This window comes from Pomacea canaliculata, linkage group LG2 (assembly GCF_003073045.1).
Source record: "Pomacea canaliculata isolate SZHN2017 linkage group LG2, ASM307304v1, whole genome shotgun sequence".
NCBI classification, from domain to species: domain Eukaryota; kingdom Metazoa; phylum Mollusca; class Gastropoda; order Architaenioglossa; family Ampullariidae; genus Pomacea; species Pomacea canaliculata.
The window spans coordinates 38595057-38710635 of NC_037591.1; the positions used below are offsets into that span (position 1 = coordinate 38595057).

The following is a 115579-nucleotide window of genomic DNA, read 5'->3' on the forward strand; positions in this document are numbered from 1 at the left end:
CATCTAATCTGATTTTAGACCCATCTTTAAATGATTCTATTAGATTCATCTGTCAGAATAAGTACCTATTTCAGTAGTTATCTAACAGCTGCAGTGTCAGTGGCAGGCCTACTACAAGGTAAACACACCATATTAATCCACATTCCAAAAGAATCAATGCATGAAGCACGAAAATGGTTAAGAATTCCATTCCAGCTGGCATATTGCTTTACAATGAAGGAGTGTGTGCTATAGTACTGAACAAGATTGCAGCTATTTGTCAACATCTCTATTGGAACTGTGTAAACTGCATTAATCTGCAATGGTTACAATTTACCAAATAAATATAACTTAAGATCTATTAACAAGAGTAAAGAAACTGTCATGGAATTATATAGACCTGCTCTGTGTATGTGTTGAAGAGAGACTATGGAGATGCATATATCTATTCCCTTTATATAATCTAAAAGCATTAAAAATATAGACAATTAGTTTGTATTTACTGCTTGATGCCATTGAAATTAAATACCATAACCAATAATGATAACCCTTTCTACTTTTCATCTTGACAGAACCCATTATTGTATTTTTGTTGTAAGTTAACAAATTGTTCTGTGTTCACGATTAATGTAGATTTTAAGATAATTAGTTATGAGGTATATACATAATTATAAATAAACACTTTAAGTCACTGCAACATTTTACTTGACTATGACTTACTCATATTATGACATTGCTAATCATGACACAAATCATTTCACATTCAAAGGATTCCAGAGCACAATAAATGTTACCTCAATACCTTCATTCCCGCCTCTTTAATCTTTCTTATGCATCTTTCAGGATGAGGTGTAGCTTCATAATGAAATGTGTACATGTCTGCACCTGCGTCGGCCATATGTTCAACCCACTGTAAGTGAAAGAGATGTAAATGAACTGGTGCAGTTGTTTCTCAAAAACAAATAAGAAAATCTATGCAATCTGACTCATCATTTGTCAAAAACTGACACTCAAAATCAATGTCAACTGTCTTCATAACTCCTGAGTAATAATTCCCATTTCGATGCCTGTCTGTAGTCAAAACCTTCTACAAGCCTGAGTTTATGCTAGATAAATCCCAAGTTTTTAATGTTATTTATTAAAACTGTATGGTCTCATTGAAAGAAAATGGTCTAGTTCATAATCCTTTTAAACTTGTACAGAAACTGGTCGTAAATCAACAGTCAAACAAATCATGATATGCAATTTACACATGCAGACAATTTGAATGTTGCTAGCACATGCACATCCCATTAGTTTCTATTGTACACCGTAGCAGACGACATTTTCTGGCGCGACATACCGTCTCGGGTTTCTCCACCATCATGTGCATTTCCATAAAGACCCCAGGAAGCTTCGGTCGCAAACATTTGACCACAGGATGTCCAAATGTAAGATTAGGCACAAAATGCCCGTCCATCACATCAAGATGCAAGTAATCAGACCCACAGTCCATCAGCCTTTTGCATTCGGAAGCTAAGTCGGATAGGTCTGCGTTGAGAATCGAAGGCCCGATCCTGCACGAGCAGCCGTTCGACAGCGCCATTGCGGCTTGCAGTGTCATGCAAAAACTGAATCGGCTTTGAAACGGTTCTGCGGAAATCCTTACGTCTGCTATGTTGATTAAAAAAAAAAAAATGATATAAAAATGGCGACCGTCTGTAATACTTACCATACACCTATGCTATCACTTAATGCATTGTTCAAATATTTTGCAGGTCGTCATAATTTATTTTTATACATTTACTGACCACGAGCACGTCCGTCTATTGACTAAAGGGCAAAGGTCAATATCTTAGTGTCATTAGAAGTTATAACGTGTTTACGGATGTGTGATGTGATGTACGTGTTCTTGGCATTCTTAGCTCGCCTGACAGGCAGGAAATCCGTTATCTGTTACATTTTCGAAGATGCAGGGGACTTTTAGCTATAGGTTAGTCTTTGTTCGAAATTATTTTAAAGCCACAATTCGTCAGTGACTTTATGTAGTATATACATAGAGAGGTAATCGCTAGAGCTATACCGAATTTTGGAAAATTGTTTTAGTTAAATTACTGTGGGTTTTGTCATTCATAAGTCTTTTCCCCCCTTTGTCTTTACGACTCCAATGACATCTTTAACATGAACTTTTAATTATTTTGTCGATGACTGTAAATACGTACGTGTATAATGCTACATTTATAAATATTTTAAGCTCCCTTTTGTCATGCCTTTTATTTATTGTTTTAGTCTAGCAATTTAACACATTCTTCCCTGTGTAGTGAAAGGGATAGAGTGCAAAAACAACCTGTTTTGCTTATCCTATCATCACTGTACATAAAGAATTTTCATTGTATTTGTCTTTTTCTTCCCCTTCATATAGTTCTTAAACCAAAGATCTTCACTCGGCGCCATTTAGTGTTAACTGTGGAAACAAGGTGATTGCCTGCCTAATCGTGTCGCACTTGCAACGTGTGTTGTAGCATGTTGTTGGGAAACCCTTTAATTAATCTACTGTCTCCGGTTGACGACTCGTCTTACTAATTATACCGTAGCTTGACGGTCCCGTGCAGTGTATCAGATACAACAGCAGGGCGAAGGGTCATATAAGAAGCCTGGGGAGTAAAGGAGTGTCGGTTGTTTATTTGGTCCGAATGTCGAAGGGAAATGTAAGATTATTGTTTATAACTCCTCTGTGAATTTATATCATATGTAATTGAAAGAAAATATAGGTTTTAAAGAAAACATATTTCTTTTAGTATCTCTAGAAGCAGTTTGATTTTACCCGCAATTTAACGACCCATATTTTGTTTTTAGGTAACCCGCTTCAAAAGGTCAGAATTACAGTGTTTCGATAACGTGATATAACATAATTACTGCAATAACTATTAACATAACACAAAGGTGTCATTTATTAAAGAACTTAGTAAAATAAAAATTTGAGGAATTAAAGAACTTAATAAAAATGAAGATCAATAAAAAGGAATTAAATAACATATTTAAGTGAACTTAAATAATTTGTAGCTATCGCAAGCAGTAGGATTATTCGTGAAGAACTATTTCTAATTTAATTAAGTCATACAGAAGAGCGAGTACTTTTTAACCTAGACTGACATTGTGACTCTGTTTTGTTGACCCAGAAATCCAGTCACTCAGGTGAAAGAGGTAGGAAGAGTTTGAAACTTGGTAACTTGAAAAAAAAAAAAAAATACTGAGCTCAACCTGAACGGGGAATGTAAGAAACATAACAGGAACTACTCATTGCTCTTGTTGCAAGGTGTGGTAACTCTTCTTTCTCCTTATTTTATCCTTTCTTCTACTTTTACGTCATTTTGTGTCTCTGTAAGCTCTTCTCCATTATCTCATTACTTCCTATAATTGTCTTGTTGCACCTTTTCGCTCTGTGACGAGAGAAAGAGTCGCTGCATCACAGTAAAGAGTGACATGTCCTCCTTGATAATGACGACTGTATTATGTCCTACCATGGATGCGTGTAGGTGGATTTCTGTCTGTCTGCCAAGACCAACGCTTATACCCTCTTGCAAAGTTCTCCGCTGTAAGTCTCGGCGAGCCTAAACAAAGAATGTGACTAAACCGGAAGCTTTGTAGTAGCATGCCTCGTTTTAGTAGTCAACTGGAAAAAAAATCATCTGCCAGCAGTCCAGTAATACAAGTTCGTGCTTATACGCTAGCCATGTCCGCGGAGAACTGTACACATCATTGACTCTTTTAAAGCAGAACTTGCTAATAGAAATCTGTCAAAGGCAGAGCATTGCCGAATGCCTTACTTCAAATTACAGTGTTGTAGTTTGCAAGGACAAAAGCACTGATTTTTGTGTCACTTCCTCTAACGCGTATGGTACTCAAAGGTAGAAACGACCAAATAAGCTAATAAACCAACCAAACAGAAAGTTGTCGGCCTTATCTAGGATGACTTAATGTTGCCTTCTAAAGATGACGTGGAGATAAGAAATATAAGAATGCTTCTCATTAACATAGAAGCGAGCACGTGCTGCAAGGGTTAAGGACTTGTTGCTAATACAGTAATGATCAGCCGTCCTGCATTCGGAACTCATTTCGGGAACACGTGTCTTGCTCTGCCCAGACTGTCAGCTTGGGCTATGATGTAGTTTCTAGCTCTCATCAACGTCCATCTTTAACAAAACTGCTGAGACGTCGTCTTGAAGATAAATCGCCAATTCCCAGACTAATTAAAATTAGAATAAAATCAAATTAGGAGACAAAACGACGGGGCAAAGTAACAAGCTCTAATGTAAGATCCTTCAGGTTTATTGTCATACAGCAATGACTGTTTATCCTCCGCCAGTCTGCCCTTCACTCTTCTTCCACGCGCACAAGCCGGTAAGTGTTCTTGTCTACCTTTTAAGGCGGTGTCCTTTTACTCTGACTCGTTCCATTGGCTGTACTGTAACGAGTATCTCATTTCTGTTAGACGATTTTCACTTTACTCTCCTGGTGTCTTTGACCTTTGCCAATCCGGTTGGAGTGCGACAGACGGAACAAAAGCTCTTGTTCAACCTTCTCCGAAACACGAAAGATACAGCGGTAGCTTTATTTTCTGTCAACAACTTGTGTGCCCAGGTTTTCTTTGACGTACCCAAAAAATCTACTTACAAAAATTGTAAGACTATTGCCTTCGTCGACAACAAGCCATATGGTAAGAGACATTTTTTTTTCTCTGTTATTAATGGTGCTTTTGGATGGTTTTGTAATATATGTATGCTAGTCTATATCTCTCTTTCTTCCTGGCTTTACTTTTTAAAGGAATCATATTTTTACTTTTCCCCGTCGTCAATATTACAAACTTTAAAACACTGAGTTTGATGAATTTTTTGATACATTTTCTGCATAAAAATTCATAATGAACACTGGCAAGTAGCCTTAAAACAAGACCACTCACTTTTTTATTTAAAAAGTACTATCTTCCTCAACAGATTCGCGTTTTCTTTTCCCCTCTATCTTTATTAAGTCTCCTTCCGTTATGAAGATATACTACAGTCCCAGTTGACGACCTCCTATGTTAGAAGCCATCTCATTTCTTTCTTTTTCATTTTTTTTTTTTTTCATTTTCGAGAAATATAACCGCTTTTCATCACCTATTTTCCATCACCAGGTGACAAAGTTGAAGAATGTCATTAGTTCGTTCACCTCAACTTGTGGAAAACAAGTGTTGTGTTGTCCCCGATAAATCTCTCCATCCCACCCCATTTCATTACGGATGGAGGATAATTGTCTGTGTGACAGCAATGCGAGTCTGTGAGTGTGCCGAGGATTTAGCGCGTTACCGAGCTTTTCATTAACCTCCGAACCCAGACTTAGGGATGTCGCTAGTAAAGATGCCTGGAGGAAAAAGACTGCAACATGGTACAGTTAGAAAACTGACTATAACAAGCCAGGAGTATAAATGGCAGCCTTGTTTCATATTATCAGGGATTAAGCGGACATTGACAGAAAGGGAGGGACCGAGTGATTATGTTGTCAGATAATTTGTCTGAACTCTGCTCATCTCAGGCGTGTGGCAGATTGCGAGCAAACACTTTTTTTTTTTAGCATAATGTAGAAGAGGAGTTAAGAGTTAACACGTATCCACACTTCTGAAAAAATACCAACGATATACAGAAACTTTTACGTGTTTTACTTTCTTCTACTCTGAAGACGATATGAACGTAGAATTAGGGAAAGGAAAGAAAGAAAGAGAAAGTCGGCCAGCTAATTAGTCAGACAGGCAAAAAATTAGGCAAACAGAATTTTAAATGCCTTTATATCGACAGGCTTTGATCATTTATTCACAAATGTATAATTTTTGTATATGTGTGCATGTCGTTTATTTGAATATACTCAAACATGTCTTACTAATAATTGTTATGGTCTAACTTTCCATGTTGTCTTATGACTCGTTCCCTCTCTTATTTATTACAAGAAGAATTTGCCCACTGTTTCTCCTTCTTTTCTTGGGTTTTACTGTCCGGATGATTCATGTCTGTCTCTGTATCCTATTTGTCAATGTTTTTAGAAACCCTTTCTTCGAGAGAAGTGGGCATTTAAGTACTTATTTCTTTGATGAAAGTGCTCAGCGTTAAGAGCGACTCTTCACAAGTGGACACAAAACTAGTAATGACAACAACATAATAAAATGCCATGTTTACCGGATGTAAGTATTATGCTGCGCATAAAGTTTCCTATCATTGCTGAGAGGATGAAAACTAAACAAATGGAAGGATAATGTTAAACCAAGGTGAGTTGGACTTGGACGCGAGAAGGTGAAGGACACAAAGTTCAGGTGTACCTCAGTGATGTACTTCGTCCTTGCTCTAGTGACTCGTGAAAACAGTCTGTCGGACTGACATGTAAACCAGGAGTGTGCATGCTAGTGTGTTTGTCAATCAGTTATCTTGTTTGTGAAAAGTACCTTGTGGCACTCTTGAAACATTAAAGCAGTTAAACAATTCCTCTCCAAAGAACCAAACAGACAGACGGACAAACATCTCGTAACACTTATCTGTCTGGCGTCTGTTTTTAAGCTTCTGATGGTGAGATGAACCTCCAGTTGAAGACGACTGTTTTCTAGTGGGTTGGAGGGTTCATGTGTGATTACGCATGCGCGGTTGTATTTAGGTGTGTCCGTGCGTGCACTCAAAAGACCCTTGCATGTTTGTTATAGACACATAATCAGGCTACGGGCATCAAGGACTTGTCCAACCAGACCTTTGCACCAGTTTTTACATTCATGTCTGAGTGTGAAGAATGTTCAGTGACGCACGAATACCGTAACGACTCTTGCTTGTCTCACCTTTTCAACATCTAGTCGCATCACGTGGATATTTTGAGATGTTTTCTGTCTGAAGCGTTCACCTGGCTTTGATCAGGTGTATTCACATCACGTATGTCACACAGGTCTTCACAAGAGAATGTTTGTAAAACCTACAACAAAACAATCCGTGGTATGCCGCAAATGGCTGAAGTAGTGAGTTTCTGTTTTTGTTGTGATAACGATCTACTCTTTAAAAATTAAAATAATTAAAATACTGCACCAATCCTTGCTTGAGATTAACAGTTTCTTTGACTACATAGCAGACGTGCAGGACTTGAAGCGAATAAATGTATTCATCACATCTTTCACCGGTGATCATAGACAACATTGTATGTGTTGACACCACGAGGACTAACTGCTGTATAGAGGAACATACTGAAGAATACACAAAACCTAATTTTCATATTAGACATATTGATTGCTAATATATCAGTGCTGTGGCTGTTTTTTCTCGTTTCTCTCGTGGTTTTTACCAGCTCATTTGAGTATCTGAAAATTGAATGTACAGGTGAAAAACTAAAATACTAAGTCAATAAAGCTGTGTTCGGAAGTATACCCACCATCCCTTACACACACACACACACACATACACGAGTGCATATACCCCCGCAAGCGCACGTAGATACGTTCCTCCTGTAATTAGTTGCTTCTTTTATCCTCCCTCGTATTGATTAACGTACATTCGATTTTCTGAGGGAGCCATTATTTTTGAAGGCAAGTCAAATGTCGGCATTGATCAGCTTGGAGTCGTGGTGAGATTTCAAATTCATGGTAAACACACAATCCATCGGTGAGTCGTCTTAGAAGCAAAGTTGAACAGTAGTGAAGTCATTCTCCTGTGGGAGCGTACGTGTATCAAGTGCGTGCTGTAATGGATGTGCGTTTGCTTGTTTTCTAGTCTGCTCGTCTGTGCTTGTGCATGGGAAGATGCACATAAACACAGACACACGCAAGAGTATCGCGCCTACTATTAACGGTTAACCACTTGCAAACCGATTTCTATCGTAAAAAAAGGACAAAGTTTATCGAAGACATTTCTTTTTGCACGGCATCAAAGGTCTTCAACTTATTTCCCTACAAGGCTTTTAAAAACCATTGCCCCACCCGTTCAGCACATTCAAAATGGCAGTAGCTCAGCAGGGTGTCTTTCTCCTTGATTTCTCAAAGAACCTTTCAGTTACATAAAAAAAAGCTTAACGTCTTTTTCACGGAAAATGTTTCTCGTTTTTCTCGTTTTAAGCCTCCGATGCTTTAAATTGATTTAATTTGAACTTCTTTCTAAGACATTTACCCTTGTTAAAACAGGACAATGCGAAGGCAATGTCCCCGCCTAATTACTGTAAGACAATTATTTTGCTACTTAAAAAAATTCCCACCTGGTATATATAAATAGCAGGATAGTCTACTCACTTCCGACTCCCTCGTTCAATGGCACCTACCTACGTTTCTGATAAAAATATATCAGTGATGTGGGGCTCCGATGAAGACTTACAATGACAGCAGTCAATGAAATGGTCTCTGACAGCCTCTTTGACAATTTCTCTGCTGTAGATTCGCCGAACGACGCCAACTATGTCGTAGATTTTCTCACCGACACCAACTCCGGCGCAGACTTTTGGTCGCAGGCTATGATAATGTTACTGAAAGTGTCACCGCCAATAATTTTAATTTTAGGGATGTTCGGAAACATCATGGCCATCATCATTCATCGCCGGTTGAGCCGCCAGTCCGCCATGTCCTTGTACTTCGTGGCGTTGGCCGTGGCAGACATCGGTCTCCTCGTGTTCGGCCTGGTGCAGGTGTGGACGCGGTACGAGTTTGCGTTTGACGTCGAGGACCTGACGGAAGTGACGTGTCGGGTTTACGCGTACGGGCTCTACGTCAGCGGCGCCATGTCGGCCTGGCTGCTGGTCGCCGTGACGCTGCAGCGCGCAGCCTCCGTGGTGGTGCCGCACCGTGTCAACGCCTTGTGCACTCGCGGGGTGTCGCAGACAATCATCGCCGCCATCAGCATCACGCTCATCTCGCTGCACGCTCACATCATCTACGGCAAGTTGTTGCGACCCGAGGCCTTCGTCAACGTGACACTACCGAGGGACTGCTACTTCATAGATCAGCACTACGAGGCCTTCTTCTTCAACGTGTGGTCGTGGTTCGACCTGCTCGTCTTCTCCGTCACTCCCTTCGCTATCCTCCTCTTGTCCAATATCGTCCTCCTCAAAACGGTTGTGATGTCCGTGAGAACTGCCCGCCATCGCCTGGCGGTGGGTGACCCTGGGCAGGTCAACTCTCGTGAAAAGCGAGCCTCGTCTCTGACTGTGACCCTGATAGCCTTGTCCTTCACCTTCTTTCTTTTGACCATGCCCTACTGCGCTTATCTCCTTTCGTATGCTTATGTCATGGAGCTGATCGGTGGGGACAGTGAGAAGGAAAGCTTCCACCAATTTTTACATGTAATCGCTAATCAGCTGTGGTACCTCAACAGCGCCATCAATTTTTACCTGTATTGTTTGACAGGTCACAGGTTTAGAGAAGAGTTCATGAAAATCGTGGTGACTTGCAGGGTGAGACTAACGGATAGTAATGATAAGAGACAGATTCTAACTTCCAAGCAACGTACCTGAGAGTTCTCAGCATCTCACTTTTTGTTAGTCGCAGGGTTATCTATCCAACAATTCTAATGGTGTCTATCTGTCTTTCTTTCTGTCTGCCTGCCTGTCTGTCTGTCTGTCTGTCTGTCTGTCTGTCTGTCTGTCTATGAAAGCTTAAACCCTGTCTGTTTCTTATTTTAACTATCTCCCGGTCAAGGATATATTTATTGCGACAAGTAGTCGAGATGGTAGAGAGCCAGGTGATACAACGTGCAGGCATACGAACAGACTGACCGACCGAACGACTCTATACAAACACTATTGACTAACAAACAGATCGATAGACTAATTAATATATTACTAAAGTGTCGTATTAATGAAAGGAGGTCGCAAATCCCAATAAACGCATCAGTTTGGCAAATGGTCTGCATCAATCTCAGGTTGACAATAGTCCGTATTTAATGGCTTAAAGGTTAAACAGTCTTGTGACAATCTGTTGACATTAGACAGTCTTCTGCTATCTTTGATGAATAATCCAGGCTCTTTTTTTATGTCAATTATTTTTAAATAAACAAACAATCCATTTTTTCCTGCTCTACAAAACTCGCATTTTCGTGATCCCAACTATTACTCATTCAGTAAAAAGAGATTTTATCCAGTTCCACAGCGTCTGAACATCAACAGTTCTCTACTCCCTTCGCTGTCACCTTGTCCAATGTCTTAGAGGTCTGTATCCAGTACCAACAGGTCTGTATCCAGCCGCATCGTGTCATATTAATGTCCGTTACTTTTGAAGTTGATTTTTAATAGATTTCTCATCTCATTATATAGTTTTGTATAACAACATATTATGCACCTGATATCTACTTTGTAAAAGGACTAACCCAGCTGTGCCAAAAAAGCTTTATTTGCTTTTGAACTTGAAAAGCCTGATTTGAGGAAATGTTGTCGTTAACGCGGCAGACATGTTAAACTACAAGATTATTTCCCAAGCAGAATGTATTGACTATTTATTTAGAAAACGGTTATAAGCAACTAGACCTACAACAGGGGTACACGGACTTTTCGCCGACGGACGTTTCGCCGCCTGACGTTTCGGAGCCGGACGTTTTGTCGACTGGACGTTTCGCCGCCGGACGTTTCGGCGCGGGGCACTTCATTTCGGCATTTCACGCGGGACCTTTAGCCGAAGTCAAGTGTGTGACGCCCCTTAGCTCACACATTTCTCTCGCCATTGTATCAATGTATCAGTGAACTCTCTCTCACTATCCCTCCTCATGTGAACCGTTAGCTCACACATTTCTCTCGCCATTGTATCAATGTTTTTTCTCAAAGCTGTTGCGCATAATCTGTGACAATCAAAGTGAACTGTCTGTGAAGTCTGTGTGTAAAATTTGTTTGAAATAAAGAATTATTGTGTAATCTAGTAGTTACTTTCATTCTTTGAGAAGTAAGTAAGCTCTCTCTCTGACATAATGCGGCGAAACGTCCGGCGGCGAAAAGCCAGTCGGCAAAACGTCCGACTCCGAAACGTCCAGCGGCGAAACGTCCAGTCGACAAAACGTCCGGCTCCGAAACGTCCGGCGGAGAAACGTCCGTCGGCAAAACGTCCGCACACGACAACAGGGGGTTTGTGGAAAGAATTATGGCAACATAATGCCCGAAAAAGAATAAGACCTTTAAATTTCAGTCGCTTCAGTCCAATAATTTTGCTTAGTTCTTTCACAACGTGTCACTATTCTGTGTTACACGTGTGTTAACCATATAAGTTGTTTATGGGAGATTTTCAAACTTTTAATCTTTCGTAGAAATTGTTGCAATTTGAACTCCTCAGTATTATTGCTCACTTTCGGTAATTAAGATAACGGTTCTGGTGATAAAAGCGCTAGTCTTCTGCAGCTCTTATCTGTAACAAAGAATCTGATGGTTAATTTCAAATGTCATACCAGAGTTACTTGTGATAATTTCTTCGAAACACGATCTCCATCCTGCTCTTAGACAACGACACGTTGTGTGGAGGTTTCTGTATGCCACGTGATTAGACTCCACAGTCGTTGTCACGGAGATGCTTTGTGGTGCTAGTGTCCTTTACTGGCCACGGAAGGACGAGCCACAATGATTACTTCATTAACAGGTATGAGAAGCTTTGTATTCACAAAGGTAGATGAGATAGTGATTAACTGGAACACGCGAATAAATGGTTTGGAGTTCCAAATTAGAAAAGGATTACTTTGGAATATGAGACAAGTACCTGTGGTTAAAATATTGAAAATAAAATGGCTTTTCACTTGTTACACGAGCACGTACAAGGTTTGGTATTCTAAATGAGCTATTTCTTGTGGATAACCATACACATCAAGTCAACATATAGTTATTGCTATAATAAAGAGACGACACTACAAACCGCAAAAATGAAAGGATTGGGGATCCTAGACAAGAAAGACGAACAGAACTCTGCTGACGTGGACCCGACTGTCGGTCAGTAGACGGACTGACTGGCTGAGAGACAATAGACAGAAAGCTAGAAACATACAGACCGTCACTTTAATTAAAACATGGATCATTTTACGAGAGGAGCAAGCTCTTTGAAATCAGATGAGAGACAAAGAGCAGTACTCGGCAATACGATGAAGCTTGCTTAAAATAGACGGTCGGTTTGGAAGGACGTATGGACGTACAGAGTAGAATAACAACCAAACACAATGAAGAAAAAAAATATTAGCACTAAAGCCGAAAAGGCATTGCTAACGAAATAAAAGTTACGACTCGCACAATTATTAAGATTAACGCGAATGTAAGTCAAAATTGTAATTAATTTCTCCTTCTCAATATCTGAGACATGGAAGGATCGTTCTTCACTTTCTAACTGATCAAGAGCAGTAAGGTCAAACGGACGGTCAGCAGTGGGCATGTGATTTATCAGGGAAGAATAATTTCGCGCAAAATGCGAACAGAGATTTGCTTTGCACTTGCCATGTTATGGACAGGTAAGCCACTTACAGAAAGACAGCATTAATATGTCACCTAATGTGTAAAATGCACTTGACAACGAATAGAATGTCATGACTGTTTTTTTTGGGAGGATGAGTAGTGGTTCAGTACAGTCTATATTTAATTTCACTCAGGTACAGTTTTTTGTAGTCCCGTAGAAATGAAAGTTAACAATCAAGTGTTGGTCTTGTCTATATGTAACTGTCAAAAAATAACCATTTGATCAGTTTAAAGAGCTGTGATTAGCGGCAATTACAGTCAGATGACTTTTTAAAACTTGATATAATGCTGTGAATACACTTAGACTTTAAAAGCTCAGGCGAATTTTCGGAGGAAAAAACTATGTCGTCGTGGTTTTTTGTTTGTTTTCTTTTTTTAATGTTTTTATTTTATTTATTTTATTTATTTATTTTGGTGGGTAGAGCTTCGCTTTGCTCCTACAGGTCTGCTGAAAGAAACATTCACAGTGACCAATAAAAGTTACTGCGGCTCATTTAATGTCTTACTGAGCCTCACAGGTCTTAGACTGAAGTGTGGCGATACTTATAGCAGGGCTCCTTAGGTCACAGCCAGCAGCATGAAGTATGATAGGGGTCAGCAGGTTTGTTTTAACGGTACCGAGTGAAATTTCTTCACTCTTGATTGCCTGTGCTCCTCTCTGTAGGAGACACGTAAAGCATCTCGTCGGGTTTTAAGAGTTTTGTCCATATTTTAAACTTTTTAAAAGAAAGGATCTTGTGGTTTCAAGGCCGATTGAAAGAAAAAACGCAAACTGTACACTATCGTCTGTGAATATGCTGCCATATATATATCCTTAGAAGCTCGAGGTTTGAGTTTAAAATTAAACCTATTACCAACTGTTTACGACTGTTCATAACACACGGAAGCCGCCTACGCACAAAATAGGCAAACTGTTAATTCTTCTTCTAGACCAAAGACGCAGTTATTTATTTTTTATTTATTTATTTTTCTGTCCTGGTAACAAGGTGGAAAAGATCGTATGTCTCTTGCCTGCTTTTTCAGGTTGGTGTCTTGCGCCAGCAGAAATTTCCAGATTGTGTCTGAAATAATTACATTGAATATGTAGACATGAAACTGATTAAAATTTTATATACTAAATAATACATCATAGAGTGTTGAAAAGACACAGGTGGCCAGCAGACTATATTAGGATTATGTTAGTGTACGGTGTCAATGGTAAACCTTCAATGTCATCTCCAGGAAGCGGAAAAATAAGCAATGCACGTTTTGTGTATGTACCCAAAAGCAAACAAAAAGTAAATAATTATTAGTTAAATACGAGCAGATGAAAATGGCACAAAGTACAGGCACCTCATGTGATATTTTTTCGAAACGTTTATGTTGCACAATAATAAATAATCTTGCATGAGTGTTATGTACTATAATTAAGCGTGGATTTACCTGTTTACCTTGCCTACGTCAGAAAAGTACATATGCTTCTGATCGTCTACATAGCTACGCATGCCGGTTTTTAATTTATAAACATAAAGTATGCTAAACAGAGCCCTACACAACCACTAATAATAACGTGGAAACTATCTGTTCATATTGATTATAAACGTAGGACACAAGCTTCTGTGTGTGATGTGGTCACGAAGTCACCTCAAAGTAGTTTGCGTCTCGAAAGTAACAGAAGGGGACATTTAAAGCATCCGTTGGTCACTTTTGCTTTGTACTGCAGACAAAGCCTGACACCACACAGACATGATGATGAACAGTAAATAAAGCAATAAACGTGACAGAAGTTTTTTTTTTTTTTTTACGCCGTGCCAGCAACTTAGGCTATATCACGGGTCATGTGACCGAGCTTTTCAGGAATTATTTCCCACATATTTGATGGACACTCACACGTGATACTATACAAAAAGTCATCAGTATTATTTGCAATAAAAATGTCAATAGCGGTGTTTTATGAGACTACTACAGACTGATAAGCGTAGAACTTACAGCCAGGAGTACCTGTAGAAATGTTGGTTCTTTTGAGAACTGTCAGCTCGCTGTGGTTGAAAACAATTTTTTCATCCAAATTCATAAACGCACATTTAAAGCTTCTTTAATAAATAACTGAACTTCTAGTTGTCTATCTTTAATGCTGTATGTCTGAAAGACGTGTGTGTGTTTGATAGACCTACTGGGGACATCCCGCGTTTGTGCACGGTTCAGACCTCCGAGGTCAAAGGGTCACGAACTCGACAAGTGCTGGTCCGCCTTTCTGCATTAACTTGGCCAAATTTACTAAGTGCAGGAGTTTCTCATTTTTGTGGAATAGCGTGCTCTCGGCATAATGTCCTTACAAGTTTAACTACAGCAAAAGGTCTATCATTGGATTTAAATACTAATCTGGGTAATCTTTTACAGAGCTGAATAATTATGCTGTTGAGACTTGATTAAAGTTCCTTTGATAAACTACTTGAGAATTGCTTTTTCTTGGCCTGGAATGTACCTATGACTGTTAGTGCTTATTGTAGTTGTTTTCTGACACAACACTTGTCTAGCAGCCTCGAGAATCTGTTGTTTGCGACCAGACAGTTGCTTAGGCTTATCGATAGAAGCAGATATGCTCAAAGTAACCGTTACTAATCATACAAGCTCTTTACTGAGCGTTTATGTTACAGGTTCTCTGAGGGGTTTATTTCTCTTACGATAAAAGGCAATTATGCACTTTGGTTTAATATATCTCTTGAGGTGCCTTTTCAAAGTCACCCTATGAAGTATAACAGTAAAAACAATCTTCCCCACTCAACCGATGTAAACCAGCTGAAAGCAAAAAAAAAAAAAAAAAAAAAAAGAATTAAGATCTTTCATTCATCATTTTCTAAAGGAGTTTATTCGAGTACCCAAACAATTAATCGTTTTATCTCCCAGCAGCAGTGAATTTTTTCTTATACATTTCCGTGAAGAGGAAGTAAATTTATAAAAACTTTGTCTAAAAAGAGATTTCCACAGAGAAATAAAATTCGTGACCAATTAAACTCCCTTTCCAGGAATTGTTTATATGTTGTGAAGAAAAGCGGGGTTCCGCGTGTTATTTTTAAACAGTTATTTATAACTGTCAGCTGTCATGAACACAGACTTAAAGAAAGATGTCTGTAGTCGTGAGAGCTACCATGAGGTCACGGTCGTTTATTTTAGGCTAGGGGTGTTCTTAATTACAGAGGATTTGAAAAGACGAAAGAATTTCTCTTTGACTGTAACAAAGAGAGAAAAAACGGAGATAAGAAAGACAGATAGAGGGAGGAAGATAGGTGACAATTGAAAGAAAATAAAAAGAATGAGAAGGAGAAATGGAGATAAAGTGATATATTAATAAATTTATCAAAACAAGTGTGGTATGACCATCTGAAACAATATATAGATATATCACAGCACAACACGCCTGAGAAAACCATGATCACGAAAATTCTTTTTCGTGACATCCTAGACAGTAAGAGCAAATATCGTGACGACAGTTACGTGACCAGAAGAAGTCATTTCCTAAACGCAAATAAACTCAATCCCACACAAGCTGCTATGCACTAGGAAAGAAAATGCTCAACGGTAACTATTGAGGCTTTTAAAGCATGAAAATATTTTCGATCTTTACTTTTTTTTTTTTTGGAACGCTCACCTGCACAAAATTTTCAAAATTGTTTTCAGTTCAGAAAGTTTTTATTATATTTGTTTTGCTGTTATTCTTAACATTCACAAATTGTATTTCAATGTAATATTTCTTCACAGAAAATAGTTCCTAATTTCTAAAGCTTATTCAAACACCATTGTACTCGTGTATTCAGAGTTGAAGAAAAAAGACGCTAATGGACTTTCCTCCAATTTAAGATAAATATTGTAAGTTTTTTAAAATTTCGTTCTTGGTACTTATAAATGACATGTCGACTTAGTTCAGACTTTTTTTAATGCAGATGTTGCTGTGTCTGTAAGACTCTTATTTGTACATTTGTTTGATATTCAAATATAACATTATAAACATTCTTTCAGAACGCTTAAAACAGTATGCGAGTTAGCAAGTTTGTGTAATTAGGTGAAATGCGTGTTGATCTGTATGTTCATGTTCAAAGCTCTATGTGTGTTACACAATTTTCATTAAAAATAGTACAACATCCAACTCTTATTACTAAAAGACAAATATTTCTTAAGCAGACTTGATTTTCTACGAATTCATTTGATTTCCAAAGACAGTGATTTGAATGCAGGCTTATGTTGCAACTTCCCTTACAATAAAAAACAATATATACCACATATAAACACTAGAAACTAAAGCACATCCTTCAAATCACAGAGAAATTTAAAATTAAGACAAATTAAGACAAATCTATAGCTGACTGATACTGTCTCTCGTGTTGCTTTTTCATGAGTCACCCTTTGAACTATAACAGGGAAGACAATCCGCTGAAAGCAAAAAAAGAAGGTCCAGGTTTCTCGTTTCATTCATCATTTTCTAACGGAATTTATTTCTCAATACCCAAACAATCAATTGTTTTAATACTTAAACTTGAAGCCGAAGTGAATTCATGGAAAACTGTTCTAAAAAGGGATTTCCGTAAGGGATAAAAGTCTTCATCAGTTATCCCCCTTTTAGAAATTGTCTCGATGTTGAAGAGACGAGGAGTGCGCGTGTTATTTTTAACCAGTTATTTATGACTGTCAGCTGTCCTGAGCACAGACATAACAATCATAGAAGTTTGTGATCGTGAGAGTGAAAATGAGGTCACGATGGTTTATTTTTGCCGAGGGTTGGTTTTAATGACAGATGATTTGAAAAGACGAAAATAATTTCTCTTTAAGACTAATTAAGTGTCACGTGTCAGACTTTTTTCGGTTCCTGTGTGTCTCATTGCGAAACGGAAGCACACACACACACACACAAAAATAAATAAATAAAAAAAATGAAAGGCATAGCAGTTGACCTCATTTTCAAAGGGTTTTTTTTTCCGGTTTGAGGGAAGGTCGCGACTTTTTTTTTTTTTTTTGTGCTCACTCTCGTGGCGCTTGACGTCACTCCAGATTTACGTCATGCGTCGTCTGCTGCGATACGAATCAGGCGAGGTGATTGCAGCCAGCTCGTTTTAGTCTACTTACCTCTGGCTCTAAAGAAGATGTAAGAAGAAAAGCCTCATGTGAGTTGGATGATGTAGCTTGTATGCAGAAAAAATATGCAGAAGGGGAATAACAGACGTCTGCCCCGGACAGGTTCAAGGCCAGTCGTTGCTCTCATGGCCCAGTGAGTAGTTGTGGGCGTTTCTCTGTCACGACAGACGCAAACACGACAGCCTGACATGCCGTTAAGTTCATACATCATTCTTGATTAAAACAAAACTACCATTACCGTGAAAAACAAATTTTTCACTCATTTTTTCGTACCTGTGACAGGAATCGCAGTTAATTTTCCCCTACATTAGGTGTTGTCTCAAGAGTTCCGGGAAGTAGCTTCAGCAGACGACAGTTTATTTTTAGGGTGCTTCGCGGAGCACTAGGATAGCCTCGTTGGTTGTCAGAGGATAATGTGCGCGACGTGACAGATGAATTGGAAATATATCACGCACTTGAATGAGATGACTAAAACTACAAAATATTGAAAAAAATTAATAATGTTATCAGCTGAGCAATATGCATTTGTCACTGAGTATAAAGTCTACATGCACTCCTGCGCATAAAAGGAAAAGTTTGTTGACCGAAGTAAATGTTTATTCCTGACAAAAAGTGAGTATAAAACAAACAATAATAACCACTTGATCATTTTGGAATGTAATTACAGCCAGCAGATATTATTTTTACTGGAAGTAATGCTTCTGATATTCCCATAACTCTCCTTACCATTTTAGGTCCTTTCCGGTTAATCATTGACTAGAATAGGTGAGTTGAAGGTAAGTCAGAATATTCTAGATATGATGAAATAATCAGGATGCGGATTGAAAGGGAAGTAAACAAAAATTGCTGTGGATAATAACCTGTTCTTTTTTTCGTGCAAGGACACTAACTGGATTGCATTTATTCTTGCGGTGTCGACTTAGGAAATTTGTGTACTATGTATATATTCCTGTCCACGAACTTGAGGACAGAAGGCACAAACCTGATGAGCAAAAACCTTTTAATATTAAATGTTAAATATAACAAGTCGGATTAATTAATTGTACAACTATATCCATGGCAGGTCACGCTATTTCGGTATTAGCTCGACATTTAGTGATAAGCAAGAAACGCAACCCCGCGGGATTCACCTGTAAGCTGCTTTCATGGTTACTTCCCTTTTCACCCCACCGACTTGGTTTCAAATCAACCCATCAATTTTTTAAATACATAAACACCTTCCAGGCACAGAATAAGCAGTTTAATTTAACAATAACGTTCGTGTTAGGAACGATCCTTTTGAATGGGGCATTTTAATATGATTTTTACATTTACATCATTTTGTGTGGCTCTTATGAAAGTACACCCATGAACATTTTGAGTAGATTTAAGCATCACAATATCATTAATAGTGTTGATGAAGATAAGTGCTTAGAGCAATGCATTATTTCTATACTAATAGGACACAAAACACTAATAGGGACTCTTTTCCCATTCACCAGATAAACACTGCAACTATCACCTGGGTTCGTGGAAAACGGCCTATTTATCCTTGAGGTCATGCGTGTCGCCTGACTAATTAGAAAACGCCTTATTAGCATAATAATGCATTAAGCTCTCGCAATGACGTCAAAAGTACGAACTGAGGTCAAATCGCGCGTGCTTTGCTAAAAATAAACATAATTAACTATTCACGACACTTTTTTGGTAACAAACAAATAACAGTGCTGTCAACTTTGAGTTAATTTCATCTTTGATCTGGTTAGTCTGGTTGAAAAAATAGCAAAGAATACAGAATGTGTGTGAAGGAGTCAGAGAACAAAGTGCGTTTATCCTCTGCTTGCGTATTTTTTACGTGTTTTGATTTACTTGACTACATATGCATGTGAAAAAGCTGGAAAAAAGGAAAGGATAAGTGATAAAAATATAAGCTTATTTCTGTGTGTGTGTGTGTGTGTTTCCATATATTAGCTGTGACACCTCCAATGAGTGTGTGCGTGTGAGTGAGAGATGCTGTATATAAAGATAGGAATGTATGTTAACATGTATAGATCTGTTTTTAATGTCTCAATAGTCTTTAGATGGTGACATAAAAAATAAAAAATAAAGATAAAGACTATTTTAAAAATAAGACTATTTGTCATAGTTTTCTTTTAACATAAATACAAAAAAAACTTAGATTGCAACAAGAGGTTGCTGCTCCTGGAAGGGCAAGAAGATGACGAGGGTGGGGGAATGCGAGTGATGTTACTACACATTCGTTAAAGGCTGAGTTGATAATGTAAATTTAATTTTGAAATAACGACGAAAGCAAAGTTTTAAAGAAAAATTTCCTTAAAAGGTGATATCAAACTCATTCCTCTGTATCACTGACGTCAGCGTCCTTCCTTGTACAAGACCACGTGACCAGTGACGTTTCTGTGGCCAGGAGCAGAGCGAGGCCTCTACCAGAAACATAAGCCGGCGAACCGTTCATGCGCAACGACAGTTTTGAGAGCGACTTGCTTCAAGGACAGCTTCGCACTTTCCGCGGCTACAGTGCGTGAAGGATTTCTTCTTTCTATATCCAGTGGACTTTTTTTGCGAAAAGACCGGGACAAGGATTTAACTTCTTTAATCCAAAAAGAGAGTTTAGACAAAGTTTGTGTTGTGGTCGCTGTTGTTACTTCGACGACGCATTTCTATGGACAGAAAGTTTCGTTGGTTGAAGCCTTCAACAGGACAATACTCTGCTATGAACAGCAGTGCGTAAGTCTTTTTCATGACACTTTGTGCATGTTCCAATTTTATTTTTCAAACGTATTACATGTCTTAAGAACTAAATATTCATGTTCACGTAACTTGTTAACAGCTGGTGATAAGGCAAATGTACTGTCGTTGACTAAGTCTGAATGCTGAAGTTGTTGAAAAGTATGCATGAAAAAAAAAGATTAAAATATAAATATTTGGGGCCTGGTAGAATTCAAACTGACAGTGATGCAAATACAAATAAAAAATGTCCCGCATGAGCACTTGTGGAAAAAATCAGCATTGAAGGTAAAAAAAAAGAAATGTCAGTGAGTATTGCAATATTATTGTCTGGAAGTGACATTTCCTTTTACTGCTCCAGCATTTATTTCCAGGTATATAGACTCACACCTTATAATCTGTTTTTACTTTCCTTTATTTTCAAGCGCCCTTTAACCTGTTTTTGCCGTCTTAAGAGTATATCCTACCTCTTCTGTCATCGTTCTGCACGTATTTATAGGGCAGTAAACACAGGTATCTATTTATACAGGTCTCTTAATATGAACTACTACCCTAGATTAGCTGTTTTGCTGAACAGATGAAAGACTGAGTTACTCTGAAAACACCAGATATTCGCATGCGATTGAAAACTATTGCTATTGAGCAACAATCGCAGTCACACCGAGTGAACTGCTTACAAACGCTGTACCAGTATTTCTCGACAGTAACAGACAATGCCAGTCACCTGTTTACTTGATTTAAAAAAAAAAGAAAAATGTTCAGTACGGATGGGAGGGAGAAAGGGATGGCTGTGCTGCAGTGGTAAACACTTTTTTTTCTGCCAAAGATTTCCTCCCCTCTACCATGCACACATGACAAACCCAGTCACGATGGAACAGTTTAAATGGAAAATACATGGGTGCTTTGACAGTTTCTTTATCAGCCGTGAAAAGCTCTTTATGAGGTGCGGCTGTGCTGCAGTGGTAAACAAATCTCTCATTTTAATCTGCTGCTTGTTGTTTCTTTCTTATACTCTAGCTTACACAACCTCTGCTGAGGTTGTTTATTATCTTTGCTGTGCTTTTTTTTTGAAAATCATTCGATGACAGATGACGATTTTTTTTTCTGTAGGTATAATAGTTGTTGATAAGCGAGCTTAAATAGTGTTGCACTTGCACTTGAGACCCAACGGTTGTGGATAACTCTACACTCTACCTGTGTCTGCTCACCCTCCTTTTCCCTTATCCACTTGTAGGTTTAGATGCTTAGCCCCTTAAACATGTTTCGCGGTGAAGGGGAAGTTCAGAGACAAATTTGAAATTTGAATGTAAGGCTATATCGTCCTCATTACTTTGGTAATAAGCGAGTATTTCACAGTGCGGCCTCTCCACCTTGCTCGCTCCTCGTATCCTAGACCCTGGCTGTCTCAGTACCTGTACATCTGATTTTTTTGCAATTACATAACTCTCATTACATTTTGCAGTCACATCTCTCATTACATTAAATTATGTAATTTTCCTTAAGATCGATCAAATAGGCCCATTAGGGAAGGAACCTATCGTTACTAATCAGTCATCCATTAAGTCCCCTAGGGCCTGTCGATCTGCAAGAAGGCAGGTGAATAGATGCAACGGCTGACAAGGTATGCCTCAAGGGTCTTTTTTAAGCAGCGGTTAGCAGGTCTTGCATGCCACTGTCACCAATCACACTGTCCTTTATTTTTTTTTTAAAAAAAGCTTGTCAGTGCCAATCTGCGCGCTGCGGTGCATGTCGCATACAAACAAGCATAACACCTTGATATTTCCTATGCATAACAACAATGTTTACACTGTGGCAGGCCACAAGCACTTTTCTTAAGCAGCGGTAAGCAGGTCACCAGATATACTTTCTTATACAAGAAAAACACAGTGTGGTAGTTCTTATGTGTGAAGTCTGTAACAAAAATGTTTACCGAGTATCTTGCGTACAGAAATAATAAGCCTGTCATACCTATTAAAAAGAGAGTGCGCGTGAAAGAGAGAGGTAGACAGAAAACAAAAATCGGGGTTTTGGTTTACTTCGGGCAGGTTGTCCTATGGTCAGGGACAGCAACTGATAGGGCTTGACACGGAAATACATACCTGCGAGCATATGTAGGTGTGAAGGTCAGGTGGAGAGATCAACACATGGCAGTGTTCTGAAAGTAAAAAACATCTATTGTACCGAGCAAACATTCGAAACCCAGTCACGGACTGTTTACAAAACCTAAAATGACTGCATTCACAGCCCCTTTATCAGCCAATATAAAATTGCATTTTGCGTGTACAATCGGGCGCGCACGCACGCGCACATACACACAGTGAGGTGTTTCAATGTTGGTGACCTCTCAGACTACCCATCCCAAGGTCAGATGCTGATACCTGAAGCTTTACCTGAAGCACACCTTGACAGGGCCGGCGCGCCTTACCTGAAGTTTGCTTGGCTTGACAGTGTTCTCTCGCCTTGTTACTCCTTTTCCCTCCGTCTCTGATTACACGGTCATGTTCTGGGTGTCCAGCTGTACAAACACATGGAACAGTTGAGACAGAACAAAGACGCATTAGTGTCTATATTATGTGTTTATTTTATTCTTTTACTCTGCCTGTGTAGCTTTCGTCTTGTTCACTCTTTCTTGTAAGAGTACTCCCCTCTCCCTGTTCCCCTGGTATTCCCCAGCCCCTCCACCTTTCTGTTAATTGTCCTCTATTTTAAACAATCATCGCGTCGTTTTAGTGTCATTACTGTAATGTTTTAGTTTTTAATTAAGTTCATTAGCTGATGTAGCCAATAATTTGAAACTGATTTGTGATTTCTAACCACTGTAGCCTGGTTTAGTTTAGCCTATTCATTTGTTTTTGTTTTTTTTTTGTTTTTGTTTTTGTTTTTTGTTTTTTTGAATTGTTGTCTTAACTGGGAGAAGAGGATAACCAAGAAGAGCACCGTTGTCTTAGACTAGGGCCTCCCCGGTTAGATACTCATGTTGCGCTACTCATCGAACTTCTCGTCGTCGACATAGCTATGTGCAATGGGTACCTGACGCTACGGGCAATGGGTACCTGACGCTATGGGTAATAGGTACCTAACTCTATTGGGCAATGGGTACCTGACACCACAAGGGGTTGAAGAAGAATAGTCAGTAAGGGAGAGGAGATGGGCATGGCCTCCGGGGAGTAGTAGAACACCTTACTCCTCAACAACCGAAAAAAAACAAAGTTAAGCGACGATCTTAATTTTTTTTTTATCTAGCTATCTTTGTTAGTCGCACAATAGTGAATGACCCCAGTTTGACACAGTAATGAAAGGTCTTCGCACTGTTAGGTCGAGTTTAGCCCCATCCCCCTTATAAAGGTCCCCTATGTTGTGTGTGATGATCATGGTCCTGTATATATCCTTTATATCTCATGTCAGCTGTTAGCAGCGCTGTGTAATATGTGGTTGTTGTGCTTACTGTTAACATGCTGTGCGATGTGATTGTTAGCTGCTAGTAGCTCTGTGTAGTATGTGCTTGTTGTGCTGTACTGTTAACATGTTGCACGGTGTGATGTATAGCATTTCATGGTGTTACCATTTGATATATTCACTGACGCAATGTCGTGTAACAAGAAACTTAATAAGAACGAGCAATGAGGATTACAGACCACCCTCGATGTAAAGAGTCTTATAACCTTTTAGCTTTTTGGTGAAGTGGCTCAATGAGTCTAGGGAAAGGTATATCGAGGGAGGAGTGTTTTTCTTCCCTTCCGCCACTATTACCTCCCTTGCTAAACCAGGTTTTCGTTTGACCTGAGCAGTTGTAGTATTGGTGCTGCCATGGAAGTGTATGTGTACAGACCCAACAGTCGCGTGCACTAACCAACAGGGTACAATGCATACCTTCTACATTGCGCGAAAAAAAAAAATGGAGACCAGAAGTGACCTCATTAACCGCTCTTCCCAGAAACCACTGCTCTTGCGTTCTTTGTGTCACAAAAAGTGAAGCGTGTTCTTGTTCAAAGGTGTTGTTTATCACTGATGTTCTGGATGAAGACTTCTGCCACGTATAGACCTGGACAGACCTGGCATACAAAAGATTAAATAAGGAATTTGACCATCAGAAAGGTTCGGACTGCACCAGTCTGTGTTGCAGCTATTTACAAACAAATATTTCACGCAGCAAATACATTTCGGAATAATGTTACTAACTGGAGTCCTGCGAACACTCTGTCTTCTGTCTTTTTTTCGTGACACAGTTCTGACACATTTTTATCTAGGTCTAGAATAACTCCCGCAAAGTCGTCGAAGCAGCTTGAAGTAGAGTAGAATATAATTTTCTTTTGATATAACATTGATTTGCACGCCCGTGCCATGCGACTGATTGCATGCAAGTTTGTAAGCGACTGTTCCATGGACTGGCGAGTATGGCGAGCTGATGGCTACAATAACTTCGCAACTTAGCGAGCTACAGAATCCCAATAATGTCATTTCACGAAGCGGTAAATTAATATCAAAATTACTTAATTATGTAGATATTCATGTTTTCTTATAAAGTTTGTAGAGTGTAAATGAACTTTCTCTTAATATGGTTCAGCAAGAGAAACCTATTTCCTATTGTTTTGGGTCTTTTTTCCCACAGATGGAGAAGTCGCTCATGTAATATCTTTTAAAGGTTGTTGGATAGTGAAGACTTGATTATTTCAGTGTGTAGCAAAGTTGTCTCAAGTATTCATAGTGAACAGGAGGTACACAACTAGCAAAACAGAACAGAAACTTGTTGTTACGTGAGCTCTGTGTACCACGAAGCCCAGATACTCGTGACATGAGCTTTGTATATCACTAAACTGACACATTGTCATGCAGTCGAGTTTCTCTGTGCTGTCTTATTTCAAAGCAAACAATCCAGATCCAACCCCGGCATTTCCTTTGTTATCACTATGGCCTTTGTACTCCCTTTCCTTTTGCATACGGGAATTTTTTTTTAAACCTCTGCAGTATTGTTAGAAAGAAAAGATTTAATTTTTAATGTTATTTAGGAATCAGGTTTTATACTTTTGTGGAATTGCAAGATGTAATCAGGTTTCTTTTTTTTTTAACAACTTTTTTTTTATCCTACAATAAATACTTGACATCGAGGCCTGCTTTGAATAACACATACCCGAAGGCTTCACAGATAATAATAGGTGATGTATGCTACTGGTTGCGAAATGTATAATTTATATTCAAGATGCAATCTGATGTGCACCACACAGATGGACTTGCTAACCTTACCGATACTCATGAGAGACTTTAAGATGCTACTACATGGGCCTGTTGAACATAATAGTTAAGGCAACATATTTAATACAGCTGCAATTAGCGCAACAAGTTTCTTACATATATCTTCTCTTTTATATTGCCTACGTTGATGAGTCTTTAAAAACAAACCAACTAATTAGCCTTACAAAATTCGTTAGCAGGATTACATTACAGTGTACAAGGTTCTCAGTTTAATTTTTGCTCTGATCACCTTGTCGAATTTACTCTTCTACGTGTAGACTAACATTAGGTACATGCGAATTTCTATCATTCGAAAACTTTCTTCTCTTCTTCTGTCGCGCATGGTCAAATTTCTCTCTCGTGCGTACATGCGTGTGTGTAAGAGAGAGAGAGAGAGAATGTTGTGGAAGAGTGAGTTCGTGTCCCCCATCCCCTCCTACAAACTTGAAATAGCTGCACAGATACAGATCGTTATTATTATTTCTACCTTTCTTTTGACCAGTACAAAGGGAAAATTAAAAAATGCATCATGGCCCTTCGTTGAGGACAGACGAAGAGTAAACTGAATGTCTGTCCACTCCTTCACACTAGTCCCTTAGCTTTTCTTTTGCTTGCCGCGGCGTCGACCGCCTTCGGGGAAAGCTTGGAGGACCTTGGAGGATATTCCTGGAGAATGTTCGGGTCCGTCATCAACAGAAGATTGTAAAGTTCTCTGCAGTACTCCGTCCATCGGTTTAGGACAGCTTTTTTTTATCAGAGAACAGGCAACCGTCGCTGTCCTCGAACACGGACGTGTGCTGCTGACCCTTATTGGTGATGGTCTTCAGCAGGCGGAAGGTCTTGCGGTTGTCTCCCCACGCCATCCTCTCATCGACCTCACCGCATCTGTTCTCGATCTAGGTTTTTCTGGTGGTCCTCATGCCCTTCCATATCTCGTGGTTGACTTTCCTATGACCAGTGTTTGCCTCATGGTTTTTCACTGTGTTACTCTTTAGGGCCCGTCGTCGGTCGCAAAGGTCGACAGCTTTCTGTGTGACACAAGGCTGTTACCTTGCCCCGGGGATCCGAGAACTTTTATTTTTGATGGGGTCATAATATTTGACTCGAGAAAACATTCCCATCGCAGTTGATAAGGTTCATGGTAGCGAATTTCCACCAGCCTTGCGTCTGATAGAGTTCAGCCACGTTGGTTTAAACACACAAGCTTCTAATTGTTATTCTGTTTACGCACAGTTTTTAAAACTGGCCCCTTCAATAAGCCTAAAAATATTCTGTCAAAAATGGGGGTGGGTTTTTTTTTTTTTTTTTTTTTGAAAGAGCTTGCTGTATAAAACCAGTCAAGAAGTTCTGCCTAACGACAGTGCACACGGATGTATCGTGTGTCGGTGATCAGCAGTCTGATTTCTTTGCACCGAGTGATTTTTGGTAGGAGGGGCGAGAAAAAAAAAACACGTGTGATACGTGCATAATGACAGAGAGTGCATGCACTGCTTCAAAAAAAAAAAAAAAGAAATCTTAGACTAACACAACCTGTCTTTTTTTGTAAACACGTTTCTTTTTGAAATCTGCTTGCGCCAGGCAGACTATAAAAATTATGTTCCGGATGTTTTCAGTAAAGTAACCGGTGTATGGGGAACGACGATGGGATAGCCGGATCTTTTTTAAATTTTTTTACCCTCTTATCCAAAAAAAAATTCTGCGTTTGTTAAGCGTTTCATTGACTTCAACCATGTCTTTTTCGATGATGAAATTTCACATCACATGCCATAACCCCTCTTGCCAGATTCTGATGCGGCTCTGTGTTGCTTTCAACATGACTTTGCTCGAGTGGCTGGTAAGTCTTGTTGTTTTGAAGTTCTGGCACTGTTTAGTGATCCCTTTTTTGAAAGAGTTTAACTAGTGACTGCGATCATTCTTTGGGCCATTCTTTGCGTTCTCAGACTCTTTGGCACAGGACAGTCAGGGTCTTTATAATTCCTTCCCCACCCTGCTTGAGCAGCTCAGATGGTACATTATTAACGCCTGGAGACTTTCCTTCCTTCAGACAGTGTAGAGTTCTTTTGACCTTTTTCTATAGGACAGGTAGGTCTTCATGTTCACTGTTTCTACCCTGGTTATCTTCGCGTCTGTCTTCAGCTGGAAGTTGTGCAGGTCCTTGGAATATTCAGTCCTTCGGTTAAGTACAGCCCAACACTCCCATCTTCATTAGTTATATTGTCTTTAGCTCTTTCTAGAATATTCTAGATATCTGAATTTTTAAAAATCTGTCAACAGGTGCAGCGCGGCCACCCTCGCAGTTCTGACTCGTTAACTTCTCGTAGCCCTTCTGTGACAATGTCACTCCGTGTCATTCCATCCTTATGGCAATACAAAATACTTATTTTTAAAACTTGAGTGAAGACCATCCCTCCTACCTTTGTGATAAAGCCTAGAAACATTATCAAAACTCAAAGAAAAGCTCAAAACACTGACATCAGGAAAGTACATTCGAATTGTCGAGGCTGCAGCCAACTGGAACCTTGAGCTAATTCTACACACCTGTGGATACTACACTCAAGCGAGTCCCAGTCACGGACGACAGAAACTTTTTAATCGCAAAACATTACAGCTTTGACACTTCCTTTATCAGTGAGGCTCGAAAGGTTTGATGTGAGCGAGAGTGACTTCTTTGGAGTAAACAAACACGATTAAGACAGCCTGTGCTGACAGTCAGACGACATCATATTTTTGAGTATTTAAAAGTTTTTTTTGCAAGACTTTTTCGGTGAAAAATACACTGTTTATATTCTGCGGAATATAAATTGACTGTTTTGATGACTAATAAATTTATCAATTTATTTTCATATTTAGCACAAGACTCATTCCAATTTTTTAACACTAGCTCAAAAAGTGTCTTTCCCTTAGTTTCCGATTTTCACGGAACAGGCGGGTTTGCTTACCCCAACTAAGGGAAGTCACTCGCAGGTGATGACGTCAACGTTTCGAGTCTTGTGTTAACGTGTTTGTGGCAGGTACAATCGTGCAAACACACACACACACATAGAATGCTGCTGTGTCAATGTGGTGGCCTCTCTGGATGACTTAGAGCTCCGAAGGGGTCGTGGGAAAGACGGTTTTAGCGACCCACGGAACTTTAAGAAACTGCTCAGATCCAAATCGCTGTTATTACACAAAAAGAAAAATATTTCTGCACCATGCCTTTCGCGACCAGTAAAAAAAAGGGAGGCACTAGGGCGTCAGGTTCATTGCCCTGCACTTATGGTATACGAAGCGTGAACTGCATGCAGACTTGAAGTAACTGCGCGAATATAGATGGGGGGGAAGGGATGGTGTTTTACGCCGTGCCAGCAACTGAGGCTATATTACGGCAAGCAGCCAGCCCTGTAAACAGATGCCACGTGCAGAGAAAGAACAGCGTGCCCGAGACGAGAAATGAACTCTGGGCAGCCAACCTTCACTGTATTGGTGACAGGCGCTAACCGTTGCGCCACCGGACCGCTACGCGAATGTAGATGGGTATTATTAAAATATTTCTGCCTTTTTGTGAGCAATATAAAGAGAAAAGTAGAGACACTCATCATTACAGCTCGTTGCCGACAGACGAAGGGTGAACTGAATCCAGAACGGTTCCCCCATCCTACAACCCCATCCCATGAAGAGCACTTATTGAATGAATACTCGGGATATTGGTCGATGCGCAATGATTGCCGACGGCATTTTCTTTGAGACCAGTCGGTACCCGCAGGACATTGCACCCGGGGACAAAGCAGTCATGAGGGGATGTCAAGTTACTTAGTTCTCGGAGTGCAGTAGAGTTAGGAGAAGAGTAGTCAAGTGAGTCAAGTCAGTAGGTCAAATAATGTATCGTTTATGTATGGTTTAAACACATATGTCTATAATTTTAATTCTGTTTGATGGTGTTTTAAAAAATTGCTTCTTTAACTAGCCTAGAATAATCTTGAACAAAGTGTCTTTTGAGAGAGCGAGCTTTGTAATAACAGAGAGGGAGCCAGTCAAAAAGTTTGGCAGTGTGATGTATCCCTGATCAGAATATTATTTTCTTCGTACCAGATGATTCAAGGAGTTGGGGCTGGAGAGGGTGGGCACAAGTTATACGTGCATAATGACAGGGTGCATGCAAGTTTGTATCTTTTGAACAGAAGTGGACTATTCACTCAAATCTTTGCAAACACTACTTTGTACTGAGCTCTTGACCCTCTCCAACAAAGCAAACGTTCTTTCTTGAGTGCTTAGATATTTTACTTCCTGCTAATATAAACATTTTAAATGTTAGCTTGTCATAAGGTGTTTCCATCTTTGTTTAAAATGCCCTGGTGAAGGCACTTCTTAAATCCCCGCTTGATGTCAATGTGTTGAACAATTATCGCCCAGTTTTTTTAGAGGCAACAAACCTGTAGACTATGTGCCACAGACATTATTTAGCATTACTATTTTATTGTTTGGTTTTTAACAGTGTGATCAGTGTAAGCAGCAAAAATCCTAGATACAGGTTGAGTGACTTACACGGAAAGAAAGTACAAACCTGTTGAAACATCTTTGCTGAAGGAGGTTTGTCTCCCTGTTGCCATATGGCCATCTGGATAGTGGTTGTATTTATGTATCTAACATCAATAATTTTATTAATATTTTTTTGGCCAGACCACTTTCGAAGCTTATTTCTTGCACCTGTTCCCCCATATTCACTAAAACAAATATTTGTTTTAATTTCTTTATCTTTTTTCGTCCTCTGCCTTCTCATCCTCTTTTCAATGTGGCCATAACATTCAAGTAGTTGCATGTTTGCACTAAATAAACATTACAACCTCTCAGTGTTCAGTTCTACAAAGACTTCTTTACAGTGCATTGAGCAGTCATTCATGCACTTCCACTGTGCTTGTGTTGTCGATGTCTGGTATTTTCTGTGCAACTTGTTTCAACACAGACCCTGTTTTGTATGAGGTCCAACACGGATTTGTGCTCAGAGGGATATTTGAATAGGTGAGGCGAATCGTTTTAACATCTCAGATTCCTGTTTCTCATTGAAATTCCGTGCTCGATGCATTAATATGAATTTTTTGTGAGTAATATGTGCCACTATTCAGTAAGAGATAAAGAGGAAGAGAGAGAGAGAAGACGCCTTCGTATAATTTGCTTGAAGGAAACTGGGTTATAGATGTTAAAATTCAGTTTGGCTTCTTTACTTATTGCTTGGGACAGACTTTCGTTTGACGTATGCGATGGTTTATAAATAATAAATAATTCTAATAATTATAGAGGTATAGACATTATTATAGTCTTTTAAACACCCGAATCTGTATAAAAACGTCAAATTCAAGATGTGTATTTTACACTTTTTGCCTTATATTTTACCCCGTCCGTGGATGATTTTCTGTTCACCAACTGACGTTACGGATCATTGATCATTCATAACCCTTTATAACAGCCTTCACTTCATTTCAAGATTTTGTTTGCTTTGGATTTTTCTGTAATCACTCCATCGCTAAATTTAATAATTGTTAAGCCATTAATAGTTCTTTGTCGACTGAAATGACATTTTTACTTGATTGTAAATGTAACAACTTTAATGTGTATTTCAGGCATCGGATATTATCCACTTCATCAAAAGTTTTCTCCAGCTTTCATTTGTTGATAATAATAACTGACTGCCTCTATGCAGAATTAAACAAGTAACTAAATTCGTCTGTGATATACGAAAATAGGATTCTAGTTGGAAGAAATCTGGCGTAACTGTTAACATTTTTGTGTTTGTAGGAGCTGAAGTGGAGAACCTCGAGCTGGCGCAGCAAAATTTTCAAACGCCGTGTGTACTAAAATCTCATTCCTAGCCCTCGGCCATCGTCGTGACAGCATTACGAGCGCACTGTACGAACATTCGAGCGGAACTTCGTCCCAAAGTACAAGCCCTGTGTACAGGTAAGCATCGTGTACCTGGGAGGGAAAGAGGAGAAGAGTTGCGTCCTCTGCACGCGGGGGGCCGCGGAACGTCAGGTGTATGCCTGCACGTGTGCACGGACGCCTTAACACTTAGATAAAAGAGTATTTACTCTTTCCTCTCGAGATGATCATTTAATTCACTTGCCAGTAGATGTCCGCACTCAAACGCGGTAATACTTGAGTTTTATGGGACAATTAACAGGAAACGATTAGATTCCAACCATCAACAAGGCATATCCAACGACGAACCACTTACAGCCTACCACCTAAGCCATGTAATCTTTGCCTCACATTGTACATCGGTAATGAACTCAGGTTGTCGTTGCTGTCGGAGTAAATTTCGTTGGCTAATCAATAGGAGACAGCAACGACAACACCAGGATGACAACGACGACGAGACCTTTTGTTAAAAGGGAGATAGATTGCATGTCTCAGGTGAGTACAGACACGCCCCTAGCCGACTTGATTGGTTAACCCTACCTCATCAGGACACAGCCATACACTACAGTCGGGGTCCGTGACGTCACAATGCTACCTGTAGGCTCAGACCGTTACACCGCTGTGCACAGATGTGCATCGCTACCTTCTATGGCGACACCAGGTAGACGGCACAGGCTCCAGGAGTATATCAAATTTCGTGGAGACATCAACCACTAGGTATGTCTAACCTTAAGATATGAACTTTTTGACCTGTGGTCAAAGTCTGGTATATGGACCTCACCATGACATTCGTCCATCTGTTATCGAATTCTTGATGGAAAGGTATGTCAGATTGTCACCTATCATCAAAATCTAGGACACACACGTTTCAGTAAAATTTGTTGCCTTTGGTGTGATATTTTTCGCTGCTGAGTATAGCAGGCTCGAGAAAATTTCTCTGTCGTTCTTAATGAAAATAATTATGTGATTTAAATAGATTTACGTGCCTGTCTCTTTTTTTTTCTACTATTTACTTAGCTAATTTGGCAGAATTTGCCTAATTAAAATGCCCTTCTCCTACACGAAAATACGGACAAGTGATATAGTCTGTGAGTCTATAGCAGTAAATCAGGGTTATCAAAACCTAGCAGTTGTTTTCTTATTATTGTTTTCATATGTTTTATTATTATGGTGGTGTCCTTCAAAGTGACTAATTACATAGATGTACAAATCTTCTTTAACAGCCACACTAGTGCGAAGCAAACGCATTCACACACACACACACATTCATATGTTTGTGTTTAATTTAGCGAACGGTCTCGCCTCGCCACTGTCAGAGAACAAGTTCACTGTTCACATGTCCTGTTCAGGTCCTCGTTTCCCGACAGAGTGCACCGCACCCTCCGACTGCCGCTGGTTTATGCCCCTTAAGTTTGAGCTCATAAACTGTATCCTTCACACTATTCATCACATTATTATTCACATACAAGTGCATATGAGCCCTAAAACTTCGCCCCTTACTTCTTTTCTCACCTTACTCGTCGGTCACTTTGATGCACTTACAAGCCTGTATTTTATGAGTTTTTCATTTGCTGGTGTGTTTTTACCTCCTGAATATCTGTCAGTGGAAGATTCATACTGGTTGATCGAGTATTTATTGTTAACAATCAAGTCACGTAGTGTCCAAAATTTTAATTACTCAACTTTCTGAAATCATGGTTTCTACAAACTAAATATAGCCGTCTGGGCTGTTGTAACGAGGGATCCCAACGTCACTTTTTAACCGTTTATAAACATTCAATAGGCAGCCACACCCGCTTTTACTGAAGGATGGAACAGGCCGAACGTTTGCAAACACTTCAAAGTCGTTTGCTGATGCAAATAGTTTTCAGTTAGCTGGGGCAGACACTCGAGAGCCTTTATTTATTTAATTTTCTAAGATTGAACTCGAGTTACTCATTTGTACGTATCGTGTTGTCAGAGTTCAGCCAACCAGACTCAGTAACCTCCAGATATTGCAAAGCAAACGCGGCAGACAAAACTGCACATTATTATTCCTGTAACAGGTATTCTTTATACTTTCGATTTATATATATATAGTGCTTGAACTTTACGGCAAGGTGAAGTCCTATACAGGAGTTTCAATTTGTATAGTCTGTGATTACCAACACCAAGAAGTGTGTTGTAACCAAAGCAGCTTGAGACGGACGCCGACAAGCATCTAACTTTTCTTTGACGAATCTTCCTTGTGGTAAACCATTAGTTGGTTTCTTCCAAAGTTAGGTAGAAAAAGACCGGGATAATTATAATTCTAAGCATAAACACAATCGGAAATGGTACTGAACACTTATTTTCGACAGCTGGTCTATTAAAGTGGTGTTTAATGACCTGACGACTGACTCAACATACCTTTATTTTTCATAAATGGAAAGATCTGGTCTTATGATCATGATTTTATCTCCATTTTGTTCAGTCAAATCTGTCTGAATATGTTGATTATCTACATATGGATTATTTATTCATTTGTATTGACTTCCTTGATGTACACCTTTACTTGCATTCACTTGACTCTTGAACATGATTTTCTCATATATTTCCTTCTCGGTGGGTATCATTGCTGCTTAGTTTTTCACTTCTTGCTGGCAGAATTTACCTATTTTGTAACACACCTGACTTAGTTACTGGTCTTTAGAAATTTCAGAAGCTGAACTTGTATTTTATCCTTCATGAATAGGAAGAGCGGTAAGCCATAAAGGACACTTTTGGAAACGAATACAGACTAGCTTTCCTGAACTTAATAAAAACACTCACATCTTTGTGAGATGATCCTATTATAACAACACAAAAACAAACACAAAACAAACCAAACACGTCTAAACATAGAACAGAGAAGATAGGCTTTTATGTCGTACCTAGAGTTTATCTGTAATCATGGCCATTCATAATGCATTAAGTTTGCTGACATTCACTTCAAACATTGTCTGTAAAAAAAACCACTGTAGAAACGATATTCATGCTCTGTAAAACATACAGAACAAAGTACTATTCTTCAACGTTTGATTTCCTATCGTAAGCAAAGAGGTTCAAAGAACTAATATTTGTTCCATTGCCCTTCTTTTTTAATGCTCTTTTTGTATAAAACAGGTGTTCTGGGTGCCCCGAGGTCGACAGCAAACTTGAATGTCTTCATTATGGCTCCAGACCGAAGGTAAGGCAACCTCTCTTAAAGTTGAGTTCTATCGGTTCATGCCATGTACATATGAATGTCATAAATTTCTAAAGCCATTTGCACCGTTTTTGTTGCAGGGGCGCCATGACAAGGAATGTTGTCGTGTATCTCATGTCATCATTGTTTTTGTGCTCGACAGCGACAGCACAAATAATAGGTAAGTGAAGCAAGGAATACTTTCATTCACAAACAGCAATATGAAGATCTTGAAGAGGTTTTGTATTTCGGGAGACAGGTGTGGAGAGAACGTCACACGAAATGTCAGGTTGGTCAGAGCTGTGGTCTATGGCTAGATGTTGCAGTCGTATTCAGAGTATAATAAATTCTTACAAAACGACATATTTCTAGGGTTAAAGCTTTTAGGTCAAACCACTTTTTTTTCAAGACAGTTCCACGATGCTGGTGTCAAAAGAGAGAAAAATTCAATCTATCAGTCCACTTCCAACGAGGTCCCTGAAAAACGACGTGACCATAAGTCATCTCAGAAATTCTGTTATCATCGTCTTTTCGTGCCTTTGTTTCGTTTTTTCGTGTGTTCTTCTCCATTTCTTGATATTTACATATCTCTAAACCAGTGGTTCTTAACCTTGTTTGAGGTACTGAACCCACCAGTTTCATATGCACATTCACCAAACCCTTCTTTAGTGCCATCACGAATTTACATAATCAGTCGGGTGTGTTTTGACCTCCGTGGAGGAGGCTCCGCCGAACCCCTAAGACCGACTCACTGAACCCCGGTTAAGAACCTTCACGTTGGGAAATCTGCGATGAAGGTTCTGGATGAGCTAAAGCTGTTTCCCGAAGTAGTTTGTTTATGTCAACAGCGACATGTTCGCTATACTTAGGATTATTTTTAACCAAGAATAAGGAAAATAAAAATGACAGGCTCATTCTTCTGGCCTGACGTTTTACTTACATTTTACTTTGACTTTAATATTTTTTTTAGTGGATAGTATGACCACACAGGAACTTCAGCCACACCCTGATCAAATAATCCAGGTCACATCCAATTGAATACACCTGATGAATACACATCAAACACTTAAAAGAAAAAGCAAGTCTAGTGTTAGCTTGGGCTTGACATTCTAAATCATATCTGATCAAACTTTCGGGTCACAAGGCGAAAGTTTATTTACAATGTCTAGTAAGCAACTTCGAGCCAACTCAGGAAAGCCACCATGGGCACGAACTCTTTAGTGAAATAAATTGTAATGTAGTTCAAGATGTAGGCGGATTCACTGAACAAGAAAAATGTCGAGCCATGCTGGAGTTGTATGAGGAGTAATCCTCAGTCATGCTAATATTCTGGAATTCGTTCAGCTTTTCATCCCTGTGCATCTTTTTATTATTGCACGATCACCAAGTCCAAAATACTAGCTTTAAAGACGATTCTCACCCTCCACATAGGAGGCTAACATTACGCTCTCGTTCGACTCGCAGTTCGAAAAAGTCGTTTGAAAACACATGGCTTACTTGAACCTTCTTAAACCTGACTTTTTACACGTGATTATCTATCTATCTATCTATTCCTCTTTGTGCATCAGGTTGCACATAAGGCCTCAACCAGAGTCCGCCACCGATGTCGATCGGCTGAAACACGCTCTAGGTGACCCCATGTCCAGCCCTTTCCTTTCATCTCCCTTTCCACTGTTCTTCTCCAAGTTTCCTTTGGGCGGCCTCGTTTTCTTCGGCCGTCTGGAGTCCATCGTAGGGCGACTCTGGAAAGGTCTGCTGTCTGCTGGCGGAGCACATGTCCAATCCATCGCCAACGCCTTCGTTGAACCTGCGTGGTGATGGACTCGGTTTCACTTCTTCGGTGGAGTTCTTCGTTGGTGATGGTGTTTGGCCAAAAGATGTTAAGTATTGCGCCTGAGGCATCTGTTTTGGAAGACGTCAAGCTTGTTACTGATGGTTTTGGTCATCTTCCAAGATTCTGATCCGTAAAGGAGGGTGCTGATCACATTTGACTTGAAGATTCTCAGCTTGATCTTCTGGCTGATGTTTTTTGCCTTCCATGTGCTCTGAGTGAGGCAAAGGCCTGACTGGCTTTCGCCAGTCGGGCTCGAATCTCCACCTCCGCATCCCAGTGTTTGACATTTTGGACCCAAGATAGGTGAAACTGTCAACTTCCTCAATCTCTTCTCCATTTAGTTTGATGCTGTCTTGGACTCTGGCGTTCACTCTCATACTGTTAGTCTTTTTTGTGCTGACCTTCAAGCCAAGGTTTCCAGCTGTTTCTGAGAAGGCCTTTGTTTTTTCCTGCATGTCTTGGTGGCGGTGTGACAGCAGGGCAATGTCATCAGCAAAGTCCAAGTCTTCCAGTGCTGTTGTTGCTGTCATAGTCATGGTCCATCTGAGCCCTCTCCTCTCGCTGTCGGTGGAAGTCTTCATGATCCAGTCCATGGCCAGGATGAAGAGGAACGGCGACAGAATGCAGCCCTGCTTCACCCGGTACTGACGTTGAAGGGGTCTGTGAGCTCCGTGTCACAGACAACCTGGGATTTGAAATCGCTGTACAGCATTGCAATGACCTGAACAAGTTTTGCAGGGACTCCGTAATGCCTCAGGATCTTCCATAAGGACTCGCGGTGGATGCTGTCAAAAGCCTTCTCCAGGTCGATGAAATTGATGTACAGCGGTGTGTTCCATTCGTTGCTCTGCTCCAGAATCTGTCGCAGAATGAAGATGTGTTCGGAGCAGGATCGCCCAGGGCGAAATCCTGCTTGCTATGGTCGGAGGTCTTTCTCAAGAGTTGCCGTCAGTCTTGACAAAACAATCTTGCTGAAGACCTTGCTGGTGAGGGAAAGAAGTGTTATGCCCCTCCAATTATTGCAGTCTCCAAGATCTCCTTTCTTGGGTAACTTGAAGATGAGCCCTGTCTTCCACGCAACAGGGACCTGCCCTGATTCCCAAATTTGCCTGAAGATTTCAGTCAGCTTGGGAGCTGTCACATTTATATCTGCTTTCAACATCTCTGCTGTTATTCCATCTGCCCCTGGTGCTTTGCCGCTCTTCATTGTCTTGACTGCTGCTGTCACTTCTTCCAGGCTTGGTGGGTCTGTGCAGATGTCAAGGTCTATAGCTGCTGGCTGGATGTCTGCAAGCTGAGGGGATCTGGTCTGTTCAGAACTGACTCAAAATGCTCCCTCCAGCGCTGTAGTTTTCCTGCCTCTCCTCGACGACATTACCGTTCACGTCTTTCACTGGCACATCACTGTTCTTAAACCCGTTGTTTAGCTGTTTGTTTATCTTGTACAGTGTCTTCAGGTCATTTTTACTTGCTGCATTTTCTGCTTCATCTGCCAGTTTCTCTATGTGATATCTTTTGTCGGTTCTTGTCATCCTCTTTACCTCTTTGTTCAGTTTTGCATATCTTTGTCTGTGTTGTTCCTTCAGGCGTTCAGATCTGGTGCTGTTGATTCTTTGTTTGGCTGACTTTCTCTCTTCTATCTTCTTCCATGTCTCTTCTCTGATCCACTGTTCTTTCTTTTTCCGTTAGAAACCCAGTATTTTCTCTCCTGATTCCTGTAAGACTCGATTGAAGTCGTCTAAGGTCATCTCTTGTTGGTCTCCTAGTGCCTGGAACCTGTTCTTGACTTCCATAGCAAAGGCCCTTTCGGTGGCTGGATTTTTTAGTTTGCCGGAGTCCACTCTCTGCTGACGTGCCTGTTTTCCTCGTGATCGACGCAGCTTCAGAGAAACTGTGGCTATCACAAGAGTGTGGTCACTGGCAATGTCTGCTCCTCTGTAGGCTCTAACATCTTGAAGTGAGCTCCTCCATTTTCGGTTGATGATGACATGGTCTATCTGGTTCTTTGTGATCCCATCTGGTGATGTCCATGTTGCCTTGTGGATGTCTTTGTGTGGGAAGAGTGTGCCTCCAATCAGTAGGTTGTTTTCTTCACAAAAGTCTGCAGTCTCTCCGTTGTCATTGATGCTTCCGATTCCATGTTTGCCCATGACATGCTCCCTGCAGGTGTTGTCACTTCCCACCTTGGCATTGAGATCGCCGATGATGAGCAACATGTCATGGGCTGGAACGCTTTCTGAGGCTGCCTGGAGCTGATCGTAAAAAGCATCCTTGTCTTCTGCCTCAGAGTCATTTGTTGGTGCATAGCAGGCTAGCACTGTCAGCTTGGTGTACTTGGAATGGAATCTTGCTCTCAAAAGCCTGGGTCCATAAGGCTTCCATTCCAGCAGTGCTTTTCCGTTTTCTTGTTGAGGAGTAGAGCTCCTTCAGCGTGCTGAGCGTCTGATCTTCCTGAGAACAAGATGGTATGTCCTGACGCTAGTCTCCTCTTTCCCGTGCCGGTCCATCTGACCTCACTGACTCCCAGGATGTCCAAGTTGTAGTTGTCAAACTCCTTGACTAATTGGAGCATCCTGCCAGTCTGGTACAAGGTCTGGACGTTCCAGCACCCCACCCTCAACTTCTGCCTCGGCTTCAGTAAATCCGCTGTCGGGCGCCAGCTCCCTTTCGGGTTTGGCTGTCGTCCGTCATTAGTCCAGTCTCCTGGTGTGCTTCATTACCTTCGCCATCTGTGACGAGTTCTCTGGTTTTAGTTTCTGTAACAGGATTTTTTTTACATGGTGGGGTTGTTAGCCCTACCACAACCTATTTTACCTCTAGGTGAGGTGTCCACCTTAGTCGCCTCTTACGACATGCCTGGCTGGATGGCAGGGACCCTATTCTTGCAATGCTTGCTAGGCAAGCATACCCCGGGGTCCCACAGGGGACACGTGATTATAAGTAAATGATATTTTAGGAAATCCAAAATTTCGAGTGTCCATTATTCAGGTCAGTATCTGCCATTTATTCTTATCTTACCATTTAACTTTCGTTTCCCTTTAAGCAACCTGAGGTTTCTAATCCCAAAGACACGCACTGTCAATACACTTTTGTTCCAAGCTTACATTTCTCTGTGTAGGAGTGAACTATAGATCACGTGTCAAGTCAGGACATGGGGACGCGGAAAGAAAAGGCATTTTAATGTGTTTACAAGTTTTTAATGTTTACAAGTATATTACCATACTTATTAGCTACTTGCAAAGTAAAAGACAAATAAAAAGGGATCAAAGTTAAGAAATTTGTTGAAAGCAAGACCTAGGTATTTTTTGCAATTAATCTTTGGCTTAAGCAAGCCGTAATATGATCCTGGTGAGAAGAAGTCCATTCAGATTCATCCTTTGTATGCAAGCATCGAGTTTCACAACCTTTCCCAAGCGGATGTCTGTGTTGCTGCTGTATTTTATATCACACAACACTTCCTAACCTCTAAAGAGTATTTGGTAAAAAATATTTAAGGGCAAAAGCTTGATGGTAAATGTCAGTTCTAATCTCATCCATTGTCCCCAGATATTTCACAAAATAAAGAAGGGAAATCCTGGGTGGACACGTCGCAGAGACGGTGATAATTGAGTAAAGGCGACTGTTATCTCTGATGAACCTGACAAATTCTTTTTTTCACGAGTTCCATGATACATTACTGACTGAAGTGTTCATTCTTATAATGCATTCGTTTCTTTCCCTTACTTTCTTTATATATTTTATTTCGTTTCGGTTTTTTTTTCTTTCTTCGTTATTTTCTTCAGTTTATAAACGCTATTTCTTTTTTTGTATTATGTATGATTTATTGTTTTTATCCTGTTAATAGCAATGTCATAAATCAAGCTCATGATTATCAGATGTAAATGTGTTTAAGATAAGAAAGAGATAGAAACAAATTTTGAGACACAGCAACGCAGACATATGGAAGTCAGCTTAACACATATAATTGTGAGACATTCTTTGCTTGATAATATGAGACCTCAGTGTCATATGATAGTGCAGGGAATGCACTGATATTTGATAATGTGAGGCATTTATGATATCTTACATGAGACATTTACTGCTATCTGATCAGAGAATGATTGCAAACAATCTGTTTTCTAGATTGCCCTTTGGGATGGGTCTCGTTCGCAGACCATTGCTACAACTTTGTTTTCTACCCGACTGTGACTTACCAACAGGCAACAGCCGACTGTGAGGTGAGTTCAACTGAACTATCAGCTGTTTCATTCTCAATGTAGCTTTTCTGAATAAACTGATTTCATTTCAAAACTTTGTCCTCAATATTTTATATCATTATTTGCTCTTGCAAGTTTAAGCATTTTCGCTATTCATCATTCCTACATACATACTGTATCGCAAGATCATGTTGTAGGTTTTAATGATAATTTTCTACATTATCTTTAATGTTTAGTGTTAGTCAACAATCCCTCAGCGTTTAAGCCCCTAAAATAAAGTGGGCTGTGAAAGTTGGCATGTTCACAGTCACTTTTAATACTTTGAGTCAACAATGTCAATACCTTGAGTGAATTGTTTACCGCAGTTATTGTCCCCAGTTCCGCTAGTGCTTATTTAACAACCGGCTTTACACCGCTGGGTCCGTTAGAGCCCTGCATTAAATCAGCACTGAAAATGTTAACGGACAAAAAGCAAAGCTCATATTTCAATGTATACACTCCCATAGCCTTCCCCTAAAAGTATGTCACACAAAGACAAGGAGAACTTCTTTCTTTAGTCACGGTTAATTTTGTTTGTTTGTTTGTTTGTTTGTTTGTTTGTTTGTTTGTTTGTTTGTTTGTTTTTGCCACCAACATGTTAAGTAAATTATTTCCCTGACAATCGCTAATAAGCCGCAGCTGCCACTCCTGTTCGTATCAAAGACGCTGATGGACTATTAATCTGAAAGACTGGAGGAGGAAGAGTATTCACCATGCAGGGACAGTAGTAGCATCAGTTAAACAAGTAAACAAACAAAAAACAAAACAGTAGCTTAAAACTGTTGCTGACAAGTGTAAAAAGCAAATTTATATCTAACTGAACTTAACGCATGTGATTAGAGCATTGCTCGATGATCTTCTAAAGAATATGATTTTGGAAGAGCGAAATAATTTCTCAAGTTGAGTATAAGCAACAGGTAGACACAAGGCAAGGTTAGTTTTCTCTTAAGACTGAGGATGATTTCTTTACTGAGCTCAAACTGATGGCTGTGGGATTTTCCCTAGAGAAGTGAGCCTGTGAGTGGGGTCAACATGACCTTTGTCCTTTAGAGGGTTTAGGGACGCGCGATAAGGACTTTGTGAAGTGGAGGGTAGAGAGTTCGTGTCCTGAGTAAGCTGACAGCTGAGCCTGTGAGTACATGTCCGTCCTGAGTAAATATTAGATTTAAGCGTCTCAAGCTTTATGCTCACAATTTGAATATCTCCATTTAGTGGAGTTTGTCATCAAACCAGAGATGAGCAGGTGAGGTACGTGTTCCGGATTAAGATTTGGAGCAAGATTTTCTTTCTGCTCCTGACACCTGCGTACAGAGCCGACTGCATTACCGTTACATTACAGTTACACTGAAGTTCAACTACCCCGCCTTTCCTCCAAATTCTCTCAGTCTTATCATGATTCATAAACTATAGGATGTCTGCGATACTAATTCTACGTATCTTAGCTCTAGAACATTTATTTTTTCCAAACTTCATTTTTTTACATTTCAGTATACTTCTTTTATATTTAAGCAGTCAAGTATATAACACCTATTACATTTCCTCTACCTTCTATCACCTATAAAGGTTACAAAGGAACCGATAATCATATACAGATGGATCGTTTTGACCAAACTCTAGAGTCTTTCTTGTATCAATGATTATATATAAATATTGACATGCTTGATGTCTGTCTGTCTGTCTGTCTGTCTGTCTGTCTGTCTGTCTGTCTGTCTGTCTGTCTGTCTGTTCAATGTTATTTAAAGCTAATATGTCATCTCTACCCATAAGAGCTGCTCTTAAAACTTGTGAACTTGAACCTGAACGAAACCCTGTTCTTAGCAGTTTTTTCTGGATAATAGTTTGTCTTGTGCGTCATTGCCAGGTAGGGTAAAATCACAGGCTTTGTCATAATAATGGGAAGAAGGCGACCCTAGAAAATCTAGCTTAGAAAATAAAGGCTTTGTGACTTGTTTATTTTAATTTCTAAGGGTGTGAGTCACGTTAGTGTTTCTTGTTATTGCTAGAAAGATATCATTCTCAGTGCAAAGCATTTGCCAACTGTACATAGGTTCACAGTCATCTCGATATATACATATAGATATATGCGGGAACGCATGTCTGGCCATTTAGCATCAACTTGTTGGAACTGTATATTATGTGCAAGTCTTTTAAATGTGCTTTTAAAACACATTTCTTTGAGAAATATCTGGAGTTTTAGGCCTTAAGCTTCAGTTTTGCTTTATCCATATTAGCCACTTTATACGTAGCTTTTACTGAGATAATTTTGTGGTTAAATTTCTACAGTTCATATGATATCATATACTTGATAAGTGTTCAGAGGATGACAATAATGTCGTAGCAGAGCGATATACAAATATTCATTTCTTAAGACAAGTTATTTCCCAAATGATTCAAGGATTTTGTCTCTGTATAACAAATCTTCTCCACAGAGAGAGAGAAGTCGATGAGCAGTCGGTGCTAGGTCATATTCACTAATTCACAGAGAGGGTTACTTCAGGGAAATAAATGGAGATCACTGTACCGCTTACATGTGTTTACCTGAGGGAAAAAGCACAAAGAACGTGTTGGCTGGGATCTCACGAGCTTTCTGCTTGATGCGTGATTTTTAAATATATATATATGTGTGACATATTGATGCAAGATTACGTGGTATATGAATTTCTTTGGTCTGCTGACTCTTATTACTTTGCCTGCAGCAAGATGGCGCCTATCTGCTGAGTGTCAACAACGAGGGTGAATTCGAGTTTATCTCCCAATGGCTGACTCGCAGCGAGCTCGACAGGTGAGGACAAGTGTTTCTCAATCAAGGTGAAAGACTTAGTAAACGTCCCTCGTGAGAACTGGACAAAACCCCCGAGAAGCCAATGTACACAGAGGCGGGTGACGATGTGCACGTAACGATCCCATCGCGCGTCTTGTCACGTGATTAGTTTGGGCCACTCACCGTCAAGGCCTTCAACTGTGTGATCCTTAGGGTATATTTAAAAACCACTTTAACAACTGTCATGAAAGTTTCAAGGGACGACGTACGTCACCACGTTCTAGAGACAAGGAAAACATTAATATTTCGATCACACCAAAACTTTATTGTCAATGTCCGTCAGCCGCTGCTGTCTCGGCAAAATAAACCTCCCTCCCATCCGTCAACACACAGCAGGTTGCTGTAATATTTTTTTTTTAAATGGCTGTACCGTTTGCATAAAGGTATGTCCTGATTACATGACAGAGGTGTTTGAGTGTACTTTATTTAATTGGAGAGACATGCTCAAATGTATTTAATATTTTTGTTTTTGTTTTCAAAACACCACGAGCCTTCCCAATTAGAGGGGGTACGTTCATTTAAATCACCATTATTATTATTCCATAACTATTATTTTTTAAAAAGACTCTACTTCGAATGCAGTTTTGTGACCGCCAGTTCACTGCTCTGTATAAGAAAGAGTAAAATCAAACAGTCAACCATTGAAGAACCACAAGCGTCAGGACACGGATGACACCTGGCAAACATGAACGAATTTCTGTTTATTTTAGTTTTTTGTTTGCTTTGAAAGGAGTCTTCCAGTCGACCCGGGGTTGAAAGTTTTGCTATACCTTACAAACTTGTGTGAACGTTTAGTGACGTATGTCGAACACTGGCCGTGCTGACCTTTCTCCTTGTGTAGACGCTTAGTGACGTATATCAAAGACAGGTCATGCTGACCTTTTTCCTTGTGTGGATGTTTAGTGACGTACGTCAAACGTTGTCTTCTCTTGGCTGTGGGAATGTGTGGATTGCAAATAGCTATTTTTCTCTTTACTGATTCGTGTGACATACGCCACTTTCCGTTGGCACGTCACGTATGCCTGCTTGTAACACATCACACATCATTTGCCATGTGTAACGTACTAATTGCCACGTCACATGTACAATGTCAATACCAAGAGCCAGGGAGAAACTTTTCAGGCCACATACATTTAGCATTATCTTTTTAGGGATCTAGGAATGTTTAGATATATAAGGGGTTGTTTCCAATATTATGAGAAATTTTTTTAAAATTTTTAACAGGAGCAAATGAAGGACCCCTCCATATGTCATCCTTGAATACTAATCAATTTCAATTTATCTTATCTTGTAAAAATTGTTCAGCATTTCTAGGTGACCTAATCGTTTGAAATGGCAATGGAATTTACTCTCTAATGTCAGGCCTCGATATAATCCAAAACAAAATCACTAACTGGGTGTGTGGGCAACGAGAGAAGGATAAACGTATTTTCGTGACTTAGTTCCGCTTCAGTTTCACTATAAGTGATGTTTAGACAAACCCTCGTGTGAGAAATGTGCTAATTTTTTTCTCATTATCTGTCTCTTAAACTAAGCATTGAGGTGAAAGAACGTCCCCAAGAGAAAATCAAAAACTTTGCATCTGATGATGTTTCATTGACCAGCTTATGTTTTGTCAGATTTATTAAGACAATAGAAGAAGTGCTTGAGAGAAAACCTTATGTAAGCAATGTGCTAATTTCTTTCTCATTATCTGTCTCTTAAACTAAGCATTGAGGTGAAGGAACACCCCTAGGAGAAAATCAAAACTTTGCATATGATGATGTTTCGTCGACCAGCTTATTTTTGTCAGATTTATTAAGACAGTAGAGGAAGTTTATTTCTCGCCATCTCTATGGCTGAAATGTTGACCTGTCTGATGTCACCTCTCCAGGCCACCCGCGAGACATTAATGCCAGCAGACCTGTCTGTTGATATCCGAGACACTCGTCTTGTTTAGAATAATACTGCCGAGTCTTCATGACAACTCACACCATTCCTTCTTCCTTTTTATCCTTGTCTCCTTTTCTCTGTCTATTTTATTCTTATGCGGTTGCCTATTTATTCTTGGCGGTCCGTTGGCGCAAGGGTTAGTGCCTGTCACCAATACTATGAGGATTGGCTGTCCTGGGTTCAGCTCTCGTCTCGGACACGCTATTCTTTGCCTGCACACTTACCTGTTGCTTACCTGGATTTTTTTCCTGGTGCGTTTTTTTGTGTGTGTGGTTAATGGTACATAAAAGTTTCATGAATGTTTTGCCCTCGTGTGCTGCTTCTTTTTACTGATTTATTTGCAAGTTCATTTTGTTACCTTTTTTTAAGCTTATTGGCTTATTCACTTGATCCTCATGTTCTGCTTGGCGATGTAAATATTATTTATGCTGTTCATGCACCTTATTTATGTCTTCATTATTTAAGTTTTACTTTGATTTTGCGCAGGTCTCGGCGCTGGTGGACATCAGGGTTGGGGTCGGGACAGGCGCTGCGCTTCGAGGCGATGGAGCGAGTCCAGTGCTGGACATGTCCAACAAATGGGGTGAGACCGGCGCCGACCAGAAGGGAACCTGTACATCGTGTATGCTTTCACCAGTAAGTCAGACTTCGACTAACATTTTATGGAGACCCACCTCATCTCGTATTTCGCGTTTTCTGCCTGTTCGCACTTTAACGCTTGTGTATGAGCAACCGAAAAATACGACAAATTGTAATCCAAGGATGCAGTTTTGATATCCATAACCGGATAAATAACACAAGTAACGTGGGGTATGTTGGTGGGAGGGGCAGGGGTGAACTACTAATGATCAGACGACTTGTCCTTGGAGAAGCTGATGTTACCTGCGCTACCTTTTCGTCGCACCTCGCCATGTCCTGTCTTTCGTTACCTAGTATCACTATCGTTCTCTCTGACATCCTCCCCGTCATTTTATGATCCAAGTATCTCTTTCTTCCACGACATGGAAACGTGTTCTACTTCTAGAATACCTGCTTCGGTGGTTATAGGATCTCGTCCCCTCTGTCGGAAGGTACTTTTGTGCCCTTCGGCTACTCATTGGCCTCTTCTCTAACCCTGACCAAACTATAGTCACAAGCGAGGGAATCTGGAGAGTTGCATTATTTAAGAACAAGTGTAAGAGGTAATTATTTTCTCGGGAATATATATATATATATGAAATAAATAAATACAGTGGACTGGCACAGTACCTTTCCTTGTCGACAAAGGCGCCTCAAAGCGCTTTCCTTGTGTTCGCAAACACTGGAAGAAGCAGGCATGAAGGTCACGCACGCACGAGTGCACACTCGCCATGCATGACATTTAGGATAATAAATTTATAAATGTTGTCTAGCAATATATATATATTATGCAAAGTATACCTGTAAGGTCTATTATATCAATGTAGATTAATACAGCTCTGGGTGTTTGAGAACAGAGGTCGGGTCTTTGGGTCATATTCCACCCGAAGATTAAATACAATGCCGGAAAGATCCACTAAAATGTAATTGATAGCTCGTGAATAAAATTTCTACTTGATGATAAACTCGAATCAAATATTAATTAGATATGTCTTAAATAATCATAGACATTATAGTCAAAGTTACTGTCAGGTAAATAAGAGTGTTGTCACTAGTTTTTCACAGAATAAGTAAACACATTTTACTGCTTATTATTACGGTAAAGTGGATTTAGGATGAAATTTGTTCTAACGTTCAGTAAATACTGTGAGTAGTTTCTTCTTGCAAGAAATTAATCCAAGTTATTCAAAAACAAAACTTCACTTGCTTTAAACCAGTTTCTAGTGCACGGAGAACAACAATCCTTGTTTGTGTAGGTCTTAATTTAGACAGGCAAGACAATAATCATTTCCACGATCATCCTTTTACTGCTACATCTACACCTGTAGTTAAAAATATATTATGTTACTTAGAGCATTGGGTTCCTTTTGATGTGAACAAAGCGTGTTATTTGAAACCAACATTTCTGACTTTATTTCTGAGAGAGTGGTCTAGTAAACGACATGTAAAGGCTCTGTAACAACATCACACTTATGTCTGTGTCTTGGCCAGAACTTGACAGATAATCATGATATATATATATGTGTGTGTGTTGGCGTTCAAATATGCAACATAATAGGCCAGATATGTTGACCTATATGAACAGGCCAGAGGCTTCACATTTAATGTTCTGAATTCAGAGATAGTTTACATAATATATATATAATTACAGTGGAACCTCGGTTAGCGAACGCCTCGGATAGCGAATATTTCGGTTAACGAACAAAAATTTCGTTAAAAATTTGTCTCGGATAGCGAACAAAATTTCGGATAACGAACAGCCACGTTGACCACACGTGACCCAGCATGTCATCATTCGCGCTCGAGCACAGTTACGATCAGTCGTTCCTTATCTATGCGCATCCTTCTTATTTGTGATTGTTTTGCTTTATTTTAATAAGATAATCCTCAATAATGGCTCAAAAGAAGATTAAGGGCAATTAATAGTAGTGAGGTAATGACAAGGAAGCGCCACAAATGAATTGAAAAAGGAATGATTTCAAAGTATGAAGGTGGCATACGTCTGTCGGATGTGTGATGTCGTATTACCGAAGAGTTTTACAAAAAGACAGAAGGAACAGACACTGACAGTTTTTTCCTTTAACCTCAAAGCTACAGAAAAGGGAAGTCACCCGATTTTATAATGTCATGTGTGCTCATGGAGGGGAATCCAAGCAGTAATTCCACCCTTCCTCCATATCAACAACCGTCTACACGGGCAAGTTTTCTGATGTTTAAATGCTTTCGTTAATGTTTTTATGTTTATTTAACTCCATTTATATTGCATTATAACTGTTCTCATTAAAACAAATACCTATATAGCCTGTAAATATTAGCGAGTCAACAGGGGCTGGGAACCAATTAAAACTATTTCCTTTATTTCTTATGGAAAAAATTGTTTCGGATAACGAACATTTCGGATAACGAACAGCTTTCCAGAACGGATTAAGTTCGTTAACCGAGGTTCCACTGTAAATAATTCATACAAAAGTACACACATATGTGACAAATATACAAATATATATGAGAAAGTATGTTAATGTTTATGTGTATACACTATATATTTAATGTTTATGCGTACATTTCTTAGACTCATTACACCATTCAAATGTGCCCCTCTTTCGTTTGAGTAAATTTCATTCAGACTAGGAATTTTTTTTCCTCAGCTCTGACCAACAGCTTCCTGTGGAATCGCCAGCAGTCCAGCGAGAGCTCCCCCTATGTGTGTGAGGTCAGCAGGCTTCAGTCCTTCCAAGTGCATCAGGCTCAGAGAGACTTCTGTGAGTAATCCGTTCATGAAGCATTTAGTCTGTTTTGGGCTTTAACCACCATGACACGAACGAAACAAAGATATCTTAGATGGGTATTTCAATCGGTATAGCTACATTTGAGATGGTTTATTTGTTTTTAGCTCAAATGGTTAACTAGCGCCAGTGACCATGACCAAAGATTCAAAGAGAGTGAGAGACAACTAGTGAGTGACTGACATACGGGTGGTTGGTAGTCGATGGATGGGAGTAAATGTGAGTGATTGAGAAGAATAGTTAACACAGAACACAAGCATTCAGTCTCCATCTCTTTGCTTTCCCAGCCTATGGGACTATTTACCAGGACCCGCTCATCGTTCCCAGAGGCCCCCGCTTCACTGTGCTCCCCGAGCCTGTCGTAGTTGTTGGCCAGAAGGACGCCATCTACCTCGAGTGTGTGGCAGACAGTAATCCTCCCTCCACCTACACCTGGTCTGTAAACATGTTCCTTCTCTACACCTTATATAAATATATTTATAGAGACATAACTTCTCAACACTTAGCCCTGTTTGGAAGAAGCCATTTCTGTAAATGACTAGAAAGAATCAACGTGTAGCATGACCACCATCGTGAAATTTCGGCGACGTCATCGTTGTTGCAGGTACAGGCAGACGCCGACAGGGGTGACGAAAGTTACAACGGAAACAGATGACCGCTACAGTCTGACCAATGGCCGCTTCTCCTTCCAGGATCCTCAAGAATCGAAGGACGCGGGTCTATACTTCTGTGTTGCCGAAAACACCTTCGGCTCCATCAAAACATCTGCAGTACGCGTCTCGTTTGGCTGTAAGTGTCTTCTGGCCACCAGTGCCATGTGCTCCTTTGCTTAGGAAAGTTGTTTGACTACAGTGGAGTGTGGAATTTGGCTGTCAACTTGTTTTTCTTTTATTTGTAGTGGGTGGTTTTTTGGTTGTTTTTTTTTTCTGCCAGTGTTGTTCAGTTGCGATGGCTAATGGCTTGAGCAGTTACAGTCAACTTTAACAACTTCCTGTAGTCTGTTCTTGCATCACACAAATAAGTATATGACGTTCACGCAAGATTATCTCCTTCTTTAGTTAGTTGCTGACTATAAATTTTCAGTATCAAATTTTGTTTCTGGATATTACACTCACTGTCTTTACGATATTCACACTGGTACTTTTTCGACTAATTACTGTACTTAAATGCATGGTGCGTTGTTCGCTGTTCGAGTGTGAATGTATTGTGGCTCACATTCCTATGGGACTCTTTGCGACCTCCTACTATGTTTGTTCTCAGACATAGGAGATTTCTCCAACGACCAGCCAGGTGCCGTGCGGGCAAACCTCTATCAAGGAACCGTCATCAGCTGTAACCTACCCCGCTACAACCCAGGTCTGTTTACCTGTAATGCTTCCGAACCTCGTCGTTCCCCTAGTTAGCATCAACACTCAGTTCTTCACTCCCCTTCACCTTGTCCTCGCACTCAGGGGCAAAAGACCATTGGCAATGAAGGTTTGTCTTCGGCGGCGAATCATTATCCAAAGATCATAAAAACTGGATTGAAAGCAGGCAGGAGGATGGCATTTCTTTATAAATAGTTCGTTCTCCATTTACTGGTAATCTCAGTGTGTCTCACATGCTGTAAAGTGTTGTGTACTTTAAAGCAGAGCTACATTCACCTGGGGGGAGGGGGTAAGGGTAGAAGCTCCATGTCGGTGTCGGTAACTTTCAATGGTTTTGTGTGAGAATCGGGTGTCGTGGGTTGGAATCTTGGCTTGGCCATACCTTTGAATGAGACACCTGTTTACAGGGATGACCTCGGTGTTTTTCTTCGTGAACTCAGTTTTCCTTCACACTGTGTGTGCGTGCGCGCCTATGTGTGTGTGTGTGGTTGAAATAGTATTTATGATTTGAATGATCGTGAATGAACTTGAAAGACGCATTTGATAGTGATAAGTGTGTGCTCGGGCATACTTCGTGTATGTAAGTACCTCATCCATCCTGTTGGCAGGATAAGGCATTCCATTAAAAAAAAAAAATGTTCTATTAATATTGTTCCAGCTGCAAGTGTCCAGTGGTTCAAAGGTCCTGGTGTAAACTTTGTCCGGCCTGAGATGAACACATACCAGTTCATTTCCCGCAACGGCCGCCTGTACTTCTCCGAGACACAGTTGTCTGACGCTGGCATGTACCACTGCGTCATCACGCTCACCGCACCCTTAGGTCAGAGCATCGCCACCCTGCAGCCACCCAGCAAGACCAGTCTGGGTATCGAGCTCATCATTCGAGGGGACAGTAGGTTGTCTTCATGGCTTTAATCTTGACCTCTCCCTGTGTTGGGGGCCAAGATTTTCAATCCCCTTTGTCCGACACAAAATTCAGCTATTCTTTGACCCTATTGTGAAACGATTCTGAATCCCTTCAAATGTAATTTAAGGAGCTAAAGAAATAAAGAGCTGGAAATCACTTTTGAAGTGGTTTAGGGACGTCCGCTCGTATCAGGAAATGCATTCAGACTAAAATGGTGGTTTGTAGACTTGTGAAAATGATTGTCAGATGACTGTTTTAAAATGCTTCTTACAGATAAGCTAACATAACTCAGAAACACTGTGTTGTTTACTTTTTTAACTGATCTTTACGCTTATTTCAATCAACTCCAGCTGCTACAGATTTCGGCCCCACCATCCACAACGACTTTCCCGCAGTTTTCCCGACTCCTGCCCTCCGAGGAGAAGAGGTTCGCATAGAATGCTTCGCCTATGGCAGGTATGGTTCCTGTGTTCGAGACCTTCGTCTCGGGGTCTAGTCATCCCTAACTGTTGCTGGCTGATAAAATGTAAAACGTTTTGTGTATTTGTCTACGTTGTTGCAATGAAAGAAAAGATTGAGAAGGGTCGATGGTTCACCGTGGATTTTTCATGTAGTACAAACTTCAACCTTGAAAAAGTCCTGAACTAAAAACAAAGGGCAGTCAACAAGGAATTATCCCCTTTGAGGTTTTTGAACTAAGTCAACTGTGAAATAATTTAAATAATCTCCGATATATAAAAAAAGACCCGGATGTCTACAGGATGCCCCTATACTATACATGGAGCAGAAGCAACGGGCCTATTCCAGCAAAGGTGCAATATTTAGACGAAGGTCGAACACTACTCATTCCGAACGCACAACTGGAGGACTCGGGTAACTACACGTGCCGCGTGCAGCAAGGCTCGCGCTCATTCGAAAATAAAACCATTGCCCTGGTGGTAGAAGGTGAGCGTCCCACGCACAAGCATTTACAGTACAGATATACAGAAAAGTCGATTTTAAAAACACCCGAGACATTTTAAATATCTAAGAGCTAACACTTTCATATACACTTTGTAAGCGTGCATGTGCGCGTGCGCACCCGTGTGTGTGTGTGTGATATCAAAAAACAACCCGAATGGCTCTTGTCGAAAACTCTTTTCACCAGGCTTCATTAACTGTCAGCGATAATGTAGCCTGAGGCCTGATCTCGATAATTGCGAGCGTAGCAGTCGAACATAGAGCTTTTGATGTCAGAACCAAGATACGCACCTGACCTCCACGCCTCTTGGCGGTCTGCAAATGTAGGTAGATCGTGGGCTTCTAGGGTCACGACCTCGCTAAGCTAGCAATCCTCGCCCGCAGAAACCTCGCCCCTGACTTCTTCTCGTCTTTCCACAGCCGCTCCCTTCTTCATGTTCCCTTTGCGCGACCAGCACGTGGACATCAACGGCGAAGTCACGCTCCGCTGCTACGCCGGGGGTGTGCCCCGCCCCGTGTACTCGTGGTTCAAGAACACGCAGCCGCTGACCTCTGAACCGGGCGACGTGGAGATCACTGCCAACGTGGTGACCATAAAGAAAGCGGACCCGCTACGTCATAACGGCATGTACGCATGTCAGGTGACCAACCTGTACGGGACGCGAGTGTCGACGGCTCAGATACGAGTTCTCGGTGAGCCACGTCTCGTTCTCGCTGTTACGAGAATCTAGCTAAGGGAAATAATTACTTTTCAAACAAAGTTTTTCGTTAACGGGACTTGGACATGGACGCTTCCTTGTTTTTCTCACATTTTTCGCATTTTTTAATTTAATAAAATTTGTATTTATTTTAAACCACTGTAAAAAGTGTTTGTTCAAATGCAATCGTTACGAATTACGTCCAATCTTGAAGTAATTGTTTCTAATAATAATAAGAAGAAGAAGGCATATTCCGAAATCAGAAGAGAACAAAACTAAAAAAAGGTTGCAATTATGTAATAGCTAGGCGTTAAGTACAGACAATTAACTAAAATTACTAAAATAAATATTAATCGATGATATTTATGGGAAACTCCGTTCGAATGTAAGTCATGTTTTATACTGTGTATGTGTAGTACTTTCAGTAATGTGTAGTCGTTGTTGTGTGCAGCGTTTGCCCCAAACTTCAGCAAAAGACCAGTGGACGACTCTCAGATGGCGACTATAAGTGGTAACACCACCATCATCTGCCAGCCAGAAGCTTCACCTGCGCCGGAAATCACGTGGTCCCACAACGGCAGTCCCTTGAACTTAGTCCGTGGTGCTGAAAGCCGGGTGATGATGCTTGACAACGGGAATCTGATGATAACTCAGGTGCAGCTGTCCGACCAGGGCCAGTACACCTGCACTGCAAAGAACAGCGAGGGGGAAGCCTCCAGCACAGGCATCCTCACAGTTGTATGTAAGAAGCCATTAGCCTTCAACCAATAAAAAACGCAGAACCGTATTGTAGAGAAGCCAAAAAATTAATTGGTCTAAATGATAAATCGTGTGGCATCTTTCTTTACAACTATTAAATTTCTGAGAATGTGACCCAAACAGTAATTTTTATAGGAAATAGTCGCGAATGCCTGTGCAGCTCAGACTAGAAGGACAAGACAAAGAATTTTTTCGTTTATTTCTTTTAGTACACTTTGACTCTTTGGACATTATAAGTCCTCTAAATAAGTTTCAGACCTATGTGTGTGTGTGTTTTTGGAGCATAGCACGGGCAACGATCACGATACCCCCGCGTGACACGGCAGTTGAGGTCAACAGTACAGCCTTCCTGCAATGTCAGGCGTCCTACAATGAGCGGTTTGTCGACCTGGTATACTCCTGGTCCTTTAACGGCTTCGACATTGACGTTGACAACGATCCTACCTTCGAAAAGGCACGTAGATAACAGATTTTATACTAGAGTTTGTCGTAAAAACCATACCAGATATTTAATATCAGGTGCATGCACGTTCATCTCAATTTGGCAAAACGTCAAAGTATGCCAGACATCATCGTCGTCATCATCATCATCATCGTTCTACTCCTCCTCTCAACCACCTCCCATCATGAATGTGGTCTTTATCGTCTCGCTCCAGTCCCCGAAGGCGAGCAGCCTGGCCTGTACATCATCAACACCCAGTTCGAGCACGACGGCGTGTACAAGTGCACGGCGCTCACTGTGGATGACACCGTCACAGCCTCCGCCTACCTCACAGTTCAAGGTCAGTGGATAAAACCTCGCAGATGTAGTGGCTGATGCTGATGTTTTCAGAGAAGTTAATGTAATCGAAACGAAGTAAAGAAGCAGATAAAGTAGATGTTAGTTGATAAAGTCTCAGGTAACATGAGTGAGCACTCGCACCTCTCTCTCTCACACACACACACATGCAAACGCCCATGCACACACAAATGAACCTAGACATAAACGTATGCACACACATTTGTATATGTACTCATACCATGACATATACTAACGCACGCATTGGCTGAATCATCTACAAACCCGCATACATACACAGAAATACACGCAAACAATCGCATATACATCCACGGATGTCTGCACGCGTACACACTTTTTCCTGTGGTATGATTGAGCTCGTGTGTATGCGTGCGTGTGTGTGCGCGCGCTCATGTATATAATAGAAATACACTCGATTACAAACACTGTATATCTCTGATGTTGCAGAAGAAATGACAGAAGCTATAAAGAAGAAATATTGATATATTTATGGGACAAGAGTTATTGAAATATTGATAATCTTTAAAGACAGTGAGGCAGCGATACAACAAGAGACTATAGGAATTTATTTTAAAATATATGCCATAGAAGAAACAATTAATTCTTTGACACTTCCTTTAAGGAGTCTTTCGGGTAATTCCTTTTATTTCAACCATGTCCCCACTTAATTTTCTGTCTGTAAGTCGATTCACTACTGTTTTCACCTACACTTCGTAGAGTGTTTGGTTGAAGCGCGGGGGAAATTTGATGTTAGAGGAGGGCTGTGTAAAAAAAAAAAAATAAATAAAAAAAAAATAACCAAAGAGACTGTTCTCCTGTGTCTGGATGACACGGTTTTGCTTGATGATATGGTGGATGACTGAGCCGGCAGTGTCACCTTGAACTGGTTAACAGTCATTTTGTAGGTACAAATATAATCTTGACCAGCTATCACATTAAAGTTTCCTCTTTCACCTTCAGCTGTCTTGTTCACCTGGATTGATGTCTCACTAAACTCAAGGACAGAAGTTTGTTAAAGGATAGAAGGTGAAGGTTAAAGGAGCATGGTGTGTTCCGGGAGATTCAACATTTTTTTTAATCTGTTCGTCCTACTGGGTGTTTGACAATGACACAACTTAGTTTTCTTTGTCAGTCTTTTCTTTTACAAAAAAATAGTTGTATGCAAATTAATTAAGTTCAATTTTTTTTTTTTTTTACCGATTCCTTAAAAAAAAGTATTTTCACTGCTTTTCTATTTTGCATAAACAAGCAAAATTTGCCTTAACGCGCGCGTGTGTGTGTGTGTGTGTGTGTGTGTTCTATATTTTGATGCATTGATAACCGCCCACAGCAATCATAAGTAGCTCAGTAAGTTCCCTGACCATCTCCAACGTCTCCATTGCCTTGAATTATAAATGCTACGAGTTCTCGGCTGCATCCTGTCTGTTCACTTGTGCACTAAACGCTGCAATAGTATGTCAAAATATATAAGAAATTTAAAAAAATGTTTAGAGGCTATGAAATACCAGCAGATGTCCATAATGGCTTTCTGGGTCGTCTGCCCATGTCCTGTAGGCCCTCCAAGCGAAGCTGCTGGTCTCTTCGGGGAAGTAACGGGAGACTACTCTGTCATCCTATCTTGGACAGCGGGAGACAGCCACGGGGCGGAAATTCTTTTCTTCAACATCGAGTATCAAACAAACTTTAACCCAATATGGCGCTATAAATATACACGTGAGTGGACACGCGGTGGATGAAGTGGGTGAATGGGGGGGGGGGGGGGGAAGGGGTTTCCAGGAGGAATAGAACGACGACGATGACGACGATGATGATAATCTTTACCATAACTTTAAACACGGAGATATTTTGAAGAACGCAGTTTATCTGCATATAAAAAACTAATGTTATTAAATTCGTTGTATTTTACTTTTATTATCTAGTAGCTTGTATTTTTTCTCACTCGTTTTATAAAACGAAAGCTTAGGAATAAACTGACAGTAATGATTATGTGTGTGTGTGTGTGTGTGTTTGTTATTATTTCAATCATTTTCTATATCGCTCTTTTTGCATTTTTTTGTTGTCTAATTTTGGCAGAACTGCGCAGCGCAGACGTTGCCGACAAAGAATACCCAGATAAGCGCACGATGGAAATTACTGACCTTTCACCTGGCTCATCCTACTCCTTCCGGGTCTCCGCAGTCAATCGCTTTGGCACTGGTTTGCCAAGTCAGCCGTCACGTAAGGATGACCAAAAAAAAAAAATGTTTAAAAAAAAACTAAGACTGTGAGCGATAACAATGGACTGTACCTTCTTTCCCTGATATAAAAAAATTAATTTATGTTATTGTTTCAGTCCGACTTTTTTTATAGTCTTGAACTGTCGGACTGATTGTTGTGTGTTTACAAACTTTGATGATCTGTCTCTGTGACCGTCTGTGTAGCCTGTCGTTATTAGTGATCTGTGTGTCAACTCTACCTGTCTAAATAAAACCCTTCCGATCATCCACATTTACTCCGCATCTTAACAAGCTAATTCTTTCTTTAAACCAGCGTATTTCAAGATCCCTGATGCAGCACCATCCAAAGCACCCGAACAGGTATCGGAAATGTATGGCAGCGTGGGAACACTGTCGTTTACCTGGACGGTAGGTGACTGCCATTTTCTGGTCTTAGTCTGTAACGTATGCTGCGAGTTCATTTGAATAACATACATTATCTTTCATCAAATTAGATTATTTTTTTTTTAGTAGATCTTTTGCTTATTGTTTGTTTCTTGCTCATTCTTACAAGCGGTCGTTGTCCTTTCCTTTTTCATTATTTCGCTTTTATGTTCCCCAGTTTTCTTTCATTTGTGAAAAGGGTTAATAATTTTTTTAATCGATATGTAAAATTGCTAGTTACTTAAAATGATGCCAACTGCAGGCTTTAACATTTGATTAATTAAGGAATTTAACATGATTCGCTGCACAGGAATTAAACCCAGAAGACCTGACAGGAATTAATACTGGCTATAAACTCTTCTGGCGGAAAAAGACTGGTAATGATGACAGGTGGCAAAAGGTACAAAACGTTTCTTTATCAAAACATCTGTCTGTCTGTCTGTCTGTCTGTCTGTCTAGATGGATGGATGGATGGATAGCTTGATCAAATGAACAAATCAGATCCAGACATAGCTAAATTCTGATTTATACATATATATAATCGGAATGACAGAATTTTGATTTGCGTATCATACAAGGGAGGCTATACAAAGGCCCATGAGAACTTAATTATCTCCCATTAATATCATCTTTTGTTTGAGTTCATGAACTTATTTTCAAGCCAAACTGCTTCAGCCAAAAGGAACTTAACTTGCTTGAATCACTAAACAATACCACGAAATACTTTGAAGGACATGGACACCATTTTTAAGTTAGAACACATGACTCACTTGTACAATATGTCTTGTCGTCGACAGGACGTCGTGTATGGACACATCAACCGCTATGTGGCTTTGATAGGGGTGGAAAACTACTTCCTTGAGTACGAGATCAAGGTTGGAGCCTTCAATAACCTGGGTGACGGCCCCAACTCTACAGTGTTCACCGTCATGTCTGCCGAAGACAGTAATCATTCTTGCTTCCTTCTGGTTCTAAGACTCATTTAGTAATGACTGCTTGGGCGAGTATAAAGTTGGATGGATGCATGCAGAGGTGTAGACGGACAAAATTATTTGGGAAATTGATATAATTATTTAGAGAGATAAACAGATTTTTAGCCGATCACAAAATTTTATATCTTGTCTAGATAGGTAGTGTCGTAGACTCAGTTAAGGTTTCTTCTACTTATTGCAAGGACTGCATAATTAGCAGGGGAAAAACTTAACACATTTATAAAATGCCGACTTTTATTTCTCAATAAATTCTGCAAATATTGGTGGAAAGCAGGCTTTTAAATATCGATAGTTTTATCAGTGAACGATAATGTTACTTGGCAATGTTTTATATATATATGCGTCACAGATTTAATCTCTTTCTGGGAATATACATGTCAAAAGTTTTTGTACCGAGGATGCAAGTTTGTCAGAATTAGTTAAATTATCTCGGCACACTTAGTTAAAAATTAGCTGCATGCGAGTGAGTCTTTAAAATGTTCAAGAAAGGCAGGAATCACACATATACCCTCATTTTTGTATCCTAATTTCCTTGTCGTTAAATCTGTGTTAATTTTCGTCTTTAACAGTTACATAACCGGTAGTGTGTAAGAAAATATCAAGTATGAAGGCTCAGTCGAAAGAAGTCCGTGTATTAACAATTCTTTCAGTGTGAAATCAGGGTACACTGTTCTTCCTTTGCTTGGCCCTGTTTGTACAGTACCCCTGGCTACACCTCACAACGTGTGGGGACAAGACTACAACAGCACAGCTATCCACGTATTCTGGGATCCGGTGCAGAACACCAGAGAAGATATGAAAGGAAAACTCAGGGGCTTCAGGGTAGGACTACACAAGATTTAAAGTAGCATCCTCTTCCCTGAATGAGCTATGACTTCTGTATTTTGCATTAAATTGTAAGCTTTTAGCTTTGGCGACATAGAAGTTTGGATACATAGAAGTTTTTATTTTTTCTTCTTTTTATTTGTTAACCATCTATTCCATGTTTTCCCAAGAGGCTCTAGAGTCTAGACAGTAATGTGTCTAAAGGCCTGTCTACGAGAGTGAGTTTCGTTGATTACATCTCGGACTACATCGCTGAAACTACTAGAACTTTAGCCATAAACAGAAAGAGAGTAGAGGATCTCACGGGGTATTTAGGATCGTATCTCCAGTCCTTCGTTCTATTTTGTTGTTCATTTTAAAGTTTCTCTGCTGTTTATTTTGCTTGCAGATCCTTTGCTGGTACGACGGCGTTCCCAACGAGCTGTACTGGAGTTACCTGTGGTGTGAGAACTGTGTGGAGGCCATCTTCATCGGCCTCAAGCCCGACAGCTCCTTTTGGGTCAACGTTCAAGTCTTCAACAGCGCGGGCTTCGGCCCCAAGGGAGAAGACGCCTACATGACCACCTTCATATATCGTAGGTTATCTCGTGTTGCCTCCCCTTTCACGAAAATGACGGGCTGCAGTGTCCTTGATACTCTGATAGCATTCATTTTACAGTTTCTTTGAATCTTTCCGTAATAGTCAAGTCCACTATCATATTTTGAGCTGTTGACCTGTCCCACTTTCTTTATCAACTACCTTTAATGATTACATCTCACAGTCCAGTACAAACTTTAAAACGACTATGAATTTATATGAAAAAGGTTATAAACGCGTTTCATCTGGTGTTTTAAAAAAGTGTCTTTGTTCACACTTGTTTAATTTGTTACAGGTTTTGGTCTGTCGGTCAGTTTTTTTTATATTTTTAAAATTAATTTGTTTATTTTAAGCATGTTGAATTATATAGATTGCTTGGTATTTGTTTTTTTAGTTGCTAGCTTGTGGAGAAGTGCTCTACAAAGTCGTATCCCTGGTTGTAACTTTTTTATTCTGATCCACCACAGCCATTAGGCGCTACCCGGAATATGTCAAGGTGGCTTCACATGGTCCTGACAGCGTGTATGTTGAGTGGCGGGGCGTGGCTTCAGGTAAACACGAGGAGGATTTACAAGGGTACAAGGTGAATGGCAAATATTTGTTGCTAACTATCGCTGAGTAAAGGATTGGGTCACCGTAATGTTTCACAATGTCTGCTATGAAAGCTATCAGTTTTTAATTTTAGCTAAGAAAAAAGCAAACTTTCTACTTCAAAAGGACACCCTTTAAACTGAATGTGTCATCTGAATGCAAGTAAGCGTTTAGTTCGAAGGGAGCCAATCAACCAGATCCCGCAACCTCTAGTACATTGGAGTACTGTCCCTTACCATAGTTTCTCAGTTCCCCATATTGAAAAGTAAAATGAAGTGTAATCAAGGATTATTTAATCAAGGAAGTCATTGTCGTTTTCTTCGGAACCATAATCATGAGCATCAGTATGAAGCACTACTTTTTGTGATATATTTTTCTACCATCAACGATAACCTCATTTTTCGAATGGACTGAGTGATGCTCTTGAATCCTAGTGTAAGGAAAGTTCCTAAAATGGACAACGATCCCATGCCTGAGATTCAAGCCTATTTCTAAACTACCTAAAATCTTGTTATTATGATAACTTTGCAATTTTAAAATCTTTAAATTATCTCCGAGAAAAATAGTTCTCATGGTAAAGGCATAACTCAGCTGAAGTTGTCCTGCACCTTACATGCTTTTTAGTAACGGGACTTTCTCGACAAACAAGCAGAGGGGTTGAATTAAAAATATATTTTTATTCTGTTATTTTTACATTTATAAAGTCAACTGTCATATCTTAGTAGTTTTTACCTAGGCCTGACATTGTGTGACGTACTGTTTACGCGATGTCACGTAGTCTTGACGTAGTGTAACGCAGTCTTGATCCTGGCTTGTCTCACTTGTCAGCTCCGTTGGTGGCCATCTACAGAAGATATTCATCTGGCGAATGACACCGTCGTTCGCTCTAACAAGAGGAACTGGGGGGTCATTGTCGGTGTCAAGTCAGGAATAGTCTACTCACTTCGCGTCGTTCCCTTCAGCCGTGCTGGAGACGGTGCAAAGTCGCCAACCGTCTACTTCACACTTGGTAAGGACACACCCCTGGTTCATGCTCAACTGTGTAATTCAGTTTATTTGCGCCAGGTACTCGTATTAGTAGCTAGATGGAGTTTTCTGATCCACTCTACCACCAATCAAAGCTTGATTTTTTATAGCATCTTCTATTGTTCGTCTACCTTTCCTTTCATGTTTTTTTTTAAATTATCTTTTTGAGCTGTGTGACTGACCGAACAAAAGCTTATGACAACGATTTATAAGCCGATTTACATGCCAACTTGAAACCCTTGATGTTCCCGAAGATCCTCTTATACCTGTTTAACATCGATAGTCTCTTGCTTTCTGTTCTCCTGCATGGTTATCGTATGGTCAAGTGTTGGAAGTTGAAAACTATCCTGTGAGCTGGAGCGTGTGCACTAAGATATCTTAAAGCTGGTGGAGGTCAGATGGCCAGGCTTTCGGGAAACGTGGATTTTCGTTTAAATTTTGTAAACATAGTGTCGAAGCTTAGTATTCCTCTGTTGGATCTCTTGTTTATGTGTTTTGTTTAGTTTGTTAAACAAACAGCTGGTTGTTGAAAGCGTACTTCAACAAGTCATGGGCAAGGGCAACAATTAAACGCTTTGATGATGATGATGATGATTCTTCTCTATTTCAGAGGGGATGATCGTCTACAACCCGGAAACGACAGATATTCTAGCTGGAGCCCATCACGTGACTATTTCGCTATGGACGATGGCGGTGGCAGGGTTGGTTTGTTGGTTATTGTCTTGAGGAAGTGACTTGAGTAGAGCGGACTACTTTACTCGTGCAGAAGGACATCACAACAATCAACAGACGAGATTGTCAAACCATCAGCCTTCAAGTTTTTCTGTGGATGTGATTATGACAAAATGTTTTAGAGACAAAGACAGTGAGTGAACGAGAGAGAGGGACTGAAGAAACGAAAGAAGAGAAATAGAAACAAAGGCATGAAAGGAAAACGAATGAATGAAAGAATGAACGAACAAACGAGTGACTGCATAAATAAATGAGGGAATGAAAGAATTAAAACAGTGTATGAATTTGTTGATATTACTGATTGGACTTTCTTTTTGTTTATTTTATGAAAAACAAATCGTGTGCCAGAAGTATTTCAAGTTCGTTCGTCTTCCCTTAGTTGTTAAAAATGTTTTCTATCTTTATGTTCATGAAAATAAAATGTCAGACGCCTGTAACGAAAAGAACAAAAAGAAACAAAAGGCAGTGAACTCATAAAATGTCCACTATTTACTATTTTTAGTTTTTTGTGGGATGCTTGGTGTATTTCATCAAATCACCCATTAAATGTGGTAAATTGCATTAGTCATAATGTGACTTTCTCGTTAGTGGAGTTTTGACACAAGTCTTCGTGTGGAATGTCGAAACCTAACATGAACATTCCAGGTCATCCCAAAATACATTAAAGAACTCATCTGCTCTGGTCTTTGTTATAATCTGGAGAACAAGTGAAGCTGAAGACCTAGAGACAAAGTTGAGTCCTCCAACTTCAAGATTTTGGAGATAAGTACCCCAGAGGTCCAGGACCTCATGCTTGATTCACTGCTTCGCTGTCAGCCATACACCTCTGGTTCTTTGAAGTCTAGCAGGACGCTACCTCAGGTGGTCGAGGTCAATGATTTTTGAAATCGTTCTCGGAAAAGCGAGATTTTGCGGGACTTGCTGACTATAATTATGAGCAAATTTCAAACTTTGAAATTATATAATAAAAAGTCGCTGCTTCAGGCCAACCGGGTAGGTTTTTAATGGTTTTAAATGAAATAACAACAGACTGAATTTTTGCTTTCCAGTGTTTGTCATTTAATCTTTAAAGAAGCTTAAAGATACCAGGGTAGGTCTTTAAAGAATATACTATGTATTACAATTTACAGATTTTTTTTTAGGTCGAAGAGAAGAATTTAAAAGCATCTCAGTTTTTAATATAATTTCTCTCTGCGCTTTTCTTCTTTCTTTCCTTCTAAAAGAAGCAAGTTACTACGAAATATCCTTGCCCTGTAATTAAAATTTTAAACTATTGCTTTACTTGGTAAGTTTGGGTCAAGAATTATCCCCTTTCTTTATAAAACATTGTGTACAGTTTCCTGTTATGGTGCCGCAAATAGCTGCATAGATTATTTAATTCTCGGGAATCTTGAATACTTTTTTTTTAAGTCGATTGAGCTGAACTGATTTCGACTGAAAGTCTTCCAGCGTCTCCACAGACACATCTAAGCCTAGCCCTGACCTGCTGACCTCAGTGAAACCTTGTTCTTATCGCCATCTGACCACGAACTAATATCCTATATAAGTCCACGATCTTACCGACCTTATCCCCATCTTGCTGCTGCTGTCAAACACTCCACATATCTGCACCCTTCCTTGAACTGCCGAAGTAATATTGCTCAGCATTGTGTGTGAACCTTGCATCATATTTTTAATTCACTTGCTCGCTGTTTGTTGGCGAGATGCGAGTCAAGCACGTCCCTGGTGTCAGCGAACGGTTCAGATGTTCGTTTACACTTGTACAATTATGGCCCTGCACAGCCTTGGTTGTTATGCTACAGGTAAACACACATACATTTTTCAAAAGAAATTTTATGGAAACCAATGCGACGAAATGCGAATGATCATTTTTCAAACTGCTTGAGGGAAAGGCAGGTTCGTAAAGCGGACGCTCACACTAATAACCTCTAGCTTGACCCAGTTGTGAGATGCTTGACCTTGTTAAGAGCGAGTTTGTGGCCAGACAGCCAACCATCGGACTGTGAAATATTTACTTCAAGTTTGCACAAGACGAGTGTGTACTTAATTCTGCACCTTTGTATATATTTTGAGCAACGTTTCTCAACACTTACCTTGAGATGTTGACAGGCACATCATAAACAAAAAGTGTATCAAGTGCTTGTGAGAGGTCTGCTGTTTTTAATAGTCAGAGAATGTGCAAATAAAATGCATTATTAATTATTATTGTTATAAATTGCAGCTCTGCTACTCTCGTCTCTGCCTTGATCTGTCTGTCGGAACTGTCGGCACCAAACAACCTGAACACGTCTCTACTCTTTCTACCTGTCACTCACCTTTTCCACCTGTCAGACTTGACAAACACGAGTGTCGGTCTCTTCTTTTGTGTATGTGTGTGGGCGTGTGCGCTTTTTCGCTTTATTTTAGTTCACAATATTCGAATTTACATTCCTATTTTATCTTTAATATATTGAGGTTGAAGCTCTTTCCCTTTACGCTATTTTCTTTGTTTTCTTTTTTCTTTATTTGTTTGTTTCTTTGTTTGTTTCTTTGTTTGTTTCTTTGTTTGTTTCTTTGTTTGTTTCTTTGTTTGTTTCTTTCTTTCTTTGTTTGTTTCTTTGTTTGTTTCTTTGTTTCTTTCTTTCTGAAAGTAAATCTGTTTTATCTGTTTGTTGGTAGATTTCTGTTTCAAGTATACAGTGAAAGAGCTGAACTGGCATGACATAGCCTTGGCTGCTGACCCCATAAACATCAACAACCAATCAATCTCTTCTCTCTCTTCCCCCTTCTCTCTCTCTCTCGTGTGTGTGAGTGAGAGAACGAAAAAAAAATAAGCTGAATGGTGGGAAGGAAATGATGAAGATGTGCTTTCATTTCGATCGCTAAAAATGACACTTAATCACTCTTCTTTGAAGGTGGTCGTCCCTTAAACAGTTCAGTTTTCTCACGCGAGCACGCTCACACACACACACACTTGTACACGTGTATCTGACAGTTTGCACCCTCACACCAGCCCCAGACTCCATACTCTAACATCTCACATATCCGTCTGTAACCGTTCCATGATGTACTAAACGACCCGAGTTGAAGCAGTGTGTGTGTGTGAGGGCGTGCATGTGTCAGGTGGGATTCTGTTTGTTACAAACCACTGCACCCCAGGCTCCGTGACCCCATCTCCCCTGACAAGCTGCACTAATGCTTCCCTCCCCTTCTGCGTGCTTGCTGAGACCTGTAGGCACAGACAACTCTAGCGCACGGCTTCCCCCTCAGCTAACAATATTGCTCATTATTTGTCATTATCTGTGCGCTATAATAAATTAAAATTATACATAGATTTTTGTGTCTTGGTGTTATGTTGTTCAAGAAGAGAAAGACAGAATTAATTTTATTTTCTTCATCCTTTTTAATAAATATTTTATTACATTCATGTTTTTAAATGATTTAAGGGTTGGCATTGTAGTGGCGAAGGTCCGTGAAAGTCGAGAAGGGAGCCGTGAGGTTTTTTCTTGATGTTTGGAGCATAAAGTCCACACCTGACTGGTGATTGACAGACCACGCCCTCTAACGAAACATTAATGAGACAGGTATTGCATCGCCTTCTCCTTTGGTTTTTTCTCATTAATGTTATATGTTCCAAAAAATTTTCTCTTGCCCACTTCCGCTTGTTTCCGACAATCACAATCAACACCGTTACGTCACGTGACGTGGTAGGGACCACAGAGCACAGACCTAACGACTCACGTTTTATTGGATGTTACTCATTGCCCCTTGAGGACCTCATGCACACAAGCGCCATCTTGAAACTAGAAGAGGCCTAGTGTGCAAGTGTAATGGCTTCCAAAAAGTACGAACATTTGCCAAATTTACGATTAATGAAGAAGTAACACTTGAAAAACTTCACGAGCCTGAGATTTGAACTTCACTTCTACTTGCTTTGCCTTGTGTGTATGTATTGTAGTGGTGTGCGTATCTCTTACATTTGTGTAATTTTAAAGGACTTAAACTGAAATAGCTTTCAAAATCAAAGCATGTTTGCTATATACTCAACACATACTTCTAAAGTGTGTTTGTCTACCTAAACTTTCAAAGCATTTTTTTAAAGGTTTTCATCGCTTGCAAACAAATAAAATAACAGACGTTTGGCCTCCATATCATTTCTGTTATCATTTATACAGAGCTGCACACAACAGTCTGACTTTCTCTTTTCTACTCTTACCTGTATCTATGATGCCTATGAAGCCTCGTTTTCGAAAGCATGAAAAGTCGAACATGAATAAGGTCCACTTCGTTCATCTCTACTCTCATTCGCTGTTCATTGCCTGTTGGCAGGTGGTGTAGACTGGTCCTTCCAATCTGTTGAATCATGAAATGCCTGCGGAGATCATAAAACAGCAAAGTTCTTGGCTTTTGCAGGTGGTGTAAACTATCCTCCCCAATCTGTTGAGTCATGAAATGCTTGTGGAGAACATAAAACATGTAAACTGCTACTTTTATTTTAACCTTTGGTCAGGTTCACTCCCTTGATCCTCAATATTTCTTTCCTGTCTGTTCACATACTAGACACTTACTGTACATTATGCAAGTTTTAATGTGAAATGGTTTCTTTATAGCTTGTTCCTACATTTATATAGACAGTCAACTGATTTTAGTTGCAGAATATATCGATATGGATGTCTTCGGTAGGTTTGCAGTTTAAAAAAATGTTTTAGTATCTTTTTTGCTCGCCAGTCTCATGAAGAAAATCAAAAAAGCAAATACAATGCCAAAAACGTTCATAAACACATTCACACACTTGCACGAACTTATTCATACATGGACGCCTGATGACAGTTGACAGACTAAACTATGTTTTGTTGGGACTTCAGACAACCTCATTGCTGAATAATCTGTTGAAATCTGAATGCACCAAAAAACCGACGTGATTGTATTGTAAATATATATATATATATATACACACTTATTTATTTCACCTGTGTGTTGTTTTTGTTTGTTTGGTTTTTTTTGTTTTTTTTGGGTGGGGATGACGTGCATGACCCCACTGGTAAATATTATGTTTCCTACGCATGTACGAAATCGTTCTCGTTAATATTGCAATGACATGTGCATTTCCTGTCATCTGATAATAATCAAGTGAAAAAAAGAAAGCAAAATTGCTGCGCCACGCCTGATGACAAGTCAAACTGGGTGGACCGACCAGACTTCGGCAAACTGCCCCCGAGGCTATGCTTTCTCACCCTCATCAACATTCGAGCGACATCCTCTTTAAGTTGAGTTAGCTTTCCCTCCCTGGCTTATCTCCCCTAGCTGTGAAGACAACCTTAATTTTATTTGTCTTTGGTCTGTCCGGCCGGCAACCCTGGCACCAGGATGCGAGATGAAAACAGGTGAATGCAGTGAGAAGCGGGTACTCTGAGTGAGTGAGTGAGTGAGTGAGTGAGTGAGTGAGTGAGTGAGTGAGTGAGTGAGTGAGTGAGTGAGTGAGTGAGTGAGTGAGTGAGTGAGTGAGTGAGTGAGTGAGTGAGTGAGTGAGTGAGTGAGTGAGTGAGTGAGTGAGTGAGTGAGTGAGTGAGTGAGTGAGTTGTCTGAAGTTTGTAGAAACTTTAAGTTAGTTTGGGTAAACGAACAACAGCTCCTACCCATCCGTATCCATACCCCGGCTCACCTGAAAGTTCAGCAGGTGACGTGGTCAGACAGGTGTCGTGTTTGTAGCCAGTTTATTCAGGAGTGAGAGAGAAAAAGGACACAGAGAGAGAAAGAGAGAGTGGAGAAGGCCAGAGAGAGGGGGATGGGCAGAGAGAGGGAGAGAGTGAGACAAAGAGAGACAGAGACAGGACAGCAGGTGTGAAGTTGGCGATGTCCCACGTTGAAGCCCGAGTGCAGCAGTCGCCGCACACCACCACGACCACCGCCAGCAAAACAAAAGCCAGGCGTAGGAGGACATCGGTGATAAACACACTGCATTGTCAACATACTTTGTCACACAGGCTGCCAGCCACGTGATATGCTTTCAATCTTCCCTTTATGTTTGCTACGACATTACCACTGTGCAGTCTAGGTAAGCAAGAATTTAAATTTTTTTATAAACGTGTACTTTAATTATTTCTTGCAACGAAGGCAAGAATGTTTTAAAATGTACTTTAAATATTTCTTGTTTACATCCTTTTTGCTTTCTTTGTTTTATTTTTATTTTTATGTCTTCTTTCCTATTTATCAAATTTTTTCAGAAGTTGTGAAAGCTGCTCTTTGTTTGTCTACACTTGTAATAACAACTCTGCCTCACACCTCTTTCTTTCTGGGTTTTTTCCTTTCTGTACACATTAATATCTATCTCACTTTCCCAGTGTTTGTTTTCAACGGCAGGTCCACCTCAGCTGGTTTAATTCATGTGTCTGTCCCATCGCATTTTGTTTCCTTCCTTCCATACTCTTGCTGGTCGGAGGGCTTCGGTGAGTTTCATTTCTTTTATCTTTAGTTTGTCAGTAAATCTTGTTTGTTCTCAAAACCGACGACTGTCCGTACCATAACTTTGCCTTTATTGCAATCTCCTTCTGTCCTATATTATGTTGACTGTTTGTAGGACCTCGTATTTGAGTGTTTCCGTGAAATATTTGTTCTTGATGTTTAGTATTATTGCTTTACAAAAAGTAATTACATGAACATGTGGCACTTCGTAAATTTATGTTCTCGCCGTGCCAACCCTCTCTCTTTTATCTCTTCTCACACACAAAATACAAGTGCGAGTTGTTACATGCCATGAGTAGCAAAGACCTCTCACACGAGGCTCGCAGCTGTAATCACAGTTTTTATTGCTATATAAGTGGGATTGTTATGAGTTGTGACTAGTATTCAAAACTCGGAGACATTTTCGTCACTTGGGCATCGTGAAAAGTTTTTGATATCGGGCATTGAGATCACAGTTATATCTACATTGTTTTGGTTGTTTTTTTTACATTCATGTGAACTGTTTCTGAGACTGGGGATAAAACCGATCATACTTTTAACTGGAGTACTGCACGTACACACCAGTATTGAAAACAACCAACGATTTGAATAGGATGTCAAAAACTACCATTTGAGAACATTTCAAAACTCGTAATCAAAGTATGAGTATCACAAGAATGAAGATCGCTGTCAACTTTGCTCGATCTGTCAATTCTGGTGGATCTTTACAAAGCAGGAGTCATCAAATGATCAGACAAAACAAAGTTGTTTTGGTAGAAGATGCCCTTATTTATTTCGTTCCTTGACTGATATCAGTTAATGTTGATGGGGGATGAGGATAGACATGGATAGATGTGGCAACTGACGTGGCCAGCCACTCAGGCCAGTCTTGAGCGATGGTGAACTCGTCCTGTGCGGTTTGTTTGCATCCACTCCTCGTGTTTGTCATTCACTTCTTCCTCTGGCCCTCCACATCGATCTCCTTCTAATGCACCTTGAAGGACGGTCTGCACAGTGTCCTGTCCGGTCACATGACCAGACCATCTCCTCCGCTTGACCACTACGAGCAGTAGATTGTAATGTCCTACACGTGTGTGCTTCCTACAAAATCATTGGTTTGTATTCTCCATGCACGAGGACTGGAGAAACCCTCCCAAGCAGTCATTTTCAAAAGTCTGGATTCTTGTCTCCATATGAGCAAGCCAAGCAGAATCCACGTTTCACACCGTACAACTGGACGGGTACTACAACGGACTTGTGAAGACAACTCTTCGTAGTAAATCCGCTGCTTTAGATCCTGTCCAATAATGTGCAAAATATCCATCTAATAATAGATACAAATATTCATATAATGAAAATCGCTCTTTTTTTGTTATTATATAAAATGAGATGCATGGTACATCACAGTTGTTATAAAAGTCTTATTATGTTACCGGATGTGCTTGGTAGTCAAGAGAGTTTTTAACTGATATATATTATTTCTTTAATCTTCCGGAAAACGCAGAGAAGAAAGTTTGATACAAAATAGACAAAAAATCCTATTTCATGGATTGAATCCAGTTTAGAATGATTTATGTTATCCCGCCGAGCTTACAGGCTTATGTAACGACAAACAAATAAAGCAATCGAGCTACAGATTTTCTTTTATTCATTCTGTCTTGATTAGTTCTTTCAATTCGTTTCTTTACGTTATCAATTCCTTATTTCTCTTTTTTCAATTTTTTTTAAAAAAAATTTTTCCACCTACCCTTCCAATACCTATGATTTGTTATCCTTTCAAACTGAGTTTTTAGTTTAGGCAAAAGAACACTTTGTGACAATGCTTGACAATTGTCTATAGTATATAACAATCATGTCAACATTAGTCAGATGACACGGCGACTAAACAATCTCGATTTGATTGTGTTCGAAACTTCCTCTTCCCACCTCAACTTTTTCTTGACTACGATGAGAAAATGTTGTGTGGTTAACCTTTGTCCAATAAAAATACAATAAATAAAATGAATATGTTTGTTGCTAACGTTTACAGCGGACATGTCAGGGCCGGCTGTACCCCAATAAAATATTAACCGTCACATGGACTCGATGGGGCGTTTCCATCATTTTTTCTCTCGACTTGAAGCATGTGGTATCATATGTCCATAATGAAATCGTCAGCCGCCTGTAAATGTCTGTATAAAGCTAACACACCCATGATCATTGCAGGGTCATTGCCTCCCTCCTGTCTCAACACCGTTAAATTGCACAATGTGGCAGTGAACACGTTCACAGCAGGTGACTGGGTGGACTGGGTGTCTCACACATCCTGTAATAATCGTAATCTTATACGTAATCGTATTCGTATTTGTGATCGTGATCAAAGCTCACGAAGAAATTATGGAGCTGACACCTACCGCGACTACCTGGAAGGGTCGTTCATCGAAAGATAAAACGAGTGGAGAGAGAAGGAAGGTGAGGATGATGTGAACGACGAGCAGGCAGTGATCGACGTCGCACACACACACACACACACACACAAAACACACAAGGTGCTTTTCTGCTAAATTTGTCCAGCCGGGTGTCACAGAGGTGAGGCACATCGACAGCAAAAGGTCGTGGGGTCAATTGACGTAGAACACAATTCCTGTCTGTCGTCGTCCATTCATAAATCACGTGACTTGAGCCAGATGTCAACAGATCACTCCCTTACGAGTTCAGAGTGTAAGTGCTCCCTTGCTAAAAGGGAAAAAATCCTCTTGGGATGTGCTAATCAGCTTCCCCCTGAAACAAGATACACGTTACGTGCTGTGGGTTTTTTCTTCGGGGGGAATGGGGTGGGGGACATAAATACGGAGTTATCCCCCACTCACACATTCAATCCCCTCCGCGAGTCCTCAAAAACTGCTATTTGTTTATCCTTTCTAAGAATATAACCGACGTGGCGTATTCTTAAATAAACAGAAAAAAATGCAGGTGAGAATAGGTGTGAGCTATTGTGATCCTGATTCTGTGCCTAATGCGTTGTACACAATGAGTGCTTTATGTCGTCTTCTTTTCTTTTCTTTTTTTTTTTTTTTTTTTAGGAAATGTTAGCCATGGGGCATTTTATTTGAAACATATTCGGTTGTTTTTGTTGTCGATTTGTGACGGGAGGGTTCTCCTGAAGTCCTACTTCACGCTGTGAGGGAGGGAGAAGGGATGAAAAGAGTGAGGGGTGGACTGGGGTTAGGTAGGTGTCGGGGTAGAGTCACTGCCCTTCTTTCCCCGCAGGTGTTGACCCACGGAGTTACATATATTTGTGTAAACATGTATGTATGTACTCTGTTTGCTGACCATTGTTGTTGTTCATGCTGCTGCTTCTGCTACCATCTCATTCGTTTGATATTCCTGGCTGTTGGGTTCAGCCGGCCTGTAGTGATGGTGTTTGATATAATTCTACATTCTACGATGGAATTTTCTGTTGGGCTCGTTACTATTTTATGTGCATTATGAAGAACACATATTTTTATTCCCATACCTTAATAGTAGAGTTACATTGTTTACAGTTAGACTGAATTTTAAAAGAAGTCCATTCATTTATGATATCTTAAACAATTAATGATTAGGCTAACTGCTTTCTAGTGATCGCTTTATCTTATTTGTGGAAAGGCAAGTGTTTGTAAGGATGTCTTTTCTTGTTACTTCTGTTTTACTGTTAACACTTGTATAAAAGGTAATTTGTGAGACTTGCCACCGTCGCTACTTTTAATGACAGTTCTCCATTAAGTCCTCTCCTCGCTAATTGAGATGAATGAGATGAATTTTATTTGTGAAAGAAGACATTATTATTATGTATTGTTAGTTTCTTTGTTCTTTTGCCTTCACATTTGTATTTCTCTTGTCACATTAGTTTTATTGCCTTAATTAATTACTGTTCTTCTTTCTGCTGTGAAATAGTGTTGTTGAAGTTAGAGATGAGGAAGGTTTTCTTTGAGTATATTTACTTTCTATCTGACTAGACCAATTTAATACAAATGAGCTCTGTCAGCTTCCACAGTCATGTCAGACGAGCGATTAGTCTGTCTCTGGTTTCGTCAGCTGATAGGACAGTCAGTCAGACAAGAGGTTGTTGTAAAGACACTTGGCAGACTCGATACATTACCATAAGCCAATATACAAGACTGAAGTCAAAATAAAGTGTTTGTTTGTTGTGTTTGTGTGTTTGTGTGTTTGTGTGTTTGTTTGTTTGTTTGTTTGTTTTTTTATTTGTTTGGTTGTTTGGTTGTTTGTTTGTTTGGTTGTTTGGTTGGTTGGTTGGTTGGTTGGTTGGTTGGTTGGGTCGTCGGTCGGTGGTTGGTTGGTTGGTTGGTTGGTTGGTTGGTTGGTTGGTTGTTGTTTGTTGGCCTTTCGATGTCAGTTTTTAGAGATTCTCCCTTCGCTGTCTGTTGACTCTGACGTGAGCAGTAAAAGTCAGAAAATAAATCACTGTCATCTCTATCCCGTCTGTGCGTGTGGACTTGTGTGTGATTTTGTTTGTGTGTGTTTATGCGTGTTGTTTGTTAAGAAAGTAGGTGTATTTGTGTGTATGTCCCTCTCTGTTCATCTGTGTGTGTCTGTGTGTCTGCACCTTTGCATGTGTGTGTGTGTGTGTGTGTGATTGTGTTGATGTATGTGTGTGGGCCTGTGTTCGAATGTTCATGTGTCTGTCGTTTTGTCTGTCTGTCTTTCTGTTTGTATGTGCATGCGAATTCTCAAGGCGTGCTTGCACATGAATAAGAAGTAGATGTGTGAATACAAGTCGTGGGTGTGTCTCTGTGTCACGTATATATGAGTGTTTATACATGTACCTCCGTGAACATGTAAATGTAAAAGATTGTATGTTGATACGCGGGCACAGATGTGCGTGAACGTGCCGTCTGTAGGAGACACTGGAGTTGTTTACTTGTTATGCTAACGAAGTGCGAGAGCTGCCTTGCTTGAAATACCTGTTTTTCCCCAGTTTCATGTTTATATACATAATGATCTATGAAAAGCACTTCTATGGATGAGTTTGTTCTTTTAAAACCATAAAATATTCACCAAATTAAAAAAACCAAAAGACTATTTTCCTGTCTTTTAATCAAGAGACAAACTTTGACATCTTCTACATTTTTCAGTAAACAATCGAAACACCTTATGTCTGTAGCAATATGTCAGTGATTATTTGTTGACTATAATGAACAAAATCCGTTGACAAACGCAGGACGTGAACAGTCTTCACTGACCTTAGACCCCCATGAGCCTGTAGTTACAGGACCGACAGAATAGCTATCCTGCAGGGTAACTTAAACTTCAGTTCATGCTTACAGCACCCAGGTGTTTCCATGTCAAACAAATGAACTTATTATCGGTACAATAAAGAGAGAAAAAAATGAAAGAGAGAGAGAGAAAAATAAAAGATTTTAAAGTGAGTCAAATGTAAAGTAAGACGAAGACATAGGTCAGTATGTACTCAAACGGACTTGGGTACAGTCTCCTAAAGCGAGGCCCGTACTGTGCACCCGGTGTACCGGCTGACGGCCTTGACTCTCATAAGATGTGTCTGGCTGACAGAATCTCTTCCCTCTCTCGATGAGTGTTTAAGTAACGGAGTCAGTAAGTAATAGATGTTTGTGGACGATACAGACAATACATTCCCCACGAGATTGTGTCGGGAACACAGTCAGTCCACTCTCACTAGAAGTCACAGGGTCTGGATGCTAAATTTTTTTTTTTTTTTTACTTTTGTTTTTGACTCTAATATTTCTTTGTTTCTTTTTCGTTTTTAAACATCTTCCTAACATTTGATTATTCGTGCTACAGTTTTATAGCATTACCTCAGCTGTTACAATATGGAAATATTTATTAATGTCTATTTTATATCTCAGCGGTGTCTTGCGAAGAAGAGAAAAAATTGAGAGAAAAATTCTGTTAAGATTGATAGTAATTAGAAGTGCAGTTACAGCTCAGAAGACAGGGTCTGAGAGGACAGAAGGTTCGGAATAACTACAGACACATTCAGGGTGCACAGACAGGGTGTATGTATCATTTCAAGACTCAATGTCTGTGGGTTATTGTTGTCTTCTGAACAAAGACATGTTTCTCTAGCTGCTGAGGTTTGTGGCCATTGTTTGTGGAGTTACAGGACTTCACGACACATTCCCATTGAATATTATGTCTATACAATCACACGAGTGAAACTTTTATTACAGGGAGATAAAATCTCATATCAAATAAAAATCAGGATATGAAACTAGGATAACCAATGATTTAGAATCTTGTATTACAATGAAATAAACTGAAGTGGTTCGGTCATGTCACTCGAGATGACACCTTGTGAAAGACGGTCCTCCCTCCGTGGCAAAGAGAAGAAAAGTCGGGTGGCTAACGTGAAGGGGTGGACCGGGTGTTCACTGGGGAAACCTCAGCAGGTGCAGTATCTTCAATCAAGTTTAATTTTCTACGTCTGGAACAGGAAAAAGCTGAATCGAGGAAAGAACACTGATGGCTGGTAAACCATCTTAGGTAGGAAGAGAGTAGTCGGGTGATGTATAAATGACAATTATTGTCAAACATCGTTTGCTGTTCTTCTACTGCATCGTCACCTAGCAACCCTAATAGTTAATAACATATAACAAGAAGAATATTATTGTTAAAATAAGTAGGATGTAACACGAATGACATACGATGAATCAAGACATCTTTTCTTAAATATTATAATCAGAACACGTATATTAGTAGACAATAGTAGTCGGAGCCATGCGTTCTACTGTTGAGTCGAAAAGTTTTTTGAGTCAAATTGTACTGATTGACCCAGTGAAGCGACACCTAGCAACAGGATATCCTGGTGCACAGGTGGTGACTACTCTAATAACAAGGAATCCAAGATTAGGAGGTTTCCAATAGTTGGAACACATATCCTTACTACAAAGATAGTAAAACTCATTTGTACATACAAAACAGTTTATCGTCCTGAACTGTTAAAGCCTCGATATGAATAGAAGACTGCAAAGTAAGTAATTACTCGTCCACCTTGCAGTTGGTAAAAATCGTGAACTGTCCGACTAGTTTGTTGCTTTTTCTAACTGTAATCCTCCTTCATGTCGAGGTTACGGGTGTGAACCATGAACCATGAACCACGAAACATGCAACAAGGTGTTGGCTACTTGCCTCTCATGCTCTGTCACGTATCTTCGAGAAATTTCTATAGAGGGCAGGTGGCAAAAACTCTGCTCAAGTTAAACCCGATCTTCAGTCAACAGTGTTGTCCATGTTTGCAGTGGCTCACATTCTTCTCAATCCTGTCGGCATAACGGATAAAACGTGCAAGAAATCTTCGTGCAGTAAGTTTATGGGTTTTGACAACGTGTCTCAATATCTCCATGAGAAAGTCCGTGTTCGTCAAACAACAAAAGAATCCCATGTGACCAGAGTGTTGAAGACAATTAGCGGCAGTAAACAATTGTCTTCCAGGAAAATCCATTTCTGGACAAGTTCAGTGGTCGCCAATGAAAACGAAGAATATCTGGGAATCGAACCCGAACGATTTATTTACAGGTCTTTGAATCCAGACGGTCGTTGCTGTGTGTCTACTCTGACACTGAAACATGAAGAAATGAAGTAGTAGACAGTATATTGTTTTCTTCATTATCATTGTTATCATTAGTCCTCGTGCTACCCTGGTTACGGCTATCATCAACATACTTAGGCACAACAATTTATTTAAAGAAATTTAATTATTATAGTAGAAATGGAGTAAGACTGATAATCTACCCTTCTGTGATGAAAAAGTGTAGGAAGTGTATGCCACAGAAACTGTTCATTCGTTCGTCCTGGTAACTCATCGCGAAATGTTTCATTTGATACAAGTTGTCCTTTAAGCTCCCGAAAGCTTTGTACTTTAAAAGCTGAATCCCCTTTCATCTTCATGTTTACTATCTTCTCAAACTTGTGTCATTTGGAAACTTATGAAAACTATTTTTGAGCTCTCCACACCCATTTTTCTTGCAGTTGGGTGCAGCACCCGTCTTCCGCTTTGTAAACAGTCTCTGGCAGACATCAGACGGTCACGTGACGGAAAACGAGACTTCGTTGAAGCAGACGCCGTGTAATTTCTCTTATTATTCACAACACCCTGTATTACCTTTAACCTCATATGAACAAACACAAAAAATAGATGAGATTTAAAAAAAAAATCATTCTCTTTATGAAATTTAAATTTTATTTTTCGTTGTGTGTCCCTTTAAGCAAACTCAGTATCGTGAGACTGATAGCACAAAAATTAAAAATAATAAAAAATAAAATAAAATAAAAAAAATTAAAAAAATAAGGTGGGGGAGAACGAAAGCGAGTTCAAATAGTGACGCCAGTGAATCACATCACCTGATCTCTACAAACATCAGAAGCGTTGGTTTGTTCTACCAAGCTGTTGGAGGACAGGTGAGAGCTCAGACCACAGAGCAAACGGTGGCGCTGCGTGCGTGACTCCATGCTGGCGGATGTGAGCAAGCATGAAGATTGTAATAATTTATATCCGTTAAGACGTGACAGTTCAAATAACGCTCATCGCACCCAGTGACGTCACAACATCACGATCGGTTGAAAATGGAGAACGATCATCTGACGTCGAGGCCATGAGTGTGAATACAGATACCGATCTTTTGTCCGTCAAGAAAGCCATTGTTTCTTCGCCATGTTGGTGGTTATGCTCAGCTGTGGTGATAACAATCGTGAGTGACAGTGACGTAGTCGTACCCGTAAGACAAAGGTTAAAGACTCTGTTCCAAAGCTTTCCTTCATAGCAATTGTATTTTGTTTAAAGCACTTCAGGGAGAGCTTGATGAGTTTACTGCCCATTCATCTGTGTGCTGGGGTCTTTGGCTTGAAGAACACTCTGTTCTTGTACCTATTGACCCCTGCAACGACACTTCCTTTTTCACTTTCATGATTTCCAAACTTTCTTCTCCATTTTGGAGGAATGCTGGAGTGTCTCAAAGCTGTTCTAGAGAAACTGTCGACAGGTTTACAGACTTTCATCATGCCGTGTTTACATGCGTTTACCACACTGACTATACCTTGTTTTTGCATTGGTTTTACCATGGGAAAAATGTACTTGAAATCTTCGGTAAACTCAACACACGATCGCATAAGACGATTCAACATTCTGGGTAAAACAAATCATAAAAATCTGGTAGTTCCTGCTAATCATCCTACGATACAGACTTTGTTTATATCAGTTTATATATTATAATATATATAAAGAAACAGCAAGAAACCTAAAGTTTAAATCCTTTGCCTGCTGGACAGGAATGGCCGGTGCTTTGTATTCGCCGTTTGAATTTGTTTTCTATCCCTCGAAAGCGGATGTGCATACATCTTCACAGCATGGTTTTCACCTTATGTTGTTTTGATTTGTTTGCTCTTTGGGGAAGGTTGATAAACAACCGTAAAAAGTGAAAATGTAAACAAATGTATGTGCGTATTTTGTTAGTAGGAAAACGTGAAGCTGGTGTGTAACCTCTGGGTAGACTGGGACACTAAGTACGAACTCCATTAAAACAGTTGACAAACAAAACTGTGCAGGTGCCTGAGCCTTGGTTGTATTTTTATTGAGAATAGTTGTTATTGACAACAGATTTTATCTCCGCAAACATACATCATGGGTAAGTTTAGCATCCTTCTGTCTTCTGTCTTCTGCCTCTCAACCATTGAGAGACTTGTGACGTGCTGGCTCGGAGGAAACATCTCAGACTGGGTGTGACGTGCACGATACTGGATACTCCATGTGGTTCACTAGAGACAGCTCGTGTAACGTACGCGAGAAACGTATACATGTGACGCGCTGGCTAGAGTGTATGTGACGTATGCTGGCTCGCCGGTGACGCACATGTGTGCAGAATTACACGTGAAGCGTTCATGAGAAAAACAAGAAATTTTCCCTGTTTGAATGCGATTTATCTATATTGCAGACTCAGATATTTTCTAATAATGAATATCGAAATACAATCGAGCGCTGAGATCCTGTATCAGCATTACTCCTGTGTCACGTTACATGGGAGGATGTCGTAAAAGGCGCTGACTGATTTATGTCCCACTCGCCTTTGTACGCACACACTGAAGGGGCGAGCTTGCACTTCATACGCTCGATTTTTTTTTCTTGAAAAGGGGAAGACAGAAGAAAGGAAGAAGTTAATGACTCAGAAGCACTCGTAAGCCCCCGAGGCGTTTATTTGTCCTCTCGTGCCGTGCAGACATCTCAGACCGCGGCCGTTCCTGGCACGTGAGTTTTTGAGAGATTTATAAGCAACGTGTGCAGGCGCCGACTGTGAAGTGAACGGTCATGGCTCACATCATTGCAAAAGTGAGCTTCGTGCAAGCTGTACACACACACACACTCACATACACACACTCACACACACTCACATACACACAAACAAACAGTGAGATTGCGATCGTTCGCGCAATGTCAAGTAGTGGAGTTATTGCACATTTCAAGAAAATCCCTGTCACCTGGAGCTTATTCTTGTTTTTATGTGTTATTTGTTGGTTTTATTTGTTACTGCTGGGCTCACCACTTCACACTTCTCCAAGTTTCCAAGCTGTGGTATTTATTGTTTACCCACATATTTGAGAGGCTATAGTGATCCTTATGATTGTAAAGGGAAAGGGTCCTTCTGGAGGACATCAACTGTGGGCTTCACTGTCAGCACGACTGTGTGGAGTGTGGACCAAGCTCAACCATTCTCCTCACTTTTATCTTCCCTTGATGAATAAGACCCTCGCATTTTGTTTAGGTTTAGGGCAGACCTGGGCAAGGGGCGGCCCGCGGGCCGGATCCGGCCCGCCTCCTGTCTCTGACCGGCCTGCCCGCTGGCCCGCCCGTCAGTATATATACTATATATACAGTATTGGGTAAAACTGAGTTAACTATATTAGTCCGGCCCTCTAGAACCATCCCAATTTCTAATGCAGCCCTTTCGGAAAATCAATTGCCCACCCCTGGATGGGGCAGTCTTCAAGTCGAGACACAGTCGCAGTAACAAGTCGACTCCCTAATACATTAAAATACTTTCCAGATTTCTAAAAAATGTATTTTTACTAACTTCGTTATTTTTAATTTTGCTATTTGTTACCTGAAAGTCGTCTCTAAAAAAATGGGTTGGATCATATTTAAAAACGATGTAAGAAACATGTGATAAAAAGCTCGATCTCAGTTATCACGGAACAGTCGACCCTCTCATTCGTTCTCTAATGACTTATTCACTTCTTTTAGCTAATTATTTTTCTAAGATGTTTATCTCTTTGGTTCCTTTAGAAAGAAAAAAAAAACAATCCGACGGCTACTTGAAAGATTGAATTTGAAGAGATGAAGGAAGGTTAAATGATGGATAATCTCAACTTGAGGGAGTGAGCTCACACCCTTATCATCTCACCACCCGAATCAGTCTCTCTGGTTTGCTTGTGTTGACCTCTCTGTGCACCCATCAAGTAGGAAGAAAAATTCGGCAACCTTTTCTTTCCTCCGTTTACAAAATTTCTCTTTGCCTTTCTCTTCAAATGTATCTACCTTAGAAGCTTTCAAATGTTCCGATAGTTTCATCGATAAAAGTTATTCTTATTCTGTCTGTCTGTCTGTCTGTCTGTCTGTCTGTCTGTCTGTCTGTCTGTCTGTCTGTCTGTCTGTCTGTCTGTCTGTCTGTCTGTCTTCATAAAACAAGAAGAGACAGCCCATAAACAAACAAAATTTGCGCCATTATTAAACTGTTTTTTCTTTCTGTCCTTCCCACGTGACCCTGCGCCATGCTAGTGGGTGCTCACGGCCTGTAGCCTCACCACTGAGGTCAAAGTGTGCCGGACGGACACAAATGAGGGGAGGAAGAGAAAGGGGAACGATGGGGAGGCTGTTCGAGGAAGGAGGAGTAGGGAGAGTGGGTGCAAGAGGCAGGCAGCAGAAATGCAGACCGAGAGATGGGGTGGGAGCGAGATCAGGGGAGTTTGAGCAGCGAACGACGATGACAACAAATTTGCCCATTACCTGCCAGGCCCGCCGACAAGGAAGCGATAATTTCATCCACCGCCACTACAGATCACAGCTTCCACTCTGAGAGCTGTCCCGCGATTTATGACAGAGAAGGGAGGAGAAGGATCATGGGGTAGGAGGGGGACCGACCGGCTGACCTCCCAGAGATACACTCAGGGCAAGGTGCACACACACACATTTTATCCTCAGGTCGACTTTACACTCTCTGCCCCGAACGATGCACAAGTTGTCTGTGCGCAGCCTCGTCTTCATGTGCACAGAAATCCTTGCTAACGGTTAACACACTCAAAACGAAGTCGCAGTGACGTCATCGGAGTTTGCGCAGTGCGCTAGTCACCTACTTCCGGTGAGCCGCAAGCCCTTATAAAATAGCGGACAACTCCAGGGCGCGGACCTGTTCTGTAAATTAATGTCGCACACTGCTGGTGATAAATAAAGTAAATCAGGGAAAGAAAACTCACTACAGTTAGTGTGGAAAGAACCAGAAGGAATTTCACTTGAGTTTTCTACCATCTCCACCGTCTGTGATGTGATCTGACTCTTGAAAAAAAAACTTTCTTCACAGGTATCTTTATTGTTAGCTTGCTATTTCATACATTTTCTTTTTTCTTACTTATTCATCTCACTGAAACTGTCATCAGTAGCATTTTCATTATTTTATTTCTTACACGATTGCTTGTCTACATAGGTTTGTTATCATTATGTTTACACTACTTTGATACATTGTATCACTTCTGTCTTTCACGCACATTTGGTTGTTTATTAGAAACTGTTAGAAAATATTTTTCATCATTTGGTTTACAAATACTGATTGTATGATGTTGTAATTATTATTTTTGCTACGACTGTTGTGCTATTATTGCTTGTCGTGACATAATTTATTGTATTTGCTGCTGTGTTCTGTAAATATCTATTTACCATTAACTATAAATTTACTTACGCATGTACTTTTATTTGTTTAACTATATGCATATATAATTATGTGGTGTATACTTGCTATTTGTTAAAACGTCGCATGGACCTACCCTCTTTCTCACGTGCACACACACACACACACACGCGCGCGCACACAAGAAAGAGTATACTGTTTATCATCAACTTATATTTTCTGTAATCAGCTGAAAAGAAAATTCTCCGTGTCTTGACATCTACCCATGTTGAACCGCCTGCCACTTTAATTTGAATTTTTTTATTATTTTCGCCTTTCTCTCAGGTTTCCCCACTGAACGCCATGTCACCCACCGCGGCAGTCTCGCTGCTAATGACGTCATGGCTCGCGCTTGGGGTCAGGGAGGTCACCGCACAGATCCACGGTACGTGATTGGCTTTGTACTCTGGTCACTCGCTCAATGGATAGATAACTGGATGTGATCGATCGAAGTAGATGACAAGTTGGCTGGACACCTCTCTGACATGAGCGGAGACTGGAGAGAAATGAATGTCGGAGAGAGACAGGATTGAAGGAGGGTGTGGCTGGCTGGATGGATATTGTCACTGAGTACTTAGGTGGATAAGTAAATTGTGGATGGATAGGAACTAACAATTTTTTATTTGGAGCTCTCTTACTTTATTATATCATTATTGTTGTTTTTGTTGTTGGTGTAAGACTGCCCGCTGGGCTGGGTGACATTCAACGACCACTGCTACCATTTTGTCTTCTACCCGACACAGACACTGGAGGCTGCTGTGGCCGTCTGTGAGGTGAGCCTGGGGTATCTAGTAACCGTTAAGCTTGGATGTTTACAAGGTAGCACTGCAGGTGTCATAAACAGTAGGTGTGACTTTACACAAGGTGAGGCTGGATTGTGCTACCTGGCAATGTACTGGAAGTGGCGATCTTCTGTTACCTGTATTTACCTGTAGGGGAAGTGGTTCAAACAAAGGTGTGTTGTTGCAATAGGAGGTTCGCTTAATATCGGTTTACCTCGAATGGTTTGATTTCTTATGTTTGAATGGCAGTGCGTATGTAGGTTTGTTTAATAAGCAATGTGTATTTTGATACCCAAACTAGAAAAGGGCTTTGTGATGCTCAAGTGAAGGCACCTGAACAATTAAGTAACGCAAAAATAACTGAAAATAACGTTAACTCAGGAAAAAATCTGATCATTAAAGTTCTTAGAGAAACAGTCCTACATAAATCATGTTGTATTCAGGTTTAAAGCTAGTGTCGTGAAGAAAAAAAAGACAATTGATATACCACGAGAGATCTTTTTCGCATTACTAGCTGACGGGAGATTAGTGTTTGGGTGGAGTGAGAGAAAGAGAGACTGAAAAGAAAATCCACAAACAGATTTATCAAGCGTTCAGGTTGTCATGTATCTGACTCCTTATCGATGCTTTCAACATGTGTTAGTACGGGAAAGTAAGGAAGCGAAAATATGTTGCTTACATTTCTTTTCTTTCTTTTTTTCTTTTCTTTTCCTTTTTTGGCAACGATATCTGTTGTCCTCCCCCAGCAAGATGCCGGGTACCTGCTGAGCATCAACACTGAAGCCGAGCACCTGTTCATTTCTGAATGGCTGACTAAACAGGAGCTGGACAGGTAAGGGTACGATGCAGGTGTCATGATCTGATATTGTTTACATGTATGTACATCTGTCAGAGCCGCTCGTGCTTTTAGCATTGTAAGCCTGCTACACATTGTATATACAATGTTTATCTGGAGTAACTCAGAAAACACAAGCACTTGACAAGAAGAAAAAGTACTGATATTTTTAACATAACACAAAACAACTAATTAGTTAACAGACCTCACAATAAACCTATATTTACATATGTAATTTTAAACAAACAGTTTATAGTTAATTAAGTTGATAATATTTACTAATGTAATATTGAACGATATGTAAGGTGATGTTTAAAAAATACAAGCTGTCACATCTAAATTAGTCTGGTATGTACTAAAAGAAGTTGTAATCTGAACAGAATGTTACAGATTGTTTCTTTCTTTATAAAAGACACTTGATTTTTCTTCAATCAAAATGGAAAGACCCTGAGTCGAACCAGAATTTTTCTACGTTTCATTTATTCTACACTCGAAACATGTCGCCGATACCATCTAAAAATTAAACAAACTTCGGGTTTCCAAAGTTTCCTAGACGGCAGAATCTTTACGATTTCAGCCAGCATTTAATCACATCCTTCACACACACACACACGCACGCATGTACGCACGTACGCACAAACGATAACATTTATTGTAACATAATTTATTTGTAGTTATTTTTCTTTCGCCGGATTTTTTATTGCTTTGTTTTGTTTTTGAGGGTTATTATTTTTTTCATTGCTACTTCTATTAGTCTCTGTAATGCCCGCTTTCTTGGTCAAGATCACGTCGGTGGTGGACATCCGGGATTGGAGCAGGAACGACTTTGCGGTGGGAGGGAGATGGAACAGCCCTAACCTTTGACACATCCAGCAAATGGGGCGAGGCAGATGCCGACAAGAAAGCAAACCTTCACATTGTCTATACTTTCACTAGTAAGAGCAATTACACACACTCACATTTCAACTCTCGTCCTCTTTGTAGACATATTTTTACTTTCTTTCGCCATTTTTTCCCCCATGTTTGCGTGTCTGCCTTTAACTTCAAATTAGCCATCAGCTCACGTTGGCTGATTCCTGTAGCTAACTTTTCTAGTTGAATGCTATTGTCTACTTTTGATCTCTCGATTCATTTGAGTCAAGCTTATTTTTCTGCCCCGTCCGTGCAGCCAAAACTTGCGTGTAAAACTGTCACGTGACTCGTTCTCACGTGCTTATTCATCTTCTCCCTTCCCTCGCCCTCTACTCTATAATTTAAATACTGATACCTTCCACTGGGTTAATCATATTGGTGTTCTTAGAGATTAATATAATTTGGTGATTCTTCTCAATTCTTAGTTGCGACCAACACGTTCCTATGGAATCGACAACCTGACAGTGAAAAGTCCCCCTTCATCTGTGAGGTCAACAGACAGGAGTCCTTCCGAGTGACCCAGGCTCAGAGAGATTTCAGTGAGTACAAGACCTCAGGAAGTCTGTCAGTAAAGTTGGGGATTTTTCGTCTCATTTAAAAAAAATCAGTTTTATTTATCATGGTTCTTGAATACTTTGCTGGTCGTGTACTTTGACAATTTATGCATACACTTTATTTCGAGAAGTGTGAAATACAGAACAAGAAGAAAAATCACTGAAGAATATATTTTGGGTTTCTGGCTATCTGTTTATGTATTTCCACACAAGATGCTCGAAAGCTAAAACGTGTGGCTTTGCATAGGTTTCAACCACCTTTTAACCACCCAACCACCAGAACACACACCCACACACCCACACACACATATCTACACACTGTTTTGCTAAGACAAATAAGACAAAGAAGGGTTAAAACTTTACACTCAAAACAGCTCAAAATACTGTCTTACCAGTTTCAAATGAATGAAATCAGTCTGCCCTACATTCTCTCCGGCAGCTTACGGCACGCTCTACTCTGACGTCGCCTTGGCACCAAGAGGACCTCGCTTCACCATCCTACCCGAGTCGGTCGTGGTGGCGGACCGGGTGGACTCCACCTACCTGGAATGTGAGGCCGACAGCCTCCCACCTCCATCCTACACCTGGTGTGTGAACATTGCTAAAGAACTGGCACAAATTGAGCGAGAACATTAAAATAATCGCTAACTGAAGTTCTGTCAGACCAGCTGCATGCATTTATGTGGTTTTTCGTGTTTTTTAGTTGGAGTACAGTGCCACCAGAGTACAATCACTCGCCACTTTGTTACAGGTACAAGCGAACATCTACCTCCATCATCAGGATCAGTTCGGATGTGGACCCGCGCTACACTCTCACCAACGGTCGACTGTCCCTTCAGGACCCGCAGACTCCGGCCGACGCGGGCTTGTATTACTGCGCGGCGGAAAATGAGTTCGGCTCCATCAACACCCCCGCCGTCAGAGTCTCGTTTGGATGTAAGCAGGAAGAACCCACAGTCCTACACATACTTACTCACTCATAAAACCTTTTCCCTTATTAGTAGTCGAACAAGAAGCCCAAGTGCTCCACTGTAAATGTCGGAATATTAAAGACATCTTGTATCATCTGCTTTCTTTTTTGTAAATAAACTTTTCGTGTTACTGTGATTTAGAGAATTATGTGAGAGGTGGCATCGAGACGTGGAAATTGTCTGCAAAGAAAATTATTGAGTCATTTCTTGGTGAACTAACTGTTTGACTAATGACAAAAATATCTAAATATTTTGAAATAATATTAATCGTTTAATTGCGTTCTACAAATATGTTGGCATTCCAAATATTCAGACTTTGATATCTTGTACATTTCAAAATTTTAAAGTGTTTGTTTTATCATTGGCCGAAGAAATTCGTAAGCACCACCACCACCATCAGCAATAGCAGCTACGACTAGGCAAAATGTGCTTTTTGTTGCTTGTGTATTCCTATATTGTTGATTTCCTATTGTTTTCGGTCCAAAATAGATATTGGCGACTTTTCAAACGATCCTCCAGGTTCTGTGAGGGCGAAACGCTACCAGGGGACCGTTATCAACTGCAATCCTCCACGATACAATCCAGGTTTGTACTATTATTTTATTTATTTTTGATTTATTTCATTTGTTTATCTATTTATTTTTTATTTTATTTATTTATTTATTTTTGCTTCTTCTCCTTTAAATGTTCCTTTTGATGGAAGTCGTTGTATTAGAATAACCCACTCACAGATGATTCTGAAAAACTAGAAGTTATTTCACCTTTCATGCTTAACACAAACAAATAAAACACAAATATATAGGACATCAATAACATCTAAATACTAGTCGAGATGTTAAAGCAAAAGGTCTAACAGCGCTGATAATATAAAGTATTTATCATATAAAATATTTTAAATTCCCATCAAAATATGAACTCCGCCTGTTTCCGTTTTCCTCAGATGCAAGCTTCCAGTGGTTCAAAGGCCCTGGAGCCAACTTCCTGAGGACCGACCTCAACAAATACCTGTTCATGTCCTTCAATGGCAAGCTGTATTTCTCAGAGACAAGCTTGGCTGATGCAGGCATGTACCACTGTGTGGTCACCCTCACTGTACCCCCGGGGCAGCGCTTTGCCACAGTGCAGCCACCAAGTAAAACCAGTCTTGGCATTGAGCTCATCGTGGAGGGCGACGGTAAGATGCTCATCCTCCATCTTCTCTATGTTACCGATTGTAATTCTAACATTTGTAGAATATTAAACTAATAAAATCAATCCATTCTAAGTCTTCCAACAGTCTTGCACTAATCTTATCAGCTGTCGATCACTGGAATCACATTTAAGTTCAGTTTGTTTCTATCGAGGAATATTTAAACTTTTTTTTTTTGGTTAGTGGTCTAATTACTGCACAATGTATTTCAACCACCTGTGCATTTAATTACAATATATTTCAAACACCTGGCTGTGCAGTGGCCACGGACTTTGGTCCCGAGATCCACAACGACTTCCCCGCCGTCTTCCCCACCGTTCCTCTGAGAGGACAACAGCTGCGAGTGGAGTGTCTGGCGTATGGCAGGTGAGTGTCGTAGAGGCAGGTGTGTGCAGGTATAATGACAGGTAATGTTACTGGCAGTCGTGTCCAGACACAGAGGTGTCGCCGACTGGAGCAGGTACAGGCGCGGTCAAATGACACGAGCGTGGGAATGTGGACCCTTGGCATGGGTGTTGTGTGTGTGTGAATATTCGGGTGGGTGGGTGTGGGTGGGTGTTGGTAGGTGTTTGAGCAAAAACCCTATTCCGTTCTAAAAATACCTACCTGAGAACATCACCAGGCCATGTGAGTTCAAAATTGTGAATTGTCCACACATACGACTGACTAACATGAAAGTTTCCAGTTCTCCCACTGGTGGAGGTCTTCAAAAGGTAAACGTGTCCAAAAACAGTTCTGACATCTGTGGGCTGACAGTCATATCTACATTGAGCTGTATATAATCATTAAAAAATCTTGCACCCCACTAGTGCTTTAATTAATATCGGGAACAACCGCGGTAGACCAACATTACACAGACTCGGACTGGGTTCCAGCCTGCCGCTGTACTACACGTGGAGCAGAGACAACGGACCTGTACCCGACAAAGCCTGGTACCTGGAAGATAACCGGGTGCTCATCCTTCCCGACGTGCAGCTCGAAGATGCGGGTAACTACACGTGTAACGTGCAACGGAAATCCAGCACATCTCATGCCAAGAGCATCAGCCTCGTCATAGAAGGTGAAGAGACTATCCAACCCTGTAGCTTGTGTGTTTGTGTGTGTGTGTGATACCATGTACCTCTCATTAATCTCTTCATCTTCCTGAGCTGGTTTTTCTCTCCCTCATTGCGCATGCTCACTCCTATTCTCTTCCGCCCTTTTTCTTAGCGGCGCCGTTCTTCATGTTCCCACTACGTGATCAGCACGTAGACATCGACAGCCAGGTGTCGATCCGTTGTCACGCCGGAGGAGTGCCCGCCCCAACGTACGCATGGCAAAAGAACGGCCAACCTTTGACCTCGACGCCTGGCGACGTGGAGGTCAGCGGCAACGTGGTGGTCATCAAGCGGGTGGACCCAGCCCGCCACAGCGGCATGTACGAGTGCTCGGCCACCAACCTGCATGGCACCAGCGTGTCGTCTGCTCAGCTCCGAGTCTTGTGTAAGAGACGGTTACTTAAAGACCTGGTGGGGTGCAATTATTTGTCATGAGTAGAAAGAGGTCAGACTTGGGGTGTGACATTTGACTTAATCTAATCAATTAATTAAAACTTAATTAATCTACTACATTATCTGCATGACTCAGTGTTCGTTCCTCCATCATGTTTTCTAGCGTTTGCTCCCACCTTCAGCAAGAGACCGCTCGCCGACACCATGACAGCGACGATTGGCGGAAACGCGACGATCATCTGCCAACCGGATGCGTCTCCATCACCGGAAATGACGTGGTCACTGAACGACGCACCGTTGAATCTCGTCAAGGGAGCTGAGGGACGAGTCGTGCTGCTGGACAACGGCAATTTGTTCATCACTCAAGTACAAATGTCCGATCAGGGTCGGTACACCTGCACTGCAGAAAACCTCAACGGCAGGGCATCGAGTACCGGGCTGCTGAGTGTAGTGTGTAAGTACCAGTCGGGTGGATTCACGATACCCAGAAAAAAATCAAGAGATTAAAAAAAAAAAACTGACATCCTTAGTGCATTTCTGAGTGAACTAAAAGTTGGTCATAAATCAGGAAGAAAGGCAATTGGGGAATATTAGGATCAAGAGGGTCGACAGGTTTGAAACATTCATTCACCTGCATATACAGTCACACCCCATCCCTCGCCAACACACACACAAACACACGTAATCCTACAACACACACACTTGCTGACACACGTTTGTCACTGGATGCAAAACTAATAGAAAGCTGCGGCCGGCCTCCCTCCCATGCGATGTTAGACCACCTCGCGACTAGACGGGGGAAGCCCCGGCCCCTCCTGATTTAATTCCGCGAGTCGTTTCGTCGCCTTGTATCGTCCCCTCGTCTGTTGTCCTGTTTGTCAAGCGCAGCTCGCACAACCATCACGGTGCCCCCGCGTGACACCCACGTGGACGTCAACGGCTCCGCCTTCCTGCAGTGTCAAGCGTCCTTTGACCGGAAGCAGCGTGACCTCGTGTACGTCTGGAGCTTCAATGACGTCACCATCGATGCCGACAAAGACCCTACCTTCAAGCAGGTATGTGTGATGAGAAATATTTACATTCGCTTCTTCAGTTGTGGTCTCATCAAACGGGGTACGTGGGTAGGGGGATAGGGGTAGGTGAGGAATCGCTGTCTGCGCAACAGCCTCGTTATTATGCAGTTTTATATTCAGAAAAGAAAGGGGTAGATAACCGTTTATAATTTAAACTACGACTATTTTGTGAGGAGGGTTTAATGTTGAAACCTAATGCTTATCATTGAATAGTAAATATTAGCTATGCACTTTTAGTTAATGTTGATATTAGTTATTATGAGTACCTGATGTAAAAATAATTATCGGATTTTTTTTCCTCGTTGGCAAATATTTTAATTAGTCACCATAGTGATTAGTGTGGCTGGTCCTGGGCTGGTGGTGCACAGAATCCGTTCCATGTTTTTTTTCACTCGCTTTCGTTTTCTCTCCCCGATCTTTTGCCCAAAGTGCGTGTGAGCAATTCAAGAAGCATTCAGAGCAAAGCTGTGTGAATGAACTTTCGCATTCGACTCTTGAAATTAAATATGACCTTTGAACTGCTCAAACAAAGTCACTGCGCAGCATTCACACCCACTGCCAACTCTTTCCTTCAGTCGCTCCCACAGGGTTGTCTCCTCAATCTCTTCTCGTATTTTTGAACTTTGTATACACTCTCACTGGAGTCTGTTTACTGTACAATGTTAATCACTGATTGCGTCACCAGGCTGAATGTTTATTTAGGTTTACTGTTTCTAGCTAGGAGCTTAAAAAGATTTTTGCGCACTCTTGCGTTCTTTGCTTTTTCTTTCTTTTTTTAATTTGTCTTCTTTTCTTAGTTTTTGTCGCTATTTATACAATTTTATTTATTTTTATCTATTTTTTCTTTGTTTCTGTATTTATTTCTTTGTAGCATATACAACAGGAAAGGAGAGAAAAATATAACATGTTTGTGTTTTTTTCACCTTTCTGCCCTCAGTTTAATCCTAACCCTCCACCTTTCCTTTGCTGTTTGTTTTCCCTGTGTGACTGGCTCTTTACTTGTTTGACGTGGAGAACTATCACGGTGACGTCACCCTGTCCGGCCCTGTGTAACGGACAAGTGCTTATATCGACATGCACTTGCCTTAAATGGCAGCGAGACCTTTCTGGGGACATGAAAACCGTTAAAACACGTCACCTCCTGGTATGAACTCACAGCCATACCCGAGTTGATAAGGGTGGGATCGGTCTTGTGAGTCAATGAGATTTCACTGTAGTTATCACGTGAAACACATATTGACCTCTGTAAGGGTCAACAAATAAACTTCAGTGAGCGAGGAAGGGAGAGAACTACTTGCTCTCCCAGAAGCCCCTGTGGACTCTCTTGGTGTGAAGGAGACAGGAACTGATGCTGAGCAGGGAAGCCGCAGTCTTTTCTTCATCAAAGTCTACAACACCTTCAGAAACATTTTAAGCACCATCATAATTTTTTTTCAATCAATGTTTCCTGCGTTCGTTGGCCCACCCACCCCAACTGGCAGCACCCACCCCCTGTGGCAGCAAGGTACAACAAGACAATATACCTGATGATTAGTATTGTTATTATTATTTGCTTGCAGTCCACAAGCGATGACCAGCTGGGGCTCTACATCATCAACACCCAGTTTGAGCATGCCGGGGAGTACAGGTGTACGGCGCTTACGGTGGATGATAGCGTCACAGCCTCCGCCTACCTCACAGTCCAGGGTCAGTTAGTTTATTTATTTATTTTTGTGTTCAGGTGTATCTTAAATCAATCACTTTCTTTCTTATTTCTTTCGCTTTTGGATTTTTTTCTTTCTTTTTTTCCCCCTTCCATTTTACATTGCCCGTGCAACAGATATTGGACAAGCGTATAGCCCTGTAGCTTTTCTCCACTTTTTCGTTCTCGTATTACGTCTAACCCTTTTTACTTTTTTTCTTTATTTCTGTCCTCACATTTTCATAATTATCATCTTTTTTTAAATTGTGACCCAGCTGACCTGACCCTGACATCCAGGGGTCTATAATGTTCTGGGGGGTTATCTTCCCCAATCAGTTTTGTTTACTGAGCGCACAGGCAAATACACTCGCCACTTTAATGAGGACTGGCCTCGAATTTAACGAGGATGTAAAGAATGGGGGCGAAGACGGGTATGTCAGTTCGCGCTGACATGATCTTGGGTTGATGGACACCTGAGTGCAGAGTGACATTGTAGGGTGACATCACGGCGACCTTTCTCCTGACCTGGGGGTGCTGTCGTCAATGAGTTTGGGTCAAGATAGACGAGGGCCTGCGTTCACATGGACAATAAACAATTGTACATCGCCAAAGCGCTAGACATGGCTCTAACTCGCCCTCTTGCTCTAACTCGCCCTCTTGCTCTAACTCGCCCTCTTGCTCTAACTCGACCCTTGCATCTTCCCTGCTATTGACTACTTCAACTCTTCTTACTCTTGGTTTATCTTCTTTTTGTCAGGTCCCCCGAGCGAGCCAGCAGGTGTCCTTGGACAAGTGGTCAATGGGATGTCCGTCGTCCTCATCTGGTCTGTAGGTGACAGCCATGGGGCGGATATTCTTTTCTTTAACATCGAGTACAAGAGCAACTTCAACCCAGTCTGGCGCTACAAGTACACACGTGAGTTCTGCAACATCGCACTGGGGCACCAAAAGTTTCACTTCTGAAACAACTAGCTAGCGTTATTGTCGAAGAAGCTTGAAGAATGTTCATGAGGAGGAGGAGGATAAGGATGAGGATGAGGATAAGGATGAGGATGAGGATGAGGATGATTAATGATTGATGATGATTTTTATTTACATGTTGAGGTCTTGATTCATCTTTTTCAACTGCTAAAATAGCATATGACATCACCTGTGTTTCTTTGATGCAGAACTACGCACTGCTGACACACTGAGCGCCGAGCATCCTGATAAACACACCTACGTCGTCACTGACCTCTCGCCGGGGTCGTCTTACTCCTTCCGGGTCTCCGCCATCAATCGCTATGGAGTGGGTCCGCCCAGCCAGCCGTCTGGTAAGTTGTTCGAAATATCGGTGGTGATTTTTGTGGTGATTGTATTGATGGGGAAGGATTGTGGTGAGGGAAGTGAGAATGATAATGACGATGATGAGGTTGGTGATGATTAATGAACGTGTTGTAGCACTATATCTGCCTAACCCAGTTGGGTTATGTTATGCCTGATAATTCTTCTGATTCTCTTTGCTCGTGATAAAGTTTGTAGAAACAATCTCTTACATTTTTCATATTTGAATCCAACATTTATCGTCTACTCTGTTACCTATAAAATTCACAGCACCAGGTGAAGTTTTTGGTTTGGGCAATTTTTGTGTTTGTTGTTGCTTTTTTACTGTTTGTGTATTTATGCCTCCTTTCTTGTGCTCTCTTTACTTCATGACAGCTTACTTGAAAATTCCCGATGCTGCACCTACGAAAGCCCCTGAAGAAATCTCCATAATGTACAGCACGGTGGGCACGCTCGCCTTCACCTGGCAGGTACGTCCCAGTCCTACTCTGTCCACACCTGGTCATATTCCTTTCATGTATCACTAAATAAAATTCCTTCTGACACAAATCTTTCTGACTTAACATAAATAAGAGCATACCGTTATGATAGCTGTGGTAAGTATTTTCAAAATATTTTATTCCATCATGGTGACCTTTCATTTCCCGGTAATTCTGTTTTCATGTCAAGGTATGAATTATGAAAGAAGTGTTCTACTTTCTAGACTACGACAGTGGCCAATAAATGTGTGCATGTTTGAGAAGACATTCGGTTTATCCTCACGAAACCATTTTTGTGTGTTTGACCATGTTTGTATGGCAGTGGGATTAATAGTAGACTAAAGACAAACACACACAACATGCTTTTATAGCAAGTAAATGAAGACAAATAAAGTCTTATCTCTAATTTGTTAATTTAACAATAAATAAGAATTTAATATTATTCATGAAACACTAAATGAACATCTGCAAGATAATAATAATAATGGTATATATGTAATGATGTACGAACAGTCACAAAAGTTTGTGGGAGTGCATAAAGAGGTTAGAGAGAAAGGATTTGAGTAAACAATAAACATCCTAACCTGTGTTTTCATTCAGTAATTTTCGTCACACTCTGACGTCATTTTCAGCTAGTTATTACGCAAATTTAAAAATTACGACGCACGATGTGTCATCTGCGTATTAGTCTGTCACGTGATGAGCGAGACAAACACCGGCGGCAAGATGTCTGCCTGACACGCGACTGTCATGTCTGTCCTCTCTCTGCGCCCATGTTGTCCCCACGCCCACACATCAAGGAGTTCCACAAACACGAGACAATCTGATTATTCAGCCATTGTTTTCTCTGTTCACAATTACTCCAAAGTATTTTAATACTATCCTTTTGTGCTTAATGAACTGAATTCTGAGAAAAATATTTTTCTTAACGTTGACCCGGGGGACCCCACTGTTTACACAACCTAATGTATGAGGGGAAACAGAGGATTGTGGAATAGATGGGTGCTTGGCCTGCCTGCTGCATACCGTGGACTAGATACAGTGAACCACTTACAGCTTACTCCTCTGGGCCCCTATGCTATACATGAAGAAGCAGTTTTTGTAGAGCGGATGAGTGTTTCGACTAAAAATGTATCTATTTACTCTATATATATATATAGATATATACGTGTATGAACTCTTTTAGTACTATTTTCTCCTTGTATCAGGAAGACTAATCCACAGACAATAATTTTGGTCATTAGGAACTCAGTGAAGAAGACTTGACTGGTGACGGTGTCGGCTACAAGGTGTTCTGGCGGAAGAAAACGAACAACGACAATGGAGGCCTGTGGCAGAGGGTAAGGACCTCACACCAACTAATGAATATTTAAAATAAATGTGGACAACGTTGTCTACACAACTATTTGTGTTGTAGCTCATAGGCTGCTAATTGCCTGTGATCATTTGTCATTTTATGCTTTATTCCTTTTTACAATCGGAGTGTCTATACCCTCACTCTCTCATTCCTTCTTTCTGGCTTTCATTCTCTCTTTCTGGCTCTGTCTTGCTTTGTATCTCTTTTGCTCCTTCTCTCTGTTTCATTTATATTTGTCTCTCTTATCTGCTCTCTCTTTCTTAAGGCTGTCTCGTTCTCTGAAGTTAAATTCCAGAAATAATTACTGTACGCATTGTTTTACTGACTTTGTCACAGGAAGTACTTTATGGACGAACTGACAGGCATGTGGCGCTTGTCGGCCAGGACAACTTCTACTTGGAATACGAGGTGAAAGTCGGAGCTTTCAACAGTCTGGGCGATGGTCCCAACTCTACAATCTTCATCATCATGTCGGCGGAAGACTGTGAGTACTGTTCTTGAAGGAAAGGGTGAGACAAATGACAAAGGACGTTAACTAGAAAAATGAACTCGTGAAAGGAAGGAGGGAGGAGAGAGATATATGGAGAAAGATAGGGGATGAGAGAGTCTATTGGCATTACACATGGTGTCGGTATCTGTTCGCCATCTATCAGTATTAGTTCAGTTCAGTTCCCTACAGTATTGCTCACCAACTGTCAGTGTTGTTCACCAACTGTCCCTAATGTTACAGTGCCTATTGAGACACCTCGCAATGTCCGTACAGGGGAATACAATGCCACGGCCTTCCAGGTGTTCTGGAACAAGGTGGACACCAGTCGACAGGCGATGAGGGGCAAACTCGTCGGCTTCCAGGTATTTGGTTGAAAAACAGAACATTACTGTTACCCATCCGGTTAATATTCACCGCAGTAAATGTTTTTTGGCAAGGATTTAAAGCTTTGGACATCATTTTTGTCATAGCTGATGGATCACCCCATTCATCTGCAGTTATTTCCCATAATCGAATGGGTTCAAAATGTTTTATTAAATTTGTTGGGTTTTTATGGCATGAAGGTTAACTACTGGTGGGAGCCTGAGCCTGGTACCCTGTACTCCAGCAATGTTTGGTGCGACGACTGTGAAGAAACCATGGTGATCGGCGTTATTCCTAACGAGAACTACTGGATAAACGTGCAAGTCTTCAACACTGTAGGACTGGGGCCCAAGGGAGAGGACACATTCATCTCCCTGCTGCTGAATCGTAAGAAACTCTCGCATTCTCTCCCCTTCTCGTTCCCTCCTTCCGTTCCCGTGTGTGTGTGTGTCAGTGAGATGCTCTTGACATACTTCGAATTATTCCTTGAAATTCTGCTTCACAAAGTTGTTCATTGTATTTCATGGTTTGTTGTTAGCTCCCTTGTTGTACCCGGAGTACGTGATGGTGTCATCCCACGGTCCTGACAGCGTCTTCGTGCAGTGGAGAGGAGTGAGCATCGGGCTGCTGGAGGAACCGCTGATTGGATATAAAGCAAGTGATTGACATGTTGTTATAAATATCAACTAAATGACTGATATACCATGTTAGTGCTAAAATCTGTAATAACAACACCCACTGTGATCAGAATGCGAGAAGTTGCCACTGTTCCTGTCTGCAGGATAATTCTCTTGTCTTGTCTGTCCATCCACAGATGCGGTGGTGGCCAGCTACTGAGAACATTCTAACTGCCAATGACACTGTGGTCTACAAACGCCAGACCTCGGGGGTCATCGTCGGCATCAAAGAGAATACTGTCTATGCTCTTCGTGTTCTCGGTTTTAATCGGGGTGGAGACGGGAAAAAATCGCCAACAGTATATTTTACACGAGGTATGTCAAGTGTCCTGAGTGTGTTTCATACACGAGTGAAAGATTTTTTATAAATTGTATGGCTTGTAGCTCAGTTTCTGTATTTTCAATTCTGCAATCATGAAAAAATCAAGAATAAAATAAATTAATGGCGTCAGTTGAAAATGACAATAACTGTAAGTCCTTTCCGTCTATGACTGCGGTTCTCATACGGGTTTCCCATGACGTCACAAAAGGGGGCTCCTGATTGGGTAAGGCTTCATTAGCATATACTCAAATCTTGGCTGACCATCAGGACGTTAGTAGACAAACCTTAGGTCAATCCCCGTGTGCCTTTTATTACAAAATAAATAAAATTAAGAACGCATTTTAACGAACTAATGGAATGGCTAGCTGTTCGTTAACTTTCCAGTAACTTTGTTGTTAGACTGATTAGTATTTAGAATGACACTTGTGCAGTTATGTAGTTTAATATCAAAATGTCTTCTGCTGAATATGCATAACAGAATAAGTCCATACCCGTTGCTGTTTCAGAGGGGATGGTTGTGTACAATCCACAAACGACAGACATCATGGCAGGAGCCAGTCACACTACTGTTTCAACATGGACGATTGCACTCACGTGTCTTACCACCTGGCTAGTCTTACAGTCAGAGAGCTTGTGACAGAGGATTGTATCAGCGAATGGACCAAGAAATATTGTTGTTAATATTGTTCATTCATGTTGAATGGAGGTGCGTGATACTCCATTGCATGGCAGGACAGCTCGGGTGAACTTTCCTCCCTTCTGTGTTCCAGTCACAGAGCAGTTAATTCCATTCCCTCTCCCCTCGCTGTTGTGTGATGTATATGTGGTATTTTAGTCTTTTATTGTTATACATGGTCCGAGACTGTTGTGTGATCTATGCATATACGCCGTATTTACGCCCGGGGGGAAGTGAATAGCCGAGTGGTTAGAGCGCTTGGGTCCGAACTGAAAGTGCTGGTTCGAGACCCGATTAGCGCAGCAAACTTTCCTCAGTCAACCCACTTGGCGGGGTCTCTGTGATTTCACTCTGAGCTGGACGGGATGTTAAAGCTTGAGGGGATGATTATATTCTTCAGATGGAGAATGTGAAAACAAGACACTATAGTATGAAATGCTCTCATGTCAGCATGCCCCTCGGTGATGAGCTCCTCCGAATGAGTGCCCCGTGGTCGGTGTGCCCTTTGGCGAGTCGGGGCACTGGACTCAACGACAAACAATTTACGATGTGTTTGGTGGAATGACACATTCATCTGTTTCTCTTCACCTGCCTAGGGGAAAAGACTGGCAGCGGAGGAGTAACTGCTACAGTCGATCACGTGATGACCTTAACATGTCTACAGAATCTTCATTCTTTGAATGTCTGTCGCTAATTTCACTGTGGCATGCTGGTCATGTTTATGGAGCTTACACTGTGTTTTATTTTTGTACGTTCTGCAACTGTCTCACATTGAGATTTACTCGGTGCGATGAATTTTAAAATATGGAGACTGTGATTATTTATAAAATTGAGACATTGTTTCCACTGAGAGGCTCAGTCAAAGCTGTCTTAGTGCTCGTTGATGAGGCTGGGAATAAAATGAGGCCACGTCACTGGTTTGTGTGTTTGCTGCTTGCATTTTAGTATTTTGTTGTTCGTTCGTTCTTTGGGTTGCTTGTTCGTTTTGCTTTGTTAAAGTCTACAAAACGATCCTCTGAGTTTCATGTATTGGAGTCAATAATATTTTTATATTCAATTTATTTTGTGTCATTTTAAAAAAGTAAATGTGACATTATTTTTGGCATTATTTTATATTTTTATTTTATTTTATTTTATATATTTATTAAGGGGCTTTTGTCATGCGCGCATGTTGAGAGGGCGGTTTGCACTGAGAGTGTGAAAGCATCATAAACAGAGTACGACCTTTACCCTGGCCGCACTTTGACCTCATTAAAGCTAATTCCCGGCATACATTGATGATCGAACGTGTACAAACATAAAGGTACACGCACACACGAACGGACATACACAAACACACGTGCATGCGCGTGCCTTCGAGACAAGGTCTTCACTGTTCAATGTCTCGAGAAAGTTGGTGTTGAATGGCAGATGACTGAGTGACAAGGACCTACCCGAGGTGTTCGAGAGCTCTCGTCACTAGGGCAACGCCTTGGTGGTGACATCAGCTCACTCCTTTCCTCCTCCCCTGGTGTCCTCCAGCGCACAGTGATTACTTCTGAGTTTCTGCTAAACAGTCAGACATGGGATACTTGCACAAACTGTCACAACACTGACATATTTTCAGAGAAACCTGGGAAATTTTTTTATTTGACCTTCTGTAATTTTCGGATTGTGCAATTCGCATCCATAAAACATTTGAGTTCACAAGTAAGATACTGCATTTCTTTCTTCTACTTTCATGCTATTTGTATATCATTTTTTTTCTTTTTGCCTTATATCGTCTCTTAGCATATTCTTTTTTTAAACAGTCACTTTCCTTCCCTTTTTTTAAAGATGTATATTTGCTGTTTATGGGTATTTACTCCTGAGTGCATATAAATGTCATTGCTACAGTTCTTTGTCTCATTTTTTTTTCATTATTATTTTAAAAAAAATCAGGCACTGTGTCAGATTTAAAAAATGTTTATTTTAATGCTTTTATTGTTACTGCAGTTTTTATATACTTTTTCTGACATCTTCTGACATCGGTTTGTTAATTTTCTAAAAAGCGTGACGGTAAGTGGCGCCCTCTGTAACCGTCCGAGCGAGGAAAAGCTGTTGGTCACGATGGATTTCAAACTTATCTCGCATCTTGGCCTCTCTAACCCTTCCCGCTGTGACTCGGCATCAACCAGGCTTTATTTCGTAAGTCGGGTAGACAGGGTACCCACACGACGCCGCGGCGCTGCTGGAATGCTGGGAACTGGGTTGGGTATAGGTCAAGGTCGCTGGACAGTGTGACGTAGTGATGCAGTCTGACCAATGACGTAGTCCCGGCGACACACCATCCTCCTCTCTTCCAGTTCGTTTCTAACCACAAAAAGGAAATAATGGTATCAGCAGGGTGGAGAGGGGACCGGGTGGGGTACAGCAATGGGGTTAGAGTTACCTGCCCGGGGACTCCATCATTGCCTCACGAGGGAAGGATTTGTCTTCCACCCATGTCCAGTTTCTCTTAGGATTATGTCACGTGACTTCAGATCCTTGAGCATGTTGACGGCCCCCCACGTCCCTGACTTCAAACAAAACTCAGTTCCTCCAGTTGCTACGAGTCTGAGGGGTTCGTTGTCTGTACTTTTGCTGTTTGTATTCTCGATATTTCGTCAGATCCCTTGGGTGAGCTTATTTACATTATTTTCCAGGCTGAGAATTTCAATAATAATTGGCTCTTTTTTATTTTTTATTTTTGCGTACACTGTTTTGCATTTAGCGTTTGAGACTACAAAACAATTTATGTTGAACCTGCCTTCACCTCCTACCCCTTTCTTCAATTTATATCTTCATTTCCTGCATCTGTACCCTTATACCTCTTATCGCTTTCTTTGCTTTGTTAAATAAGAAGCCCAAACATTCGATAAGATGGATTTATCCGAGGTGTTCTTGTGCAGCCCGTCATGGTGTCACGCGATGGTCTCGGGTGGCTGCTGACGTCATGGGTATTGTCAACGACCATCCTCGCACAGCCCTATGGTATGGGATGCTCACATGCAAGCACTCAAAAATGCGTTTGTCAAATGAATTCTGCATACCACTAGACTGAAACACACACGCACGCACACAGATAAATGAAATACTAAAAAAATAAATTCGCAGTCAACTGCCAACAGTAACGCCTACAAGCATTATGTGTAACAGACTAAATTCAAACATTTTTTTTATTCTATCAAGACTGCCCGCTAGGGTGGACATCATTCGAAGACCACTGTTACCATTTTGTCTTCTACCCGACACAAACGTACCACGCAGCCACGGCCACCTGTGAGGTGAGTGGGTCGGGTACCTGTAAGTAATACTTAGTACAGCTGTTGTGCTCACCTGCCAAGTCGTCACACGCTCTGAAGCAAAATTAATCTTCAGAAAAGGAAAAAAAATCACCTATTTATGTGTGTGTGTGTGTGTTGGTAGGGGGCGGCGTGTATGCGTGCGTCACAGCGTGGGGTACACACCAGCCGCACTGACCCACAGCTAGTGGTTTGTTCAGTTATTTGAATACAAGCTGTAAAGGTGAACAGAGACAGCGAGAAATAAATTGAGATAATACAATTAAATCCCAATATTTATTTCTCTACCTACCAGCAAGATGGCGCCTATCTACTGAGTGTCAACAGCGAGGCTGAACACACTTTCATTTCCCAAAGGCTAACTCGAACCGAGCTCGACAGGTGAGCAATCGCATTATACGGTGATGACACCACACGGTAATAATACATATAGTATGTACAAAGTATATAATGTTTGTTGGTTGTTTGTTTTTTGTTGTTTCTTGTGGTTGTTTATGGTTGCTGTTTGTTGGTTTTTGTTTGTTGGTTGTTGTTTGTTGGTTGTTGTTTGTTGGTGGTTGTTGTTGGTTGGTTGGTTGGTGTTGTTTGTTGGTTGTTGTTGTTTGTTGATGTTGTTTGTTGGTTTGTTTATTGGTTGGTTGGTTGTTGGTGTTGTAAATGTAGGTGATAAGAAGTTTTCACCTTTTGCTAGGAAATATGAGACGTTATTAACTTTTGTTGACTAAATTCCCTTTAAAATAAGGATTGGAACTTGTTTACAAATTGAACAGCTGATACATATTTATCGTTTATTTATAAGACTTGATAGTTTTTCCCTGGTCGTCGCTTCCTTTCTCTCTTTCTTCTCTCTACAGAGCTCGTAGCTGGTGGACTTCGGGCACAGGAGTAGGTCAGACCCTGGTGTGGGAGGGTGACAGTACAAAACCCACCCTGGACATGCGCACCAAATGGACAGAAGAAGGAGTCAGTCAGAAAGCGAACATGCACATCGTCTACGCCTTTACTAGTGAGATAACGGGTCTTGTTGTCTTGTCAACCCCCTTCTTCCTCGTCAAAACACATAAAAATTATGGGTCGTGTTCTCAGATATTGTCTTCATCCTAGACTGAAATAGCTTTGGATGTGGCAAAGAACTGAACTGATGTATCCCTTGCTTCTGACTTAACATTAAATAGCAAAACATCTCAGTCCCTTTCAACTTGATAAGCTTCATCTAACGTGTTAAAAATTTAACTTTGTTGAGATTTCCTCTCTCTTCCCCCTTTCCCTCCCTACCTCCCTTTCTCTCTCTATTGTTCGTTTAGTGATGATACAGTAGAATGTTATGTTTTTGTTGTTTAAATGTTAACAGCCACGACAAACAGCTTTCTGTGGAACCGACAGCCCGCGAGTGAAAAATCTCCTTACATCTGTGAAATAAGCAGAGAAGAGTCTTTCCGGATACTACAGGCTCATAGGGACTTCTGTGAGTATTGAAATATCAGAAATAAATAGAACTCGGAAATATTTAGGTATTATACAAGAAGAATAAATTAGCATTGCATACTTGTAAAACCACCCCATGAAATGGTCCAGGGGTGAGATGGTGGAAAAGCTTGTCGCTAGCACAGGCAGGATCGACTGTCCTGGGTTCAAATCTTGTCTTGTGCATGCTCTTCTTTCTTTACGTGTGACATCTGTTTAAAGGAAGCTGCTTTACAGTGCTAAAGCCTTTGTGGCTGATTCTCATAAAGCATTATTTCTACCTTCTCTCTCTCTACCACACTCACCATCCAAATCACTCTTTGAAATGAGGGGCGGGAAGATGTCCTGGTCGCTTTCTCTGTACCCCCTTTTTTTCTCTCTCTCTCCGCGTTCCTTACCAAAAGAAATTTTTAACTGAATTGTATTTAAAGCTAATGTGCTGATGGAAATTCAATATAATGTCCTGCAGCGTACGGAACATCTTACACTAACCCTGCCGCAGCACCCCGAGGACCTCGGTTCACCATCTTACCAGAGTCCGTTGTAGTCGAGGGTCGAGTGGACTTCGTTTACCTCGAATGCTCCGCATTCAGCATTCCGCCCTCCACATATTCATGGTTAGAAAGTGTCTTTTTTTACTATTTTATTTAGCCTTATTAGGTTTCTTGTCAGATTATTTATTCAATTTTTTTGGTTTTTGTTTTGCTTTTTATTTGGATTTTGATTTGTTTTGTTTCTTTTTTCTGCTTTGTTTTTTTTTTAATATTTATTTTGCAATTGCTGTTTCTGCTAATCTTATCGATAACTTGCCATGCTGAATTCCCGTGCAGGTACAGGCAGACGTCATCGTCCCTCGTCATGCTGACACCACAGCTGGACAGCCGCTACAATGTCGTGGATGGTCGTCTGTCCATCCAGAATCCTCAAGAGGAGAAAGATGCTGGAGCCTATTACTGCACTGCAGTCAACGACTTTGGTACAGTCCGCACACACAGTGTTCGGATCTCCTTTGGATGTAAGTAAAAACTTTTTTTTTCTCTTGCAGGTAAATCCTGAGAGAGACAGTGTGTGTGCGTATGTGCGCGCGCGTGTGCGTGTGAGTGTCTGCGTGTCTGTAAGAGTTCGAATGCGAATGTTTATTAATTTTTTCTTGCGGTTGTGGAAGTGGGTCTTTCATCTTTCGTGCCTTTTTTTAAAACTAATTTTAACGCTTAATTATATTATTTAATTGTAGCGATAGTTATGAAGCAGGGGTAAGTCGTTGCCCTGGAGCATCATGTGGAATTAAAGAACAAGCATATTAATTGTTTCCCAAATTATCAAGCGGTGTCCAGCTCCGGAGGAGATTTTACTCCTGGAACTGTTGTTATAAGGCGATGGTAGAGTTGCTCTTGGGTAAAGAAACATGAATTGCCTGTAGGGTCTGAACACCGCTTTGTAACTTCGGAAACAAAGACGATTTTCCTTTGAGTTCCCTATTTTGCCCTGGGGAAAAGACTTAGTCTTGCTTCATAACTACAGTCCCTGGACCATGATTTTTTTTTCTCAGATATCGGAGAATTCTCTAATGATCAGAGAAGTCCAGTGCGCGCAAGCCTTTCCAAGGAACAGCCATCAACTGCAACCCTCCCCGCTACAACCCTGGTGAGCTGTCCTCGCTAGGAATCTTTCATCGACATTATCTTTGCTCTTCAAACAGCGGAGTGTGTATCTGGTGAACTGTGTATAGCTACACCTATAGATGCGGAAGCACATCTCTTATTGGTGAAGAGGAAGGAATAGTAAAGGTATTCCCCTAACCCATTTTACATCGTTTGGGGATTTTAAGAACTTTTTTCTTCCATCCCTCCTGTTCACAGATGCCAGCTTCCAGTGGTTCAAAGGCCCTGGTCTCAACTTTGTGCGACCTCACCTCAACCTGCATCAGTTCGTCTCCTACAACGGCCGCCTGTATTTCTCGGAGACCCAACGGTCGGATGCAGGCATGTACTACTGTGTCGTCACACTCACCACGCCCCGGGGTCAGCGCGCGGCCACCGTGCAGCCGCCCAGCAGGACCAGTCTGGGCATCGAACTCCTCATCCGAGGCGACAGTGAGTTGAACTTTGACACCACGGATGCTCATCGATACATGGTCTAAATTTTTTCGCTGTCGCATTTCTCTGTGTGCTTATTATTTCAATCATGTTGACTCCTCAGCGGCCACCGACTTCGGTCCCAACATCCACAGCGACTTCCCCGCAGTTTTTCCGTCGCCCCCACTGCGAGGGAACGCCTGAGGATCGAATGCTTCGCCTACGGCAGGTAGGTGTATGTGGGGGGCTGGGGTGGAGTGAGATTGTAGTGGGGTCAGGGGTGGGGTCGGGGTTTGTCGACTCAGAGACAGATATTTCTTTTTAAAATGAGATATTTTCGGCACAAAGACTGCGCGAGTGACGTGAGAAGAAAGTGCATGTCGTCTTGCCATCATGTAAACTCGCACCTGTTTGGCCCCAGGCTTCCCCTGCTGTACACCTGGAGGCGAGATAACGGCCCCATCCCCCAGAAGGCATCCTTTCTGGACGACCGGCGCGTGTTGATCCTCCCGGACGCGCAGGTGGAGGACTCGGGCAACTACACGTGTCGTGTGGAACGTGCTGGCCGCGCCACGGACTCCGGCACCATCAGCCTGCTGGTGCAAGGTAAGGACGGACACAAGATCTGGCTTGTGCACCTCGCTCCAAATATAAAAGAATATACCAGCTTCCCACTCATATTAATCTTTGATCCTTCTGAAATTAAATTATGTAAGTTCTGCTCACCGTTCCACTCGCACATTCGGTGTGGAGTGTGTGATGCTGACCGTTGCTTTCAAAAGCACAGAGCACCAAAGTTTGCCAAATCCGATGTGTCACTGAGTGATCCATCAGTTGACTAATTTTACTGTTTCTGTTTCACCCTTTATGACTTCATTCCACGAATATTTCATTTTTAATATTAAATTACATGATAATTTTATTTTTGTTTTTGTCTAAATTTCTTTGTTTAGTTTCTCCATGTTTTTCTCTTGTGCTAGAGTTCATCGTTTGTAAACATATTGACTATGCATATGGTGTCCTATTCCTAATAAACATTTCTTCCGATTTCCCGTGATGCCTCTTATCTCCATGGTTGCGCATGCTCTGTGCTCACTTCCTGTACTTCCCCAGCGGCGCCATTTTTCATGTTCCCACTACGTGATCAGCACGTCGACATCAACAGCACGGTATCGCTCCGCTGTCAGGCCGGAGGAGTGCCCACCCCGACCTACGCGTGGTTTAAAAACGGCCAACCTTTGACCTCGATACCTGACGACGTGGAGGTCAGCGGCAACGTGGTGGTCATCAAGAAGGCGGAGCCAGCCCGCCATAGCGGCATGTACGAGTGCTCGGCCACCAACCTGCATGGCACTCGAATATCGTCCGCTCAGCTCAGGATTCTGGGTGAGTGACATGGATGAACACCCCACCCTAGTTAAATCATCACCGGGGTCATCAAACTCCTTCCGGGTGTCGGGATATGGAGTAGACTAGCCAACTGTATCGCAAACAAACGTATTCAGAAGATCGTTTAGATGAGTGATGTTTGTGATTGTTTCTCATTCTCAGCGTTTGCCCCGTCTTCAAGAATCAGCCTGTCTTCGATTCTCAAATGGCCACCCGAGAAGGAAACACGACCATCGTCTGTCAGCCAGAAGCATCCCCAGCACCAGCAGTCACGTGGTCTTTCAATGGCAGGTTTCTGGACCTCGTCCGAGGGGTCGAGAGCCGAGTGATGCTGCTGACCAGTGGCAACCTCCTCATCTCACAGATACAGCCGGCAGACCAGGGGCGGTACACGTGCACTGCAGAGAACTTGTACGGTGTGGCGTTAGGACAGTTGTACTCAGCGTCTTGTGTGAGTGCACGGGGTATCTGTATTTGTGGATATTCCTTTTTTACATTTTAGTCACTACCATTCTTGAAACTAAACATAATATTTTCGATTCTTCGACGAAGTTTAAAGTTTTTTGTCAGATTCTGCGGTAACGAGCCTCACTCTCACCTTTCCACGTTTTGTCTCTAGCAAAAACAAGCATCACGTTGTCCCCACGTGACACTCACGTTGACGTCAACGGCTCCGCTTCCTTCAGTGTCAAGCGTCCTTTGACCGGAAGAAGCTTGACCTTGTATACACCTGGAGCTTCAATGGCGTCCCAATAGACAGCAAAACCAGCCCCACTTTCAAACAGGTAAACTCGCCAGAATCTGATTCGAAGGTTTTCTACAGGTAAGTTGCTAGATTGTCATCACCGGAATTTCCTCCTGGACAGCAATGACAGATGCTTAAAGTAATGTCTGATTTTCACTTCCTCTTTATCTTGCCAGTTGTCAGGTGGAAGCCAAACTGGTTTGTACATCATCAACACACAGTTTGAGCACGAGGGTGTCTACACTTGCAGAGCCATGACTGTCGACGATAGCGCGGTCTCCTCTGCTTACCTGACAGTTCAAGGTATGATCTGGCGAGTACCTTTGAGACTTTGTCACGTGGGCAACGATCATCTTCGTCCTCCTCATTTAATGCTGTGGTTTAAGTTGTTGTTTTTTTGTGTCCAGTAAGTATTTGCAATCTGTTTAACAGGACCTCCCAGCGAGCCAGCCGGTCTTTACGGGCAGGTGAGAAACACATCCGTTCATCCTTACGTGGACACCTGGCGAAAGTCACGGGGCGGAAATCCTGTTCTTCAGCATCCAGTTCAAGTCCAGCATCGAATCTGTCTGGCGCTTCAAATACACGCGTGAGTTGTGATGTAGTTACTTGCTGAGCAAGAGCATCAAACTGTTTTATCACAGAAATGCAAGAAATATCGTTAGTCCCATGAACTTGTCTTACAAACCAAAATATTTTCAAGATATTTTCCTTCCAGAGCTGCCCATTGCAGAGACCGTTAACCAGGAACAGCCCACCAAGTGTAGCTACATCATCACTGACCTTTCACCGGGGTCATCATTTTCCTTCCGGGTGTCAGCTGTCAACCGCTATGGAGTAGGTGTGCCCAGCCAGCCCTCAGGTGAGTTGGATTAGCTTCAGGGGATGTAGTTGTGAAACGAGGGTAAGTTCATTAGTCATTAACTATGAAAACAGACGTTTGTTGGCCCGAGGATAGTTCTTGTACTCCCCTTCAAGTCCCAGTGTTTATTTTATTACTTTTTTCTTGTCTCTCTCTCTCTCTCTCTGGGAGAGGGGAGGGGAGGGGTGAAAATCATCAGTTTTACTACTATTTACTGTTGCATCCTCTGTGTCTTAGCCTACTTCAAGATTCCAGACGCAGCCCCCAGGAAAGCCCCAGATACGATCTCCAACATGTTCAGTAGCATGGGGACGCTCGCCTTCACGTGGACGGTATGTTAGCCGTTATGTTTGTCTCAGAATTATGTTCAGACAGCGGCATGGTCAGCTCAAGTAGAGTCCCCTGACAGTCCTAACGTCTTTGGCGAGAAACTGTTGTTTGCTCCCCCTCCCTCTTCCTAATAAAAACATAACATAGGCAGGTTTTCGTATTACTACCCATTATTTCTCCTAGGAGCTGAAGCCAGAGGATCTGACAGGCGATGGTGTGGGCTACAAAGTTTACTGGCGCAAGAAAAGCGACAGCATCAGCGATGACAGATGGCAGTCGGTAAGTGCGTTTGTCACCAACGACAGGCCCCTTGGTAGGATGTACGAATTCCAGTTTCCAGACCTATCGTGTAAACACTGTCCACCATGGTCTATGGGTGGGTGGGTATGTGATAACAGAGGGAGCTGAAATGTTCTTGGGTGATCTCTTTTCATTTTGGAATATGCGATGTCATGATGGAATGCGACAGTTTATTGTGTAACTCTGACACAAGGTCCATTTCACCTTCAGCATATTATCTTGTATCTTATGAGTAACGCACACAAACGATGTAACGGGAGAGTAACCGAACCTGTGTGAGACTAATATACCAACCATATCACGAGGACGAAGAAAGTTTTTACAATTATGTCACGATCATTTAGTGCGAATGGTGAAAGATCTTACACTGACAGTGTCAGTATTACGGTGCATAAGTAAAGTGACTCATGATCTGACCTTTGAACCCAGGACACTGTCACTGGACGAACGAACAGTTATGTGGCGCTCGTGGGGGAGGAGAACTTCTACCTGGAGTACGAAGTCAAGGTTGGAGCCTTCAACTCTCTGGGCAACGGTCCCAACACAACCGTTTACATCATCATGTCGGCTGAGGCTCGTCAGTATTACTTTCAAAGCAGTCATAATCATACAAAAACCGTCTTATATCAGTACATTTTGCAAACTGATCATTCGAGTTCATCCCATCATACTTATCATTAACTCACCATTTCACTGTTAACCTTTGCCCTTCATCTGTCATGCAACACATTGTTGACGCTGGTACCCGGATGTCGCAGTGCCAGCAGCAGCCCCTCGCAACGTGTATGGTTACGGGTACAATGCCACGGCAGTGACGGTCTTCTGGAACCGCCTGGACAATACTCGTCAGTTTGTGAGGGGCAAGTTGAGGGGCTTTCGGGTAATAGACCATTTCATTTGCTTTCTGCTCAAACAAGAACTGAATTTTACTAATGTCAAATTAATTTTTTGTTTAAAAGTAGTAAGCTCTCTCTCTCTCTCTTTCATGTTTGAAGCCTTTGATAGACTCTTACAGTACTAAATAACTTGTGAATCCATCTTAAAATATTTTCCTTTTACCCTTCCTCTTCAAAAACTGCCAGTACTGTATTCTTGACCTACTTCAGACATGATTTTACTCTTTTCTTGTGTCAGTGCACGGGTACAGATGTGACATGATGCTGTGCAGATAAATTATTGGTTGGCTAAAGATGCCAGTGTCCAACGCTTCAGCAAAGTTTGGTGTGAGAGCTGCACGACTGCACTGGTGGTCGGTCTCTTGCCAAACGAGGGTTACTGGGTCAACGTGCAGGCATTCAACGCCGCGGGCTTGGGACCCAAGGGAGAAAACTACTACATGATTACCCTACTAAATGGTGGGTTATTTCCCTTACATTAGGCTCTTGTTTCCAGCTCGGCGAATAAAATCGTATAAATAGGGTTTCTGTTGGTTTTTTAAACATCAGATGAGGTAAATGTCGTTGTGTAAATGTTTTTGAAGCTCCCTTGAGGTATCCTGAATATGTCATGACCACGTCTCATAGCAACAACAGCGTGCAAGTACAGTGGAGAGGTGTCTACGTTGGCATTAGCGGAAGAACCGCTGGTTGGCTACAAGGTAGCACGAACTTTGACAATTTTCTTTCTTTGAAAAGACTTTTTTTTTTTAATTCTTCTTCTTTTGTGGTATTATTTCTCATTTTATTTTGTATAATTTAAATTTTGTTTTCTTTGTTTTGCCACTAACAAATTAATATGCATCATGCTTCAGATTTCCATTTTCTACATTTAAATCCACCACTTAACTATTGATTATTTAAAGATAAAAAAACACAGATTCCAGTGTATATGCCTGGTATGTTATATATCTGCTTTTCGAAAGAAAAGGACAAAGTTCAATAAAATTTAGTGACTTTTGTGTTTCCGTGTAACAGCTGCGATGGTGGCCAGCAACAGAAAACGTTCTCACTGCGCATGACACTGTGGTGCTCGGTCATCAAACTTCCGGGGTCATTGTCGGCATCAAGAGGGGCATTGTTACGCTCTTCGCGTTCTTGGCTTCAGCCTTGCCGGGGACGGCAACAAGTCGCCCACAGTCTACTTCACATTAGGTAAGCCGCTTGCCTCCTTGGCCCGGGTTACTCACTTAGCTTGATAACAGTTTGATTGCAGCTTCCATTTTGGTTATGAATCCTGTGCATACACCACAATCCAAAAAAAAAAAAATAAAAAAATAAATAAAAGAGAAACGAGAAAAAAATCATCTGCAATAAAAATCAACGTGAGTACACGTGTATCTCGCCTAACATATATATATATGTTTTTCTGCTAACCATTGGCAATATCTTTTGCAAGGAAGGTACACGTTAATTGTGAATTATTCAAGTGCATAGAAAATCATTCACGAGTAAAATCGGATCGGATTTTTTTTCAGAGGGGATGGTGGTCTTCAATCCAGAAACAACAGATGTACTTGCCGGAACTCATCACACGACTGCTTCCAAAGGGACTGTAATGGCTTTATGTTCCCTTAGTGCACTGCTCGTCTGCTTCTGTGGGGAAAACCTTCATTCAATCAAACTCTGAGCAAGTTTTGTCCAGACTGCAATCGCACTGCTAGTACAGCACAACTGATAATGAATACAAGGAATGTGTGGTTCCCCATAAACATGCTCTTGTTGGTCGAGCAAATTAAAGTCGCCATGTTTTAAATATTGATAGTATTAATAGAGGCGCGTGGGGAATTTTGTAACTGCTGCTGGACAGGTTAGATATGACGCCTATACAATGATGCAAATTACTTATCATTTTCGATATCGAACAAAATACTGGAGGAACATTGACATTTAACTTGCAGCAAACCATAAATGTACATCTGAAGTGGTTCTTTAAGTGTTGTAACACTGAACGCTTGTCTTATTTTGACACTTGATTCAGAGCTAGTAAAGACCTGAATGTTCATCTCATTGATTAATATTTTTTTTAATTAATCAAGAGAAGTACATATCAAACTCTCAAACATCTCTGAGGGAGATTTTGCACCACAAACTTCTCGATGTCCAAAGACAATCCAAATAAAATAATTTTATTTCAGTAATATGAAACCAGATTTTTTAATTTCATTTTAGTAAACACAAACATACGGGGAATGGTCACATGCTTTGAGGTTCGGGCAAGTCTTGTCAAATAAAGAGATCGACCAAACATCGGAAGCAACAACCAAACAAAACTCTTGTCTCGTGAGGATAACACTCGTCAAAGCAACTCAAAAATGCCAGGAAAGAGGGACTCATTAAAAAACACAACCACACTTCTTTGGAAAATGTTCTTGGCACATCAAAACAATGCATATCACTGGTCGACAATTTCATCTACAGATCCACCCAGCTAGTGTTCTAATACTTTCTTTCACTGACCGCTCAACTGAACAAGCCGTGTGGGTGGGAAAAACAAAACAAACTGTAGTCACAGGCACACATCGAACATAAACACTAAGGCATTTGATTAGTAAAGCTCGCAGTGCATCAGAGCTAATCACAATACGCCTTCTTCATGAGAATGTCCTGTTAACATCCTTGGCAGCTTTTTTTTTTCTTTCACTCGCTGCCACGTAGACAAAACACGAGAGTAATTAGCATAAATTTCCCTCCTGGTAGAAATCGAACGAACCACCCAGCCCTCCCACACTGAGACAACCATAAGTCTTGAGAAAAGCACGTGCTGAGAGAGGCGGATCGAATCTGCACGCGCATGAGGTCGTGGCGACCTTTGCCAAGAAGGAAGTGGCTTAGCTGCGCAACCCAGTTCTAGTCGGATTCAATCAGACAGATTCAACGCTGAAGCCGACCTAAAAAAAAAAAAAAAAAAAAAGAAAAAAAAAATCCTGGAACTTGCATTAAAGAGGTTCCTCTTTGCTTGCATCACGTGCCATCAAGCGAACGTGTCGCCTGTGTTGCACACAGAGTAAAACGACTGTAAGAACAGGAATATGGACACCAAAATACAAGAAATGTTCAGGAAAAATAGCGGGAGATGCTCGCATTTGTGAGCCCCTCAGCGGGGAAAGGATAACTTCAGACTAGGACCTTGAGGAGTGGTTGACTTGGCGCAGAAATACCTACTTTCAAGTCTCCTTTCTAACATAACCACAGGAGAGTCGTCTGTTAAGATCGGTCCTATTATCTATCAGCCAGTACTTACTTGCCCACACACTTGATATCGAGCTTGGTTCGAATTTATCTTTGGTTTTGGATACAGACGCTCGCTGCATAGTCAACTATTGCCTGGGGCCCGACCGCCTTGACGGCATCTTTGGTACAATGAATTGTTATCTCCCTGCGTACGTGAATAATTTCCCTTCGACTGCATAGTAACATGGTTTTTAAAAAATGTAGACTGCATTCATTCATTCTCTCTTTCTCTCAATCAGGTGCAATTTTTATGTCCCATGATGTTACGTAATATCTGGCCACGTGATCGCGGGAAACGAGAATCTCCGAGGCTTTCCGACTGAGACTGAAACAGCGGCTGTTACTTCTACCGTGCTTCATGGTGGGGGTCACCGAATCGATTCTCACCAATCCTTGCTTCCCATCGAACACTGAGCCGGACGACAGCGGCTCTAATCGCTGTGACGGGGTCACGCTTATGGGGGCGGGGAGGACGGGGGACTGTATCCGTTGGAATTAAACGGAGGTGTCGAGGCGTGCTGCCTGTCGGTCCAGAGAGTCTGAAGACCAACGTCCCATGCATCACTCGCCCACTGTGGACCGAGTTTCGCTAGAAGTCCCTCAGGGGATTGAATGCACCGGTAGCCAATTATAAGCAGCCGTATTACGCATGCGCATTGAATAAATAATTTTGCAGAAACCAGGGAGTGAATGTTAACTTTCAGAATCAAAGATGAACGTTATCACCAACAACGTCTGTATATGCCTATAAACAGCCGACAGACTCCTTTGACTATGAAAAAGAAACAATCTAGTTACCAAAAAAAAAATAATAATAATAAATAAAAAAAAAAAAAGAAGTACGGTGTCAATAAAAACGTAAGGATCGTCACCTAACCTTATTTGTTTTAAGTCGTTTGGGGACAGAGGTAGTAGAAACTCCCCTTCTCTCGGGGCCAGCTTTTTTGTGATGGTGAGGTCCATCTCTCTCCTTTCCAGCTGCTTTACATTTCCAAAGCCCTGAAGTATCCGGAAGCCTTACCCCAGCTCGATCAACTGGAGAAAGTTCACTGCGCCCCACGGGTATCGAACCGTCGCGCCCTGTAACAGCGTAATTGGATGCAAATCTCTCTTTTTACTACTATTGCTTCAGAAAGCCTTTTCTAGCCCTAAATCTGCCACTACTGCCTGCAGAACCCGTTCAGACGAGCACTTGATAGCTATCTAATAATAAAGTACACTTGTTTACAAGTTATATGCCAGCCTATATCAGCAAGCTCATGGTCCTTTACAAATAATAATAACTGTAATCAAGGCTGCAAATGCCCCTATCCACATCACTGTTAAGCAGAGAAATTATCACAGAAGTGAAAATCAATCTTCCTGCTCACAGGTCTGCAAAATGCCTCTTTGAAAAACCACTTAGAGTTCACGAACCACAGTCAGTGAAGCAGCTCACATTTACTGATGTTATATACCAGACCTGGGCAAACGCCGGCCCGCGGGCCGGATTCGGCCCGCCTCCTGTCTCTGACCGGCCCGCCCGCTGGCCGCCCACCAGTAAATATACTATATAACAGTATTGGGTAAAACTGAGTTAACTATATTAGTCCGGCCCTCTAGAACCATCCCAGTTTCTCATCCGGCCCTCTAGAACCATTCCAGTTTCTCATCCGGCCCCTTGGGAAAATTAATTGCCCACCCCTGCTATATACTATCGACACAAATTTAACTTATTATATTATAATCTTTCATGTGTCGCAGACGCATTGGCTCACTATATCGTTTCGGTCTGTGATTTATCAATTGTCGAAACATTGCTGAAATCTTCTGCGGAAAATGATATCAAGGAATTTTTTTTTAAATTTCTTCTATGTAAGAATGCCAGATCAGTTTAACTGCTCACGACAGTTCCAACTAGAAAATGCAGTGATGTAGCATCTTTTCACAGACTGAGATGTTTAGGATTTACAATTTTACTCTTCGAGGTTCGAATTTACAAAGTCATTATTAATCAGTTATAAAAGCACATCCATTAATAAAATAGTAAGATATCTGTCTCTTATATCTCTAGAATAGCCTTCTCTATGAATCAAATCACCCGTAGTATTTAGAATCTACCCGATAACAAAGCAGACAGGATAGTCAATACTGCATCGACTGTGTGACCTTCTCACCCACGAATTACAAAAAAGAAGCAACAAAGTAAAAAAGACATGACAAGAACAAGAAAGAAAAAAAAATGTTGTGAAATCAGAGGAGACTGGCAGTCTCTGGAGCAATAGATGCGGGTGAAAACCAAAAGACCACAAGCCAGCAAACTGATGAGAAAGAAACCAGAGATAAGAAATTCCTCTAACAGTCTCGAGAGCTTTAACTGCAAGTCTTTCACCTTTTGCTGTAAAGCTTTTGGTCTCAAGGAGGTCTTTAGGTTTTGTGCTCGTGTCCTAAGTTAGCTTTCTGCCTCGCCCAGGACTTCAGAAAAACTCGGAATAAAAGGCGTTACTGTTAATTAAGCAAGTGTATCTTCATCCACGTGCATGTCCGGCTGCAAATTATTATCCAACTTCCTGTCCGCTTCGATCAGCAAACAAAGAAGGAAGAGGGGCAGTCTGCAGGAGAGACGGATGAACGGACAAATCACGTTTGCCGTTCGTCCCTTTGTTGTCGTCATACCCGTCCGTGCCAACTGGGGGGTGGGCCTCCTGCAACATGCGCGCGCAATCGATACCCGACACATGACAAGGGTGACTCGACGATCACACGCGGTCTCCCTGCTCGTCTTCTGATAACGCCACACCATTGTGAAAGTGTAATAATAATGTAATGATAATAATGATTAAAAATGCAAAATTTATAAAGCGCACTCACACTCCTGAGGATAATGCTCTTAGCGTTGAAGAACAAGAACGAGACATGGCAACAACATACGAGGGACAAAAGAAGAAAGGAGCAACATATGAACTACGAAAGAATAAATAACTACTGATAATGAACAAATACAAATACAGAAAAGGCAAAGAGGAACTAACAAGGACTGAAAGTTAAAAACAAAACTAATGTAAAAACTTTGCACTCCTACCTCTTTGACTTCTCCCATACTCGATCTCACCACCAAAACCAATAAATAAATCAGATTTAACGTATATACTTGGCATAGATGTGTACGGAGATTACTGACGACGATCCTTATGTTCATTATATAAGGACTGCAAACCCTGTCTACCTGACTGATCATTAGCTTGAGAGGCACAACACTCTCCACGACACACCATTACACAGGTATCAAGCAAAATGTCTCAAGCAAACGCCTGGACCTTGACAGGTCTCTAATTCTCACCGCCATTTAAAAAGAAATTAGATATCACTTGTACCCATTCAAGTCCCTCACCTTTCATTTCCTTTGCCCTTTGAGCACTAGTGCGTTTACTGATTTTTCTATTAACAGAAGCGTTCTCATTTACATTTTCCTTTATGAAAGATCACGTCTGCTTCACACTTTCCCCTTCCAACCAACCTTTAAAAAAAATCAGTGCGGATGTCACGTGATCTTCTTTAACGATAAAAGCAGTGGTGAATGCGACGATCTGGGGTGCGTGGATGGGTGATAAGAGCTGGTTGTTGTTTACATCGAGGCCAGTGTCATAAAGTCAAAGTGTTTATAGCTAGGTTCACACGGTGCAAGTCGAACACACCAGGTGGTGGAGTGCTGAGCTAGTCTGACCGCCTGCTACCCAAAATGAGATAAAGGGGAAAAGAGAGAGACGGTGAGCGATAGCTCAACAAACACAAAGCAGTTCTTTGTTTTCAAAAATAGCTTCTACAACCGAAGCTGGTTGAAATCCTTGTCGCTGACGGTTCACAGCGACCTTTTCAACCCTTGTCGCACCGTGTGACAGTGGCTTCATCAAAACCGCTTGTTGACTGGGATTCATTCCCAAACTACTTGTAAAACTGATCTTTCCACCTAACAAACAAAATACAAAACAAATCTTACATACTAGGTAAAGGAACTCTCTAGACAAAGAGAAAACAGAACCCAATGTCTTGACAGTCGCCTGCTTTCCTCACAGACTTGACGAGAAGCATTCACACACACTATCTCCCCCAGAAACAAATTTTAGTCTTGACACTGGAATGACAAGTGATATTGATAGGTGGGGGGTGCTTATCTGCCCCTCATTCCTTTCCTGTTGTTCCATTTCTTTCTTTCCTTCATCTTCTGGTGGAATGGGCTCAAATTTCAATGGCGAAAAAAACTTTTTTAAAATTAAGAACATACCTTCTCATATCCAGTGTCTTATAAAATCAACAGAAGACACTTCCAACACGAATCCTTGCGGAAATCCAGTAATGAAAGACTTTCAACCTGTCCTGTCTTGTAAAATCCATATCTTCTCCTGTAAAATGCAACTGTGACAAACATTTCATGACACAGAACCAATATTATGGTTTGTAATATCTGGAGTATGCAATAAAAATTCCATGAAATTCTAGGCACATATTAAGGTATGTAAAAATTCACCATACATAATTTACTTTATGACATATATAACATGCAGCACACAAACAACCAACCACAAAAAATAACTAGCGAAAAACAGACTCCAACGCCCAGCGTGGTCTATGAACAACCAATGAATGTTGTTTCAACGCATAAAAATTAAACATCAACTGCTAATTAGAAGATGAAATTCTTTGCAATTAATGAAAATTCTGTGAAATCTGGTTATGGAGAGATTCAGAACATCTACTCAATCTTCGGACAACTCCGAGTAA

At 41.0% G+C, this 115579-nt stretch overlaps 8 protein-coding genes across 9 annotated transcripts in view; 7 read left to right on the forward strand and 1 right to left on the reverse strand.

The window, feature by feature from the left end:
• LOC112557672 (ribulose-phosphate 3-epimerase-like) overlaps window positions 1-1610 on the reverse strand; it is a 5181-nt gene extending 3571 nt beyond the window's left edge. The window contains exons 1-2 of the mRNA XM_025227663.1: window positions 1322-1610; window positions 782-889 (exon numbers count right to left, since the gene is read on the reverse strand). Of these exons, the coding sequence (XP_025083448.1) occupies window positions 782-889; window positions 1322-1582 (369 nt within the window). The 5' untranslated portion in view covers window positions 1583-1610. The remainder of the gene's footprint in view (window positions 1-781; window positions 890-1321) is intronic.
• A 6610-nt stretch (window positions 1611-8220) lies between these two features.
• LOC112557024 (probable G-protein coupled receptor 139) lies at window positions 8221-9528 on the forward strand. The gene has a single exon (XM_025226587.1). It carries the CDS (start codon window positions 8323-8325, stop codon window positions 9451-9453), a length of 1131 nt encoding a protein of 376 aa, XP_025082372.1. The 5' UTR covers window positions 8221-8322; the 3' UTR covers window positions 9454-9528.
• Window positions 9529-45988: 36460 nt separating this feature from the next.
• Window positions 45989-56479, forward strand: LOC112557023 (contactin-4-like). The gene is made up of 14 exons (XM_025226586.1): window positions 45989-46010; window positions 48638-48751; window positions 49063-49210; window positions 49380-49564; window positions 50036-50131; window positions 50801-51034; window positions 51400-51505; window positions 51810-51994; window positions 52430-52702; window positions 53159-53449; window positions 53754-53920; window positions 54123-54248; window positions 55820-55978; window positions 56339-56479. The coding sequence occupies exons 6-13, from the start codon at window positions 50854-50856 to the stop codon at window positions 55856-55858; spliced, it is 1368 nt and encodes a 455-aa protein (XP_025082371.1). The 5' UTR covers window positions 45989-46010; window positions 48638-48751; window positions 49063-49210; window positions 49380-49564; window positions 50036-50131; window positions 50801-50853; the 3' UTR covers window positions 55859-55978; window positions 56339-56479.
• Window positions 56389-59920, forward strand: LOC112555962 (contactin-like). Its single transcript, XM_025224583.1, has 7 exons — window positions 56389-56482; window positions 56795-56889; window positions 57215-57304; window positions 57702-57849; window positions 58597-58718; window positions 59110-59296; window positions 59766-59920. Exons 1-7 carry the CDS (start codon window positions 56389-56391, stop codon window positions 59918-59920), a joined length of 891 nt encoding a protein of 296 aa, XP_025080368.1.
• A 7056-nt stretch (window positions 59921-66976) lies between these two features.
• LOC112557022 (contactin-like) lies at window positions 66977-97099 on the forward strand. 2 transcript variants are annotated; one of them, XM_025226584.1, is made up of 27 exons: window positions 66977-67681; window positions 67987-68072; window positions 81297-81396; window positions 81690-81784; window positions 82540-82625; window positions 83412-83563; window positions 83966-84079; window positions 84534-84681; window positions 84846-85030; window positions 85555-85650; window positions 86006-86239; window positions 86515-86620; window positions 87130-87314; window positions 87464-87736; window positions 87908-88198; window positions 88633-88799; window positions 90377-90503; window positions 91256-91414; window positions 91668-91811; window positions 92197-92291; window positions 93545-93640; window positions 93994-94141; window positions 94388-94509; window positions 94711-94897; window positions 95049-95164; window positions 95325-95502; window positions 96016-97099. In XM_025226584.1, exons 2-27 carry the CDS (start codon window positions 68010-68012, stop codon window positions 96144-96146), a joined length of 3798 nt encoding a protein of 1265 aa, XP_025082369.1. In that variant the 5' UTR covers window positions 66977-67681; window positions 67987-68009; the 3' UTR covers window positions 96147-97099. The 2 variants fall into 2 exon arrangements, with proteins under 2 accessions (XP_025082369.1, XP_025082370.1); XM_025226585.1 differs by lacking the exons at window positions 66977-67681; window positions 67987-68072 and adding an exon at window positions 79905-80648.
• A 1065-nt stretch (window positions 97100-98164) lies between these two features.
• Window positions 98165-99934, forward strand: LOC112557027. Its single transcript, XM_025226589.1, has 4 exons — window positions 98165-98822; window positions 99095-99176; window positions 99375-99469; window positions 99783-99934. The coding sequence occupies exons 1-4, from the start codon at window positions 98580-98582 to the stop codon at window positions 99870-99872; spliced, it is 510 nt and encodes a 169-aa protein (XP_025082374.1). The 5' UTR covers window positions 98165-98579; the 3' UTR covers window positions 99873-99934.
• A 3469-nt stretch (window positions 99935-103403) lies between these two features.
• On the forward strand, window positions 103404-104834 carry LOC112555966 (contactin-5-like). The gene is made up of 3 exons (XM_025224595.1): window positions 103404-103632; window positions 104140-104412; window positions 104578-104834. The coding sequence occupies exons 1-3, from the start codon at window positions 103404-103406 to the stop codon at window positions 104742-104744; spliced, it is 669 nt and encodes a 222-aa protein (XP_025080380.1). The 3' UTR covers window positions 104745-104834.
• Window positions 104835-105598: 764 nt separating this feature from the next.
• On the forward strand, window positions 105599-109000 carry LOC112557026 (contactin-like). Its single transcript, XM_025226588.1, has 8 exons — window positions 105599-106022; window positions 106260-106354; window positions 106536-106631; window positions 107082-107229; window positions 107411-107532; window positions 107821-108007; window positions 108133-108249; window positions 108566-109000. The coding sequence occupies exons 1-8, from the start codon at window positions 105830-105832 to the stop codon at window positions 108607-108609; spliced, it is 1002 nt and encodes a 333-aa protein (XP_025082373.1). The 5' UTR covers window positions 105599-105829; the 3' UTR covers window positions 108610-109000.
• The last annotated feature ends 6579 nt before the right edge of the window (window positions 109001-115579 follow it).

Bases quoted from the DNA above. Each gene is read 5' to 3' on its own strand.
- LOC112557024 (XM_025226587.1), top strand. From the start codon at position 8,323: ATGACAGCAGTCAATGAAATGGTCTCTGACAGCCTCTTTGACAATTTC.
- LOC112557023 (XM_025226586.1), top strand. From the start codon at position 50,854: ATGAACACATACCAGTTCATTTCCCGCAACGGCCGCCTGTACTTCTCC. The intron at 51,506-51,809 runs GTATGGTTCCTG...GGATGTCTACAG, and splicing joins GAATGCTTCGCCTATGGCAG to GATGCCCCTATACTATACAT. The intron at 52,703-53,158 runs GTGAGCCACGTC...TGTTGTGTGCAG, and splicing joins GGCTCAGATACGAGTTCTCG to CGTTTGCCCCAAACTTCAGC.
- LOC112555962 (XM_025224583.1), top strand. From the start codon at position 56,389: ATGGAAATTACTGACCTTTCACCTGGCTCATCCTACTCCTTCCGGGTC. The intron at 56,890-57,214 runs GTAGGTGACTGC...TTCGCTGCACAG, and splicing joins CACTGTCGTTTACCTGGACG to GAATTAAACCCAGAAGACCT. The intron at 57,850-58,596 runs GTAATCATTCTT...CTGTTTGTACAG, and splicing joins CGTCATGTCTGCCGAAGACA to TACCCCTGGCTACACCTCAC.
- LOC112557022 (XM_025226584.1), top strand. From the start codon at position 68,010: ATGTGTCTGTCCCATCGCATTTTGTTTCCTTCCTTCCATACTCTTGCT. The intron at 68,073-81,296 runs GTGAGTTTCATT...CCTTTCTCTCAG, and splicing joins TTGCTGGTCGGAGGGCTTCG to GTTTCCCCACTGAACGCCAT. The intron at 82,626-83,411 runs GTAAGGGTACGA...TTCTTGGTCAAG, and splicing joins ACTAAACAGGAGCTGGACAG to ATCACGTCGGTGGTGGACAT.
- LOC112557027 (XM_025226589.1), top strand. From the start codon at position 98,580: ATGGGGTTAGAGTTACCTGCCCGGGGACTCCATCATTGCCTCACGAGG. The intron at 99,177-99,374 runs GTATGGGATGCT...TATTCTATCAAG, and splicing joins CATCCTCGCACAGCCCTATG to ACTGCCCGCTAGGGTGGACA. The intron at 99,470-99,782 runs GTGAGTGGGTCG...TCTACCTACCAG, and splicing joins CAGCCACGGCCACCTGTGAG to CAAGATGGCGCCTATCTACT.
- LOC112555966 (XM_025224595.1), top strand. From the start codon at position 103,404: ATGTCGTCTTGCCATCATGTAAACTCGCACCTGTTTGGCCCCAGGCTT. The intron at 103,633-104,139 runs GTAAGGACGGAC...GTACTTCCCCAG, and splicing joins CATCAGCCTGCTGGTGCAAG to CGGCGCCATTTTTCATGTTC. The intron at 104,413-104,577 runs GTGAGTGACATG...TCTCATTCTCAG, and splicing joins CGCTCAGCTCAGGATTCTGG to CGTTTGCCCCGTCTTCAAGA.
- LOC112557026 (XM_025226588.1), top strand. From the start codon at position 105,830: ATGAACTTGTCTTACAAACCAAAATATTTTCAAGATATTTTCCTTCCA. The intron at 106,632-107,081 runs GTAAGTGCGTTT...CTTTGAACCCAG, and splicing joins GCGATGACAGATGGCAGTCG to GACACTGTCACTGGACGAAC. The intron at 107,230-107,410 runs GTCAGTATTACT...CGGATGTCGCAG, and splicing joins CATCATGTCGGCTGAGGCTC to TGCCAGCAGCAGCCCCTCGC.